The sequence below is a fragment of the Oncorhynchus clarkii genome, chromosome 19, assembly GCF_045791955.1.
Source record: "Oncorhynchus clarkii lewisi isolate Uvic-CL-2024 chromosome 19, UVic_Ocla_1.0, whole genome shotgun sequence".
Classification (NCBI taxonomy): Eukaryota; Metazoa; Chordata; class Actinopteri; order Salmoniformes; family Salmonidae; genus Oncorhynchus; species Oncorhynchus clarkii.
The window spans coordinates 25,703,718-25,845,757 of NC_092165.1; the positions used below are offsets into that span (position 1 = coordinate 25,703,718).

The following is a 142,040-nucleotide window of genomic DNA, read 5'->3' on the forward strand; positions in this document are numbered from 1 at the left end:
GCTATATAGGTCTCACCCAGAGTAAACCCATTCACTTTAGTCCTGCTGATGGACTTACGAATGTTGTGGTGCTCCTGAACCTGCTACTGGGAAGTGAGTGACAATCAACCCTTCAACCCTGGCCATTCAGAGGGAGGTACATTACCCATAATGAGACCATTACTAGTGGACAGTGAGGTTAACTTCAGGTTACCTGAGGTAGGAGTTCCTGTTCTTCTTGGCAAAGAACTGTTATACTGATATCAATACACGTCTCTATGTGTTTTCAATCTCTCTTATAATGCCTGTACATTCATCAGAGAAAGGACATACTGTTATCTAGTAGTGAATATATTGGATAGTGGGGTTGTGAGGTTGTGGGTTGAATTTGGTACAAGGACGCCTGTTCTGTTATCCTAGCCTGGAGCTATTGAGAATAATCATTAAATGTAGCGTTTAATGGTTAACCAGGCTACTGTACTGTCATCCGTTCCTTCTCATCAGCCTTGCTGCCAACAGGCACAGTAGGGCAGGCACCAGGCAGCTGCCAGGACCAATCTGACCTCTGTGTGACCTTTTAAACCCTGGCTCTGACTCATGCTGCTGGCACCACCCCAGTAAACCAGGTTTGGGTTGTTTTGTGGTTACATTTGATTGATTGTTTTATTTCATTTATTAAGTGCCCAGCTCACATGGGTAGACAAGACACTATAAGGGATGGATTGAAATGTTACAGAATGGTTACCTGGAGGGAAATGGGGGAGGGTCATGCTTTTCAATTTCAGTCAAGGGGAGGGCTTAGTAAACTCAGCAAAAAAAGAAACGTCCTCTCACTGTCAACTGCATTTATTTTCAGCACACTTAACATGCGTAAATATTTGTATGAACATAACAAGATTCAACAACTGTGACATAAACTGAACAAGTTCCACAGACATGTGACTATAAGAAATTGGATAATGTGTCCCTGAACAAAGGGGGGGTCAAAATCCAAAGTAACAGTCAGTATCTGGTGTGGCCACCAGCTGCATTAAGTACTGCAGTGCATCTCCTCCTCATCGACTGCACCAGATTTGCCAGTTCTTGCTGTGAGATGTTACCCCACTCTTCCACCAAGGCACCTGCAAGTTCCCGGACATTTCTGGGGGGAATGGCCCTAGCCCTCACCCTCCGATCCAACAGGTCCCAGACGTGCTCAATGGGTCTGAGATCCGGGCTCTTCGATGGCCAAGGCAGAACACTGATATTTCTGTCTTGCAGGAAATCACTCACAGAACGAGCAGTATGGCTGGTGGCATAGTCATGCTGGAGGGTCATGTCAGGATGAGCCTGCAGGAAGGGAGGAGGATGTCTTCCCTGTAACACACCGCGTTGAGATTGCCTGCAATGACAACAAGCTCAGTCCGATGATGCTGTGACACACTGCCCAAGACCATGATGGACCCTCCACCTCCAAATCGATCCCGCTCCAGAGTACAGGCCTCGTTGTAACACTCATTCCTTCGACGATAAACGCGAATCCGACCATCACCCCTGGTGAGACAAAAACGCGACTAGTCAGTGAAGAGCACTTTTTGCCAGTCCTGTCTGGTCCAGCAACGATGGGTTTGTACTCATAGGCGACGCTGTTGCCGGTGATGTCTGGTGAGGACCTGCCTTACAACAGGCCTACAAGCCCTCAATCCAGCCTCTCTCAGCCTATTGTGGACAGTCTGAGCACTGATGGAGAGATTGTGCGTTCCTGGTGTAACTCGGGCAGTTGTTGCCATCCTGTACCTGTCCCGCAGGTGCGATGTTCGAATGTACCGATCCTGTGCAGGTGTTGTTACACGGGGTCTGCCACTGCCCTGGACGATCAGTTGTCCGTCCTGTCTCCCTGTAGCGCTGTCTTCGGCGTCTCACAGTACAGACATTGCAATTTATTGCCCTGGCCACATCTGCAGTCCTCATGCCTCCTTGCAGCATGCCGAAGGCACGTTTACGCAGATGAGCAGGGACCCTGGGCATCTTTCTTTTGGTGTTTTTCAGAGTCAGTAGAAAGGCCTCTTTAGTGTCCTAAGTTTTCATAACTGTGACCTTAATTGCCTACCGTCTGTAAGCTGTTAGTGTCTTAACGACCGTTCCACAGGTGCATGTTCATTAATTGTTTATGGTTCATTGAGCAAGTGTTACGCTCACCGTTTGAATGAGGAGACCAAGGTGCAGTGTGGTAGGCGAACATCTTACTTTTATTAAAATGAACACCGAAAAACAACAAAATGCAAAACAAACGTAAAGTTCTGCAGGCTACACAGCAACTATACAAAATCAAGATCCCACAAACTAAGGTGGGAAAAAGGCTGACTAAGTATGATCCCCAATCAGAGACAACGATAGACAGCTGCCTCTGATTCGGAACCATACCAGGCCAAACAAAAAAATAGGAAAACTAGATTGCCCACCCTAGTCACACCCTGACCTAACCAAAATAGAGAATTAAAAGGACAAAGGTGCGGACTCCGGCCGCAAACTTGAACCTATAGGGGAGGTCCGGGTGGGCATCTACCCTCGGTAGCGGCTCCGGTGCGCGACGCAGACGCCGCTCCGCTCATGGCTCCGCCAACTTCGGTGGCGCCTCTGGTGTGGAGATCGTCGCCGGAAGCTCCGGACCGTGACTCATCGCTGGAAAAATCGAACTATGGATCGTCACCGGGGACTCCGGACTGGAAACCGACGCTGGAGGCTCCGGACTGGGAACCCTCGTTGGAGGCATCACTCTGGTCCGGAGCCTCCAGCATCGGTTTCCAGTCTGGCGAGTTAAGTTTTTCATTATTATCACTATTTTCGACATTGTAGAATAATAGTGCATACATCAAAACTATGAAATAACACATATGGAATCATGTAGTGACCAAAAAAGTATATTTTATATTTTATATTCCTCAAAGTAGCCACCCTTTGCTTTGATGACAGCTTTGCACACTCTTGGCATTCTCTCAACCAGCTTCATGAGGAATGATTTTCCAACAGTCTTAAGGAGTTCCCACATATGCTGAGCACTTGTTGGCTGCTTTTCCTTCACTCTGCGGTCCAACTCAACCCACATAATCTCAATTGGGTTGAGGTTCGGTGATTGTGGAGGCCAGGTCATCTGATTCAGCACTCCATCACTCTACGTCTTGGTCAAATAGCCCTTAAACATCCTGGAGGTGTGTTTTGTCCTTTTGAAATCAAATGATAGTCCCACTAAGTGCAAACTAGATGGGGTAGCGTATCGCATCAGAATGCTGTGATAGGTTAAGTGTGCCTTGAATTCTAAATAAATCACTGTCAGTGTCACCAACAAAGCACCCCCACACCATCACACCTCCTCCTCCATGGTTCACGGGGAGAACCATACATGCAGAGGTCATCTGTTCGCCTACTCTGCGTCTCACAAAGATACAGAGGTTGGAACCAAACATCTCAAATTTGTCCATTGCTCAAGTTTCATGGCCCAAGCAAGCTCTATTTGGTATTTTACCATATAGGGCTATCTTCTGTATACCACCCCTACCTTGTCACAACACAACTGATTGGCTCAAACACATTAAGAAGGAAATAAATTCCACAAATTAACTTTTAAGGCACACATGTCAATTGAAGTGCATTCCAGGTGACTACCTCATGAAGCTGGTTGAATGCCAAGAGAGTGCAAAGCTATCTTCAAGGAAAAGGGTGGCTACTTTCAAGAATCTCAAATAGAAAATATATTTTGATTCCTTGAACACTTTTTCAGTTACTACATGATTCCATATGTGCTATTTAATAGTTTTAATGTCTTCACTATTATTCTACATTGTAGAAAATAGTCAAAGTAATGAAAAACCCTGGAATGAGTAGGTGTGTCCAAACCTTTGACTGGGACTGTATGTGAAGGACAAATATAAGCACCCACCAAATTATTACTAATATTAGATCTTAGGAATGGGGACAAGGCCAGGTAAAGTATGACCTCATGGTCTCACTTCAGTATTCAACCTTTGTCCAGGGGGGATACATGTCTATGGGTGAAGTTAAGGTTGACAAAACAGGTCAAACTTGACGGTTAAGTTTAGGCATTAACTCCGACTGGTTAAGGTTTGGGATAATGTTAAAACACTTGGACTGAACCCACAATTCCCAGAGCCAAAGCGTACGGTTTAAGCTCATCCTCTAACTCCATTCACAACACCATAGCAAGCCGTGAGCGTATTACATGGTAATACGTGCTTAAGTTGCCCCTAGTGGAAAGTACTGAAGGCATCTCCCGACGTCCTGGGGTCTTGGACAAACGTTGAATACTGAAGTCAATCTTGTCTGATCTCACTTGGTATGATAAACACACACCACACACACACACACACACACACACACACACACACACACACACACACACACACACACACACACACAGACACAGACACAGACACACACACACACACACACACACACACACACACAGACACACACACACACACACACAGAATCGTCCAGTCCATTTCTGAGTCAGGCTGTCACCAGACCAGCATGGTGTGACCCCAGGTTGTTACATTAGCCTGTACGCTAACATGTTATCAAAACAACACATCTCAACTGTCTGTTGCCAAAACAGATGGTTCATTTACACTTCCTTTCAATTTCCATGAAACACACACGCACACACACACACACACACACACACACACACACACACACACGCACACACACACATACGCACACAAACACTCTACTCTCTGTTGCCCACTTCACATACACACAGCATATGGTTTCTGTGGATGTGAAGGAACGAAGCCTCACATGGCATATTTCACTATACACTATACACAGATAGTGTGAGTTTTCGGTTCCCTAAGGTAGGGTACGGGGGACTGGTACTAGTTGGACTTTTGTGTGTTGCTTAGTTGCTCAGTTGTTAGTGTGGGATTGCAACTCTAAGGCCATGGGTTCAGTTCCCACAGGGATCACATACACATACTAAAAACGTATACACTCACTGTACTGTAAGTCTTTGCTTCAAATGGATGAAAGCAACTTTTGGTGTAGTAGTGGAGGTCAGAACTCTGGTCACTGCAGGGCATTGTGGGTAATACCGGGTATGTCCTGTTCTGTTCTGTTCCGCTTGCTCTGTAAAGCCCATTAGGTCTCTCTACAAAGAGAGCCCGAATCTCATCATCTTATGCATTCCTCTAATGCGTTTCACACTAACAAAGGAGATGCCAAATATAGCAGCATGGATGAAAAGTTTTCAGCCCTTCAAGGTTGAAAGAGAGGGGCACCATTGGTCCTGCTGTGTGAGCACTATGAAAGGGCTTCACTCGGGGAACGTAGTGTGCAGCACAAGGCACACGCACACACTGTTAGACACACACAGACAGACACACGGACACACACACACACTCCAGTCTGCTCTTATAGACTAGATGTAACATAGTAAATTCAAATCCGGGACACTCAGATCAGTATGATATGTTATGATTGGTGTGGTTATATAAGACAGAACGTTACTCAACCAACCAAGGAGGGTAGTTGGTTGAAATGGATGGGTGGATAACTACTTACTACTTCTTAGATACTTTGCAACTACTTAGCATGTTAGCGAACCCTTCCCCTACCCTAACTCTAACTCTAACCTTAACCCTTTAACCTAACCCTAACCCTAGCCCCTAACCCTAATTGTAACCCTTAATGTCACCCTAAAATAATCTTTGTCCTCGTGGGGACCTTGGACATGACGCCGCGAGGGAAAACGTTCCTTGTTTTACTATCCATGTGGTGACTACATGTAAATGGGGATTTCCGGTACCCACAAGGATAGTAATACACACACACACACACACACACACACACACACACACACACACACACACACACACACACACACACACACACACACACACACACACACACACACACACACACACACACACAGGCTTACTGCACTGATTCTGTCAACTAAATCTAAAAACATAACCAACACAATTCACACACATGACCTTAACAGTAGAGGAGACAGGATACAGGGGGAAGGGAAGGTTATATCTGAAATAGATTTAGGCTATAGAGGTGACTGTTATATGTAGAGAAAGGAAATAGAAAAGAAGGTTAAAGTAAATATTTGCCTTTTTGCTGTACAAGTGTTTGGGTTTCGGCTGCATCTGTAGTCCAAAGTTCGATGAAGCCCAAACGGGACTCACGAGAATGAAAGGAGCAGGTTTGAAACTGGTCGAACCCTTCTCTGATCTCTTCTAAGGTATATCAAATCAAATCAAATTGTATTTGTCACACGAGCCGAATACAACAGGTGTAGTAGACCTTACCTTGGATAGCTTACTTTTAAGCCATTAACCAACAATGCAGTTCAAGAAATAGAGTTAAGAAAATATTTACAAAATAAACTAAAGTAAAATATAAAATAAAATAAAAACAATACAATAACGAGGCGATATACGGGGGTACCGGTATCGAGTTAATGTGCGGGGGTACAGGTTAGTCGAGGTCATTTGTACATGTAGGTAGGGGTAAAACGACTATGCATAGACAATAAACAGCGAGAAGCAGCAGTGTAAAGACAAAGGGGTGGGGGGGTCAATGTAAGCAGTTTTATAGCAAGGGGTAGAAGCTGTTATGGAGCCTTTTGGACCTAGACTTGGCGCTCCGGTACTGCTTTCTGTGCGGTAGCAGAGAGAACAGTATATGACTTAGGTGACTGGAGTCTATGACCATTTTTTGGGCCTTCCTCTGACAATGCCTAGTTTGTAGGTCCTGGATGTCAGGAAGCTTGGCCACAGTGATGGACTGGGCCGTATGCACTACCCTCTGTAACACCTTACGGTCAGATGCCGAGCAGTTGCCATACCAGGTGGTGATGCTCTCGCTGGTGCAGCTGTAGAACTTTTTGAGGATCTGGGGACCCATGCCAAATCTTTTCAGTCTCCTGAGGGTGAAAAGGTGTTGTCGTGCCCTCGTCATGACTGATTTGGTGTGTTTGGACCATGATAGTTTGTTGGTGATGTGGACACCAAGGAACTTGAAACTCTCGACCCTCTCCACTACAGCCCTGTTGATGTTAATGGGGGCCTGTTCTGAACTCCTTTACTGTAGTCCACGATCAGCTTGAGGGAGAGTTTGTTGTCCTGCAACCACACTGCCTGGCCTCCCTATATCAGACATTTCATAGACGATGTCAGTGACCACAAACGAAAACATGCACTGCATTTCACTCCCTGCTTGACTTCACGTGTGTGTTTGTGTGTGAGTGGCTGCGCACACACGTGATTGTGAATTTGTGCGTCTGTGCTTGTGCGCATGTGTGCATGCACGTGTGTGTGTGTGTCAAGGTCAGTATTCCCAAGACAAAAGTGTTCTTGCAGGTGTTGTTGTGACCTGGATTCCCACAAGTGTGATGTCATCTCTACTGATGGGATAAGATGATGACAGATAGGATGCTCTCTCTCTCACTTTTTCTCTCCATCTCTGGCTCTATGATTCTCTCCTTCCCTCCCTCTCTCTTTTTCTCCCCCCTTTCTGTCTCTCTGTGCTTAGGCTTAATAGTCACGTTGGCATGTGTGGCAATGGCTGGGATGGCTGGGAAATCTCTCCTGTCTTCTCAGTGTCATCATAGAGAGAAACAAGCTCACGTTCCTCCCACTGTCTTCACCCCCCTGTGTTTCCCAGCTTCCCCCCTGCTTCCTCACAACTTGTGTTGTGTCTCCACAGGCTGAGATAGGACCTGTGCCTGGGAGAGGAAGGAGACGGGGCGGGGAGCGTGATTAACATGAGAGGGTAATACTAGTAGAGTTGGAGGATAAGGGTTGTAGGGGTTTTTATACACAAGGTAACATAAAATGTTAAGAACAATCAAGGTCCTGGAACCGAGTCTTGAGGGGCATATTTGACACTTGATTCTTTATCCAGTTTTAGAACACAAAGTCAACATAAATACTGATAAAATGCACATTTTAGGCTAGTAGCATTAGAACACCTTCATGTGGAGGACTTACAGTATCTGATGACCTATTCACTCAGGTCTTCAAAAGTGTGACTCTGTTTCCATCTCGCCATTCCTTTATATACGGAACAAAAATATAAACAAAATCACATGAGGAAATCAGTCAACTGAAAGAAATGAATTAGGCCCTAATCTATGGATTTCACATGACTGGAAATACAGATATGCATCTGTTGGTCACAGATACCTTTAAAAAAAATGGGCCTCACAATGGGCCTCAGGATCTCGTCACAGTACTCTGTGCATTCAAATTACCATCGATAAAATGCAATTGTGTTCATTGTCCGTAGCTTATGCCTGCCCATACCATAACCCCACCACCACCATGATCTGTTCACAACGTTGACATCAGCAAGCCACTTGCCCATACAACGCCAAACACCTGGTCTGCGGTTGTGAGGTCTGTTGGATGTACTGCCAAATTCTCTAAAATTATGTTGTAGGTGGCTTATGGTAGAGTAATATTAAATTCTCTGGCAACAGCTTTGGTGGACATTCCTGCAGTCAGCATGCCAGTTGCACGCTCCTTCAAAACTTGAGACATCTGTGGCATTGTGTTGTGTGACAAAACGGCACATTTTAGAGTGGCCTTTTATTTTCCCCAGCACAAGGTGCACCTGTGTAATGACAATGCTGTTTAATCAGCGTCTTGATATGCCACTCCTGTCAAGTGAATGTATTATCTTGGCAAAAGAGAAATGCCCACTAACAGGGATGTAAATACATTTGTGCACAACAGTTGAGAGATTTTTGCGAGTACGTCTGGGATCTTTGGTTTCTTTAATATTATTGTTTCGTGTAGATGACAAATCTTTGGAGAATGTGTTTCACATCATACCTCTGACAGCCTTAGAAAGTATATATCAACGATTCAAGGAGGTTGGGGTTTCCGGGTTATGAGGATGTTATATTTTATTCTAGCTGGAATGCGTCCGATTCGTGACTGTTCCTATCCTTAAGGTCGCCTTCCTGGTCCTGCCACTCTGTCTCACACACAGATGAACGAAATGTTTTGTTTGACTAATTGTGACTAAGTGATGAAAGGTATGACGTCACTGCCACAGATAACAGTGCAATGACAAGGAGCCTAGCACTATATTCTTTGTTAGTGGGTCTGGGCTGACTCAGGCCTATTCGTGCATGGTCACAGGCAAGGATGACATAAAGAAGGACAAGACAGTGGCATCATCTCTATCCAGGCCTTCTTCCTCTGCTCCTAGGCTTGATGAGAAGAGAAAGGACTGGTTCATGATGCAATAAAACGCTACATTCTGTACTGTAGAGGGTTTGAGCTGACTCAGTGTGCATTCCAAATGGCACCCTATACCCCTATATCGTGCCCTATGGGTCCTGGTCAAAAGCAGTACACTATAGGGCATATGGTGCCATTTGGGACACAGCCTCAGGCCTTCGTACATGGGCACTGATGGTGGTGAAAGGACTGGTTCAGAGGTGCCCATTGTCCATTCTCTCTTCAGTGTTGCTGTACCGTCTGGTGCTGGGCTTTCTGGCTCTTTGTGGTGCCATTCTCCAGAGAGGAGAGATAGAATGATGTTGAGGACAGTCTGTGTGTGTGCGTGTGCTTGTGCGTGTGCGTGTGCGTGTGCGTGTGCGTGTGTGTGTGTGTGTGTGTGTGTGTGTGTGTGTGTGTGTGTGTGTGTGTGTGTGTGTGTGTGTGTGTATGGCATGGCTTCCACTAGCGATGCCTGACCTCTTTGTCTTGGCGATACAGAGGGAATTGTCTGAACCTAACAATAACACCATCAAGGTAGTTATTGTTTTTTCTGAATTAGTCTTTTATTGGTGAACAATCGTCTTTCAGCTCAAATGTTTTATTCTACACTTAAGTAATGTAATGGTTTTTCTGCCCAATGTCCCTGGCACTGTACAGTACTGTACTCAGTACTCTGTACCAATGATGATGCAGTTTTTAAGGCAAAGGGCTTACTCAAAAAAGAGTGTAGTATTATATACATAATGTTAATAGCACACACATTTACAAATAATAATATAAACACCGGTATATACATTTAATATAACCACAGTAAAAACAGGCTGTATTTGTGAGGCTAGATATCATTAGGCTAGATAACGTATGCCTAATGACTTACAGCATTATTATGGCATCAGTGCTGTGGAGGAAGACTAATGACATATGGATTCTGCCGACAGCAGTGGAAGGAAAAAGGCTTTGGCACAATGACTAAAATCAATGTCTCCTCATCCCTGCTTTCTTTCTTTCTTTCTGCAGGGATCCACTTCTGTGTGTCTCTGTAAGACAGACTGTTACAATGCGCCGGGGCCTCTGCGCACACAGATATCATCACCATCTTTTCTTATCTCCATCAGATGAGGATTTTTATACACAACTAAGGCTAACTTAACAAGATACTATTGTGAGTAGATTTGAAGTCGCTACGTTGCTCCTACTACTGCTTTCGATCACTTAGTGACACTGCTTCTCCATGAGTGCATATCTCTCTAAGCACCTTATGGCCACCATTCAACACATTTTTGATCAATTCAGTCAGATGGCTAAATCCATTACCATGTCATAATCATGTAAGAAACCCAATAACAGCAGATCAGTTAGTGTGGAGTTGTATTCAATCAGCTGAATGACCTTTTTTTCACCCCTGAACACTGTTTATCCTCTCCTTCTATCCTCCCGTCCCTCCTCCCCTCCCTCCTCCCTTAGTTTGCTGTCTCCCTCTCTTCCTTCTTTAACCTCCCCCTCCTCCCTTTCTCCTGCCTAACCTCCCACCTCCCCCCTCCCCTCCTTGCCTCCCCCTCCCCCTCAACCCTTTTACCTGCCTCCCCCTCTTACCTCTCCTACCTTCCTCCATCCTCTCTGCCTCCACCCTCCCTCCTCTCCCCCATCTCCCCCTCAACCCTTCCTATCACTCCCCAGAGGGGTAAGATGATGGGGTAGATTGAATTCTCAGCTGACCGACCATCTGCCCCTTGTTTGCCTGATGAGATGAGTATAGATGGGTACTGCTGCCACAATATTATATCCTATTATATCCCAATATTATATCCTATATTGGGGTCATGCAGGGATGCCATTTTAGAAGATACTTGGAATGGTTGGACCGTTACTTACTTGGTGAGTACAAGTAGCTTAGATTTGAGACATAATTGTTCTGTTTCCCTTCACAATATTGTGAAGTGAAATGAAACCATTCCATTTGAAAGCAGGCTGGAGTACAGGGGGACCTTGCCGTGGAACACACAGAAAAAAATAGCTTTCAAATCTATTAGCAAACCCCAACCAAAACAAGGACAATTTTTATTGGGCTTGTTTTTGGAGCTCAGAGACTACTTTAAGATCTAGATCAAGAGGCCCATAAAAGTTCTGGTGGTACCCATATGGATTTTTTAAAATGTAAAATATATTTTTTTGATAAAACATTTTAGGATTGGCAAAATAATGCATTTAAAAATATTTATATTTAATACATTTTAAATACATTCCAACATATATTACAGAATGTGTACAAAACGTTAGAAACACCTTAGGAACTGCTCTTTCCATGACAGATTGACCAGGTGAGTCCAGGTGAAAGCTATAATCCTTATTGATGTCACCTGTTAAATCCACTTCAATCAGTGTAGATGAAGGGGAGGAGACAGGTCAAATAAGGATTTTTAAGCCTTTATTGGATTGTGTATGTGTGCCAATCAGATGGTGAATGATCAAGACGAAAGAACGAGGTTTGGTAGTAGGTGCCCTGGTTTGAATGTGTCAAGAACTGCAACGCTGCTGGGTTTTTCACTCTCAGCAGTTTCCAGTGTGTATCAAGAATGGTCCACCACCCAAAGGACATCCAGCCAACTTGACACAACTGTGGGAAGCATTTGAGTCAACATGGACCAGCATCCTTGTGGAACGCTTTCGAACCTTGTGGAGTCCATTCCCCGATGAATTGAGGCTGTTTCGAGGGCAAAAGGGGGTGCAACTCAATATTAGGAAGAGGAATAGAATATGTTTCTAAACACTTATACATTAATGTGGATGCTACCATGATTACGGATAATCTTGAATGAATCTTCAATAATATCATACCCCCAAGACATGCTAACCTCCCCTGTTATTGGTAAAGGTGAGAGGTTAACATGTCTTGGGGTTATGATCTTTGACCCTCTGTAACTTTCTCACTCATCATTATTCACGATTCTTTCAGAATGAGCCGTAATCATGTTTGCATCCACATTAATGTATAAGTGTTTAGAAACATGTTTTATTCTTATTAACAATAAAAGTGACTCCAACATGACACAAAACATGATTTAACATTAATTTATAGTGGATTATCCGTAATCATGGTAGCATCCACATCGTTCTTACATAAGACTCAGCCCCAAAGACCAGCAATTAGAGAACATCTGCTCTCGGCTTTCATTTTTATACTGCTTGCCTTCTCTGATTTCAAAGCAGGCTCCAAGGGTTTGGAAAAACAGATGCCCGTTGTTGTCGAAGTAGGAAAGAAGAATTCTCTAAAGCATCCCACTCAAGGCAATGACACAAAGTGTTACGTAAAGAAGAATGACTTCAAGCAGGTAGCTTGGTGACAATGGTGTTATTCTAAAGGAAAGACTGAATAGGATGTGATATTGAACACATGATAACTGTGGTACTGAGAATTTTGAATGTGTTGCGATGGACAGCACTTGTATTTAGATCTTTGGAGAAGAGCTAAAATAAGGGAAGATAATAAAAGACGTATAACCAACGCCTTACCACAAGTGAAATTATTCAGATCATATCACCCAACCATGAGCGCTCTCTCTCTCTCTCTCTCTCTCTCTCTCTCTCTCTCTCTCTCTCTCTCTCTCTCTCTCTCTCTCTCACAAACAAACAAACAGACACGCACACACTTATGCCGCATAATTTCCAAAATACTAAATGATACATGTGTACAGACGTTTCATTACTGGCTAGGGACACATTTCAATGTGAAGCAGCATGTTGCTCATTAAGGCGAAAGGCAGAGCTCTCTTCAAGGGCTTTCCATAATGACGGAACCTCTGGTCTACTCAACCTAGCCTGAGACTGGGAGAGACAAAGGAGTAAAGCGGGAGGAAAAGTAGAGAAGGAGAAAGCAGACAGGTGGGGGGGGGGGGGGGGGGGGGGCAAGGGGAAGGGACCGGAGAGAGACGCAGGGGGGAGTCATTTCAATTAGTGTGATTATGCCCCAACAAAAAGCCCACCTCTCTCTCCTCTCCCTCCACACACTCTGGCTTGGAACAACTAATCAAATCAAGACAAATCTTTCAGATACGGGCAGGAGGGTGGGGGAGGCGGACAGGAGGGGTGGGTTGGAGTAGGGTGGTGAGGGGGAGATGTGTGATGACTGTAACACATTAGGACTATCACATTAGTGGGGGCTCAGGGATAGAATGGGTTTAGTAACAGAGTTTAATCACTCACAAGGTCACAAGATAAGTGATGCCCAGGTATATTAGTGTGTGTGTGTGTGTGTGTGTGTGTGTGTGTGTGTGTGTGTGTGTGTGTGTGTGTGTGTGTGTGTGTGTGTGTGTGTGTGTGTGTGTGTGTGTGTGTGTGTGTGTGTGTGTGTGTGTGTGTGTGTGTGTGTACAATAAGCCAGGCTACCTGTTGTAATAGTCTGTTGAATATGGTATAAACAACCGTAATGACAGGTGACTCAGCTTTCCACTGGATCCTGTCCTAATGAATTAGCTTGTGTTTCCTCGATTGCTACGATCCCTACTTCTATGTCTCAGAGTAGGCCTGGTAACCTGAGTAGCTCTGCGGTGGAGACAGACAGGACAGGGAATGGGGATTTGTGGTCTATGGGTCCTGGGGTGAATGGTCTCGGTGGCTTTGTAGTTCACAGGGCCCAGCTTTTCTACAGTCACATCAAAGCACTAGGAGCAGGGCCAAGGGGGTTTAGCATGGCCTGAGTAGGCAATTTGGGCAATTTGGGGAGTCTTGAAAACAAGACTCCCCAAATTTTATCAGCATATCGATTGCGCAACCAGGGGAGGAAAGACCTTGGACCATTGTTACTCTAACTTCCGCGACGCATATAAGGCCCTGCCCCGCCCCCCTTTCGGAAAAGCTGACCACGACTCCATTTTGTTGATCCCTGCCTACAGACAGAAACTAAAACAAGAGGCTCCCACGCTGAGGTCTGTCCAACGCTGGTCCGACCAAGCTGACTCCACACTCCAAGACTGCTTCCATCACGTGGACTGGGAGATGTTTCGTATTGCGTCAGATAACAACATTGACGAATACGCTGATTCGGTGTGCGAGTTCATTAGAACGTGCGTTGAAGATGTCGTTCCCATAGCAACGATTAAAACATTCCCTAACCAGAAACCGTGGATTGATGGCAGCATTCGTGTGAAACTGAAAGCGCGAACCACTGCTTTTAATCAGGGCAAGGTGTCTGGTAACATGACCGAATACAAACAGTGCAGCTATTCCCTCCGCAAGGCTATCAAACAAGCTAAGCGCCAGTACAGAGACAAAGTAGAATCTCAATTCAACGGCTCAGACACAAGAGGCATGTGGCAGGGTCTACAGTCAATCACGGACTACAGGAAGAAACCCAGCCCAGTCACGGACCAGGATGTCTTGCTCCCAGGCAGACTAAATAACTTTTTTGCCCGCTTTGAGGACAATACAGTGCCACTGACACGGCCTGCAACGAAAACATGCGGTCTCTCCTTCACTGCAGCCGAGGTGAGTAAGACATTTAAACGTGTTAACCCTCGCAAGGCTGCAGGCCCAGATGGCATCCCCAGCCGCGCCCTCAGAGCATGCGCAGACCAGCTGGCCGGTGTGTTTACGGACATATTCAATCAATCCCTATACCAGTCTGCTGTTCCCACATGCTTCAAGAGGGCCACCATTGTTCCTGTTCCCAAGAAAGCTAAGGTAACTGAGCTAAATGACTACCGCCCCGTAGCACTCACATCCGTCATCATGAAGTGCTTTGAGAGACTAGTCAAGGACCATATCACCTCCACCCTACCTGACACCCTAGACCCACTCCAATTTGCTTACCGCCCAAATAGGTCCACAGACGATGCAATCTCAACCACACTGCACACTGCCCTAACCCATCTGGACAAGAGGAATACCTATGTGAGAATGCTGTTCATCGACTACAGCTCGGCATTCAACACCATAGTACCCTCCAAGCTCGTCATCAAGCTCGAGACCCTGGGTCTCGACCCCGCCCTGTGCAACTGGGTACTGGACTTCCTGACGGGCCGCCCCCAGGTGGTGAGGGTAGGCAACAACATCTCCTCCCCGCTGATCCTCAACACTGGGGCCCCACAAGGTTGCGTTCTGAGCCCTCTCCTGTACTCCCTGTTCACCCACGACTGCGTGGCCACGCACGCCTCCAACTCAATCATCAAGTTTGCGGACGACACAACAGTGGTAGGCTTGATTACCAACAACGATGAGACGGCCTACAGGGAGGAGGTGAGGGCCCTCGGAGTGTGGTGTCAGGAAAACAACCTCACACTCAACGTCAACAAAACTAAGGAGATGATTGTGGACTTCAGGAAACAGCAGAGGGAACACCCCCCTATCCACATCGATGGAACAGTAGTGGAGAGGGTAGCAAGTTTTAAGTTCCTCGGCATACACATCACAGACAAACTGAATTGGTCCACTCACACAGACAGCATCGTGAAGAAGGCGCAGCAGCGCCTCTTCAACCTCAGGAGGCTGAAGAAATTCGGCTTGTCACCAAAAGCACTCACAAACTTCTACAGATGCACAATCGAGAGCATCCTGGCGGGCTGTATCACCGCCTGGTATGGCAACTGCACCGCCCTCAACCGTAAGGCTCTCCAGAGGGTAGTGAGGTCTGCACAACGCATCACCGGGGGCAAACTACCTGCCCTCCAGGACACCTACACCACCCGATGTCACAGGAAGGCCATAAAGATCATCAAGGACATCAACCACCCGAGCCACTGCCTGTTCACCCCGCTATCATCCAGAAGGCGAGGTCAGTACAGGTGCATCAAAGCTGGGACCGAGAGACTGAAAAACAGCTTCTATCTCAAGGCCATCAGACTGTTAAACAGCCACCACTAACACTGAGTGGCTGCTGCCAACACACTGACACTGACTCAACTCCAGCCACTTTAATAATGGGAATTGATGGGAAATGATGTAAATATATCACTAGCCACTTTAAACAATGCTACCTTATATAAATGTTACTTACCCTACATTATTCATCTCATACGCATACGTATATACTGTACTCTATATCATCGACGGTATCCTTATGTAATACATGTATCACTAGCCACTTTATACTATACTATGCCACTTTGTTTACATACTCATCTCATTTGTACATACTGTACCCGATACCATCTACTGTATCTTGCCTATGCTGCTCTGTACCATCACTCATTCATATATCCTTATGTACATATTCTTTATCCCCTTACACTGTGTACAAGACAGTAGTTTGGAATTGTTAGTTAGATTACTTGTTATTACTGCATTGTCGGAACTAGAAGCACAAGCATTTCGCTACACTCGCATTAACATCTGCTAACCATGTGTATGTGACAAATAAAATTTGATTTGATTTGATTTGACTTCCGACCATGCCCCTTTTCATGTTGGCCACTCCATTTCTCTACACTGACAGGCAGGCAGTCTGCACTGGGTTGGGTCCATATAAATACAATTACTAGAATGAGCACTCCCATTCAAGTATAAATTAATTGTTGTCTGAGGGGCTTTTTCTTCTCTAGTAATTATATTTCTATGGTTGCTCTAATTACATGTCAACAGAGCAACAAAGAGGGGCAGATCAGAGATCACCTGTACATTCCAAATGGCACCCTATCCCCTGTAGTGCACTATTTACTGCACTATGGGCCCTTCGCAAAAGTAGTACACTATATAGGGAATAGGGTGCCATTTGGGATGCAGCCTACTCCAAGTTGACCATGTTGCCATTACTGATGATGACATTATACAGGAAAAGGCAAGACGAGGAAGGAAACTTCAAAGGAAAGTATTCCAGCCTTGTGATTGGTTGAGGGTTGTAAACTAGACATTCTCTCTCTTATGAAAGTGTTGCAGGTGGCTGTGGCGGTCATGACATTTTGTCAGCCGGTCAAAACTGCCAGTCTCACATGTTAAGTATCTCTTCAAATTGATCATCACAGTGAGGTGAGTTTTAAAAAATTGATGCTGTTTTTATGATGTGAATTTTGATTGCATTTGCATTGATGTCAGAGTTGTTAGAGGGACAACAGAGCACTAAGTACCAGGCCATTAGCTCAGGTATTTAGCGAGTTGGGTTTTACCAACACATGTCCAGAGTCAGTCAGGTGGAATTTTACCGCGGTCATGACTCATGACTCCTGGTGTGGCGGTAATATGGTCACCGCAACAGCCCTAGTTGCAGGGCTGTGAGATGATTAATAAAATAATGAAACATATTTTGATGGAAGTATTAAACATACATTGACATACACTCAGTGGCCAATTTATTAGGTTCACACATCTAGTGCCAGGTCAGACCACCCTCCAGAACAGTCTGAATTCCTTGGGGCATAAAAATGTTTCTCAATTGGTATCAAGGGACCTGATGTGTGCCAGGAAAACATTCCCCACACTACTACACCACCGCCACCAGCCTGTACCGTTGACACGAGGCAGGATGGGGTCATGGACTCATACTGCTTTCGCCAAATCCTGACTGTCATCAGCATATCGCAACAGGACCCGGGATTCGTCGGACCAGGCAATGTTTTTCCACTACTCAATTTCCCAGTGTTGATGGCGTGCCCACTGGAGCTGCGTCTTCTTGTTTTTAGCTGACAGGAGTGGAACCCGTGTGTGGTCATCTGCTGCAATAGCCCATCCGTGACAAGGACCGACAAGTTGTGCGTTCTGAGATGCCGTTCTGCTCACTGCTGTTTGTACTGCTTCGTTATTTGCCTGTTTGTGGCCCGCCTGTTAGCTTGCATGATTCTTGCCATTCTCCTTCAACCTCTCATCAATGAGCTGTTTTCGCCCACAGGACTGCCACTGACAATGTTTTTTGTTTGTCATATCATTCTCGGCGAACCCTAGACACTGTCGTGCGTGAAAAGCCTAGGAGGCCGGCCGTTTCTGAGATACTGGAACCAGCGCACCTGGCACTGACGATGATACAACGCTCAAAGTCGCATAGGTCACTCATTTTGCCCATTCTAACATTAAATCGAACAGCAATTGAATGCCTCAATGCCTGTCTGCCTGCTTCATATAGCAAGCTACTGCAACGTGACCCACTGTCTGGAGGAGCGAACCATTTTCGTGAATGGGGTGATGTACCTAATAAACTGAATATATTCCTTGAGGGTTCCTTTTCATATAATTCAGTCTAACCCCGTCCAGAGGTTGTTGCATAGAGCTTGGGGAGAAAGTCTGGTCCGCGAGACTAAACTTAGTCTAGGACACATAGAAAATGCTGTCCCATTTACAGCATATACTGTGTGTGCACTAGCAGGATTTTGGAGCACTTTTCTCAAACTAGGTCCTTGTTGTCCCCACTATACTTTTCCTAAACTTTGGCTGTATCCCAAATGGCACCCAAATATTCCCTATTTACTGCACTAACTTTAACCTGGACACATAGGGTAACCAGGGCCCATAGGGCTCTGGTCAAGAATAATGGACTAGCTATAAAGAGAATAGGGTTCCGTTAAGGACGCAGACTGTCTCTTTTCCGGAGCATTTCCTGACCTGTTGTAGGGGGAGGTGCTCTGGACTAGCAGGATAAAGTCTTATGGTCCTCCAGAGTCCATTGTAACAGGAGCTTTTTAGGGTCACACCACATGTAATTTCTTCACAATGGGAAAATACAGACAAGCAGTTTCTCTCTAAAACCAAACCAATTCTGCAATGTGCAGCCTATAATCTACTATCCTATTGTCCACTGTAGTAGTCTACATTTCTGATGACATTCTTGGATGACTTAAAAAATGTGGTGTATTTATTATCTTCTCCCCATCCATATTATGATTCCAGTAGCCTATGACTTATACATCTAAAATCAAGCAGAAACGTTGACTGTTTCAAACTCTATACCTATACATGTAATTTTGTATCATCGTGATGATGTGGCCCATGACACTTTGCTTCTTGAAAGTCAAACATCTTGAAAACTCGACTGCTGACATACACAACATTTAGGGACTATCAACAGTGTACTAATGAAAACAATACCAAAATATAGTTTTTGAGTGGACATTCCATTCAAGAATAGACTACTAAATACAGTATTACCCACCCCGTGCCACCAGGCTTCCAAAATACTACTGCACTGCTACAGTATGGAATCATGGGACCGGAGGAATGGAATGACAGGCAGCCGTGGGCGATACCAACTGGTAGTCGTTGAGGGGGGAGCAGTTGCCTACGATCTACATAGTCTTTATATATATCAAAAGAGCAACGGAATATCTCTAGGAGAATACTTGGACTATTAAAATAGACATGCATTTACGGATATTTTCACGGAATAACAATCGGTATTAAAACAACTACTAAAGTATATCAAATCTGTACTAACCCCCCTATCCATGGTTTGAAGCCACCCTTCCACCTTCCACATGTATTCCTACTTATTACTGTTCCAAAGGGATAGAAGTCTGGCGCTCGACACACGCGTGTAATCCCCGTTTAAATTTAAAACTTTAGTCTGCATTTGCTGACGACAAAATTGGATGTACTATAGCGTTTTGATGCAACTTGATCGGATTCATTGTTTTTGAAAAGGAATTAGGATTTGTTTTTCACATGAAAGGTACGTTATATTAAAAAAGTGTACATTTCACATCTCTCTCTTCTTTGTAATTTCCTTCGCTGCTAATTCCTTTAATAATTCCTTTAACTGATCCACCTCCTCTGCGCGTACGTACGAAGTTATTTTTCATTGATAAAGTATTTTACATGAGTGTTATAACATGTATTCACTTGTTCCACGGTTATAATATGTTTTCAAACAGTTATTGAAACATTTCAATGTTTGGTCAACGGTTGGTTGATTGTTCATAACAACACGGACCTGAATAAGTATCGTGTCTACAATGTAGCGATGCTGTCAGAATGTTGCTGCTATCCTTTAGGCTGCGTTATAGACCTGATACTTGAGGCGGGATGCATTTTGTTGCGACAATATATCGATCTTCCTTTCTCACTATGGGTGATGTTTATTCTGCACATTGTGACCACCCCTTTAACCATATGTTCGTATGTTATTTAATGCTCATCTATTAAAATCGACGTATGGTTTTTGTTTTACGTCTCTCCCCTTCCAGTTTGGTTCTAAGCAAAGACATACGCCTTCTAGTACCTACTGTATTGTTGTTGTTATAGTTGGCTATAGTCGTGCTCTCTTCGTTAAAAAAAAGATTGACACCAAGTGTCCTGTAGGATGTTGTCACTGTCTGCCTGTGGTATAGTATGGTCGTGTCAAATCAAATGGCATCTGGAAGTAGGCTAGTATGTGGATGTCTTGCAAATCAACGTAAGAACATCAGCCGGCATGCAAAACTTTGGATGAAGTTGCGCATTACTAAATGTCTTCCCTATAACATTATCGCTGTTCCATTTTGAAACGGGTCTCTTACTCCTTTATTTTGGACTAATTATTTTAGTCTTCTTCTCCTATTGAATGGAATCTGGCATACTATTATTACTGCTCTGTAATGAAACGACTCTGCACGGAGTAGGCTATTGGATGGTAGACTGTATAGAAGTAATATAGAGAGATAGAACTAGCATAGTATAACTAGGCGGTGGAAGAGGATAGCCCGTGAATAGTGTGTGTGTGTTCGTGTGGGGGGGGGGGGGGGGGGGGGGGGTTTGTTGGGGTATGTGTTTGTTGGGGACTTTCCCCCCTCTTGTGTCACTATGGACAAACTGCTATGTTTGCTTCAGTATTGAGGAATGCCAATAATTTCCTCCCTATGGTCAGTGGTGGAAAAAGTAACTTGAGAAAAAGTAAGATACCTTAATAGAAAATGACTCAAGTAAAAGTCACCCATTTAAAATACTACGGGAGTAAAAGTATTTAGTTTTTAATATACTTAAGTATCAAAATAATTTCAAATTCTTCATATTAAGCAAACCAGATGGCACCATTTTCTTGTTTTTGTTTTAAATTTACAGATAGCCAGGGGCACACTCCAAAACTCATGTGTGTTTAGTCAGTCCTCCAGGTCAGAGGCAGTAGGGATGACCAGGGATGTTCTCTTGATGTGTGTGAATTTGACAATTTCCTGTCTTTCTAAGTATTCACAATGTACTTTTGGGTGTCAGGAAAATGTATGGAGTAAAAAGTACATTATTTTTCTTTAGAAATGTAGTGAAGTAAAAGTTGTCAAAAAAAATGTATAGTGAAGAACAGATAGCTCAAAAGTATTTTTACTATTAGACTGGCCAGCATTCTATCATGGACAAGAGACAGGTGAAATCTGTGCACGTTCTATTCTGAACTATAGGAACTGAACTATAGAAACATAAGATGACATTGAAAATATGCTGATGGTATTATTGGCATACCAGATGGGAGCAGATACTAAACAAGTGCACTTTTAACCTTGAGGTTCTCATTATTGATTAAAGCAATTACACATAAGAGTCATTGGATGAAGGCTTCTTCTGTACAGGGTTTTTTTTGTTAAGAGCCCCGACGCTCAATCTGAACATCAACGCCCGTCACTTGCGATACTGTTTTGGAAGCATAAGGACCTTATCTTTCATATCAACAACAAATAATTTTCAAAAACAGAAGGTTAAATTGATACACACCTTGTTAGGGCTAGTGTTCCCACACAGCCTTATCTCCATGTTACAGTGCTTGTTTAAAGAAAACAGACGGAAGACGAGGCGGCCACCTGCGCTAATTAGCTACACTATATATACAAAAGTATGTGGACACCCCTTCAAATTAGTGGATTCGGCTATTTCAGCCAAACCCGTTGGTGACAGGTGTATAAAATCGAGCACACAGCCATGCAATCTCCATAGACAAACATTGGCAGTAGAGTGGCCTTACTGAAGAGCTCAGTGATTCTCAAGGTGCCATGGTCATAGGATGCCACCTTTCCAATAATTCCATTCGTAAAATTTCTTCCCTGCAAGAGCTGCCCTGGTTAACTGTAAGTACTGTTATTGTGAAGTGGAAATGTCTTGGGCCACCAACGTGTCAGCCACGAAGTGGTAGGCCACGCAAGCTCACAGAACGGGACAGGTGAGGGTTGAAGCGCGTAGTGCGTAAAAAAACGTATATCCTCGGTTGCAACACTCACTACCGAGTTCCAAACTGCCTCTGGAAGCAACATCAGCACAATAACTGTTCGTCGGGAGATTCCTGAAATGGGTTTCCATGGCCAAGCAGCCACACAAAAGTCTAAGATCACCATGCGCAATGCCAAGCATCAGCTGGAGTGGTGTAAAGCCATTGGACTCTGGAGCAGTGGAAATGCGTTTTCTGGAGTGATGAGTCATGATTCATCATCTGGCAGTCCGATGGACAAATCTCGGTTTGGCAGATGCCAGGAGAACGCTACCTGCCTAACTGCATAGTGCCAACTGTAAAGTTTGGTGGAGGAGGAATAAGGCTGGGGCTGTTTTTCATGGTTTGGGTTAGGCCCCTTAGTTCCAGTGAAGGGAAATCTTAACGCTACAGCATACAATGACATTCTAGATGATTCTGTACTTCCAACTTCCTGGCAACAGTTTAGGGAAGGCCCTTTCCTGTTTCAGCATGACAATGCGAGGTCCATACAGAAATGGTTTGTCGAGATTGGTGTAGAAGATCTTGACTGGCCTGCACAGAGCCCTGACCTCAACTCCATCGAACACCTTTGGGATGAATTGGAACGCCGACTGCGAGCCATGCCTAATAGTGCTCGACCTCACAAATGTTTTTGTGGCTGAACGGAAGCAAGTCCCTGCAGCAATGTTGTATTGGCAAGCCTTCCCAGAAGAGTGGAGGCTGTTATATCAGCAAAGGGGCGACCAACTCCATATTAATACGCATGAATTTGGAATTAAATGTTCGACGAGCAGGTGTCCACAAACTTTTGGTTATGTAGTGTATCTAGCATGCTCTGAACACCTGTGTGAATGCATAACTTGGGAAGTGTAGTTTTGTCGGACGGAGGCACCCATAGCTATATGGATCTATGCAAAACTGCTGCAGTAAGTGCATCTTACTGCAACGATTATTTAAGTTTCTAAAGGTTAAAAACCAGCGTCGGGATTGTAGTTCATGGCTGAAAACTAATGCCTGAAAACTGTATGTAAAAGGAAGAATGCCGCTTAAACCTTTCGAGAGCTATACAAATTGTATAGAGCAAAATCAAAGAACTCCCTAAATCAGATGACGCAGCTGAATTTGCTTGAGAAATGACCACCTCCATTGAGATGCTAAAAAAACAATTACAGCAGTATTGGGGGATAAAATGAGGGACTTAAAGGCCTACAAAGACAACAAAGTCTATGACTGGAATAACAACAACCGCCAGGGAACAAACACAAGATACACCTGCAGACAGGCAGGTGGCAATCTCTTCTCAACCGATCACCAGATGAGCACTCCAAGTGACACAGACAATGAGACCATGCACCCCCTTCTGCGGAAGACCGAGCTCTCCACCCAGCCAGACACCAACTACCAAGAAGAAGAAGACCAGGAGGGGCAGATAGGGCATGGGGTCCACTAAGGTGGTCACCCAGGACAGGCAAGTTCCTGTCCTGAACCTCTACAAAACATCCTTGACACTGACGCAGGAGTCTATGCTAAGTAAGGGACAGTCTTTATCCACTAATCAAAACATGAAAGCCTTCAAATTGAAGGTGGATACCTACAAATTCATGCAACAACTGCACCTGAAATATTTATTTTCCCCTCTGAACAGATCCAGTACAAGCAACATATCGAAAGACCCTACAAAGAAAGGGGAACCCCAACACAGCGGTCCCTCCCCTATTCCTCGTTCTTTCTCAAAACCCTCATCGTTTGTATTCCCTACCCATACAAGCCCACTTGTCACCTTGTTTGGCAGACTGGTTGAAAATGAATGGGAAACTGTATATAAAAAAAATTACCGGGGACCCCAATATCACGATCTTCCTCCAGCCGAAAGACAAGCACTAAAACATCTCCAGGAGAATAAGGACATGGTCATAAAACCAGAGGACAAAGGTGGCGCAATAGTTGTTATGGACATGAGCTATTATAATTCTGAAAATAGAAAGCATCTGAAACTGTCTGGTTCCTATCAACCCTTGCGAAGTGACCCTATTGCTTCTTTAAAATCCGAAATTGATGGCATGTTACAACATGCGTCTCACCAAAGCTGGATCACCAAGCGTGAATACGAGTTCCTAAATGTCACCTATCCAGTCACCCCAGTTATCTATTCCCTTCTGAAAGTACATAAGAACCTGACTCAGCCTTCACCCATACCTATTATCAGCGACAGGATCAGTCACAGAGCCCCTTTCAAAATTCATAGATTTTTTCTTCTTCTGAAAGTTATGGTTTTCAAGTTGCCATCATTTTTAAAAGACACAAAAGATCTACTCAACTGCTTAAATGACTGTCAAATTGATTCCGATGTACTACTTGTGACATTAGATGTGGCCAGTCTGTACACTTTTATTCCTACAATCGATTGCCAAATTCCTAAAGTCACGTGACGACTGTAAATCCCCCTGATTACTTTCTGTTGGAGCTCTTGAAATTGAGAGGCAGTTTATGTTAAAAATAAAGACTAAACCTTTTCTTCCCCATATTACGTTTTGGAAGCGCTACATTGACAATTTTTTTATTTTGGGGTTCATCTAAAGAGAATCTGAATTACTTTGTCCGTTATCTGATCAACACAATGACTTTCCTTCAATTCACTGTTGAATGTGGCCCCAACAGTATCAACTTCCTAGATCTCAAAATATTCAAGGATGATGCTAACAAAATCCAAACTACGATCTATTGGAAACCAACAGAGGAATACTGTCCTCCACTTCAACAGTTATCATCCGAGACATCTCAAAACCACTATCCTGCCTGACTGGCCAGTTTCTACACCTGAGACGCAACTGCTCTACACTGAAAGAGTCTGACGCTCTGGCAAAGGAAATGACACACAAGTTTGCTAACAGAGGATGTTATAGACCTGTCATTCAGCGGTCCCACCTCCTAGCTCAGAAGCCCCAAAAGGACAGCACGTCATGACTGTGCTTTGTAACAATCATTGTTCAAACAAAATCAAAAGTGAAATCCTAAAACACTGGCCAATTCTACAAACAGAGCTGATGCTCCAGCCTCTGGCGGAAAATCCCTTTCTGGAACAGGTCACATCCATCAGAAGTGGCAACCGCTCTAAAAGGCTTTGGACTGATGGATTAAATACCATGCACCCTCGAGGTCTAAATTATGATTTCTTGTTCAGGCCCTTTCAAAAAATGGATACCTTAATGTTATTTGAGTTTATTCTGCTGATCTGGGTATTTGTATATGTGACCCGTTTCAGGAAACTAGGCGTATGTTGCGGGTCACTACATTTGAACGTAAACTTTTTGTTAAATCAAAATGTGTTTTTTGGCAGAAATGCCTTCTGGAACATGTGATCTTTCATGTGCCTTGATAACAAACTTGTATGCCATCTGTAGATACGAATAAAACATTTAAATTACGAGCCTAGTTGGTTTACCCACAAAAAAAGCCAGCAACCTTTCCGCTAGCCGTGATTGGCTGAGATAATGAGTGGGTTGGACATGCCGAGAGATGAGTTTGGATTAGTGTGCCATAGAGCACGCTTCTATCTATTTGAGCTGGTCAGTATGTGTAGGTAATCATGTCTAACGCAGCTTTAAAAATATATATATTGCATAGTAAGACTGCATACTTGTTGTTCTCCACTTTCTGGAGGACTGAGTTTTGAAATCAGTGGATTTCAAGTATGATAGTTAAGGAGATGGAGAAAGCACATATCTCCAGATTACATCTTCAAACTAAGGGCAACCATGGCATCTGTGACAGGAGACGCATCCATCCATGATGTATATGGGTAAGATAGCTAGTTAGCTACATTTTCAGATATTACACATATCTAATTTTGCCAGAAAGTGTTGTTTTTTATGTTAAAGTGTACTGTTAGATAACTAAAGTTAGCTGGCTGGTTCACTAACGTTACATGTAGCTAGCTAACATTAAACCTGGTTGGTTAGCTACCTGCAGATTCATGCAGGGTAGGAACATCATGAGTTGGTTTATGGTTCATTGTTTAGCTAGCTAGCTAGCTACATGTCTTAATAACAAAAGACTCCACTATGCAAGTGTCCGTTTCAATAGAATGTCACTGCAACAACTGTTGATAGATGTAGTTGGTAAATAATCTCTGGCTATCTACTCAGGTTTCAGGCCACGGGTAAGATAGTCTAGCTAGCTACATTTTCAGATATTACACGTTTCTAATTTTGACAGTCTTTTCATTTCAAGTTAAAGTGTACTGTTAGCTCGCTAGCTAACATTAGCTGGCTCGATCGCTAGCTAACATTACGCGTATGGTCTTATTATTCGTATTTCAGAGCCATTTGCTTGGCTAGCTAACATTGAACCTGGTTGGTTAGCTACCTGCAGATTCATGCAGGGTAGTAACGTCATGAGTTGGGAATATGCTTAATTGTTTAGATAATTAGCTATATGTTTTTACAAAAGACTACAAGTAACCATTTCGGGTGCATTCGTAAATTCAGTCTGGCCATCTACTCTGATTTCAGAGCACTCTCATCTGAGTGTGCCAGAGTGCAGAATAACTGATGAATTTACGAACGCTCAACAGTTATTGAATATGGCCGGTGTCAGTAAAACGTCGGCAAAAAAGCGCAATTAACTTGTTGCCAGCAGCACAGGTCACCAACGCTCTGGATAACATGAAAACAGCCTAACCAGCTTTGCTAGGGCGAGTAAAATGGTCAGAGTTTGGGTGGGGCTAAAGCTTAAGAGGGTGTGAATGATGCTGAATGGGTGTAGACAAAGAAGAGCTCTACAGCAGGTTACAAGTTGTTCAAATTTCAAAGCAGAATAACTTTCCTATTGTTCCTCAAATGCAGTTTATGATATACCATTTTGTAGCTCTTTGTCTCTGGTTTTATCCAATGTAAAACACACAATTTAAAATGTCGATACATAAGACTGAATCAAGGCAGTCGGTCACATATACAGTACCAGTCAAAAGTTTGGACACACCTACTCATTCAAGGGTTTTTCTTTATTTTTTGTACTATTTTCTACATTGTAGAATAATAGTGAAGACATCAAAACTATGAAATAACACATATGCAATCATGTAGTAACCAAAAAAGTTTTTAAACTAATCAAAACATATTTGAGATTCTTCAAAGTAGCCACCCTTTGCCTTGATGACAGCTTTGCACAGTCTTGACATTCTCTCAACCAGCTTCACCTGGAATGCTTTTCCAACAGTCTTGAAGGAGTTCCCACATATACTGAGCACTTGTTGGCTGCTTTTCTTTCACTCTTCGGTCCAACTCATCCTAAACCATCTCAATTGGGTTGAGGTCCGGTGACTGTGGAGGCCAGGTCATCTGATGCAGTACTACATCACTCTTCTTCTTGGCCAAATAGCCCTTACACAGCCTGGAGGTGTGTTTTGGGTCATTGTCCTGTTGAAAAACAAATGATAGTCCCACTTAGCGCAAACCAGATGGGATGGTATATCGCATCAGAATGCTGTTAAGTGTGCCTTGAATTCTAAATAAATCACTGACAGTGTCACTAGCAAAGCACCCCCACACCATAACACCTCCTCCTCCATGCTTCACATTGGGAACCACACATGCAGAGATCATCTGTTCACCTACTCTGCGTCTCACAAAGACACAGTGGCTGGACCCAAAAATCTCAAATTTGGACTCATCAGATCAATGGACAGATTTCCACCAGTCTAATGTTCATTGCTCGTGTTTCTTGGCCCAAGCAAGTCTCTTCTTATTATTTGTGTCCTTTAGTAGTGGTTTCTTTGATGTTGAGATGTCTGTTACTTGAACTCTGTGAATCATTTATTTGGGCTGCAATTCTAACTCTGGGTCTTCCTTTCCTGTGGCGGTTTTCATGAGAGCAAGTTTAATCATAGCGCTGGATGGTTTTTGCGACTGCACTTGAAGAAACTTCCTTAATTTTTAGTTCTTAATTTTCCGCATTGATTGACCTTCATGTCTTAAAGTAATGATGGACTCTCATTTCTCTGCTTATTTGAGCTGTTCTTGCCATAATGCGGACTTGGTATTTTACCATATAGGGCTATCTTCTGTGTCTATTTAATTTGTTATTTAACATTTATTTAACCAGGCAAGTCAGTTAAGAACAAATTCTTATTTACAATGACGGCCTACCAAAAGGCAAAAGGCCTCCTGCGGGGACATGGGGATTACATTTTTTAAATAATAATTAAAAAAATGAAATAAAAATATAGGACATAACACACATCACGACAAGAGAGACAACACAACACTGCATAAAGAGAGACTTAAGACAACAACAGCATGGCGGCAACACATGACAACAGCAACATGGTAGCAACCCAACATGACAGCAGCACAAAACAGGGTACAAACATTATTGGGCACAGACAACAGCACGAAGGGCAAGAAGGTAGAGACAACAATACATCACAGAAAGCGACCCAGGGATGTGTGTGCTTTGGGGAACTTTAACAGAATGTGACTGGCAGAACGGATGTACCACCACTACCTTGTCACAACACAACTGATTGGCTCAAACGCATTAAGACAGAAAGAAATTCCACAAATTAACTTTTAATAACAAGGCACACCTGTTAATTGAAATGCATTCGAGGTGGCTACCTCATGAAGCTGGTTGAGAGAACGCCAACAGTGTGCAAAGCTGTCATCAAGGCAGAGGGTATATTTTGATTTGTTTAACACTATTTTTGGTTACTTCATGATTCCATATGTGTTATTTCATAGTTTTGATAATCTTCATTTTTATTCAACAATATAGAACATTTTAAAAAATAAAGAAAAACCCTTGAATGTGTCGAAGCTTTTGACTGTTACTGTATATTGTAACAATTGTTGGTTGACTAATGTTTTGAATACCACTATGCACTGCCCTGTGCACCTAAGCACTTGCATAAAAACAATGGCTTTAGCACATCTCCTGATGCTCTGATGAAGGCATAATTGCTGAAACGCGTTAGCCTGCCCGGCTGAAAGTAAAAAGATGAAATGAGGTGATGTCTTTAAAAAAAAAAACATTTTGGAGTGCCGCTGTTTCCCAATGTTCTTGAACGTGGGATTTAATTTCAAGTCATTTTCATATATGGCAGAGCACCCAGCAAGTAAAGCGAGAATGCACCTGTTACCCGCTCTGATATTATTGTCATTATGTTATATAACTCAATTTAACATAACTAATTTCCATATTTCTTACTTACTGTATAATAACTGTGTCGTTGAATTACATGGGAAGTTTTCCTTTGTAGGCTAATCCAATAACAGAATGTTCGTTTTTCTCCACACAATTATTCCTAACAGATTGAGGAGTACTATAGATTTTGCATTGGTTGCTCTATTTTGCATTGGTTGCTCTATTTTGTTTAACAGCAATGCTACAGAATAACAAGGATCTGGCAGCTTGGTGGTTAGGCAGTCTCCCTCCTAATACATGGCCATCCAATCAGCTACGTCTGCTAATGGATGTTCCACAGTGCCTTGCAAAACTATTCATCCCCCTTGGCGTTTTTCCTATTTTGTTGCATTACAACCTGTAATTTAAATAGATTTTTATTTAGATTTCATGTAATGGACATACACAAAATAGTCCAGATTCCCCAAAATAAAAACCGGAAAAGTGGTGCGTGCATATGTATTCACACCTTTGCTATGAAGCCTCTAAATAAGATCTGGTGCAACCCATTACCTTCAGAAGTCACATAATTTGTTAAATAAAGTCCACCTGTGTGCAATCTAAGTGTCACATGATCTGTCACATGATCTGATCTGTTCTGAAAGGCCCCAGAGTCTGTAACACCACTAAGCAAGGGGCACCACCAAGCAAGCAGAACCATAAAGACCAAGGAGCTCTCCAAACAGGTCAGGGACAAAGTTGGGGAGAAGTACAGATCAGGGTTAGGTTAAAAAAAAATATCAGAACCTTTGAACATCCCACGGAGCACCATTAAATCCATTATTAAATAATGGAAACAATATGGCACCAGGGGGACCGCCAACCAAAACTCACGGACCAGGAAAGGAGGGCATTAATCAGAGAGGCAACAAAGAGACCAATTGAAGGAGCCGCAAAGCTCCACAGCGGAGATTGAAGTATCTGTCCATAGGACCACTTTAAGCCGTACACTCCACAGAGCTGGGCTTTACGGAAGAGTGGCCAGAAAAAGTGTGAATAGTTATGCATGCTCAAGTTCTGTTTTTTGTGTGTCTTATTTCTTGTTTTCTTCACAATACAAAATATTTTGCATCTTCAAAGTGGTAGGCATGTTGTGTAAATCAAACGATACAAACCCCCCAAAAGGCAACAAAATAGGAAAATGCCTAGGGGGTGAATACTTTCCAAGCCACTGTACATGCTTGTTTTCCTCTCTAGCTTCTCCAGCTGTCGGAAGAAAGCGGAATAAAAACAATGCCTGTTTTTGTGCTTATTTGTCCAGTTGATTGAGGAAATAGAGCAGCTTCCGTGCTCCATACTGATGTCTTCTGGTAAGACTAGAGACACGGTAGAGACACACTCTCTTAGAAAAAAGATGCAATCTAGAACCTAAAAGGGTTATTCGGTTGTCCCCATAGGAGAACCCTTTGAAGAACCCATTTGTGTTCCATGTAGAACCCTTTCCACAGAGAGTTCTACATGGAACCAAAAAGGGTTATCCTATGTGGACAGCTGAAGAACCCTTTTGGAACCCTTTTTTCTAAGAGTATAGAAAGTAGACACATAGAGGCACAGTAGAGTTAGTGTAGGGAGTAGGCACAGTGTGTAGAGACTCAGACACACAGGAAACACACAGAAAAGTAAATGGTGCAGGTGCTGTCTCTGTCTGGACAGGAAGGAAGTGTCCCCTGCCTGAGCAGGAAACAAAACAAAACATCACCGTCAGTCAAGCTGGTAAAACTATTAAGTAGGTCTTTCTGGGACAGACCTTTTTTTCCTCTGAGCAGCTGTTTGTGCTGTTTCGCTTGAGAACCAATTTGTTTGTTTCCCATGCCCATGTCATCCTACCTAGTTTGGTGACAATCTGTGGGAGGAAGCAACCTACCTGCCTTGTGATTTTATTCTATTTGTTCTTCTCCTAAGTCTTGTCTCTGGCTTTCTCTCTAATGTCCTCTTGAGGATCTTCAGTCCAGACTTACTCTTGTTGTTTGGTTTTGTGTGTAAAACCTGACTGATTCGCTGATCCCCTCCTCACCTCTCCTCCTCACCTCTACTGCCTCACCCAAAGACCATAGCCCCAGGGCCCTCTCTCTTCCACTACTGTTGTCATAATCCATTCTGCAGTGATTACCGTAGACAAATAGTTCTGTATGCTGCTTCTGTAGCTAGCTAAGCTGCCTGACCGACAGACTCTTGCAATGTGTTATGGAGTGTCTCTCTCTCTCTCCCTCACACCTCTGTCCCCTCTCTCTTTCTCTCCTCTTTCACACTATGTCACTCTCTGTCTTCTCTTATCTCTTCTTTATTCTCTCTCCTTTCTCGCTGTCCCCCTCTCTCTATTTCATCTCTCGACCTCCCCCTCAAGTCTTTTTGTTTTTGTTTCGTACCTCTCCCTCATCTCTCTAACTCTGTGTTATCTTTAGTTCCATCCATGTGACACAGACAGTGCATAGATGCGGAGAGACTCACTGCATTTTCATACACTTTGTTTATACAATGACAAGTAGTGTCCCCCCTTGAGGAATAACCTGTTTTAAAATGGTTTATTAATCATGTAATCTCAGATAAAACAATGTCATCATTTAGACTGACTCGAAGCATCAGCTGGTTTTGAATGATGCACAATTTAACGACAGATAGGCCCAGAACTGTCTTATTATCAATTACTGCCATCTCATATTCACAGTTGAAGTCGGAGGTTTACATACACCTTAGCCAAATACATTTAAACTCAGTTTTTCACAATTCCTGACATTTAATCCTAGTAAAAATTCCCTGTCTTAGGTCAGTTAGGATCACCACTTTATTTTAAGAATGTGAAATGTCAGAATAATAGTAGAGAGAATGATTTATTTCAGCTTTTCTTTCTTTCATCACATTCCCAGTGGGTCAGAAGTTTACATACACTCAATTAGTATTTGGTGGCATTGCCTTTAAATTGTTTAACCTGGGTCAAACGTGTCGGGTAGCCTTCCACAAACTTCCCACAATAAGTTGGGTGAATTTGGCCCATTCCTCCTATGGCCCATTCCTCCTAACAGAGCTGGTGTAACTGAGTCAGGTTTGTAGGCCTCCTTGCTCGCACAGGCTTTTTAAGTTCTGCCCACTAATTTTCTATAGGATTTAGGTCAGGGCCTTGTAATGGCCTCTCCAATACCTTGACTTTGTTGTCCTTAAGCCATTTTGACACAACTTTGGAAGTATGCTTGGGGTCATTGTCCATTTGGAAGACCCATTTGCGACCAAGCTTTAACTTCCTGACTGATGTCTTATCCACATAATGTCAATATATCCACACAATTTTCCATCCTCATTATGCCATCTATTTTGTGAAGTGCATTGGCTTGCAAGCTTCCCCCTTTTTCCTCCAAACATAACGATGGTCATTATGGCCAGACAGTTCTATTTTTGTTTCATCAGATCAGATGACATTTCTCCAAAAAGTATGATCTTTATCCCCATGTGCTGTTGCAAACCGTAGTCTGGCTTTTTAATGGCGGTTTTGAAGTAGTGGCTTCTTCCTTGCTGAGCGGCCTTTCAGGTTATGTCAATATAGTACTCGTTTTACTGTGGATATAGATACTTTTGTACCTGTTTCCTCCAGCATCCTCACAAGGTCCTTTGCTGTTGTTCTAGGATTGATTTGCATATTTCGCACCAAAGTACGTTCATCTCTAGGAGACAGAACGCGTCTCCTTCCTGAGCGGTATGACGGCTGCGTGGTCCCATGATGATTATACCTGCGTACTATTGTTTGTACAGATGAACGTGTTACCTTCAGGTGTTTGGAAATTGCTCCCAAGGAGGAAACAGACTTGTGGAGGTCTACAATTTTTTTTCTGAGGTCTTGGCTGACTTCTTTTGTTTTTCCCATGATGTCATGCAAAGAGGCACTGAATTTTAAGGTGGGCCTTGAAATACATCCACAGGTACACCTCCAATTGACTTAAATGATGTCAATTAGCCTATCAGAAGCTTCTAAAGCCATGACATCATTTTCTGGAATTTTCCAAGCTGTTTAACGGCACAGTCAACTTAGTGTATGTAAACTTCTGACCCCCTGATCTGTCTGTTAATAGTTTTTGGAAAAATGACTTGTGTCATACACAAAGTAGATGTTCTAACCGACTTGCCAAAACTATAGTTTGTTAACAAGACATTTGTGGAGTGGTTGAAAAACAAGTTTTAATGACTTTAATGACCTAAGTGTATGTAAACTTCCAACTTCAACTGTATGTAAAGGTATTTTGATCTGGGACCAGTTCCATGACCATAGTTGCATGCCAAATGCCAGTACATTCCCTATGTAGTGCACTAATTTTGATCAGGGCCCACTGCACTATATAGGGAATAGGGTATAATTTGGAACACAGCCCCATGAGTCTACTTTACCCTTTATGTACAAATCATATCAGTGAACTGTGTTATTGGAGTATAAAGTGTCTGAGGGAATCATATTAGTGTCTGAGGACAATATTGCACAGCAACCATGAGAAAGGATGGGGTTACTGTTATTGACATGGAGAAATAATATCTTTCCCCTTCCGCCTGTCTGTGTTGGGTTCCAACACACGCTCACCCACACACTCCAACCTCCCTCTCACTGTAAAGTTATAATGCAGAAAGATGCTGCTGGCTGGCTCCCCTTTCACCAACAGTAACAGTAACTAGCCTATTCTTTATCCAGCACTGTGGTTAGACTTATCCTCATTTGTGAAAAATATATCACCGGGACTACAGAAGGAGAAGAAGAAAAATCGGACACTTCCTATTCCGTATTTAGCACAGTACCCCAGAGGGTAGAGGGTGCAATTTGGGACGCGGGACAGAGTGTCTCATGTCACGTGCAACTCGCTGTAGCTGTGAACATGATCTTTATAACCAGGGTAGTATCCCAGTTTAGTGTTGCTATTGATATGCCTCTGCATATTCTGTTGTGTTCTAAAATATCTTGAGTTGTTTTTAACAGGATTAGCCTAATTTAAAACGTCAGGCATTGGGTGTGTATGAATAACACTAGTCTGTTTTTCCCAGCCATTTTCTTTGCAGCCACATCCTCTTCTGTTTTGAGCATATATAATGGTCAGGGTGGCTGTGGGTTTTTTTTCTCAGAGCTACCAGTGATAGTTGAGCGGATTACTCATGCGTGTCACAGGGCTGAGTGCAGAGCTCCTTGGGCCTGGAGTAAGGGAGGAGAGAGGGGGAAGGGGAGGGAGCGAGAGGAGAGAGAGAGAGAGACTGCTGCTGACGGTTCAAACATGTCTGGCGACTGGCGGTTTGAGGTGTGTTTTGAGGTGTGTGTGTATAGTTTTTTGAGGTGTGTGTGTATAGTACTTTGAGGTGTGTGTGTATAGTAATTTGTGTGTGTGCGCGCTAGTCAGTACTTTACAAAAAAAATCTGAAAGTAAACCTTGCTGTGCATTTATATAGGGGATAGGGTGTCATATGGGACACAGTCCAGGTGCTGCCACAGACGTTTGACTGTCGATTCCCTGGCCGGTTTCCTTAACCTGTTTAACTGGCTATGTATTTGAATAACACACATCATTATCAAGTATATCAAGCGTAGTGACACCACCATGAATATCCAGATGAGATTAAAATACCTGTTGGCTTATGATGTTGTCAGACACTTGAAACTTTGTGTTGCCTATAGGCTAACGCTATGCTGGATTAGTTTAGGCCTATCATTTAATATAAGTGTTAGTGGTTGTTTTTAACCATTCCGCCAACTGCTTATCACAGATGTGCATGTTGTCGCAGATGTGGTCGTACTACAGCAATGATGTTGTGGCTTTGTCGTGTACAGACTTGAGCTTTTGTAATGGGACATGACATTTGATCCAATAAGACTCGTAGCTAAGCGTTTACGCTTTCAATCTTCTCAGATCAGTATTGTGGAGACAAAGCAGCTCTGTCTGAGCCCCACTGTCGCTAATGCTGCATAGGGACCAGTGTTCCCTCACATTTTCGCGGGGGCACTGGCCTTGTAAGCGGACACTTGAACATTGTGCGAATCTTTACAGTAAACACGGAAGCCGTAACGTTAGAGTTTTAGACTGTAGCCAATAGGCTATCGTAGCTATTTGAGCATAATGTAGGCCTACCAACAAAACCAATGCACCGAATCCCGTTACATTTTGGTTTATATGATATATCTTACGGTAACCTATATGTGGTGTTCAATGCAGGCCTACATTACATGAGACTTAAAAAAACAATGATTTTACATTATGAAGGGCTTAACATGAATTAAGGATTTTTTACTTGGTCTGTAACACCATGGGCCAAATAGATGACTGTAAATTGCATTGTATTGGGTTGTAATGATGCAAGAAACCACTTTACAACATAAAATGAATTATTATTACCATAGAGAATTAGACAATGTAGACTACCCCTCTCCTTATTGGCTTATTTGCATATGCATGCCTGTCTCAAAATACAAAATGCCCCTTTAATTAAGACCTAAGCTTTTCAGCTGCCTGGTTTTTCAAAGACAGTGTGAAATGTATCCTACACATTTTGTGCTGTTGTAGGAAGCAGTAACTTCACATTGATGATCTATGCTTATCTATAACTGGGCTAATAACTCGCTAACTATAATAAATAATATCAACAAATGTGCACACGCGTGTTTCTCTGCGCTCTGATCGTCAGATCTGAAAAGCATATTCACTTGCGTGTGATTGAAAGACCCCACCTGGGCTACACCGCCAATAGAATTCTACTCCATTGCGCTCTGGCTCTGCTTACAACAAAATCACAGACTCGATCTTGCAAAGTTAGATTTGTTTTGGTTTGTTGCATTGGAAAGGGGCTGATATAATGTTGATTCGATCACAGAAAAGACGTTGATCTATATACTGCAAACTAATGGGGCGAACTCCGTGAAGTCTCAATCTCTTGCGTCTCTGCGCGGCATGGTATTTCTTCTGCTTGGCAGTCCTGGAGGAACTGCGCAGCTTGGAGAGAACGTTCATAGGGACTGAACCACAGAGCTTTGCTTTAGGTTTAAGCAACGGAGTTGCATGCAATAATGGCTCTACAGTCGTGGCCAAAAGTTTTGAGAATGACACAAATATTAATTTCCACAAAGTTTGCTGCTTCAGTGTCTTTAGATATTTTTGTCAGATGTTACTATGGAATACTGAAGTATAATTACAAGCATTTCATAAGAGTCAAAGGCTTTTATTGACAATTACATGAAGTTGATGCAAAGAGTCAATATTTGCAGTGTTGACCCTTCTTTTTCAAGACCTGTGCAATCAGCCCTGGCATGCTGTCAATTAACTTCTGGGCCACATCCTGACTGATGGCAGCCCATTCTTGTATAATCAATGCTTGGAGTTTGTCAGAATTTGTGGGGTTTTGTTTGTCCACCCGCCTCTTGAGGATTGACCACAAGTTCTCAATTGGATTAAGGTCTGGGGAGTTTCCTGGCCATGGACCCAAAATATTGATGTTTTGTTCCCCGAGCCATTTAGTTATCACTTTTGCCTTATGGCAAGGTGCTCCATCGTGCTGGAAAAGGCATTGTTCCTCACCAAACTGTTCGAAGTTGCTCTCAGAGGATGTGTTGGTACCATTCTTTATTCATGGATGTGTTCTTAGGCAAAATTGTGAGTGAGCCCACTGCCTTGGCTGAGAAGCAACCCCACACATGAATGGTCTCAGGATGCTTTACTGTTGGCATGTCCTCAGCAGTCCAGTCCCTGTACCTTTTGCAGAATATCAGTCTGTCCCTGATGTTTTTCCTGGAGAGAAGTGGCTTCTTTGCTGCCCTTCTTGACACCAGGCCATCCCCCAAAAAAGTATTCGCCTCACTGTGCGTGCAGATGCACTCACACCTGCCTGCCGCACTCACACCTGCCTGCCGCCAGAGCAAGCTCTGTACTGGTGGTGCCCCGGTCCCACAGCTGAATCAACTTTAGGAGACGGTCCTGGCGCTTGCTGGACTTTCTTGGGCGCCCTGAAGCTTTCTTCACAACATTTGAACCGCTCTCCTTGAGTTCTTGATGATCCGATAAATGGTTGACTGAGGTGCAATCTTACTGGCAGCAGTATCCTTGCCTGTGAAGCCCTTTTTGTACAAAGCAATGATGACGTTACGTGTTTCCTTGCAGGTAACCATGTTTGACAGAGGAAGAACAATGATTCTAAGCACCACCCTCCTTTTGAAGCTTCCAGTCTGTTATTTGAACTCAAAACGTTTGGCCACGACTATATAAAATACTGTATGCTTTATTGAAATTGTTCTGTATTTGGGGACTGTGAAAAGACCCCTGGTGGCATGTCTGATGGGGTAAGTGTGTGTGTGTCAGAGCTGTGTGTAAGTTGACTTTGCAAACAATTTGGGATTTTCATCACATTAATGTTTCTTATAAAAGAAGTGATGCAGTCAGTCTCTCCTCAACTCTTAGCCAAGAGACTGGCATGCAGAGTATTTATATCAGCCCTCTGATTACAATGAAGAACAAGACGTGCCACTCTGTTCTGGGCCAGCTGCAGCTTAACTAGGTATTTCCTTGCAGCACTGGACAACACGACTGGACAATAATCAAGATGAGACAAAACTAGAGCCTGCAGGACTTGCTTTTTGGAATTTGGTGTCAAAAAAGCAGAGCATCTCTTTATTACAGACAAACCTCTCCCCATCTTTACAACCATTAAATCTATATGTTTTGACCATGACAGTTAACAATCTAAGGTAGCACCAAGTAATTTAGTCTCAACTTGTTCAACAACCACACCATTCTTTACCAGACTCAGCTGAGGTCTATAACTTAGGGAATGATTTGTACCAAATAAAATGCTCTTAGTTTTAAAGATGTTCAGGACCAGTTTATTGTTGGCCACCCATTCCAAAACAGACTGCAACTTGGTCAAAAGTAGTGCACTATTATAGGGACTATTTGGGATACAGCCTGAGGCTTTTATTTTCCAGTCTGATTCAGTGCAGAACAGACTGTTGACTCTCTCCTGTCTGAGCATAGTTAAAGTGGAGGAGGATATGTAACAGTCAACATGGATATTTCTGGAGGCTGATATTATGGAGTGGGATGTGGAATGTAATGGCATTTTACTCTTATGTTGACATGAATGTCTTTATACCAGCAGGCTAGCACTTTATATTACAGCACAAAATAAAGTGGTAATAACATGGTAATAGTACAGTTACAAAGTTTTATATTGAACATCATTCAAAACCTGCTTTGCAAAGGCAGAGATGCCCCTCCACCTCCACTCTGAATCATGGAAGATTGAGCAGATTGTTAGGTGTTGAATGAAGATCATGATATTTGATTATAGGGCTGTCCCCCAAATAAAAAGAATCTTGACCGACTGAAATTCGGCTGTTCTTTTGACCAATTGATTGGTTAAAATGTTAAAACGTGTATTTTTCCATATAAAGACACACCCTATGTGTTTTAATAAATCAGCTATATGCAGTCTGATGCTTTAAGTGCACTGTTTGATGAAATAATACACAAATGACCAGAGATCAAGATAACCAGAAGAAGAAAAACTTAACCTGACCCGGCCATCCTCCTCACGCTCTCGCTGGCTTTCGCAGATTCTGCCATTACTCTCCTGAAGTTGCTGGTAATAGGCTACACAAGGAGTCGGTAACCTTTCTCATGTTAAATGCCAATTTATCTTAACATTTCTACCAATCTGCGTGCCAGTTATGGTTTTTATTTGTACATTTTTTCTGGGACAGATTAATTTATTTTCTAATAATGTCTTCGTATCTCAACATCATTGTCCTGTGGTTAATCAAATTTCTATCCAAATCTAAACGATACAAACCTAAAAAATAACTTTATTGCCATTGCCAACTATGTACAAAAATTGCCTACATAAAGTCAACAAATAAGAACATTGCAGCCTGCAGGTAGAAAATATCCTGCTAAAAATAAATATCCTATAAATCACATTGGCTACGCATGGCCTGTCTGCAATGAACTTGAATCATTTTTCATCAATTATCATCTTGAGTCTGAACTTGCAACATTGTATAACATTTTCTGGGCCCTCAGAGTTTCCAGCACCAGTGAACTCGGGACTTCATTTGCTTGCAGTTTGAAGTGAAGAAGACATTACTTTGAGAAGCTCTTCAGCCCATTAGTGGTGGTGTGCTTAGCCAATCAGGAATGCTATCAGATCCCCAAATGGGCACATTTACATGCCTACATTTGTGCACAGGCCAGATAGCCTATAGGCCTACTTCTAGGCGTAATCAGGTGCACGTCCTTACTCAACATTGATAGGAGCGCTACAAACAAAAGACAATGACAAAATTGCAAACCAAAACTTTTTCTCACAAGTGTAGCATAGGTTGTGCAATCTGCAAACAACTTGTCCATTCCGACAATGAAAACGGTAAGAAATGACTATAACCACACAAACATTGTAGATTAGAAATTATAGGAATTAACGGTAAATGTATTACTGGTGATATATGTACTGGGGAATTGATATACACTCACAATCAACTGGAAACAATTCACACAATGCAGTTATGAAACAATGAATGTGCACAAATTGTTGGGAGAGAGCGTATTCTGGAGAGAGATGTGCATCTTATCCACACTCCCCTTCTTCTTGGACTGTGCCATCCCCGCGGCCTCCGCAATGGATTAGTCTCGGCCTCCGCAATGGATTAGTCTAGGCCTCCGCAATGGATTAGTCTCGGCCTCCGCAATGGATTAGTCTTGGCCTCTGCAATGGATCAGACAGGTGTCTCGTGTGTGTGTGTGTGTATATATAAAAAAAAATCTTGGTCAACCGACAGCCTATCGACGAGTCGACTAATTGGGGTCACCCCTATTTGATTACCAACTAACTTTCTATCAACATTTTTAACAACTTTTTTTATTTTTATTTTTTTTGTATTTTACCGTCGTTTTCTCAAATTTTTGATCTTGTCTCATCGCTGCAACTCCCCAACGGGCTCAGGAGAGGCGAAGGTGGAGTCATGCTTCCTCCGGAACATGACCCGCCAAACCGCGCTCCTTAACATCTTTACCCGGAAGCCAGCCGCACCAATGTGTAGGAGGAAACACCGTTCAACTGGCGACCGGTGTCAGCCTGCAGGCACCTGGCCCACCACAAGAAGTCGCTAGAGCATGATGAGCCAAGTAAAGCCCCACCAGCCAAACCCTCCCCTACCCCGGACAACGCTGAGCCAATTGTGCACTGTCCTATGGGACTCCCGGCCACAGCTGGTTGTGGCACAGCCCGGGAATGAACCCGGGTCTGTAGTAAAGCCTTTAGCACTGCGATGCAGTACCATAGACCTCTGCACCACTCGGGAGTCCTATAACAACTCTTTTCATGTCTACAATTATTTGTCTAAGGCTTATAAGATACAGTGTCTATCTTGATTGTCTGAGGTGTAGAAGATCAATATCAGTAAGACAAGAAGAGGAGAGGACAACCTGAAGTGCATACTCTCATGACCATGCCTGCAGGCTGGCATAGGGAATGAGTAATGTAGTGTTCCCTTTAGGGTTGGGTGATATTACAATAGCGTAGTCTTATCGACAATGATTGACATCCATCGTCAAATGGTGATGACATTGTGATGTGACAGACAATGGTTTAGCTTATTTGAACTTGACTGGCCCCGCGCAGTAAAGGACGGAGTCTCGCAGCGCACAGCAGGACGGCACACAAGTGATATTCTGAATAATTTGCCTATTCCTATTCGCTATAGCAAGAGAGGAATGCACATTTCTCTCCATTCAATAGGCTATGAATATGACTTTGGGCTATAAGCTACCCTTTCATTGTTTTATGCATGGCTTTCTCCTGATCAAACAATGAATGTAACTGAGTTCCATCTCAAAAAGTTGCCTAAAAAGTAGCCAGAGGACTAATAATAAGAGAACAAAATAGCCTATAGAAAAATCAAATGACAAGTTTAATCAAGTTTAAGCTTATTAAGGAAAATTATCCTTGTGGGCCTGGAAAATCTCGCCATGCAAAGTTGAATGCCAAATGGCCAATAACCTATCACTGTACTAGGCCTATCATAAATGTTTTAAGACAAGTTAAAGTTATGAACAGTAGCTTATTTCCCAAAAATTCTAGTCTAAGAAGGGGTTGTCCTAAAGTTGCCACTTTCAAAAATAAGAATGAACGTCTATAGCCTAAGCTATAGCCTAAGCTATTCTCAATCACTGTATTAGAGAAGTAACAAACAATAGGATTTATTTACTATTGTTTTATGTCGCAAATAAAGTAATCATTATCCAGTTCTCAAGATGGTAGAGTGCTTCAATCCAGACCATGCTCTATAACCTAACTCTGTCACTGCTTCATCATGCACACACACACAAACCTGTTCCATGCTAAAGCTCTTCCACCAGAAATGGATATTAGAAAGGATTTTGACTGCACTTAACCTCCACCCAGGCTTTCAACAACGTTATCTTTCCTCATAATTCGTCCAGTTGTAGCATTCGATTTCGCGCCATAGCCCCCTATTTGGGTTGGCCAATTGGGACTGATAACGTATATCACAATGTTCTATGGATACGTAATCACGATAGGACAAAGGTTGAAATTGTCCCACCCTAGTTCCCTTGTTACATCACGCTGGATCCATTGATGCATGCAAAAACTTTCCCCTGTGCATTTACAGCATTATACTGGCAGCAGGAGCTAAAAAATATTTTTTGCTTTACAGCAGGGATGCTGTAAGAGGTTTTATGGTAAGAAAAACTGTGCGGTATTATACAATACAGCAGGTATTCCCAAAATGGGGTACTGGGGGTCTGGCACAGCTCCTGGTATATGTCCGTTATGTTAATGGGGGGTCAATTAAGGAAGACACCCTCTTTTGCAAACCACTGGAAACCAGGACAACAGGAAAGGATATTTTTAAAGTTTTGGACAGCTTTGTGACATCAAATGGACTTTGGTGGTAAAGATGTGTTGGTATGGCGCAAAAGCCATGACAGGGAGACATAGGGGAGTGGTAACGCGCGTGCAAGCAGTTGCTCCCGATGCCACTTGGGTACACTGCAGCATCCACCGAGAGGCTCTTGCTGCCAAAGGAATGCCTGACAGCTTGAAAGACGTTTTGGATACTACAATGAAAATGGATAACTTTGTTAAAGCAAGGCCTGAACTCTCGTGTATTTTCTGCATTATGGAATGATATGGGCAGCGACCATGTAACGCTTTTACAACATACAGAAAGAAGTGTGCTGGTTATCAAGGGGCAAAGTATTGACACGTTTTTTTAAATTGAGAGACGAGCTTAAAGTTCTCTTTACTGACCATCATTTTTCACTTGTCTTCTTGCATGATGACGAGTTTCTCACACAACTGGTCGATCTAGGTGATGTTTTTTCTCGCCTGAATAATCAGAATCTAGGATTACAGAGACTCTCCACAACTATATATCAATGTGCGGGATAAAATTGAGGCTTTGATTAAAAGGTTGGAGCTCCTCTCTGTCTGCATTAAGAAGGACAACACATCATTGTATGATTTTTTGGGGTGCAATTGATCTCAATCTTACGGACAATGTCAAATATGATATAGCGAAGCACCTGAGTGAGTTGGGTGCGCAATTACGCAGGTACTTTCCCGAAATGGATGACACAAACAGCTGAATTCGGTATCCCTTTCATGCCCTGCCTCCAGTCCACTTACCGATATCTGAAGAGAACCTCATCAAAATTGCAACAAGCGGTTTTGTGAAAATTTAATTTAATCAGAAGCCACTGCCAAATTTCTGGATTGAGCTGCGCTCAGAGTATCCTGCCTTGGCAAAACTCGCTGTTAAGACACGGGTGCCCTTTGCAACCACGTACCTATGTTAGAGTGGATTCTCGGCCCTCACTAGCATGACAACTAAATACAGGCACAGACTGTGTGTGGAAAATTATTTAAGACTGAGACTCTCTCCAATACAACCAAACATTGCAGAGTTATGTGCATCCTTTCAAGCACATCCTTCTCATTATCCTGTGGTGAGTTATTCACATCTTTCGATTAACAAATAAGGTTCTATATGTAAGATGGCTAAATAAAGAGCAAAATGATTGATTAGGGCTCTTTGTCACTTCCCACGAGCCGGGTTGTGGCAACTCACACTCATTCTTATGTATCATATGGTGTGTGGCAGGCTTACAATAATGGCAAAAAACAAAATTTGAGAGTACGCAGCTGGAGGTTGAATGTTTGAAGGGGTACATGTTTGCAGTGGTTTGGGAACCACTGCAATACAGTATTATACTCTAAATGAGCCTACTGTAATCATTACAGCAACACAGCTGTATTTTATTTATTTATTTAACCTTTTATTTAACTAGGCAAGTCAGTTAAGAACATATTCTTATTTACAGTTACGGCCAAACCCTAACCCGGATGACGCTGGGCCAATTGTGTGATTGGGACTCCCAATCACGGCCGGTTGTGATACAGCCTGGAATTGAGCCAAAGTCTGTAGTGACGCCTCTACCACTGAGATGCAGTGCCTTAGACCGCTGACCCACTCGGGAGTATTATATAATTACAGTAATTTGCTGACATCTCTGCTGCTAGGATAATGCTGTAAATTTACTGTAGGCCTACAGCATGTTAACGTAATCAGTTTTATGGTACTAATACTTTTACTGTAATCTTTTTACAGTAATTGTAATAAATTAATGAATTAATTTATTACATGTATTAAGGGGAGGCAGAGTTTGTATTGTACTGTAATTGCATGGGATTAGTGCATGCCGTGTGTGAGTGTGAGTGTGAGTGTGTGTGTATATAGTATGTATTTGTATATAGAAGCCTAAACAAAGGCTTGGGGCACTATTACCACATACCAGTTAAATTGGTACATCACTTTCATTCACGGGTGAAACAAATGTAGCCTCTTACAAGGCACATCTCAAAATAAACTCAGCAAAAAAAGAAAGGTCCTCTCACTGTCAGCTGTGTTTGTGTAAATGTGTAAATATTTGTATGAACATAACAAGATTCAACAACTGAGAAATAAACTGAACAAGTTCCACAGACATGTGACTAACAGAAATGGAATAGTGTGTCCCTGAACAAAGGGGGGGTCAAAATCAAAACTAACAGTCAGAATCTGGTGTGGCCACCAGCTGCATTAAGTACTGCAGTGCATCTCCTCCTCATGGACTGCACCAGATTTGCCAGTTCTTGATGTGAGATGTTACCCCACTCAAGGCACCTGCAAGTTCCCAGACATTTCTGGGGGGAATGGCCCTAGCCCTCACCCTTCGATCCAACAGGTCCCAGACGTGCTCAATGGGATTGAGATCCGGGCTCTTCGCTGGCCATGGCAGAACACGTACATTCCTGTCTTGCAGGAAATCACTCACAGAACGAGCAGTATGGCTGGTGGCATTGTCAATGTGTCTGCAGGAAGGGTACCACATAAGGGAGGAGGATGTCTTCCATGTAACACACCGCATTGAGATTGCCTGCAATGACAACAAGCTCAGTCCGATGATGCTGCTCCAGAGTACAGGCCTAAGTGTAACGCTCATTCCTTCGAGGATAGACGCGAATCCGACCATCACCCCTGGTGAGACAAAAACGCGGCTCATCAGTGAAGAGCACTTTTTGCCAGTCCTGTCTGTTCCAACGTTGTTGCCGGTGATGTCTGGTGAGGACCTGCCTTACAACAGGCCTACAAGCTCTCAGTTCAGCCTCTCTCAGCCTATTGCGGACAGTCTGAGCACTGATGGAGGGATTATGTGTTCCTGGTGTAACTCGGGCAGTTGTTGCCATCCTGTCCCGCAGGTGTGATGTTCGGATTTACCGATCCTGTGCAGGTGTTGTTACACATGGACTGCCACTGCGAGGACAATCAGCTGTCCGTCTTGTCCTCCCTGTAGCGCTGTCTTAGGCGTCTCACAGCACGAACATGGCAACTTATTGCCCTGGCTATATCTGCAGTCCTCATGCCTCCTTGCAGCATGCCTAAGGCACGTTCAGGTAGATGAGCAGGGACCCTGGTCATCTTTCTTTTGGTGTTTTTCAGAGTCAGTAGAAAGGCCTCTTTAATGTCCTAAGTTTTCATAACTGTGACCTTAATTGCCTACCATCTGTAAGCTGTTCGTGTCTTAACGACCGTTCCACATGTGCATGTTCATTAATTGTTTATAGTTCATTGAACAAGCATGGGAAACAGTGTTTAAACCCTTTACAATGAAGATCTGTGAAGTTATTTGGATTTTTACGAATTATCTTTGAAAGACAGGGTCCTGAAAAAGGTTTATGTTAATGAACCAGAGAAAACAATACCTTGCACTCAAAATATGGTGGGGGTACTGTATTGTGGAGTGGCATTACATTAACATTTGAAATAGAGTACTTCTGGGGCGGCAGGTAGCCTAGTGGTTAGAGCGTTGAACTGAAATGTTGCACAAGATCAAATCCCTGAGCTGACAAGGTACAAATCTTTCATTCTGACCCTGAACAAGGCTGTTAGAGAATTTGTTCTTAACTGACTTGCCTAGTTAAATAAAAGGTACAAAAATAAACTTTTCAGTGGCATTTACTGTACAATTCGCCAGTTATACCTACAATCACCCAGAGTGCATTGCAATTTATGGCAATTTAAGATTTTGTAGACCTGTGCCGATAATATGGGTCATAAAATTGCCAAACGTATGTGGACACTCCTTCAAATGAGTGGATCTGTTGCTGACAGGTGTATAAAATCGAGCACACAGCCATGCAATCTCCATAGCCAAACAATGGCAGTATAATGGCCTGTATTGTATAGCTCAGTGACTTTAAACATGGCACCGTCATAGGATGCAACCGTTCAACAAGTACGTAAGTGTGTCACATCTCTGCCCTGCTTGAGCTGTCCCGGTCAACTGTAAGTGCTGTTATTGTGAAGTGGAACCGTCTAGAAGCAACAACAACTCAGATGAGAAGTTGTAGGCCACACAAGCTCACAGAACAGGACTACGGTTGCAACACTCACTACCGAGTTCCACAAGGACGGTTCGTCGGAAGCTTCATGAAATGGGTTTCCATGGCCGAGCAGCTGCACACAAGCCTAAAATCACCATGCGCAATGCGACGCATCGGCTGCAGTGGTGTAAAGCTCGCCACCATTGGACTCTGGAGCAGTGGAAACACGTTCTCTGGAGTGATGAATCAAGCTTTACCATCTGGCAGTTCAACAGACAAATCTGGGTTTGGCGGATGCCAAGAGAACGTTACCCGCCCAAATGCATATTGCCAACTGTAAAGCTGTTTTTCATGGCTTGGCTAGTTCCGGTGAAGAGAAATCTCAACTCTACAGCATACAATGACATTCTATACTATTCTGTGCTTCCAACTTTGTGGCAACAGTTTGGGGAAGGCCCTTTCCTGTTTCAGCCTGATAATGCCCCTGTGCACAAAGCAAGGTCCATACAGAAATGGTTTGTCGAGATTGGTGTGGACGAACTTGAATGGCCTGCAAAGAGCCTTGACCTCAACCCTATCAAACACCTTTGGGATGAATTGGAACGCCGACTGCGAACCAGGCTTAAACGCCCAAAATCAGTGCCCGACCTCACTAATGCTCTTGTGGCTCCACATACTTTTGGTCATGTAGTGTATCTTTTGAACTGTTGGGCTAGTTTTCTCTGTGGTAATGGTGCAAACATAACGGCACTCAGTTTATTCATTATGGCACCCAGAGGCTGCGGTACAGCTAAGCCTAATCATTACAACAGTTATTATTTGGGAGATGTTTTGATACAATTTTTTAAAACTTAAATAGTCTGAGTGTCGGGTCTCATCCGACAGCATGGTTGGCGCCTGAAACTGGACGTTTTAATCTACAGTAGGCATAAGCTATTACTGTAAAGAAATACTGTATGTTACAAGAGTCTCAAAATTACACTTAATAAAATAATTTTTCTGCATTCTACCCATAAAATCTACAGCATTGATTCTGTTAAACACATTTAAGGTAGTTTGCTGTGCATTCTACAGTGTTTTACTGTTGAAGGTACAGAAAAGTATTAGTGTATGATACAGCCTGCCCAATGCCCTGCCTATGAAAGTTATTATAGTAAATTAAACTGAAACTAAAATGAAAACTAATCATGAAAAAACAATTCAGTAAACTGAAATAAAATAATTCACAAATTAGTTTGAAAAACTAAAACGATACTGAAACTATCTTTGACTCCAAAATAAACAAAAAATTAAATCCATCATCAATTCTGTTTTAGTTTTCATCTAGGTAGCTAACTTATTTCTTCTTATAATAATAATATTGAATCCCACTCTTAATGCGCACAAGGTAGAAAACAAAACAAAACGGCAACAATACATAACTATCACAGTCGACAAAACAACCTACTAATGCAAAAGATAGACTGTAAGCAGATTAAGCCATCAAACGCTAGCTTGAATATGTTTTTGTTTTTTTAAACAAGGAAATTGAAGCTGCCTCCTTGACATGTGCAGGTAGAGTATTCCAGAGCTCAGGGGCCACATGTGAGATGGTCATGTCGCCCATGTGGCACAGGTTTGTGACTGTTGTGACCAGGCTGTTTTAAGTCTGACAATCATAGGTGTGCATCCTGGGGAGTAGTTATTTTATTTAACAAGGTAAGTTGACTGAGAACACATTTCTCATTTACAACAACAAAAGATGGCACCAATTTCCCCAATCACTAACATGGGGCATTGGGATATTTTTTTAGACCAGAGGAAAGAATGCCTCCAACTGCCCCCCCCCCCCAATACCACTTCCAGCAGCATCTGGTCTCCCATCCAGGGATTGACTGTGCTTAGCTTTAGAGGCAAGCCAGCAGTTCTCTAGAAGTTGGAATATTTATATTGGTGCATTACCCTGGAGAGCCTTAAAGGTGAGCAGCAGAACCTTACATTTTATCAGGAAGTCAATGGAGGTTGAATAGAACAGGGTTAATGTGGGTTTTGTGTGAATCTTGTGAGAGTTGAAGTTCAGACGAGCTTTACTGTTATGCCTATCAGCAGTGCATTACAATAGTTAAGTCAAATCAAAATCAAATTGGATTTGTCACATGCGCCGAATACAACAGGTGTAGGTGTAGACCTTAAAGTGAAACGCTTACTTACAAGCCCGTAACCAACAATGCAGTTGTAAGAAAAAAAAGTTACAAATAATTTAATAGCAGCAGTAAAATAACAATAATGAGGCTATATACAGGGTGTACCGGTACAGAGTCAATGTGCTGGGGCACCGGTTGGTCGAGAACATTGAGGTAATATGTACAGTGGGGCAAAAAAGTATTTAGTCAATACTTATAATACACCATAATTTGCAAATAAATTCATAAAAAATCCTACAATGTGATTTTCTGGATTTTTTTTCTAATTTTGTCTGTCATAGTTGAAGTGTACCAATGATGAAAATTACAGGCCTCTCTCATCTTTTTAAGTGGGAGAACTTGCACAATTGGTGGCTGACTAAATACTGTAGTACATGTAGGGAGAATTAGAGTGACTGTGCATAGATAATAAACAGAGTAGCAGCAGCGTAAAAGAGAGGGGAGGGGGGGCAATGCAAATAGTCTGGGTAGCCATTTGATTAGATGTTCAGGAGTCTTATGGCTTGGGGGTAGAAGCTGTTTAGAAGCCTCTTGAATCTAGACTTGGCGCTCCGGTACCACTTGCCTTCCTCTGACACTGTCTGCTATAAAGGTCCTGGATGGCAGGAAGCTTGGCCCCAGTGATGTACTGGGCCGTACGCACTTCCCTCTGTAGTGCCTTGCGGTCGGAGGCCGAGCAGTTGCCATACCAGGCAGTGATGCAACCAGTCAGGATGCTCTCGATGGTGTAGCTGTAAAACCTTTTGAGGATCTGAGGACCCATGACATCTTTTTAGTCTCCTGAGGGGGAATAGGTTTTGTCGTGCCCTCTTCACGACTGTCTTGGTGTGCTTGGACCATGTTAGTTTGTTGGTGATGTGGAAACCAAGAAACTTGAAGCTCTCATCCTGCTCCACTACAGTCCCATCGATGAGAATGGAGGCGTGCTCGGTCCTCTTTTTCCTGTAATCCACAATCATCTCCTTTGCCTTGATCATGTTGAGGGAGAGGTTGTTGTCCTGCCACCACACGGCCAGGTCTCTGACCTCCCTATAGGCTGTCTCGTCGTTGTCGGTGATCAGGCCTACCACCGTTGTGTCATCGGCAATCTTGATGATGTTGTTGGAGTCGTGCCTGGCCAGGCAGTCATGAGTGAACAGGGAGTACAGGATGGGACTGAGCACGCACCCCTGAGGAGCCCCTTGTTGAGGGTCAGCATGGCGGATGTGTTGTTACCTACACCTGCCACCTGGGGGTGGCCCATCAGGAAGTTCAGGATCCAGTTGCAGAGGGAGGTGTTTAGTCCCAGTGTCCTTAGCTTAGTGATGAGCTTTGAAGGCACTATGGTGTTGAAAGCTGAGCTGTAGTAAAATGAACAGCATTCTCACATAGGTGTCCTTTTGTCCAGGTGTGAAAAGGCAGTGTGGAGTGCAATAGAGATCGCATCATCTGTGGATCGGTTGGGGTGGTATGCAAATTGGAGTGGGTCTAGGGTTTCTGGGATAATGGTGTTGATGTGAGCCATGAGCCGCCTTTCAAAGCACTTCATGGCTACAGACGTGAGTGCTACGGGTCGGTAGTCTTTTAGGCAGGTTACCTTAGTGTTCTTGGGCACAGGGACTATGGTGGTCTGCTTGAAACATGTTGGTATTACAGACTCAGACAGAGGGAGGTTGAAAATGTCAGTGAAGACACTTGCCAGTTGGTCAGCGCAGCTCGGAGTGCACATCCTGGTAATCCGTGTGGCCTTGTGAATGTTGACCTGTTTAAAGGTCTTACTCACATCGGCTACGGAGAGCGTGATCACGCAGTCGTCCTGAACAGCTGATGCTCTCATGCTTGTTTCAGTCCAGTATTGACGCTTTGCCTGTTTGATGGGTTGTCGAGATGTTACCGGGGCATTCACAAGCTTCTCAGCATCCAGGGGACAAGAACAACTTGATTTGAGTGACGTTACCCAGTTGGAAAAATGACACTTTCTTGATGTTGCTGATGTGTGCTTCAAATGAGAAGCTAGAGTAAAAAAGGACACCAAGGTTATTGGCTGTGGGGGAAGCTTTGATGCTGTCATCATCCAGAGAAAGGGAGAAAGTGTTCATCTAAGCACAAGCTCTGTTTTGTTACAATGAAGTCTAAGGAAGATCAACTGCATCAGTCTCTTGAATGCATCTAGACAGTCTGTCAGTTTGGTTGTTACAGTCTGAGTCCCCCTTTGTCCTCACATATATTTCTGTGTCATCAGCATCAAAATGAAAGTTCAGTCCAAATTTTCGGGTTAGTATACTAAGTGGCAGCATGTATATAGAAAACAGGAGTGGTCCCAGGGAAAAACAGCCCTGTGGCAACCCTTGAGTGACTGTGGCAGGGTTGGATTTGTAATAGCCAAGTTTCACCTTCATCTGCTGCCATCAACATGTAATTTATTACTCTTATCTGGACCTGGTTTCCCGGTAGCCATGGAACTTAGGCTTACGAGTGCGTTAGCTAGGGGTTGGAAACAAAATTATTTTCCTATCGTTTGTTCTGAACAGAACCATTTTTTTGTACCGTTCCACTGTTCCGATCAACAAAATAAAGTTCTGAACCGGTTCGAACCCCAAAAAAGTAGCGGTTTATATTGTTCCTTACTGTTTGTTTTTAAACCTCTGAAACCACATTTTAAAAAAACGTTTAGCTCAACATTAAATGACCTCACCAATCAGTGCGGGTAGAGCAGCTTGCTATGGAGCGGGTAAGCAATTTAATCTGCATAGGAAAGTCGTTAAGAGCAAGTTGTATTTTGAAATGAAAGACAAATACTCACACTGTGCTGCCAGTCACAGTGTAGGGCGTGAGATGCAACTGAAATTTTGCGGTTGAGGAGAGTGTGAGAGAGGATGGAGGAAGCTTGCCTTGAAGCTCTGGGCATCTTATGACATGCTTTATCTAAATTATACCAACAGAGGAGCGGCTTCTATGGAGGAACGGTGAATCTTCAAACTTCTGAGTTGGTTTAACGTTGGACCAGAGCAAACAAGAAAACTAACAAGCTTGTGTGTGCAGAGCGGCACTAGAATTAAAAACATCTTACTTTTTTTGTAGTTGAATAAATCCATACTATACTAACTATAGTATCCTTAACAAGCATTGAAAAACAAATCCATTCTTCTCTAATTAAACAGCTCTCCCTAATTTATGAACCATAGTAGGCTACAATAACCTATACTTCAGAGGGAAGGTGCAGATAACCTACACACATGCACACCCACTGGAGAAGATTTCCAGCTGGCATGCAGACAATGGAATAGGTTTATGAATGACAGTGAGAACTTTGCAAAGCAACGCTTTGTTGCGATTTTTGTGGGACTAGAAAAAAATTTCCGGAACGTAATTAAGTGATAATGCCAGAGAAGCCGGTGTTTGGAGGATATATTGGCACCGGTGTTGTTAGCCCCGGGACAAAGGCGAGGGGCGGCAAACCGTGCCAGTATATCCTCCAAACATACTATTCATACTATTTCATCCATCCACAAGATGGACACATATCTAGGGTTGCTATCTAAACCGGCTGGTCGTTCTATCGGTTCGGTTGCTAGAGATGTGACCCAGTCACTCAGTCTTTTTGTTCTGTATCTATTGACGCGACCCAGTTGTTCGTTCTAAATGTTCCATTGCCATAGTGGCTGGCAGACGTTCTTATCCCTTGCTTGCTAGCTAGCCAACTATGGCTGACTTAGTCACATCAACAAGGGCAACCAGAATAACAGCAAAACAGGCGCATTTTCATTTGTTTAAGCTGTTTTCTAGTGACTTATTTATTTGGAAACATCCTTAACAATGAGCTAATGAGAAGTCATTTCGCCTGTCATAGAGAATGTGCTCACGCGCCAGGACACTGTTGGTCAGAGAAGCTAGTCAACAATACAGTGAACACAATCACTTCAAATTGAAGTTAGAAAGACTGCAAACTCGCTGCACTTTTATATATCCATAAAAATTATGCCAGCTGATTCATGATTTCGACTGGCTGAGAAACGCTGCCTGCCTGTCTGTCTCGACTCCCGACAAGTTCCTTACTATGGGACAGCTAGAGGTCAAATTAGAAAATTTAAACAATGTTGCAAACGTCAGAGAGACAGACAGGAAGGTTTATACAAATCTCCGCTGTTGAAAACTAAATGTTAGTCTAAAATAAATGTGAAATAATGTCTAGATTCTTTTTATAGTGGAGATCAAGTTTATAAATTGCCTGGCTGGGCTGATTAGACAGTGAATTGCACAGTCAGATGGAACAGATTTAGCCAGTGGTAACTTGTGGAATAGACACTGGCTGGAATGTGGTCTTAACCAATCAGCATTCAGGATTAAACCCACCCGTTGTATAAAATAACATTATTAACCGGTTCCCATGCTTTTAAAATAACGGTTCTGGAACAGTATCGATCACTTTAGTTTCGGGTTCTGTTCCTCAAATCATTTTGTTATTTTTGATTCTGTTCCCTAAACCAGTTCCTGATGCGGTCAAAAGAAAGGCAACGCTGCTCTCGGGTCAGCTTTCGCAAATACAATTTTACCTTTACATTGTAATTATTTTTACAATACTGACGACGGATCAGCTCCTAGAGAGATATTGCCACGTACAGCTGCAAATATTGAGGCGGCTTATTCTAACGCTTACCCAATAAAAATGGCCTAAATCACAGATTTGGCACATTATTGTGCACACATCATAAAATATATTGAGACAAATTACAGACCGTCGCCTACAAGTAGCAAACTAGAACTCAGTTTGTTGAATATGATTGAAATAGACCTATAGCTTACTGTATTTATATTTTAATGAATTTATCTCTGCTTTAATTTGAAGCATATTTTATACGTTGCTTGTTAGAGTCAATTGGCAAGACATTGGAAACATTGTGTTTGTTTTCAACTTTGTTCTGAAGTTATCAGCGTTCACAGAGAGACGATAAACCATGTAATCTTATGTTTAGCAGAGATCTGTGTATAAAGTGACGCGGGAGGGCAAAAAAAGTATCTAACAACACACTTTGCTGTTCTACGAGTGGTCTGAGGCAGGCGTTAGAATACAAGCGTTTTCAAGTGCAATATTAATAACAATGCTTTTGGAAACGACTCAAAGAATTAACGATGCTCATACGAAGGTTCTAATGATGAACTTAGCCTTAAGATGCCTTCTATTCTGTAGCGTGCACAGATGTCAGACTGGTGGAAGGTAGGGCTGGGTGATATGGCCAAAATCTCATATCCCGATTTATAGGTCATTTCATATCCCAATTATAGGTCATTTCATATCCCGATAACGATACATATTTTCTGTAAATTCAATGAAGAGCGCAAAGTGTCGTCCAAATGACAAAAGGTATTTCCGTAAAGAGTGTGATTTGCAACACAACGAAATAAACGATAGAGCATCATATGAAACGATAGACGTTTTTCTATCGTCACACGATATATATCGTCATATCGCCCAGCCCTAGTGGAAGGGTTCATGCAGATTGTTGTTTGAGAGGTAAATTAAATCATTTCTGTAGCTGTGTTGAGCCCACACGTTCAAGGACCTTTGATAGAAAGGGCAGGTTGGAAATGGGTCTGTAATTGCTTAGGGCAATTAAGGTCGGTGTAATGGAGGCAGTTTTCAGGGAATAAGGCACAGTGCCTGAATTAAGAGAGTCATTTATGATCTTGGTTATAGTTGGTTGGCCTGAGAATGAGGCTGGATTTTATGAGTCCTGAGGGAATAGAGTCCAAGGGGCAGGTAGTTGACAGATGTTGAGGTTGTCAATTTAAAATTTGGTGAAACTGCAGCTGGGAGGCTCTGTATAAAGCAGAGGGGCGGATCCAAAGCAAGGTCTAGATTGTATAGTGCAGTAGATGCCCTTGATTTTGGATTGGAAAAATTGTTAAATTGCTCAACAGAGGGGGTAAAGGAGGATTTATCTGGGGGTTGAGCAAATTTCGATACAACAGAAAATAGCATCCTGGGTTCCTTACGTGCAGTGTTCAGTGCCTCTTTGTAAGCAGTCTGAGGATATGCCAGGGCCTGGGCATGCACCTTTAGGTTTGTTTTCCTCCATCTTCTCTCCAGTTTGCGCCCAGCAGCTTTCATAGAACGTACATACTGTACTTGTTAAACCATGGTGCAGAGTGTTTGAATGAGATCTCCCAGGTTTTTAAAGGGGCAATATTGTTTTATATTGTTTATATTGTTTTATATTGTTCAACTTCCATTTAAAGTGAGATTGAGTAATTGCACATCAGATAATGTTTCTGGGGGTGAAAGATTTCAGATTCCGGAAGGTTATCAGTCTGTTTTTACAAGGTCCTGGTATTGAGATGGAGGCAGTCATGATAATGGCCTTGCGATCAGATAAGCCCTTGCCCTTGAGGTCAGATTGCTGATGCCCAGTTCCCACTCCAGAACAGCATACTAGATCCATAATGTGCACCCGATAATGTTGGAAAATCACAACAGTCCAGTACAGACAAAAAGTAATCTGCAATTTTGCTATGGGAGTAATCAATGTGCATGTTAAAATCCCCCATGAGAAGAATAGAAGTAGATACAGAGCTTAGCTGAGTGAGTAGTTCTGCAAGGTCACTCAAAAAGCAGGAATTTGGTTTAGGAGGGCGATAGACCATAATGAGCATTCAAATGAGACTGGGTTTTCTATTGGTATTCATTACAGCATGCATAGGGTAATCTGCAGTTATTGGTACTTAGTTAGCGAAAGACATGATTATCATCTCTGTATGTGATCACTATCTGCTGGGGTATCTTACATGTACTACTAAAGTTAAAAAGCATTGTATTTATGTAAACATGGGCGAGAGAGTTTCCTTCTACCATATTTTTTGCACCTGTCTCGGCACTATTCCTTTTAAATCTACTTCTTACGGCAAAGCGTCCCGATAGCGGGACACCTGTCGACAACATCTGGTGAAATTGGAGGGCGTGCAATTCAAATAAATAATCGTAATATTAAACATTTATGAACATACAGTATCTTATATCGTTTAAAAGCTCAAATTCTTGTTAATCTAACTGCATTGCCCGATTTACAGGCTTTACAGCGAAAGCATACCATGCGATTGTTTGAGGACAGCGCCCCACATCAATATATTTTTCAACCAGCACAGGCTTCATTAAATCACAAATAGCAATTAAATAAATCCCTTGCTTATGAAGATCTTCCTCTGTTTGCAATCCCAAGGGTCCCAGCTACAACAGGAATGGTTGTTTTGTTAAATAAAATCCTTCTTTAGATCCCAAAAAGTAAGTTTAGTTGGCGCCATCGATTTCAATAATCGACTCGTTCAACATGCAGACAAAGGAGTCCAAAAAGCTAAACTTTGTTCAAACAAGTCAAACTACGTTTTTATTTAATACACAGGTATCCTAAAATGTAAATAAACTATAATATTTCATATGGAAAGAAGTATGTTCAATAAAAAAGTAAAATGAGTAAGCGCACATTCTCTTCCTCGCGTGACAACAGACTCCATATTCTTGCTTGTTTTTGAAGAAACAAGCCTGAAACAATGAACAAAGACGGTTGACATCTAGTGCAAGCCATAGGAATTGCAATCTGGGAGCTGGAATTACATATAACCCATAGCTTTCCATTATAAGAACCAGGGAGCTCAACAACAACAAAAAATCCTGTTGGTTTTTCTTTGGATATTCACCTGCCATATCAATTGTGTTTTTGTCTCATACATTCTTTTTTAACATTTCTACAAACATCAAAGTGTTTTCTATCCAATGCTACTAATTATATGTATATCCTGGCTTCTGGGCCTAAGTAACAGGCAGTTTACTTTGGGCACGTAAGTCAGGCGGAAATGGAGAAAAATAGAGTTCTGAAAATCCCTTTTATAATAAAGCATTCATTCATATCATCACATTTGAGTAGTGGCATAGAGCATAAGAGTAGAGGCACTTACAGAAGTTGCACATTTTTAATAGCCTAGGGTCCGGGAAAATGTGGCCTTTTTATAAATGCATTTCATGCAATTCTACTTTTGGCAGAATATTTTTTAATAACGGCAGGATACTTTGACACTGACAAACTGAGAATCAGAGATCAATAAAAACGACCTTGTCTTGAGTCCATCAATATCCTGGGCCTAGGTGTGTAGGCTACAATATGAGGAGGAAATGATGGTCCTAAATATCCTCTCCAGTTTCACTGACTCACCCAATGATGCACAACTCACCAGCTGGTGATGGCCGATGCGCTCGTACCAAAAGCCTATCTCTCTCTCTCTCTCTCTTTTGTAAAACAATATTTGGTAGTTGATCAAATATTTTGATAGCCTACAGCATAGTCTTCTCTTTTCGGTAGGAGCCATTTGCTTTCCAATGCTGTGTTTCCCCTCGGTTTGTATTGGAAATATTGCGAAAGGCCTGTTTTGTCTGCAGGCAGTTTTTTTCACTGACAGATTTGCCACACGTTCCCGAGTGTTGGCTATTTCTTGTTATTGGGCAACAATCCACTGCTAAAAGAAGCTATTGATCCCCTGTGACTAAATTATAGGCCCTCTCATGATGTAGTAGGCTATCCTGAATGATTTAATTTGTTTCTGAACAGACAGCAGTAATTCTAGAACTTTGGCAAATGTATCAGGGGTGCTGCATTTCCTTCAGAACCCTTCGTGCGGCTATGATTCTATAAGGAAATAAATGATGAAGTGCAATACTGGAGAGATGAGAGTTGCAGGCTCATGTCTATCAGAGCGGAGAGGGAGAGAGATCCTAGAAAGTGAATCTCATTATAGTTATGTGAGATACTGGCGCGCTTCTTACACAGCCACGGCCACGGGTTGTTCTTAAACATAGGTTGCAATGTTGCGCAAACCATAAACCCGTGCCGGCACAACCCAAATCAACTCTCAACTATTAGGCCTGGGCTGAAAATCTAATTTTTTAGGATAATTAGGATAATTAATGAAGAAGCAACTCAAATGAACTAATAGCATAGTAACTAATATAGACAGATGCAGATCACATATACTGCAATCTATTTCATTGTTATATCTATTTGTCTCTCATTCTCAAGTACTCTCTCGCTCTCCTTCTCCCCCTGTTTCAGTGGAGCGCTGCCAGCCAACCAGACCTACTTCAGACTGTATTCAGCTGATTAACCAGAGTGGGCTAGAAGACAGCAGTCAATAAATAGCATAGTCATAAAGTATTTTTCAAATGGCATAATTGCAAATCATTTGTAGACTGAAAATGGACCGCAAGAAGCCCAAACAGATATAATATTTGACTAAAACATAATACTTTCAAACCTTGCTTACATTTGTATATGATCACAGGTCTCTGTATTATGCGTGGAAATACTTGTGAACAGATTTCCCAAATTAAAATCACTTGGAGCTGATTTCATGGTGTTTTTAGCTTCTTTTTTTTAATGTCTAACAATGAAAATTCCCCCAAATGTGTTAATTATTATTATTTTTATTCAGAAAACATGGGGTGCCAAATACAACCACCACAGGTCAAACTCAGTCTACAGGCTGCCAGTTGGGTAACCCTGCCCTATGTAGTGCACTGTTTTTGACCAGGGTCCATAGGGCACTATGTAGGGAATAGTGTGCCATTTGGGACACAAGATCATTTCGACTTCTGCCAGTTGTTTTAAAAAATATATATATATATTTTAAGATAGAAACTAGGAAGGAGTAGGAAGTGGTTTTGGGGGTCCAGAAGCAATTTATAACCTGAGTGCCAGTCTGTTTGTGTCACATCTATTGATGACAGCAATGGAGTTGGCAAAAGCTAAACAGATCTGGGACCAGGCTAGAGATTTCTGTCCAGCCGTACTTTTCCTGTCAGAGATGTCTGTGAGTTAGCATTATGTACTGTATTGCTATAAACCTCTGTTACCATTGACCTACAGTATTTAGTGCATTCGGAAAGTATTCAGACTCCACATTTTGGTATGTTACAGCCTTATTCTAAAATAAATTGTTGAATTTTAATCTAGGTGAAAACAGGGTTGTAGAATTTTTTGCAAATGTATTAAAAATAAAAAACAGATACATTATTTACATAAGTATTCCGACCCTTTGATATGAGACACGAAATTGAGCTGAGGTGCATCCTGTTTCCATTGATCATCCTTGAGACGTTTCTACAACTTGATTGGAGTCCACCTGTGGTAAAATCTATTTATTGGACATGATTTGGAAAGGCACACACCTATCAATATAAGGTCCCACAGTTGACAGTGCATGGAGAAGGTGGAAAGTTTTAAGTTCCTCGGCGTACACATCACGGACAAACTGAAATGGCCCACCCACACAGACAGTATGGTGAAGAAGGCGCAACAGCGCCTCTTCAACCTCAGGAGGCTGAAGAAATTTGGCTTGTCACCTAAAACCCTAACAAACTTTTACAGATGCACAATTGAGAGGATCCTGTCAGGCTGTATCACCGCCTGGTACGCAACTGCACCGCACACAACTGCAAGGCTCTCCAGAGGGTGGTGCGGTCTGCACAACACATCACCGGGGGCAAACTACCTGCCCTCCAGGACACCTACAGCACCCGATGTCACAGGAAGGCCAAAAAGATCATCAAGGACAACAACCACATCCACATCCAACCACAACAACCACATCCATATATTTATATGTATATATTCTTATTCCATTCCTTTACTTAGATTTGTATGTATTAGGTAGTTGTTGTGGAATTGTTAGATTACTTGTTAGATGTTGCTGCACTGTCTGAACTAGAAGCACAAGAATTTCACTACACTCGCAATAACATCTGCTAACCATGTGTATGTGACCAATAAGATTTGATTTGATGTCAGAGCAAAAACCAAGCCATGAGGTTGAAGAAATTGTCCGTAAAGAAACTCAAGACTCGATTGTGTCGAGGCAGAGATCTGGGAAGGGTACCAAAAAATGTCTACAGCATTGAAGGTTCCCAAGAGCACAGTGGCCTCCATCAGTCTTAGATGGGACTAGTCTCTGAATGTCCTCGAGTGGCCCAGCCAGAGCCCGGACTTGAACCCCATCAAACATCTCTGGAGAGACCTGAAAATAGCTGTGCAGCGAGGCTCCCCATCTAACCTGACAGAGCTTAAAAGGATTTGCAGAGAATAATGGGAGAAACTCCCCATATTTTAAGATGTGCCAAGCTTGCAGCGTCATACCAAAGAAGACTAGAGGCAGAGGCTGTAATCGCTGCCAAAATTCTTCAATAAAGTACTGAGTAAAGGGTCTGAATACTTATGTAAATGTGATATTTAAGTTTTTTTATTTTTAATAAATTAGCAAAATGTTCTAAAAACCTGTTTTGCTTTGTCAGTAAATGGAGTATTGTGTGTAGATTGATGAGGGGAAAAAAAACAATTCAATACATTTTAGAATAAGGCTGCAATGTAACAAAATATGTAATATTTTCTGAATGCACTGACGAGGGATAGTAGAAACATGATGTGCATCCATCATTGCCCACATTCTGGTCTGCCTTTCCCGCTAGCTAGCTCCCCCCCAGTGTTCGTTTGCCTTTAGATCCCTAACATTGCTGTTTGAGTCCTAATATACCATTCTCATTCGCGTGGAGCTGTAAGGAATTCTAGCAAGTAGCCTTTGTGTACTGGAGTTGGAGGTATGGAGATGGAGGTGTGTGTGTGTGTGTGTGTGTGTGTGTGTGTGTGTGTGTGTGTGTGTAGGTTACCTGTCCAAAAATGTAATCAATACATCATTTTTGGGTTACCCAAACTCAGTAATGTAATCTGATTACTTTCAGTTACTTTTATGGGTACTTTCCCCTTAAGAGACATTAGAAGAAGACAAAAATGAATATTACGAATTGAACGACGTCTATTACAAGATAAATCAATGTTAGAGTTTACATAGCTGGCCATAAATGGATGTTGCATTTTACTTTATGGGTTGGTTATGTAGGCTTCTTCTAACCCATTGCTTTCTACTACAGATAATGACAAGATTAGGCCAAAACGTCTATCAGATTCAGTCATTCCAATTAATTTAATACCCCTTGATCTGCAAGAATATGACTCGGAAATATGGAAATATAGATTAGCCAAATTGTTTAATCTGAACATAACCACAAAACTAAGGATTTATTAGCCTACTCTGTTTATGAATTCATGAATGATGATTTAGTTGTCATGGGGGACTGATTGGGCTCATTGCTTCAAAACATGGTTGAAACATAAATGCAATGGCATGCTTTGGAGAACTACCAAAAAATGCTATTTGCATGTGAAAAATGTATGCCATATGCTGCATTTCTTATAGGCCTATTGTTTAAGTTTTTGTTGGTGTCACTGATAACTGATATCTCTATGATTTGCAGTTGTTTACAGTAAGTCTATCAAAGGTGGGCGAGTTTGAGCATGTGTCTGTTAGCCCTATGGATATTTTTTTTGGAAGCGGTACAAATTAGATTGAGAAATAAACTCGTAAATAATAACTTGTTTTTGACAGTGTGGAGCACAATACTAGAGACGAGTCTAGATTTTGTATTCCATAGGCTGGGATCCACACTACTATGCAGCTGTTGCAAGAGTGCATTTTTCATTGGCTATCCACTGGTCACATAAACAATGATTGCTAGGAAGCTTAAACTTCAATTCAAGCATTATTTGATAAAAATACTCATATACATTTGTGAACAGCCATCCACAACAACCACAATCCGTAAGGCGCAAATAGCTAAATGAGAGAGCAGCAGTGTAATTCACATCAATGCGTTATGTAGATATCAATAATAAGTTATAACCGGATCGCTCGTAGGCTACACCACTGCTGTCTTCCTTACCTCAAAGCATTTATTCATGTTGGATAATCAGCAGTTGCACCATTGGAAGACATAGCTTGGACTGTAACCTACAAAAGCATATTCCTGCTTTTCTTCCCGCGATCCATCAAACGCATTTGGTGTGTCATCATAGTGGTCTCTGACTTGGTCAGACTCGCTCAGGCAGAACAAACTTCAACTTGCGCCTTTTTTCAATGCTGATTTGAATGTCGTTGAGAACACAAACATCCTTTCTGCATTTAAAAGTAATCCTCGGAGTAATCATAAAGTTTTTCAAAAGTAACTTGTTCCATGCTGAAATTTCACTTACTGTAGCTTCTGCCCAGGCTTTCAACAACATTATCTTTCGTTATAATTCGTCCAGTTGTAGCATTCGATTTTCACGCCATAGCCCCCTATTTGGATTGGCAAATAGGGACTGATACCGTCATATATCAATGTTTTATGGGTACGTAATCACGATACGACAAAGCTTGACATTATTCTCCCACCCTAGTTCCCTTATTACAAAGTGTTGCATCACAATGGCTCATATGATGAACAGTAAAACCTTTCGCTGTACATTTACAGCATTATACTGGCAGCAGAGTTTCAAGCTACAGTATGTAAAAATGTGCTTTACAGCAGGGATGCTGTAAAAGTGTTTACAGTAAGAAAAACTATGCAGTATTATGCAATATAGCATTATACTGTAAATGAGCCTACTGTAATCATTACAGCAATACAGCTATGTTATATAATGACAGTAATGTGCTGGCAACCGCTGTCAGTATAATGCTGTACATTTACAGTAAGCCTATACAGCATGTTACTGTAATCATTTTTACAGTACCAATAATATCACTGTAATCTTTTTACGGTAATTGTAACAAGCGTTTATTCAAGTTAGATAATCTTTGGATGCCGACAGCAGTCGCACCATTGGAAGACATAGCTTGGACTGTAGCCTACAAAAGCCTATTCCTGTTCTTTTCCCGCGATCCATCAAACACATTTGATGTGTCATCATAGGGGTCTCTGACTTGTGGTCAGACTCGCTCAGGCGGAACAAACTTAAACTTGTGACCTCGATGACATGAATGTCATTGAGAAACAGAAAGGTGTCCGATTTTTTTTCACGAACATCCTTTCTGAATTAAAAAGTAATCCTAGAAGTAATCTAGTTCTGACTACAATATTTTTTGCTGATAACGTAACAGATTAAACATAATTTTTTGTGGTAGTCCGTTTCTCTCCAACCGTGTGTGTGTGTGTGTGTGTGTGTGTGTGTGTGTGTGTGTGTGTGTGTGTGTGTGTGTGTGTGAGCCAGGAATCAAAGGCCTCCATTGTTGGAATGAGAAGCAGATGTTAGTGTGGAATTCTCCTGACTGCAGCAGTTTTTTAAACGGCTGTGCTTTGAGTGCTCCCTCGCTTTCTTGCTCTCTCACTCTCTCTCTCTCATTCTCCATCTCATTCTCATTCTATAAATGTATTTAATCTGAAATGTTTCTATTTCTCCAGTCTGGCCTGTTGTGAGTCATTCTCTTTTCCTCTCTCTAATATTTTAGGGGAGATTGGGGTTGAATGGGGCCATTTCTTACATTCAGCATCACTCCGTCAAAGGAAATATAGTATTACTTCTAACAAACATATCTACATATATTTCAGAATGTTGTGTATCCCTGAATATAATCAGAATTCATATAAACATCACAGTTTTGAAATCATAGCTTGTCCAAAAAAAGTGCTCTTTTGACACAACTTACCCCGTAGATGGGGTAAGTTATCCATAGGGGCAGGGTACAAGTTGAGGAGCCTACGCATTTGTGTACTGAATGAAATATTACCACTACCTTTTTAAAACCATGTCTATTTTTAATTCCCAAAGACAATTCAACACAATCACTTGCATCTTAAACACCTTTTAGCAAACTTAACATGTGTAAATATTTGTATGAAGATTCAACAACTGAGACATGAACTGAACAAGTTCCACAGACATGTGACTAACATAAATGTAATAATGTGTTGCTGAACAAAGGGGGGGTCAAAATCAAAAGTAACAGGCAGTATCTGGTGTGGCCACCAGCTGCAGTAAGTACTGCAGTGCATCTCCTCCTCATGGACTACACCCGATTTGCAAGTTCTTGCTGTGAGATGTTACCCCACTCTTCCACCAAGGCACCTGCAAGTTCCCGGATGGCCCTAGCCCTCACCCTCCGATCCAACAGGTCCCAGACGTGCTCAATGGGATTGAAATACGGGCTCTTCGCTGGTCATGGCAGAACACTGACATTCCTGTTTTGCAGGAAATCACGCACGAACGAGCAGTATGGCTGGTGGCATTGTCATGCTGGAGGGTCATGTCAGAATGAGCCTGCAGGAAGGGTACCACATGAGGTAGGAGGATGTCTTCCCTGACAACAAGCTCAGTCTGATGATGCTGTGACACACCGCCCCAGACCATGACGGACCCTCCACCTCCAAATCAATCCCACTCCAGAGTACAGGCCTCAGTGTAACGCTCATTCCTTCGACTATAAATGCGAATCCGACCATCACCTCTGGTGAGACAAAACCATGACTCGTCAATGAAGAGCACTTTTTGCCAGTCCTGTCTGGTTCAGCGACGTTGTTGCCTGTGATGTCTGGTGAGGACCTGCCTTCAGTCCAGCATCTCTTAGCCTATTGAGGACAGTCTGAGCACTGATGGAGGGATTATTGATGGCAGTTGTTGTTGCCATCCTGTACCTGTCCGACAGGTGTGATGTTTGGATGTACCGATCCTGTGCAGGTGTTGTTACATATGGTCTGCCACTGCGAGGATGATCAGCTGTCTGTCCAGTCTCCCTGTTGTTCTGTCTTAGGCTTTTCACGGTACGGACATTGCAATTTATTGCCCTGGCCACATCTGCAGTCCTCATGCCTCCTTGCATTATGCCGAAGGCACTTTCACACAGATGAGCAGGGACCCTGGGCATCTTTCTTTTGGTGTTTTTCAGAGTCAGTAGAAAGGTCTCTTTAGTGTCCTAAGCTTTCATAACTGTGACCATAATTGCCTACCTGTTAGTGTTAGTGTTTTAATGAATTTAGTGTATGGTTTTCTCGAAACAAGGGGTGGCTCAACTTACCCCACTCTCCCATAATGTCTTTCCCACCCCCCATCTCTCACCTCCCCCTGGTTCCAGTCTCTCTCTCTACGTGTTCCAGGGGAGTTTTTGGTCTGGTGCAGCCTCTGTCTTTAGTTCTGGAAAGGTTCACATAGGAGCACCCCACCCCTGTGGTGTTACATTAGATGGGAGGGAGAGACAGAGAGACGTACAGACTCAGAGGCATTCTCGAATTCTCTCTCTCACTTTCTGTCTTTCTTTCTGTTTGTATTTCGAGTGGTTTTTCTGTGTCATGAGACTGCCTGCCTCTGAGGCTAACTTGCCACGTTGACAGAATTTCTCCGTTCCTGCCGCTATCCCGGGCTGAAGGCAGGAAGTGGGTCTATCTCTGTCTGGCGGTTGGACTGCTGTGGACACAGCTTTGGTGTTGCATCACTATTCTACTGGGCTGTGGATGAATAGGGGATGGAAGGCAGCAGTAATGTTATTATCCAGGCCTCTCCCTCACACAAAGCCTTCATACCGGGGATGGACGATCCCCAGCCTGGAAGCCAAGTTGAAGCCATGGAAAAAAGGAGCATATCACTGTGGATCCCAGGCTAGATGGAAGAAGAGAGGGGTATCTGTCAAGAGCTAGAATAGTCTATGGAACATTGATGTCTCGTATAGTAGTCATGATGTCTCACTAGACATGACACTATAGGGTCTAAACCATTTGATGACTACTCTCTCACTGGTGGGGTAAGGTGAACCAAAGGAGTAGGTTGAGCCACCATACACCAAATGAATCCTTTGACCAAATATTTAGGAAGAGGTCATTATTTCATGGAGTCTGTGAAGGAAGAAACCACATGGAAAATTAGGTAAGGAAGTTCAGTAAAAAAAAGAAAAGATTTTCACCAAGTCAAATTAATTTGTGTTAGAGTTTTCATGATGCTTGTATTTAAACCAAAGTAAACCATTTTAAGATTATTTAGACAAATTGCCATCAGTTGGGGTCTCTTTAAGCTTTAAAATTAAGTCCTTAATCTAGCATGGAAGTGCATCCTTGTAGCTGTGTGGGCTAATATAGTCCAAATGTTTGCCTTGGGTAAGTTGAGCCAATGGCCATGGGGCTTGGGGATTCGAACCAGCGAACTTTTGGTTACTGGCCCAACATTTAACTGCTAGGCTACAGCATTGTGTTGAATTGTGTTTGGGAAAATAAAGATATATATGGTTTTAAAAAGATATTTAATTCAGTACAAACATTTGTAGGCAGCTTCACTTACCCCAAGTTGTGCCAAGATGCCACTTTTTTGGGAGACGAGCTATATTTTCAAAACTGTCATTTTTACATGAATTCTGATTATTTCCAGGGATACAAAACATCCTGAAATACATGTAAATGTCTTTGTTAGAAAGAATACTATATTTCCCTTGGCACGGTGATGCTGAATGCAAAAAATGGCTCACCTTGTCCCTCTCTCCCCTCCCCTATCCCTCCTCACCCCGCCCAACACAGGCATCCTCTTTCACCATTTAGCTCAAGTGTGCTGAGCAGTGTTATTACTAATTTGGGAGTGAGGATTATATTCCTGCTTGAAAGTGTAATGGGATATGATTTCAATAGAGAACAAAACAGAGAAACATCTTAAGAGCTAAAATCATTTCTAATGATACAGATACATTTATATACACAGTTGGGCACAAAGAAAAATATTTGATTAAATAAGCCATTGATTTTAGTTAATTTAATTATGTCATGCAATAGAGGCATAATCTTAATCATAAGAGTAGGAAGAGAGAGGCATAATCTTAATCATAAGAGTAGGAAGAGAGAGGCATAATCTTAATCATAAGAGTAGGAAGAGAGAGGCATAATCTTAATCATAAGAGTAGGAAGAGAGGCATAATCTTAATCATAAGAGTAGGAAGAGAAGAGGAAAGACATGATGGATAATCAATCTTATGTTTTAACACTGTTGTTATTCACTCTCTCGCGCACTCGCTCTCAGGAGTTTCTTCCCTCATTGTAAAATGTTATCAATCATCCAACTTTGTTTTGTGTGATTCTAATCTTGCTTTCCCGTCTTGTTGTGATGAGAGCCTGATACAGCAGAGAGCTGTTAGGTGTGTGGTGTTAGGTGTTAGGTGTGCGTGCATGCACATGAAATGGATCACCAAGCACAGTTGTGTTATCGCTGCATCTTTGCGCTGAGAAGGGGAATCAGTTAGTTAGTTACACGCCCATCCCCATCTCACTCCCTCCCAGTCACACAATCAACACCACCACATTCCTTCAGTACCTCTCCAGACAGAAACAGGCAAACAGATGTTCAGATGTTACCCAGAAATCATCCAGGGACTACTATGGCAACATGATGACATTCTCCTGACGTGAGATTGCATATTTTTAAGTCTGTCTTCAGTTGCCTTCAGTTCAATCAATCAAATGTATTTATAAAGCCCTTTTTACATCAGAAGATGTCACAAAGTGCTTATACAGAAACCCAGCCTAAAACCCCAAACAGCAAGCAATTCAGGTGTAGAAGCACAGTGGCTAGGAAAAACTCCCTAGAAAGGCAGGAATCTAGGAAGAAACCTTGAGAGGAACCAGGCTCTGAGGGCTGGCTAGTCTTCTTCTGGCTGTGCCGGGTAGAGAGTACATGGCCATTAAGGCCAGATCGTTCTTCAAGATGTTCAAACATTCACAGATGACCAGCAGGATCAAAAAATAATCACAGTGGTTGTCGAGGGTGCAACAGCTCAGTACCTCAGGAGTAAATGTCAGTTGTCTTTTTATAGCTGAGTATTCAGAGGTCGAGACAGCAGGTGCGGATGAGAGTGAGAGAGAGAGGAGGTCAAACAGCAGATATGGGAAAAGGTAGGACATCCAGTGAACAGGTCAGGGTTCCATAGCCACAGGCAGAACAGTGGGAGGGGGGGGGGGGGGGACCACACAGGACACCAGAGAAGACAGAAGTATTACACCAGATAGGACAAACTGACCCTAGCCCCCAGGCACATAGACTATTGCAGCATAGATACTGAAGACTGAGACGGGGGGACACTGTGGCCCCGTCCAACGATGCCCCCGGACTGGGCCAAACAGGGAGGATATAACCCTACCCACTTTGCCAAAGCACAGCCCCCACACCACTACAGGGATATCAACACACCACCAATGTACTACCCTGAGACGAGGCTGGGTGTAGCCAACGAAGATCACTCCAGTCTGTTGTCTACAGTATTTCCATGCAGCAGCTCTAATATTATGTCCCCTCCTCTGTCTATCTGTCCTCTACAGTGTGTCCATGCAACAGTGCTAATGTGATGTCCCTTCCTCTGTCTGTCCTCTACAGTGTGTGGCCCCGCACTGTGTTCTGGTGCCTCCCATGTCCTGGCCTGCTAAGCCTCGTGTCTCCTCACTGGGCCTGGGCAATAGCTGAACCAGGGCTGCTGCTGGTACTACTGCTGCTGGTACTGGTACCGCTACTTGTACTGGTGGTGGTGGGTGTCCCAACCCGGGGGCCTGGAGGAGCCCTGTCGACCTCCCAGCCACACGAAGATGAACAAACTGACCGGCTTCCACAATAACAAAGCTATGCAGGACCGCCGCTGTGTCTGTGTCTTTCTCCCCAACGACGACACGCTTAACGTCATCGTCAATGTGAGTACTGCGTCTCACATAGCTACCTTAAAATGAATGCTCTAACTGTAAGTTGCTCTGGATAAGAGCATCTGATGAAGGATTCTAATATAAATATACATGTATATAGGATCTCAGTACTATAAGGTGAGACCACTGGTATCAAGAGTGTAGTGGAACTGTTCTCACTAAATTGGGATTATATTTGTGATTAAGACAAAGTGTATTATCCAAAAGCAAGGGTCAGGAATTGCAGTAATTGTTGTATTTTACTTTCAAACTGGCAATTCCATTCATCCTTGTATCACAGTGTATCTTATTTAGGGCTGTCGCTGACCGAAAGTCATCTGTTCTTTCGACAAATCGATTGCTCATAAATATTAAGCGTGTATCTTTCCATATATAGACACACCCTATGTGTTTTAATAAAATAAACTGTATGCATTGCGCTTGTCTGATGCTTAAAGCTTTGATGAAATAAGACAAATGCCTCACCAGAGCGCCAGAGATCAAGATAACCAGAGCATTTTTTTTTTACCTGACCCGGCCATCCTCCTCCCGCTCTCGCTGGCTTTCGCAGATTCTGCCATTACTCTCCTGAAGTTGCTGATAATAGGCTACACGAGGAGTCGGCAACCTTTCTCATGTCGAATGCCAATTTATCTTAACATTTATACCGATCTGCGTGCCAGTTATGGGTTTCATTTGCACATTTTCGTGGAACAGTTTCATTTCATTTATAATAACGTCTTCGTATCTCAAAATCATTGTCATGTGGTTATAATCAAAATATTCTATCCAAATCTAGATGAAAATTATACAAACCTAAAAATGAACTTCTATTGCCATTGCCAACTATGTACAAATATCCTACATAAAGCTAACAAATAAAAACATTGCAGCCAGGAAGTCGAAAATATCCTGATAAAAAAAAATCCCATTGGCTACACATAGCCTGTCTGCAACGAATGTAAAACATTGTATCAACTATTAAGTTGGGTCCAGCCCCAAAGTTAGTGCTAGCGAAAATATTCTAGGCCCTCAGAGTTTAGCCAGTGAGCTCGGGACAGACACAGCTGTGGGCTATTTGCGCAAAGGAAAAAAAAGCAGTGTATGACTTGGGCAGGAGCTCACTGGAGCGAAGTACCTGCACCTCAAATGTTCTACTGCTTGAGCTCCTGTTCTTCTTATAGAATATTAGCTTAAAAGTATTGTGGAGCTCCTGCACCTAAATATAAACAGTACCACCACCCAAAAATGAGTACTGGAACCTATTTCCGTCCAAGTCAGCAGTAATAAGCAGTAATCTGGCCTATTTTATGGCGTTTCCACTGGATCAAAGCATGACATTTTTTGCTTTCACACTGAGTGGTTATAGAAAGGGAGAGAGATGGAAGATTTTTTCAGGTAGCCTATAGGCCTACTTCTGTGTGTGTGCATCCTTACTCAACATTGACTGGAGCGCTCCAAACAAAAGACAATAACTACATTTACAACTTGTAAAAGGAATGAAATTAACCAAAATGTGTTTGTCACAAGTGTGGCATAGGTTGTGCACTCTGCAAACAATGTGTCCACTCAGACATGTCAGGGTTGTGCGCTACTGGTGGAGAAGTCAGGTGCAGGAGAGCAGAGAGTTGTGAATAGGCGCACACTTTATTTATGAAGAGGCATTAAAACAGACAGACGCCACTGCGTCAAAACCTCCAGCCAAAGGTAAAAAGTGCAAGGCGCGAAACAGTCACAAAAATAAGCAAATGTTCAACAATTAAACATCCCTCGTGAAATACCACGGAATTACAGGGGAATACAGGGGAAAAACCTGGCGCGTAACATGAAACATGTAACAAAAACAATTCCACTCAAAGACATGGGGGGGGAATAGAGAATGTGAACTAGGTGTGCAGGGATGAAAAAATGGAGTGGCGATGGCTGGAATGCCGGCACGTCGCCGAACAAGGAGAGGAGCCGACTTCGGCGGAAGTCGTGACAAGACAATGACAACGGAAGGACTGGAATAATAATATTGAATGCATTAATATAATTACCATAACCAAAGGAACAAACATTGTAGATTAGACATTATAGGAATTAACAGTAAATGTAGTACTGGTGATATATGTAATTGGGATTGATATACTAACAATCAAACGCAAACAATTCACACAATGAAGTTAAGAAACAATGAATGTGCACGAATTGGCGGGAGAAAGTGCATTGTGCATCTGGGTGAATGGTCAATCCGACCGCTGCATTGGCCATGCAGCATTTACGGGGATATGCCCTCAGAAGTCAGGACATTCATACTTCACAGAGCAGTGTAGAGCTGTTGTCAAGGAAGTGAATTTGTGTTTATACAGGATGCACTGCCCCCAACTACCGTCAACGATCATGTCAATGCGGAGCTATACAGAGCCCTCCGCATTGTTAAAACATTTGGGAGGCGCATGGTGATCAGAAATACAGTGTAGACATTGTTAATGTTTTAAATGACTATTGTAGCTGGAAATGGCTGATTTTGAATGGAATATCTACAGTGCCTTGCGAAAGTATTCGGCCCCTTGAACTTTGCGACCTTTTGCCACATTTCAGGCTTCAAACATAAAGATATAAAACTGATTTTTTTTGTGAAGAATCAACAACAAGTGGGACACAATCATGAAGTGGAACGACATTTATTGGATATTTCAAACTTTTTTAACAAATTAAAAACTGAAAAATTGGGCGTGCAAAATTATTCAGCCCCCTTAAGTTAATACTTTGTAGCGCCACCTTTTGCTGCGATTACAGCTGTAAGTCGCTTGGGGTATGTCTCTATCAGTTTTGCACATCGAGAGATTTAATTTTTTTCCCATTCCTCCTTGCAAAACAGCTCGAGCTCAGTGAGGTTGGATGGAGAGCATTTGTGAACAGCAGTTTTCAGTTCTTTCCACAGATTCTCGATTGGATTCAGGTCTGGACTTTGACTTGGCCATTCTAACACCTGGATATGGTTATTTTTGAACCATTCCATTGTAGATTTTGCTTTATGTTTTGGATCATTGTCTTGTTGGAAGACAAATCTCCGTCCCAGTCTCAGGTCTTTTGCAGACTCCATCAGGTTTTCTTCCAGAATGGTCCTGTATTTGGCTCCATCCATCTTCCCATCAATTTTAACCATCTTCCCTGTCCCTGCTGAAGAAAAGCAGGCCCAAACCATGATGCTGCCACCACCATGTTTGACAGTGGGGATGGTGTGTTCAGGGTGATGAGCTGTGTTGCTTTTACTCCAAACATAACGTTTTGCATTGTTGCCAAAAAGTTCAATTTTGGTTTCATCTGACCAGAGCACCTTCTTCCACATGTTTGGTGTGTCTCCCAGGTGGCTTGTGGCAAACTTTAACCGACACTTTTTATGGATATCTTTAAGAAATGGCTTTCTTCTTGCCACTCTTCCATAAAGGCCAGATTTGTGCAATATAAGACTGATTGTTCTCCTGTGGACAGAGTCTCCCACCTCAGCTGTAGATCTCTGCAGCTCATCCAGAGTGATCATGGGCCTCTTGGCTGCATCTCTGATCAGTCTTCTCCTTGTATGAGCTGAAAGTTTAGAGGGACGGCCAGGTCTTGGTAGATTTGCAGTGGTCTGATACTCCTTCCATTTCAATATTATCGCTTGCACAGTGCTCCTTGGGATGTTTAAAGCTTGGGAAATATTTTTGTATCCAAATCCGGCTTTAAACTTCTTCACAACAGTATCTCGGACATGCCTGGTGTGTTCCTCGTTCTTCGTGATGCTCTCTGCGCTTTTAACAGACCTCTGAGACTATCACAGTGCAGGTGCATTTATACGGAGACTTGATTACACACAGGTGGATTGTATTTATCATCATTAGTCATTTAGGTCAACATTGGATCATTCAGAGATCCTCACTGAACTTCTGGAGAGAGTTTGCTGCACTGAAAGTAAAGGGGCTGAATAATTTTGCATGTCCAATTTTTCAGTTTTTGATTTGTTAAAAAAGTTTGAAATATCCAATAAATGTTGTTCCACTTCATGATTGTGTCCCACTTGTTGTTGATTCTTCACAAAAAAATACAGTTTTATATCTTTATGTTTGAAGCCTGAAATGTGGCAAAAGGTCGCAAAGTTCAAGGGGGCCGAATACTTTCGCAAGGCACTGTACATAGGCGTACAGAGACCCATTATCAGCAACCATCACTCTTGTGTTCCAATGGCACTTTGTGTTAGCCAATCCAAGTTTATAATTTTAAAAGGCTAATTAACCATTAGAAAACCATTTTGCAATTATGTTAGCACAGCTGAAAACTGTTGTTCTGATTAAAGAAGCAATAAAACTGTCCTTCTTTAGACTAGTTGAGTATCTGGAGCATCAGCAATTTGTGTGTTCGATTACAGGCTCAAAATGGCCAGAAACAAATACCTTTCTTCTGAAACTCGTCAGTCTATACCTGTTCTGAGAAATGAAGGCTATTCCATACGGAAAATTGCCAAGAAACTGAAGATCTCGTACAACGCTGTGTACTACTCCCTTCACAGAACCGCGCAAACTGGCCCTAACCAGAATAGAAAGAGAAGTGGGAGGCCCCGGTGCACAACTGAGCAAGAGGACATAGAATATCTAGTTTGAGAAACAGACAAAGTCCTCAACTTGCAGCTTCATTAAATAGTACACGCAAAACACCAGTCTCAACGTCAACAGTGAAGACGTAAATGGACTAAAACCATTTAGGTCGGCCAACAGCCTAACGACCAAACAATTGACCAGCTGAATAACCGGGGTCAGACCTAGTCTAAATACCTCCGATCTCCCCCTGCACATCCTGACATTAAACCTCTTGCTATGTGTTCTCTCTCTCTGCTCAGGTGAAGACTTTGTGCCAGGAGCTGCTCATCCAGGTGTGTGACCTGCTCCGACTGAAGGACTGTCACCTGTTTGGACTCAGTGTCATTCAGAGTAAGAATGGTTTACCGTTGTCGCTGTGTGCATGTCTGTCTGTGTGTGTGTGTGTTTTCACGTGTCCATCGTCCATGGCTATGTGACATATCTCGCCCAGATCAGCCCATTTGTCTATGTGGTTAAAGTAGCCGCATAGCTTAGTGTGTGTCATATCAAAGGCATGAGCCTTCCTCTGTACAGAAAGGTCCCAATGAGTTACGCCTCAATTCTCCGGAGGTATGCACTTGTGTACTTCACCCCACACATTTAAAAGCATTGGATTGGTGTGTATACATGGGCTAGTGGGAGTTTCCACCACAAGCGCCGGTGGCACCTTAATTGGGGAAGACGGGCTCTTAGTAATAGCTGGAGCAGAATAAATGGAATGGTATCGAATCACATCAAACCCACGGTTTCCAGGGGTTTGATGCCATTCTCTCCATTCCAGCCATTATTATGAGCCGTCCTCCCCCCAGCAGCCTCCTGTGGTTTCCGTCTGTCTCATACCAGTCCTTTCCTTATAAATCAATTAAGGCAAGTGCACACTTGGGACAGAAGGATGGATAATTAGAACAGAGAGTTAGACTCTCTGAGGCAGCCTTTGAGCAATCATTATGTCAGACATTCTACTGACTGGGCTGAACCAGTCCCTCTGGTGCGCGCCTCTCTCTGTCTCTTTCTTTTTCTCTTTATCACTCTCTCACTCTCTCTCTCTCTCTCTCTCTCTCTGTCATCTTAATCTTCTCTGTTAGTCGTACGTGTTATGAGCTGAGCGTTTCCTTGCTGAACCAACAGGTTTGGCTCTTCTTTAAAAGCCATTGGAGTGGAAAAGTCAAGGATCAGAAAAGAAAGGAGGAAAAGGTCTGACAGGCGAGTCTGCCAGTATAGAGACTCTACTGACTCTAAGCCCCGCAGTACAGATGACAGATGATTAACTGCACATTTCACCAGGCAGACTGACTAGAGAGAGAAAGGGAGGGAGAATAAGGAATGATGATGACTGGTAAATCAGAGCTTAGCTAACTGACTGGTCTGCTCCCTAGTTGTGCTGGAGAGAGGTGGAGTGGGGTGACAGAGGCATGGGGACGGAGTGATGATTTGTCAGTGCGAGGGACACAGAGGCTGAGGGGGTTGGAGCTGGGGCTGGGGGTGGTTGGTAGGGCTAGGGGTCGGGGTCGGGGTATGGGTTAGAGTGGGGGTGGATAGTCACTGTTTGCCTTGTGATTTCATGCTGTTCAGACAAGCAGCTCAGGAATGTCCCTAAATCAACCCCACTAGACTGGTCAATAGACTTGTCCTGCAGGGCACGTGATTGGCTCATACTGAAGACCTGCAGGCATGCCATTGGCTCAGAGACCTGTCCTGTAGACTTAACATTGGCTCATGTCATCTGGTGGCTCATCTCATCTGGTGGCCATGTGTCTGACTGGCACTGCTGCGATGTGCTTTCCTTTGTAGTTGTTTCCACACTATAAAAATATTACTCGTTGGATCAACCTAAAACAATTGCAGGGTTACAAGTAAATAAGTTAAGTTTTCTTAATTGAAAAAAATAAACTACATTTGTTGAAAACAAATACATGATTCAATGCCAGCTGTTATATTTGATTATTATGAACAACCCTATATTTCAAGTTGCAACTGACTTCTTTCAACAGTCAACTTACTTTTCCCCTTTGATTAAACCTAATAAATAACATAGAGAACAAACAAATAAATATATATACACAACCCATTTGTTCAATTGGGTTAAAAGCAGTTAAATACATTTCCTGTTATTCAAGATATGAAGTTGGTTCCATAACATGAAATAATGACTCCAAACACCTTCTTTATGTAAGACTTTCACATTAACTGGTTACAATATTGTAACTAAATGGTGAGCATCTCATCAACGAAAACATTTCCAGGCTGTTTAGTATCACAGTACCTACACATATATCATTTAAGATTCCGTGCTGGCAGTGAGCATGTAATCACATGAAAACAGAACACATTACCTGAAAGGACATTCACTCTCACAGGTGGCCAAAAATAACAAATGGAAAGCCACGCCCCAAATAGGCCTAGGGTTAGAGCAAAAACCTGCTGGACGGTAGCTCTCCAAGAACAGGGTTGGAGAGCCCTGTTCTGGAGGCAGCTCTGCAGAGGTCATTAGCTACCACTGCCACGAAGTTATAAAATCTTATTCTTAAACCTAACCTTAAATTAAGACTAAAAATTATGCATTTTTACAATATAGGCAATTTTGACTTTGCAGCTGGGTTATCTAAGGGGAAATCGCTCAGTGCTGCATCCTGGACAAGACTCATGACAATAAACGTCAACCTGCCATTGCACCCACCGCTATGCAATGTGAATGCGCATGAGATGTGTAAAGCAATTTAGAAGTCATTCAATAAAAAAAAAATCACATTGATCTGCCGTCCCACTTTTTTACAGTGCAATGGTCACCTGCTGTCTGTCTGTCTGTCAACCTGAACCTTTATGTCTGCTACACAGGAGTCAATGTGTGACTCATGGTGCTTTCAAGACAACTAGGAACTTGGAGAAAAAACAAGGTTGTATCATGACGTCAAGTGATCTTCAGGTCAGAAAGTTCCTGACTTGGAATTCCGACTTGGATGACCATTCAAAATGAATTTTCCCAGTTGGAGCAAAAAAAAAATATTCCCCAAGTTCTCAGTTGTCTTGAACGCTCGGAATCCGAGTTCCGAGTTCACAGTTGTTTTGAACAGGGAATCATTCATTCCATGCATACGACCACTTTGTCATGATAAAATCATTAACCCATAGAGTTATATAGAGGACTCTAGATGGAGTAAACCCATTTTGGCATGGACATTGCCATTGAGGGCTTACAACATTTTAAAGTAGACAACTCGGTGGGACATCCTATGGGTTAAATAAGGACCACGTGATTCCATCTGGGTCATCAGGAGGGATCAGCCAATTAATTATATTTGTGAGCAAACACTAGGTGACAGTATGCACTCTTTCAGTTTGTTTTCCAACTCATCAAAGTAGTAGAAGAAGAAAATGGACTACTTCAAAATGGAGATTGTCTCAGTGGCGCTGCCTGTGCACTCACACACACCTTAATGGGACATACAGTGGGGCAAAAAAGTATTTAGTCAGCCACCAATTGTGTAAGTTGTTCCACTTAAAAAGATGAGAGAGGCCTGTAATTTTCATCATAGGTACACTTCAACTATGACAGACAAAATGAGAAAGAAAATAACATTGTAAGATTTTTTATGAATTTATTTGCAAAATATGGTGGAAAATAAGTACTTAGTCAATAACAAAAGTTTATCTCAATACTTTGTTATATACCCTTTGTTGGCAATGACAGAGGTCAAACGTTTTCTGTAAGTCTTCACAAGGTTTTCACACACTGTTGCTGGTATTTTGGCCCATTCTTCCATGCAGATCTCCTCTAGAGCAGTGATGTTTTGGGGCTGTTGCTGGGCAACGCGGACTTTTAACTCCCTCCAAAGATTTTCTATGGGGCTGAGATCTGGAGACTGGCTAGGCCACTCCAGGACCTTGAAATGCTTCTTACGAAGCCACTCCTTTGTTGCCCGAGCAGTGTGTTTGGGATCATTGTCATGCTGAAAGACCCAGACCCAGGTTTTCACTCAAAATATCACGATACATGGCCCCATTCATTCTTTCCTTTACACGGATCAGTCGTCCTGGTCCCTTTGCAGAAAAACAGCCCCAAAGCATGATGTTTCCACCCCCATGCTTCACAGTAGGTATGGTGTTCTTTGGATGCAACTCAGCATTCTTTGTTCTCCAAACACGACGAGTTGAGTTTTTACCAAAAAGTTATATTTTGGTTTCATCTGACCATATAACATTCTCCCAATCTTCTTCTGGATCATCCAAATGCTCTCTAGCAAACTTCAGACGGGCCTGGACATGTACTGGCTTAAGCAGGGGGACACATCTGGCACTGCAGGATTTGAGTCCCTGGCGGCGTAGTGTGTTACTGATGGTAGGCTTTGTTACTTTGGTCCCAGCTCTCTGCAGGTCATTCACTAGGTCCCCCCGTGTGGTTCTGGGATTTTTGCTCACCGTTCTTGTGATCATTTTGACCCCACGGGGTGAGATCTTGCGTGGAGCCCCAGATCGAGGGAGATTATCAGTGGTCTATCAGTGGTATGTCTTCCATTTCCTAATAATTGCTCCCACAGTTGATTTCTTCAAACCAAGCTGCTTACCTATTGCATATTCAGTCTTCCCAGTCTGGTGCAGGTCTACAATTTTGTTTCTGGTGTCCTTTGACAGCTCTTTGGTCTTGGCCATAGTGGAGTTTGGAGTGTGACTGTTTGAGGTTGTGGACAGGTGTCTTTTATACTGATAACAAGTTCAAACAGGTGCCATTAATACAGGTAAAGAGTGAAGGACAGAGGAGCCTCTTAAAGAAGAAGTTACAGGTCTGTGAGAGCCAGAAATCTTGCTTGTTTGTAGGTGACCAAATACTTATTTTCCACCCTAATTTGCAAATAAATTCATAAAAAATCCTACAATGTGATTTTCTGAATTTTCTTCCCTCATTTTGTCTGTCATAGTTGAAGTGTACCTATGATTAAAATTACAGGCCTCTCTCATCTTTTTAAGTGGGAGAACTTGCACAATTGGTGGCTGACTAAATACTTTTTTGCCCCACTGTATATATAAAGTAAATCTTATTTATCTATCTCTGTGATATCTCCATCTAACCCTTCTCTGTGTAATCAAAAGCAACTTAGACTAATCTTGGGCCATGATCGAAAACATCAAAACCGTGATGTATTATGGGTCGATTGTGACTGACTAATCTACAAATAATATTGAGTAGTTATTCATGATGCCAAGTGATTTGTAGATCATTAAATGTCGAACGCGTCCATGGGCTTGATCCACATGTGGTTTGCCGATACGTATAATATCTATCCAGGTGTTGTAAGATCTGGCATGGGTCAGCAACACCTGGGCAGAGGAACGCACCCATTGTTAGACGTTACAGTCGACTGCCAACAGACTGATCTACAAATTACCTTGCATCATACTCACTCCTCATTATTTTTTATAGATTAGTCAGTCGCAATTTACGCACAATGCATCGCATATTTAATGCTCTCTAACACAGCTCCTTTCTGTATGTAACTCTGGTTTGTTTGTTACCCCCTCCAGACAATGAGCATATCTACATGGAGCTGGGCCAGAAGCTGTCCAAGTACTGTCCCAAGGAGTGGAAGAGAGAGGCCAGCAAGGTGAGTCAATCTACAGCAGTGGTTCCCAACCAGGGATACTAGGACCCCTGGGGATACTTGGCCTATCCACAGGGGGTATTTGAGAATGCACACTTCAGGGGTACTCCGGGCAGAGCAAAAATCAGTTTGTGGTACAGTAACCAAAAAGCTTGTAAACCACTGGTCTACAGTACAAGACAACAGTAATATCTCTCTAGAGACGTGGAATATGGCTAGCAAGATTAGCCCTTTAGAAAAGAAAAGGAAAAGCCGCACACTAAGGGCTCCGATGCAATAATTGATTTAACCAACATGTCGACAGCTAAGCTGTCTTCATCAGGGTTTCAAGGTTTCCAAGATTAACGCAACAGACATAGTACAATTACATTTGATGTCAGCAACTGCTTTTGATTTCACTGTCAGGATGGTAGTTTTGATATTATATTGATAGAATGAATACACTGTCTTGATGGTTTGATTGGCTCGAAAATAACCAAGGTATCTTGATTTTTTCAGGGCATCGACCAGTTTGGGCCTCCCATGATTATCCACTTCAGGGCTCAGTATTACGTTGAGAATGGGAGATTAATAAGGCAAGTAAATCCCACAGAGGTCCTAGAAATTACTATTAGCAATAGAAATGTACTATTTGATTCTGATAGATGCTGAGACTACAGCACGAATAGAGTGAAGACCTAGGCCGGGATTCAATCCAAGACTGTTGTAGCAGGGCTTGTCATTTAAAGGTCATTTCCGATTGAGCCGACATCTGCAGCGTTCACCGTGAATACCATCTCATTTAAACAGCTCTCTACGGATTGAATCCCAGCCCTAGTATGCTGGGCTGTGTCTCTAAAGGTTGTTATCAGTGACCATTCAGCCAGGTACTACTGGCACTGAGTACCTCCACTACTGTAGTATATAAATAGTAGTACTAATATAATGTCCATTATGTTACACCCCACAGTGACTGTTCCGCCAGGTATTACTACTACTTTAATACAGTATAAAGATCAGTAACATAATATTCTCTCTCCTCCCCTTTAGTGACTGCTCTGCTAGGTGCTAGAGGCTCTGCTAGGTGCTAGAGCCTCTGCTAGGTACTAGAGCCTCTGCTAGGTACTAGAGCTGGGCAATATGGATGAAAATCCACATTGCAATAAATTGCCTGAGTTGATGCAATAACAGTAAATAGAACATAAGTTTATAACATGAATGTGCGCCACAGCTTTACTTTTTAAATTTATTTTATTTTATGATCCTTTAAACTACTACTACTACTAGTTAGATGGTTGTAGCCATCAATTGTCCCTTCATCCATATTAGCTCATTTACCTTGTTTCAAACTTGACCTTTCTCTAGTATATCAGCAAAATGCCTGCGATAAGTGATCGGTATAGTCGGTGTCGATAATTTTCGGGTTTATCGTCCCAGGTTTACTAGGTACTACTACTGGCACCTGGTACTACTACTACGTTAGTTATGTAGATCTACTACTACATAGCTATATGTTTCTAAAGGTTATTCTCCTCTCTCCCCCATAGTGACCGCTCGGCCAGGTACTACTACTACTGGCACCTGAGGAAGCAGGTGTTGCTGTCTCAGTGTATCCAGAGAGAGGAGGCTTACTTTCTGCTGGCAGCCTTCGCCCTCCAAGCCGATATGGGCAACTTCAAACGCAACAAGCACTTTGGGAAGTACTTTGAACCTGAGGCCTACTTCCCCCCATGGGTGAGTAGATCTAACCTTTTAACCCAGTGGTATTCGTAGTCGGGGTCGCGACCCTGAGGGAACTGCAGTGTTGTCGCCAAAATAAAATGAAAGATAATTAGAACAATTCAATTTTATTGATCAAATGTGTTTATTGTTTTCTTTTTATTTTGATGAGATGAAAATGCAAAGAATTTAAGGTTATTTGTTGATGTAAAAATCGAAATGTGCCGAATTTAAGGTTGTGTCATTAGATTTGGGGTGCGGTGGGGTCGCAATAAATTATACTGGAAACAATGGGGCTCCCGCTGAAAAAGTTTGAATACCACTGTTCTAACCTAACTGGTACCACGTGGTTTCCCAGGCAGTATTCAAACCGTCCCAATTCACTCCCCCTCCTTCCCCTGCCCCTTGGCTGGATAGGTATAATCAGAGTAGTGGTGAAGTATCCAACATATTGCTACAGATCTGCAAACATGGAAGGGTTAGGGCCGAGAGGAAGGAGTAGGGTGCGAATTAGGACAAACTGAGTGTAGTCTAACACACAGCCCAAATGTAGGTCTGTAGCCTGTTTTATTAATCACTGTGCTCCAACACTTTGACACGCTCCCTCATTGGAGCATGCTGGGATAGCTGGATCTAGAACACCCCCCCACCCCTCCCAGACACAACGGTGGTCCACCCCTCTGTTTACCAACCACTTCCTGTGATTAGCCTGTTGCCATCCAATCTCCATTTTGAAGCCACAGGGACGGAAATAGTTGTACGATCACGAATGGTATATAAATACCTCCTCTTAGGATGTTCTCTAACTGGATCTGAGTGAGTGACTGGTTCAGGAGAAGCACCCCAAATCCAGACCTGACACTGACCGCTTTCTAGATTCCAGTGGGATTGGGGGCCCCTCCCTAATTGCACCCCATTCTCTATATAGTGCACAATTTTGACGATAGGGCTTGGGTCAAAAGTGGTGCACTATATAGGGAATAGGGTGGACGATGCCTTTCGTGCCCAGCTGGATGATGCCTTTTGGGACGTCATCTCAGTATGTGAGACATCTTTCCTCCCCTGGGCGGGGTGCTTCATCTACCTCCATTAACCCCACTGGCAAGCCTTCCTTCCTGTCTTCTGTCATTGAGCTGAAATTAGAGCCATTAGCCAGTAATCACACTCCACCAAGATGCTTTTAAGAGAGAATTTATTTTCAGCCTCTGTCTCTGTCGCTCTCTTCCAGGTGATAGCCAAGCGAGGCCGGGACTACATCCTGAGACACATCCCCAACATGCACAAAGACCAGTTTGCCCTCACCGCCTCCGAGGCTTATCTCAAATACATCAAGGAGTGTTCCCTTCTGGATGATGTCACAGTCCACTACTACAGACTCTATAAGGTCAGCAGTCAACCTGGACACACGCAAACACACACACACACACACACACACACACACACACACACACACACACACACACATGATAAACTTACCAGTAAACTTCTATCTCTTCCACAGGACAAAAAGGAAGTGGAGGCTTCTCTTACTTTAGGACTGACCCTGCGTGGAATCCAAATATTCCAGGTACGAGAGTAAGAAGGAAGTGGTTGTGATGGCTTGTGTCTTGGAATACACAGTTCATGTATATGGTTTAGATGGTGATTAATATCACGTACTGTATGTTTCTGTGTTTCTTTTAGAACATGGGGACAGTGAGACAGCTCTTGTATGATTTTCCCTGGAGCAACGTGGGCAAACTGGTATTTGTGGTGAGTAGAGCCATAGAGATAATACATATTGAATATATGAGTCATGAAAATTGTGACTTGAGTCAGATTCGAGTTCAAGTCCTACAACACTGATATATAGCGTTTTAATAATTTTTCTATGAGTAGAACATCTTCTCATTCCCTGTGTCCCTTGTTCAGAAATGTCAGACGTTGGATGTCATTTGGCACTTAGAAGGCTCAGGGGAATCCCTCTCTCTGGAAGATCTGTTGTTTTTTCACTCGTGATTCCAGAGTTGGTGACGTCTTTGGAGCTTGGAGCCAGTTCTGGCTTATGGCAGTGGTTAGTTCAGCTCTTACGCAGACTACAATTGTGGAAATAGTGACGCAGATCTCCTCTTGTCCGTATTACAGTTGGGTCTTCTTACCCCTGCTACAGCTACAGCTAGGAATGCGTCCGCTATGGGCCCTGGTCAAAAGTAGTGCACTACAAAGGGTATAGGGTGCCATTCGGCATGCTACCATGGCCCCCTGGAACTAATCAGGGCTTTAGGAAAACTCCCCTTGGCCAGGAAACACACACACACAAAATCAGTAGCATTATCTCAATTCCTTTTTCTGTCTCGTTTAGTCTTCTCTCTTTTCTCCGTTTAATTCTTAACCTGTCTGGGAACGGGGAATCCCTCACCAACAGCCAATGAAATTGCAGGGCGCCAAATACAAATCAACAGAAATCTCATAAATCAAATTTCTCAAACATACAAGTATTAGGCACCATTTTAAAGATAAAATTCTCGTTAAGAAAAACCCAGCCATTTTTTACAGCCAAAGAGAGGAGACACAAAAAGCACAAATAGAGATAAAATGAATCACTAACCTTTAATGATCTTCATCAGATGACACTCATAGGACTTCATGTTACACAATACATGTATGTTTTGTTCGGTAAAGTTCATATTTATATCCAAAAATCTCATTTTACATTGGTGTGTTATGTTCAGTAGTTCCAAAACATGCAGTGATTTTGCAGAGAGCCACATCAATTTACAGAAATACCCATTATAAATGTTGATGAAAATACATGTGTTATACATGGAAATATAGATAAACCTCTCCTTAATGCAACCGCTGTGTCAGATTTTTTTTTAACTTTACGGAAAAAGCATAATCTGAGTACGGCGCTCAGAGCCCAAAACAGCCAAAAGAAATATCCGCCAAGTTGCGCAGTCAACATTAGTCAGAAATAGCATTATAAATATTCACTTACCTTTAATGATCTTCATCAGAATGCACTCCCAGGAATCCCAGTTTGACAATAAATGTTTGATTTGTTCGATAAAGTCCATCATTTATGTCCAAATAGCTTCTTTTGTTAGGGCGTTTGGTAAACAAATCCAAACACGCGTTCAGGTCCAACCGAACGTCGGACGAAAAGTTCAAACAGTTATATTACAGGTCGTAGAAACTTGTCAAACTAAGTATAGAATCAATCTTTAGGATGTTTTTATCATAAATGTTCAATAATATTCCAACCGGAGAATTCCATTGTCTGTAGAAAAGCAATGGAGAGAGCTACCTCTCATGTGAAATGCGCATGACTGAGATTAAGGCTGCTGCCAGACCACTGACTCAAAGAGCCCTCATTCCCCCCTCCTTTATAGTAGAAGCCTGAAACAAGTTTCTAAAGACAGTTGACATCTAGTGGAAGCCTTAGGAAGTGCAAAATGATCCATATCCCACTGTGTATTCGATAGGGGCTGAGTTCAAAAACTGCAAACCTCAGATTTCCCACTTCCTGTTTGGATTTTTTCTCAGGTTTTTGCCTGCCATATGAGTTCTGTTATACTCACAGACATCATTCAAACAGTTTTAGAAACTAGAGTGTTTTCTATCCAGTACTAATAATATACTGCATATATTAGCATCTGGGACAGAGTAGGAGGCAGTTTACCCTGGGCATGCTTTTCATCCAAAAGTGAAAATGCTGCCCCCTATCCCAAAGAAGTTAACAGACCAGATTTATATGTGTGTATTTTTCCTTGACGAAAGCTAGTTAGTCTTCTTACCATAGGGTCTCTGTTATCAGAGAGAGCAGCTTACCATGTCTCCATTTTTCAGTCTTAAGCAGAACACACACCACAATGAGGAACTAGCCGAGTGCAACTGAGTGCCTCTGATCAGAATATTGGCCAACATGTTTCAGCTATTCTACATGTTGAATCGGCGCAAACCGCCACCAAGCCGCGGCTTTTACCGTGGCGACAAGAAGCGTAGCGGTTAGAGCGTAGGTCCTGTTATCGAAAGGTTGCTAGTTTGAATCCCCCAGCCGACAAGGTGAAAAGTTTGCTAAAGTACAATTGAGCAAGGCATCTAACCCTAATTGCTCCAGGATCGCCGTTGATAATGGCAGACCCTGGCCTTGATTGCAGCCACTGAGGGTGTCTCAGGGGGAGTTGGGATATGCAAAAAAACACATTCCCAATACACACTTGTACATGTGTGAAATAGGACAAATATACGCACCCACCAAGTTATTATAATAATATTTGAACTGTTCGTTGATGCGGTGTGTCCAAAATGTAACATCCCCCTTCTTACAACTATCACACTGTAAATGTCAGGATGTCTCAGTGAATTGGTTCCTCTAGTAAAGCTTTGTGTAATTATGAATTATACCCTATCATTTCATCTAGTGGTACAGTCATCAATGCCACCGCAATGCTTTGCCACTTACGATAAGAGACCCTGTTTTGTTCTGTCTATGTCCCTGTATAGCCTTTCTATTCATATAGTAAGACTTACGAAAGCATGGAGTAGTGGTGGATGTGGTTTGTATAGGGACTAGAGGGGCCTCTTACAGCAGGGACCGTCAGTCACACCCTTCTTCTGAATAACAGACTCTCTCTCTCACTCCACTGCTGCTCCACCCTGAGCACGTCAGCCGGCCCAGCGCAGCAGTGGGCGGGAGCGGAGGGAGGGAAGGGTGGAGGGACGTGTCAATAAATACCACCAGATGTTGTCATGGTTAGCGGGTGGATAAGCTTTGTTTTATTGGCAGGGTCTGAGTTTTGATGGTTAAGGGGGGCCAGGGCTTGTTCCATTGGAAGGGGGTATGAATCTGATGGACAGAGAGGAGGTTTCTGGGCCTGGCCCCAGGTCTGGTCTCTGGAGATCCCAGGGTTGGATGGACAAGGTGTCCGAGTAGAATAGGACGGAACAGGCTCAGGCTAGGGCAGAGCCTCGGGGGTATGGCCCTACAGTCATTAGCAGGGTATGTCCTGCTCCACTGTGTGTGGGCTCAGTCTGGGAGGTCCAGAAAGGGGAGAGGAAGACATTTTTTCTGACAACTGTCAGACTCTTGAGAGATCAAATGGTCTTGATCGTGCAGATGGACAGCATGAGAGAGAGCCACTTAAGGAGTGCCAGGCTAACCTTTTAATAAACTGATATCTGACACTGCTCCACTCTTTGTGTGGCTTTGGTTTGGACCAGGGAACTGTTATAGTTATTTATCTCAAATGAGCTGGTCGGAATGATAGATCAATGGGGGTACCACAGGGTTCAATTCTCGGGCCGACTCTTTTCTCTGTATATATCAATGTTGTCGCTCTTGCTGCGGGTGATTCCTTGATCCACCTCTAAGTAGACGACATACATCTGTATACATCTGGCCCTTCTTTGGACACTGTGTTGACAAACCTACAAACAAGCTTCAATGCCATACAACACTCCTTACGTGGCCTCCAATTGCTCTTAAACGGTAGTAAAACGAAATGCATGCTCTTCAACCGATCGCTGCCCGTACCCGCCCGACTAGCATCACTATTCTGGACGGTTCTAACTTAAAATATGTGGACAACTACAAACACCTACGTGTCTGGCTAGACTGTAAACTCTCCTTACAGACTCATATTAAGCATCTCCAATCCAAATTTAAATCTAGATTCGGCTTCCTATTTCACAACAAAGCCTCCTTCCAAACATACCCTCATAAAACTGACCATCCTACCGATCCTCGACTTCGGCGATGTCATTTACAAAATAGCCTCCAACACTCTACTCAGCAAACTGGATGAAGTCTATCACAGTGCTATCCGTTTTGTCACCAAAGCCCCATATACTACCCACCACTGCGACCTGTATGCTCTCGTTGGCTGGCCGTTGCTACATATTCGTCGCCAGACCCACTGGCTCCAGGTCATCTATAAGTCTATGCTAGGTAAAGCGCTGCCTTATCTCAGCTCACTGGTCACGATAACAACGTGCTCCAGTAGGTATATTGCACTGGTCATCCCCAAAGCCAACACCTCCTTTGGCTGCCTTTCCTTACAGTTCTCTGCTGCCAATTACTGGAACAAATTGCAAAAATCGCTGAATTTGGAGCCTTATATCTCCCTCACTAACTTTATGCATCAGCTATCTGAGCAGCTTACCGATCGCTGCAGCTGTACATAGCCCAACTGTAAATAGCCCATCCAACTACCTACAGTTGAAGTCGGAAGTTTACAGTTTTTGCAAGTCGGTTAGGACATCTACTTTGTGACTGACACAAGTCATTTTTTCCAACAATTGTTTAAAGACACTTGTAATTCACTGTATCACAATTCCAGTGGGTCAGAAGGTTACATACACAAGGTTGACTTTGCCGTTAAACAGCTTGGAAAATTCCAGAAAATGATGTCATGGCTGTAGAAGCTCTTGATAGGCTAATTGACATAATTTGAGTAAATTGGAGGTGTACCCGTGTGTGTATTTCAAGGCCTACCTTCAAACTCAGTGCCTCTTTGCTTGACATCTTGGGGAAATGAAAAGAAATCCGTCAAGACCTCAGAAAAAAAAATATTGACCTCCACAAGTCTGGTTCATCCTTGGGAGCAATTTCCAAACGCCTGAAGGTACCCCGTTTATCTGTACAAACAATAGTACGCAAGTATAAACACCATGGGACTACGCAGCCTTCATACCGCTCAGGAAGGAGACGTGTTCTGTCTTCTAGAGATGAACGTACTTTGGTGCGAAAAGTGTGAATCAGTCCCAGAACAACAGCAAAGGACCTTGTGAAGATGCTGGAGGGAACAGGTACAAAAGTATCTATATCCACAGTAAAACGAGTCCTATATTTGACATAACCTGAAAGGCCGCTCAGCGAGGAAGAATCCACTGCTCCAACACCGCCATAAAAAAGCCAGACTACGGTTTGCAACTGCACATGGGGACAAAGATCGTACTTTCTGGAGAAATGTCCTCTGGTCTGATGAAACAAAAATAGAACTGTTTAGCCATAATGACCATCGTTATGTTTGTTGGAAAAGGGGGGAGACTCGCAAGCCGAAGAACACCATCCCAACCGTGAAGCACGGAGATGGCAGCATCATGTTGTGGGTGTACTTTGCTGCAGGAGGGACTGGTGCACTTCACAAAATACCGGCTTCGACTTTACAGCCCCAGAGTGTATTCATGTGGGATCGTCTTCATCCGTTTACTATCCAGAAGGTCCTAATTTAGCTTTTCCATGCTTGGTTATGCAACCACTGTGCTTTTCCTTTTCTCTCTATGGGTAGCTAGACCGCCATACACTGAGTGTACAAAACATTATGAGCACCTTCCTAATATTGAGTTGCGCCCACTGTTGCCCTCAGGACAGCCTCAATTCGTCAGGGCATGGACTCTACAAGGTGTCAAAAGCGTTCAACAGGGATGCTGGCCTATGTTGACTCCAATGCTTCCCACAGTTGTGACAAGTTGGCTGGTAGTGGATCTCTACTCCAAATAGGTCGTTCCGTCTCATCCCACAGATGCTCAATCAGATTGAGATCTGGTGGCTAGGCAGGCCACTGCAGTAAGCTGAATTCACTGTCATGTCCGTGGAACCATCCCTCGACAATCCTAGCCTTGTGGCATGGGACATTATCCTGCTGAAAAACTCAATTTGCAGATAGGTACACTGCCATGAAGGTATGCACCTGATTGTCAATGATGTTCAGATATCCTGTGGCAAACGTTACTCCGCTTTTATCAAGAGACGCAATGTATGGAAGGAAAACACACCCCACACCATCACCACTAGCCTGCAATGTTGAGATGAGGCATGATGGATGGATGTACTCATGTGGTTTTCTCCATACCCTAGTCGTCCTATCAGAGTGAAACAGCAGGAACCAGGATTCATCAGACCAGGCAATGTTTTTCCAATTCTCCAGCGTCCAGTGTCTTCGTTCCTTAGCCCACTGCAATCGCAGTTTCTTATTTTTTTACTGAAAGAAGTGGAACTCTGTAAGGTTATCGGCTGCCATACCCAATTCGTGTCAAGGTACGATGAGTTGTGCAATATTTTATTGGTCTTTGGGCACCAATGTTGTACTGGACTGTCAGTTGACTAACTGTAGCCCGTTTATTGCGCTGCCCAAATTGTGTCTGCCTCCTTTATCCTCTTTCATCAATGACCCGTTTTCGACCACTGGCCTGCTGTTGGCTGGATGTCATTTGGGTGATGGACCATTGTTGATACACACGGGAAACTGTTGAGCATGAGAAACCCAGCAGCGTGGCAGTTCTTGACACACTCAAAGCGGTGCGCCTGGCACCTACTACCATACCCCGTTCAAAGACACTTAAAACATGTGTCTTGCCCATTCACTCTCTGAATGGCACACATACACAATCCATGTCTCAATTGTCTCATAAGTAAAAATACTTATTTAACCTGCCTTCTCCCCTTCATCTACATTGATTAAAGTAGATTTAATAGGTGACATCAATAAGGGATCATATTGTAGCTTTCACCTGGATTCACCTAGTCAGTCTATGTCATGAAAATAGCAGGTGTTCCTAATGTTTTGTACACTCAGTGTAGAGGGAAATTCAATTCTAGATTGAAAAATTCTGCAACTCTTGTGCATTCGTACACTGCTTCAAACCACCTCTTGTATTTTCAAAGTACAAACCCCAGCAGAAATATTTTATATGGTGGTATAGAAAATACAACTGTTGCTGACACTACAGACTGCTGTTATTGTGTTAAACTTCTGCCAAGATCCTTAGAGAAATTATTTGGCCACTGTTTTAGTCAGGGTTTCTCAAAGCTCTGACTCTTTGGTTTTGCCAAAATAGCACCCTAGTCCCCTATATAGTGCACTACTTTTGACCATGGCCCATAGGGCTCTATGTTGTAGTGCACTATTTCGGGAATACGGTGCCATTGAGACATAGCCTTTGGAATTTGCTCTCTGGTTATAAAATAAGAAAATGTTGAAATGTTAATGCAGTTTTGTTTGTGTCCCTCAATCAGTAGACTACGCTCTTATCTATATTATAAATACTTCTCCAGAGCGTGTTTTGGTTGTAAAGAAGTACAACAGAAGTAGTTTTCAAGAAGAGACCATTCTCTCATTGCTCTCCCTCCTATTGTGTGGTTTGCGTGTGGGCTATGTATCTGGCACTCTAGCAAAGTGTCTGAATCTTCTCATGCATCCCCTCTGCAAATGAACAAAGATTCAGAAAATGAACAAAGACTATGCAAATTAACAAAGATGCAACACTCACACTGGAATCAGACAGGGTTGTTTCTCAGGCTCAAAAATATTCTATAATCATAAAGTTAAACATCAATCAATCAATGATTTCAATAAATAAAGCAATCAATTTGTTGCAGAGTTAAAACGGCTGGATGAACGTCATCTGGATGACATATAGCATGAATATATCCTATAATGTCTGTCTGTCTGTCTGTCTGTCTGTCTGTCTGTCTGTCTGTCTGTCTGTCTGTGTTTCAGGGGAAGAAGTTTGAGATCCTGCCTGATGGTCTTCCGTCGGCCCGTAAGCTGATCTACTACACCGGTTGTCCCCTGCGTTCCCGCCACCTCCTGCAGCTGCTCAGTAACAGCCATCGCCTCTACATGAACCTGCAGCCTGTCCTCAAACAGGTCCGTAGGCTGGAGGAAAACGAAGGTAAACTACCTGGACACACCTGGTACTCACCTGCCTTGTCATACCTGGGCATAACCTGTACCTAGTACCTACCTACCTGGCCATCCTTCATACTGGAGCATTCTGGCTACCTACGTGGCCATGCTTCCATACTAGATCAGACTGGCTCTTATATCCTGTCTCTCTGCTTCTCTGTGTTTTTCAGCTTACCTCAACTTTGCCGATTGTAATGGTGTATGTGTTATGTGTGGGTCTCTCTGACCAACAACAGCTTTGGTACTGCTGTATCTAACCCTCTGTGTGTGTCTATCCCTCCTCTCCAGAGAAGAAGCAGTACCGTGAGTCGTACATCAGCGATGCGTTGGAGCTGGATATGGATGGGCTGGACAAGCGTTCCCGGGCCAGCGGTAGCAGTGCCGGCAGCACTGTGTCTCACCTCAAACACCTGTCTCGCCACTCTACCGCCAGCCACGGTAGCTCACACACCTCGGGCATCGAGACAGACAGTTTCCGGGCCCCCGGAGGGACCCCACACCGAGCCCTAAGGACTTGCAGCTCCTCAACGATTAGCCATGGGAGCTCACACACCTCAGGGGTGGAGAGTGGGGGAAAGGAGCGCATGTTGGACGATGATGGTAAGGCAAACTATTTCAAAATTACACATTGAACACAAACACATGCAGACACACACTGAGAGCAAGACTGAATCTACCTCCTCCCTTTAGAAAAGTATATTCTGCTCTTGTTCATGGCATTGTTCTTCTGTTGGTCATGCCTGCTCGCCTGCTCAACTAGTGGTCATCACTGACCCTCTAGGTGTCTGTCCCTCCAGAGAATAATAGTAGTGTCTGTCTGTCTGTCTGTCTGTCTGTCTGTCTGTCTGTCTGTCTGTCTGTCTGTCTCTCTCTCTCTCTCTCTCTCTCTCTCTCTCTCTCTCTCTCTCTCTCTCTCTCTCTCTCCAGAGATTGAGATGTTAGTGGACGACCCTAAAGACTATGAGGAGCTCCATGAGCTGGCCCTAGAGTTGAACCAGGACCTGTGCATCCACATCACTGAGGACATGCTGACCATGACCCCTGACCAGACCAATGGATACTCAGGTATACAATCACTTCCTCGCTGTATTCATTCCGCCTGTCTTAGCCTCCTATCTCAGTGCGTTGAGACTGGTTGAATTGTAATTTGGCTGGTAGTAAAAAGTAGTAGTGGTAGTAAGAAGTAGTAGTAGTAGTAGTAGTAGTAGTAGTAGTAGTAGTAGTAGTAGTAAGAAGTAGTAGTAGTAGTAGTAGTAGTAGTAAGAAGTAGTAGTAGTAGTAAGAAGTAGTAGTAAGAAGTAGTAGTAGTGGTAAGTAGTAGTAGTAAGAAGTAGTAGTAGTAGTAATAAGAAATAGTAGTAAGAAGTAGTAGTACTAAATGTCATCCTCTCTGTCTGTACCGTAGGGCTCATAGTGAAGGACGTCGGCTCATCCACCTCCAGTTCCTCTGAGACCGTGGTCAAGATGAGAGGCCAGAGCATTGTGTCTCTCCCTCAGGTCAGTGACAGTGACGGCATTTCCTGTTTGGCACTTACGTTTTAGTTATTTAGTAGATACTCTTATCCAGAACAACTTACAATGAGTGCATTCAACTAAAGTAGATAAAACAATCATGATCATTGATTCATCAAGTAAAACCTTCATAAAACATACAGTTGAAGTCAGAAGTTTACATACACTTAGCTTGGAGTCATTAAAACTTGTTTTTCAACCACTCCACAAATGTCTTGTTAAACAAACTATAGTTTTGGCAAGTCGGTTAGGACATCTACTTTGTGAATGACACAAGTCATTTTTCCAACAATTGTTTACAGACAGATTATTTCACTTGTAATTCACTGTATCACAATTCTAGTGGGTCAGAAGTTTACATAAACTTTAGTTAGTATTGAAACCAAACTGACTGTGCCTGGAGCTTGGAAAATTCCAGAAAACGATGTCATGGCTTTAGAAGCTTTTGATAGGCTAATTGACATAATTTGAGTCAATTGGAGGTGTACCTGTAGATGTATTCCAAGGCCTACCTTCAAACTCAATGCCTCTTTGCTTGACATCATTGGAAAATCAAAAGAAATCAGCCAAGACCTCAGAAAAGAAAACGTAGACCTCCACAAGTCTGGTTCATCCTTGGGAGCAATTTCCAAACGCCTGTACAAAAAATAGTACATAAGTATAAACACCATGGGACCACGCAGCTGTCATACCGCTCAGGAAGGAGACACGTTCTGTCTCCTAGAGATTAACATACTTTGGTGTAGTAAAGTGCAAATCAATCCCAGAACAACAGCTTGTGAAGATGCTGGACGAAACAGGTACAAAAGTATCTGTATCCACAGTAAAAACGAGTCCTATATTGACATAACCTGAAAGGCTGCTCAGCAAGGAAGAAGCCACTGCTCCAAAACCGCCATAAAAAAGCCAGACTACGGTTTGCAACTGCACATGGGGACAAAGATCAAACTTTTGGGAGGAATGTTCTCTGGTCTGATGAAACAAAAATAGAACTGTTTGGCCATAATGACCATTATGTTTGGAGGGAAAAGAGGGAGGCTTGCAAGCCGAAGATCACCATCCCAACCGTCAAGCACGGGGGTGGCAGCATCATGTTGTGGGGGTGCTTGCTGCAGGAGGGACTGGTGCACTTCGCAAAATAGATGGCATCATGAGGTAGGAAAATTATGTGGATATATTGAAGCAACATCTCAAGACATCAGTTAAAGATTGGTCGCAAATGGGTCTTACAAATGGACAATGACCCCAAGCATACTTCCAAAGTTGTGGCAAAATGGCTTAAGGACAACAAATTCAAGGTATCGGAGTGGCCATCACAAAGCCCTGACCTCAATCCTATAGCAAATTAGTGGGCAGAACTGAAAAAGCGTGTGCGAGCAAGGAGGCCTACAAACCTGACTCAGTTGCACCAGCTCTGTCAGGAGGAATGGGCCAAAATTCAACCAACTTATTGTGGGAAGCTTGTGGAAGGCTCCCCGAAACGTTTGACCCAAGTTCAACAATTTAAAGGCAATGCTACCAAATACTAATCCAGTGTATGTAAACGTCTGACCCACTGGGAATGTGATGAAAGAAATGAAAGCTGAAATAAATAATTTTCTCTACTATTATTCTGACATTTCACATTGTTAAAATAAAGTGGTGATCCTAACTGACCTAAGACAGTGAATTTTGACTCTGATTAAATGTCAGGAATTGTGGAAAACTGAGTTTAAATGTATTTGGCTAAGGTGTATGTAAACTTCTGACTTTAACTGTACCTTCTCTCTGCAGAATCTTTGCTAGTAAGAATAAAGGAAAAGGTACAGCAGAACAGAACAGCAGTTTTTACGTCATTTAAGTCAATCATTTTACTGATTGTTCTGCTTCTGTTCCATTCCCCAGACCTCCATGTGCAGGAAGCCTCAGACGTCAACTGACCGCCACAGCCAATCCCTTGATGACGTGCGTCTCTACCAGAAGGGCTGTCTCCATTGGGCGGAGCTATGCCAGGACACCGCCCACAGCTACACCTTCGGCTGCGCCCAGGAGCTGAGCGACAGCAGCGGTTACCAGGGCAACCTGGCCGAGCAGTGCGCTGGTATCCGCGGTGACCAGCTTGACTGCTTCCCCATCAAGAGGACCAGCAAGTACTTTTCCCTGGACCTGACCAGCGAAGAGGTCCCAGAGTTCGTTGTGTGATGGCTGATCAGGGGGAGACGGGGATGAGGAGACCCCTGCTCCCCTGCCTCCACATCTCAGATTTGGAGGGGCCTCAGGAAACTGAATGGGACGAGAGAAGAGGGTTGGAGGTTTGGAGAGGTGATACTTGGTTGTCTTTCTATTGCCCTAACCTGTCAGCCATAACCTGTCAGCCATAACCTGTCAGCCATAACCTGTCAGCCATAACCTGTCAGCACCAGACTTGTGAAGAGTCAGATGGACTGTAAAAGCCCTACATCCACCAGACTGACATCACCAGTCAACATAACCATGTAACCACCTGAGACGACATATGTAACACACTACAGAGACAAATAACTGACAGTGAAAGCCCTTTGAGGTATTTTTTTTGTTGCCAAAATGGCAATAAATAAAAAAGGATCAACATTTGCTGGGTTTCAAGAAAACCTATCTGCGCCTTTTAATTGGACCGATGCTGGTTGGGAATGGAGTGTAAAAGGAAAAGTAAGGGAATGTCGAAATATCTCACCATCACTTTTTTATTCAAACAACCTCTGACTGTCTGCGTTTCCAAAGCATGTACTCTCTCCAGATGTTTTCTGGATCTGATTCTTGTGCTTGCGAAGAGAAATAATACTTAATTCGCACAGAAAACAAAAACAAACGTTCTGATGTTAACACACTTGCGTGTGCCTACTTTGACTTTACTAATGCAGTGCAAACAAACAAACACACACACAGCGAAGATATCAAAATATTCTACCATGGAGAGTAGATCCCACTCTCCTTTCCCTACAGAAAGAAGGGAACTCTCATTGATAGTCAAGCTAGATGTGCTATGAACCAAAGACAAGTTACACTAAGCACGAAAAGAAAAGCCACTTGGCTCCAAGCCCTCATGTCCACATGATTATTATTTTAGTGTGCAACCAACCAACCAATGAAATGATACAGCCTCCTGAATCCATGACAGGATATGACATCACCATGCGCAGGTTCTGTATCGTTTCAGAATCTAGAGGTTGATCCAGAGGAGGGAATTTGGATTGGTCTCAGAGTATTTTTAGAACAAGGAACGCTAATGATGTCCTTGTTCTCACGTGTCTCCCTTCCATCCCTCTGTCTCTAGTATGAAGTATGTATGATGTGACATAATCTGGGAGCCCAGAACCAAATCCAGCGTGTGCTAGTCTGTCACAAGAGATTAGAAGTGACGCGCATCCGCTCCTCTCTTTACAAGGAAGTGCAATGTGTCAACAGTTCCCCTGTAGAGTTGTGTCCTAGTGTAGCGACTAGACTGATATTATGAACACACCCAACGTGCCTTCATCACCTATGCAGGCCCTGAACCACAACCATGCCTTGACAATCAATCACAGCTTCTCACTAAGCAACGCAACACTCCCACATGAGTCACAGAGATCAGTTTTAAGTCATAAGGTCAATTTTAAGCTCTTCATCTGTAACTTTATTCTTGGTCAGCAGTACATTGGTATTTAAAGGCCCAGTGCAGTCAAAAAAACATGATTGTTCTGTGTTTTTCTATACATTGCCACACTATGATGATATACTGATGAAATACTGTGAAAAATGCCCTTTTAGTGTAAGCTGTTTGAAATTAATGCCTGATATATTAGCCTGTTTTGGTGTGATGGAGTTTTAGCCTGCCTGGTGACATCACCAGGCGGTAAATTAGTTAACAGACCAATAAGAAAGAGTACCAAACTTCTGCCAATAACAGTTAGTTTTCCCCTCCCCACTCAGAACACTCACAGACAGTCCTAGCAAAGTTATTGTTCTTCGCTAAGAAGCTATTTTTGTTTATTTTTCACCATTTTAACTGAAAACAGTAAGCTACTTAACTGTTACCCAGAAATGATTTGATATTGAGATAAAAATGGCTGCATTGGACCTTTAATCATTGACTTCAGAGTTTAAACATCATTATTCAAACAGTTTTAGCAGATTAACCAATAATCAATGAAGGGGATTACCCTAATGTCATCTACCATCCCTAGCCTAGCTTTATGTTAAACGTGGCACGTATTTAAATCTGTGGTAGTTAGGTTCCTGTCATGTGAAAAGTAGCCCAGATGACGTCATGGGCTGGTTCAAGACTTCCCGACTACATCATTGGCTGTGCCAGGTCTGATGCTTGGGGCAGGATGAGTTTCTACATGCCCTCACCTGTCTGTCTGTGTACAGAGCTGAGGAAAGCTTAGATGTAATCACACACACACACACACACACACACACACACACACACACACACACACACACACAATAGAGCTGGGTTGGCTTTAGGCCAGATATGAAACTGACATTTTCACTTTGTTCTTTCTATATGTTGGTAGTTTATTATTATTTTCACTCGGCTGTCTTTGTTAGTCCTTAAAACTGTCTTTTGTTTGTTTTGTCTCGATAACTATTTTAAATTGGAACTTGTTACATTTGTTTCTTTCATTTGATAATTTTAGCTGATTGTATGGGGTGTTTTAGAACAGTGAGATTTGTTGTATATGTTGAAAAGGTATTCTTTGTGTGCAGTTGGTGTGTGTCAGTATTATAAGCAAAGTACACTCACAGGAGAGTTTATTAGGTACACCCATCTAATACCGGGTCAGACCCCCCCCCTTTGCCTCCAGAAGAGCCCAAATACTTTGGGTGTCGGAAAAATTCCACAGGGATGTTGGTCCTCGCAATGGCATCACGCCTGTTGCTGCAGATCGGATGGTGGTACATTTATGCTGCAAACAGCCCGTTTCCAACTCATCCGTGACAAGGATCGACGAGTTGTCCATTCCGATGTGCCGGTCTGCACACCACTGTTGTTGTACTGCGCCGTTATTTATCTGTTTGTGGGCCCGCCTGTTAGCTTGCACGATTCTTGCCATTCTCCTTTGACCTCCGTCGTCACCGAGCTGTTTTCGCCCACAGGACCTCCGCTGACTGGATGTAAACCCTAGACGCTGTGATGTACCTAATGAACTGTCCGAGGAGTGTATGTGACAGTGTTACAACCCTGTGACACCAAATTCACTTATTTTCAATATTGGGCCCTTTTTTTACCCAGGTATAGTCGTGATTTCAACGTGCAGTAGCTGAAGAACATTGATAACAATCCGTTTAATTGGCCAAGAGGCAAGGTGTGAAACCAAACACTTCACAAATATATTCTATTTCTTATACATTACTTTCCGTTAAGGTGTGGAAACGGACAAGACTGCCCTCTCTTGCCTCTTTTATTCGCTATCGTCATAGAGGTTTCTTACTATTAAATCTCTGAACCGTACCTACTCAATGTAAATTGAATCTAGCGTTTGTCTTCCAAATTTGTTTTACATTCAGTACTTTTGCATTTCTACCCCAGTCAGTAAACCTTATTGAGAAGACCGTTTCAGTGACCTCCTCATTTTATGTGTAGTGATAGTACAGTAAGCATGTACAGTTGAATTCCAAACCTCATTCACATGGTTTAATATCGCTAGAGTAATGAACAAAACAAATTACTACTTCATTATGTACTTGGAATTCAAAACTACTGTGTGCCTCAGTTAAGCAATAATTTGTCAGTGTGGATCAACATTCTAGCTGAGCTTTTCCATTGCTGCTCCAGAGATCTTTATTCTAGAACATTCTAGAGCCTTCTAAAGCACTTCTAGAACCTTTAGAATGTTTCAGAAGCAGCTCCGCTGTGGTACAGTGGAGAGGCCTGACATTTCACTTCTCTTCACAGCTGGTCTCATCAGCTGGACACGTTGGCCTAGAATACTGAGCATGGCATCTTGGCCTAGAACCACAGAGCAAAGCATCTTGGCCTAGAAACACAGATCAGGCCAAGGCAGCAAGAAACAATTGTTGGAAAGAAATGTGTAATAATTAATACACTTATGAATTTGATATCGTTGTGTGATTTCAAAGCAAAAATTAACGCTGTAACAGTTTATTTCCAACAAGATGTTACTTATTATTTCTACTCATTAATATTGGGTATCTGAGAAACAGAAAGAAGGTTGTTCACATGTTGAAATGAATCGTTTTCTGGTAGATTATTGGTGATATATTAACCCAGTGTGTGTCCAGGTACATAGCCATAAAAACAGAACCACAACCTGAAAACTTTTGCATTCGGATAAACTCTCTACTCTGGTGACTTAGGCTTCAGTGCATATCATAAGTATTCAGCCCCCATGGATTTCTTCAAAATGTATTGTTGTCAATGATCTACACAAAATACTCATGTACATTTGAATTAACGGAAAATAGGACACGCATATACGCTGAGTGTACAAAACAGAGCACCTTCCTAAAATTGAGTTTCACCCTGTTTTTTCCCCTTCAGAACAGCCTCAATTTGTTGGGCATGGACTCTACAAGGTGTCAAAAGCGTTCCACAGGGATGTTGGCCCATGTTGACTCCAATGCTTCCCATAGTGCTGTCAAGTTGGCTGGATGTCCTTTGGGTTGTGGACCATTCTTGATACACATGGGAAACTGTTGTGTGAAAAACTCAGCAGCGTTGCAGTTCATGATGACACACTCAAACCAGTGCGCCTGGCACCTACTACCATGCCCCATTCAAAGGCTCTTTTGTCTTGCCCATTCACCCTCTGAATTGCACACGTTCACAATCCATGACTCAATTGTCTCAAATCGTTCTTTAACATGTCTCCTCCCCTTCATCTACACTGATTGAGGTGGGTTTACCAGGCAACATCACTAAGGGATCATAACTTTCAACTGGTCAGTCTATGTCATGGACAGTGTGTCTTGATTAGATAAATATGTAACTTCTAACAATACATGTTAGAAACACCTTTGGCAGCGATTGCAGCTGTGAGACTTTTGGGGTAAGTCTCTTAGACCTTTGCACACCTGGATTGTGCAATATTTTCACATTATTCTTTCAAACTTCTTCAAGCTCTGTCAAGTTGGTTGTTGATCATTGCTAGACAGCCATTTTCAAGTCTTGCCATTAGCTTTTCAAGCAGGTTTAAGTCAAAACTGTAACTAGGCCACTCAGGAACATCTTCGTAAGTAACTGCAGTGTAGATTTGGCCTTGTGTTTTAGGTTATTTTCCTGCTGAAAGATGCATTTGTCTCTCAGTGTCTGGTGGAAAGAAGACTGAACCAGGTTCCTCTCTAGGATTTTGCCTGTGGCTAACTCCATTCTGTTTATTTTTATCCTGGAAAAACTCCCTAATCCTTGCCAATGACAAGAATACCCATAACATGATGCAGCCACCACCATGCTTGAAAATATGGAGCATAGTACTTGGCGATGTGTTGCGTTGAATTTGCCCCAAACATAAAACTTATTCAGGGCAAAAAGTCCTTTGGCACATTTGTTGCAGTATGAATTGTTTAGAGCCTTTTCACTCTGTCATTTAGGGTAGTATTGTGGAGTTACTACAATGTTGTTGATCTAGCTTCAGTTTTCTCCCATCACAGCCTTTAAACGTTGTTACTTTTTTAAAAATGGCCTCATGGTGAAATCCCTGAGCTGTTTCCTTCCTCTGCTGGCAACTCCGTTAGGAAGGACACCTGTGTCTTGGGTGTATTGGTTCACCATCTAAAGCTTAATTAATAACTTTACCATGCTCAAAGGGATATTCTGTGTCTGCTTTTTACCCATCTACCAATCTGTGTCATTCTTTGTGAGTCATTGGAAAAGCCCCCTTGTCTTTGTGTTTGAATCTGTGCTTGAAATACACTACTCGACTGAGAGACCTTACACATAATTGTGTGTGTGGGGTAGTGATAAAAATGTACCAACAAATCACAATTATATCCAGTTCAATCCCACTTTGTTAACTCAACAAAATGTGAAAAAAATCCAAGGGGGTGGTGGGGGTGAATGCTTATGATATGCACGGTATATACACGGCCATACTGACACCGAGTAAGTGTCTGTATGTCTGCACTAAGTATCCATAGTCCTTTCTGTGAAAGGATCTCCCTTCAGGAAAAACATTTTTTGGGGTCAAACCCTGTAGTAGTGAAAATGTTTTGTTAATATGAAGTCTGGGGCGTGCCGCCTTGGTAATAATACCCATAACAATATTCAATAAAAAGGTACATTTATTTGCCAAAATCGAGCTGTCCTGTCCTCTCTGATGTTTGGTCAATCTTGTGGAAGCCATTATTATATAACAGACAGAGCAATAAAAACATCCGACAGTCAAACACACTGGCCCTATTCGAATACTTTAAAACATTGTACTTATTCTCTTCCTGAAACCAATTCCGATAGCGGCTATTTCGAAGATGGATCTACTTGCAGTGACTGTGATTTCCGGTTGTTTTCCGCTACTTAATTAACTTGGCTGAGTGCAATGACTGTAAGTTGCTCTGGATAAGAGTGTCTGCCAAATGACTCAAATGTAAACAAACTGTTAGACGAGTGAATACTTTAACCCTTCCGTGAAGTATTCACGGATCTAACAGTTGGTTTATCAAAGCAAAGCTCTGTAGTAGAGTCAGTCACCTGTCCAAATCATGTTTAGATCATGAATTACTTTAAGTGGGGAATTTTAAAGGATTCAAACTGAGTCCTCTGCTCTCTGATCGACATTCTGAGAACACTGGAGAAAGCCAAGATGCTGTATCCATGAAGACATGCTGCCCTCTGCTGCCCACGGAGAACATCTTTCCTCAGCAGTTTTTCTACCTCGTCATACCCTAGTTAGCCACCAGGTGCCAATGTTGGCTGTGTTCCTACAACACCAAGCCAGAGCCGTGAGGTCTGCAGAAGGGTCGAATAGAGATGAGGGATCATGAGGCAACATCATCATCATCACACACACACACACACATTGCACATAGATGTAACATGCCTGTCTCTCTCTATTCCCTCCCGATGTGCTCTGGCTCCAAGGATATAAGTCATAGTTGTTACTTATATGACTTTAGTATAGCCTATGTATAAGAGGGAATAGTGTATACATATGTGAGTGTACGAGAGTGATTGGCTTTTCTGTACAGTATACTATTTACTTGAGTGTGACAAAAAGTTACAGTGGTTTCTTATAGCTATAAGCATGTGTATATGAGGGAACTGTGTATAGTACGCTTTGTGCGTAAGAGTACATGAGAAAGTGTTCCCAATTGTTGAGTTTTGCTCTACACTACAGTACTTGAGTGGGATGGAGAGTTGTGTTGTGCTTTGGATGAGTGTTTCTCGTGGAGAGAGATGCTGTGTGTGGGTGGCTAGGTTAAAGAGAACATTAATAACATTGTACACAATAGGGACACCCCTCCTCTCTCTCTCTCCCTCTCTCAGTATGATGGTTGGAACATCATAACCTTCCATTCAACATCATCTTCAACCTCATCTCCCAATCGTTTGTATATTTACTATTGTACCCTACAAATTCTGTCGTGAATTGTATTAACTGTCAATTCAAGAAGCCAATCTTTCCATGTAAAAACACAGAGGAGTAGAGAGATCAGATGTGGTTTCAAATCTACAGGAAACATGGACATCTAAACTCCTCCCCCCAGCCTATGACGTCAATAGTGTCCCTCTCTCTCTTCACCCCTCCTCATCCTTCGCTCCCCCCTTTCCCCCCCAGCTACACAGCTGTACAGGAAATCAGTCATCCACCATCCACCACTGTCGCCACGGCAACACAGACGGGGAAATCAATTTTTATCAGCCTCTTTCCTTTTCTCTCTCTCTTTCGCTCTCTCTCCCCATGTCTCGATTACTTTCTCACTCTCTTCTTTTCTCAGTCTTTTGTCTCACCAAATAATATGTAATTCTTACTAAACATGCATATTCTTTTTATATTATTACGCGAAGCAGGATGATTCCGAAATTATGCACAAAGGCTGCTGGCAGATCATTAGAGACGTGTGTGTGTGTGTGTGTGTGTGTGTGTGTGTGTGTGTGTGTGTGTGTGTGTGTGTGTGTGTGTGTGTGTGTGTGTGTGTGTGTGTGTGTGTGTGTGTGTGTGTGTGTGTGTGTGTGTGTTTAGGGTGACAGTGGTGTCTCCAGTCCAACCGTGCTGACTGACCTCTCATTAATCCCATGGGGCATCAGGGCAGGACCGTTCTCCCCTGCCCTGGACAACAGCTGCTGCTGGGGCCAGATGGTCACGAAGCAGATTTGAAATCCCCCAACCCTCTTTACCCCCGCCCTGATGCCAACCAAACCAACCCCACCCCATGGCCTGTTGCCCACACACTCACACTCTTCATTGGGAGACCCATTCAATCATACATCCTCTTATTATCTCTTAGAATTCGGAATAGCGTTTTTTTTTGTCAAAACTTCTTCTTATTTGAGTTTTTTATGTTTCAGGAATGTCTGTCTCTGCTGCTTGTCTCCCCTCTCACTCCTCTGCCATAAACACTAGCCTACCACCCCATACCAATTTATAATTGTAGTACCCTAATAATTATGAAAATAAAACAGAAGCCTGTAGTATATCTGGGAAGGAGGAACCGTTTCTGCTCTTCTTCTCCCCTCTCCCTCCTCTGTCACAAACACTAGCCTACCCTCACTATACCAATGTATAATTGTAGTAGCCATATCTGAGAGAGAGTCCGCTATCCGAGGGATTAGTAATCCAGTGCTTATTAAACTAGCTCATTAACTAAAACAGCCTCAGTGACACCGAAACAGGGTTCAGAGATGATCCCATGAGCCGATAATAAAACATGATAATCAGATTACAAATTCTTTATCTTGTTGTATTCCGTGGAGATTGTGGCCTATAACTTTGATGTTTCTCTCTGGGGTTGTGTCCCTTATGACACCCTATTTCTCTCTGTAGTGTACTACTTTTGGCTTTTTTTTTAAAGCAGTGCACTACATATAGAATAGGCATAGGATGCCATTTGGGACGCAGCCTGGCTTTAAACCATCCCTCTTCCAGAGCAACCACTACTGAGTGAATTACACACCACCTCGCCCGTTTTGGGGTCAGGTCCATTTCAATTCAGTTGATTCTGATTCTGATTCCAGTTTCTGTCACTGAAAAGCATTGAGGAAAATATTCAGTTTATTGACTGAATCAAAATGGAATCAACTCCAACCCTGCTAGCTACCAAAAATACTCTCTGGTCTCCCCTAGTACTCCCCTAGTACTCCTGTCTCTTCTGCGGCAGGAACAGCAATATTTTAATAATGCATATGCAAATATGTAATAAGAATACACTCATTTAGGCTAAATAAAATGTGTCCGATAAATATATAAAATGAATAGCCGACACTTTAATAAAAATCTCTCTCTCTCCTCTCTCTCTTTCTGTGTGCCCCCCCCTCTCAAATCCAATATGGTTTAATGGCATGAATGACAAGGTCAATGTTGCCAAAGTGAAGTGATACACACGACAATGAATATTATGTTGTCGCTGTTGTTTTCATAATTGTATTTGTATATATATATATATATATATATATATATATATATATATATATATATATGTTTCAGGAATGGCCTAATATATATATATATATATATATATATATATATATATATATATAGGCCAAAAGGCCAAGACAATAAGAAGACACAGTGGCAGAATAAATTCAACCACACCTTTGTTTTATCACAAAACCGGATAGCAACCTCTGTCCAGTGAAGTCCACTAAGAATTTTGCATGTACAGTAACAAACAGTTGCATGACCTACATGATGGTCATGCAAGTTAATTTTTCTGACATTTTCGGACCTATATCTAAACTATTGATTTAGAACCACAGAGAGTTTTTTGTAAAAAAAAAAGATATATTTTAATTTTGCCTTTATTGAACTAGGATAGTCAGTTACAGTAAGAACAAATTCTTATTTACAATGACCGCCTACTCCAGCCAAACCTGGTCGGTGCTGGGCCAATTGTGCGCCACCCTATGGGACTCCCAATCACGGCCGGATGTGATATAGCCTGGATCCGAACCGGGGACTGTAGTGACGCCTCTTGCACTGAGATGTGGTGCCGTAGACCGCTGTGCCACATGAGGCAAAGAAAACAGGAGCTGCCTCCACTATTCCAGCATCATTTCAACTTTAACATCCCAACATTATCAAATCACCTATACTTAGTCTAATACAGTGACAACTAAAAGATACCAAAAACTATTTAGTCCAATCAACGTACGTTAAATATGATGTGGCTGTCTATGGTTCTGATTTCTGTATGTGTGTGTGTGTGTGTGTGTGTGTGTGTGTGTGTGTGTGTGTGTGTGTGTGTGTGTGTGTGTGTGTGTGTGTGTGTGTGTGTGTGTGTGTGTGTGTGTGTGTGTGTGTGTGTGTGTGTGTGTGTGTGTGTGTGTGCGCGCGCATGTTGACTCTCCCTACTTGTAGAGAAACGCCAATGCCTTCCTCCTTGACGAAACAGTCTATCACTCTGTCATACAGTACACTCTTATTTTTTTGTTGTCCTAGGCTACCTGGCTAAAATGCTTGCTCACTAGCTTAACTTCCAATCATGGGCAACGTTAGCTAGTTAACAATACCCTTCTACATCTAGCTACATGTTGAACTTCCATCCTCTCAGGCCAGGGGCACAACAATGTACAAATTAATGAATGGATCAGAATCGCCGTTATAATCATTGCCCATAATGAAGAATTAAGTAAAACCACAAGTCCAAATCGCTATCTCCATCCATGACTAATTTAGGAAAGGGCTAATTTTAGCTAGCTAGCCAGTGGAGGAAAACAACACTACAAGATGAAACAATTCAAGTGTTTCTGTCAATGACGTATGCTCTCAATGGGATTTGATAGGAGTGACACCAAATCCAAGCTGGCTTCCCTTAACCCCGACCATTCACAGTAGAGCTCGCTCAGTTTAGATCAACGGTGATTGGAAAATGTTTTACACTTTTTTTGTCAAGGGAGGCCAGATGCTCGCTGGCCTCTGTCAAATTGGTTGTTGATCATTGCTTGACAACCATTTTCAGGTCTTGCCATGGATTTTCAAGTAGATTTAAGTCAGAACTGTAACTAGGCCACTTATGAGCATTCACTGTCTTCTTGGTAAGCAACTCCAGTGTAGATTTGGCCTTGTGTTTTAGGTTATTGTCCTGCTGAAAGGTGAATTCATCTCCCAGTGTCTGGTGTAAAGCAGACTGAAACAGATTTTCCTCTAGGATTTTGCCTGTGATTAGCTCCATTTCATTTATTTTTTATCCTGAAAAACTCCCCAGTCCTTAACGATTACGCATCCCCATAACATGATGCAGCCACCACTGTACTTGAAAAAATGGAGAGTGGTTGTCTTGAATTTGCTCAGAACATAACACTTTGTATTCAGAACAAAAAGTTAATTGTTTTGCCACATTTTTTAGTGTTATTATTTTAGTACCTTGTTCCAAACAGGATGCATGTTTTGGATTATTTTTTCTTCTGTACAGGCTTCCTTCTTTTCACTCTGTCAATTAGGTTAGGATTGCGGATTAACAAAAATGTTGTTGAGCCATTCTCAGTTTTATCCTATCACAGCCATTAAACTCTGTTTTAATTTGGCCTCAAGGTTAAATCTCTGAGCGGTTTCCTTCCTCTCCGGTGACTGAGTTAGGAAGGACACCTGTATCTTTGTAGTGAGTTACACCATCCAAAGTGTAATTAATGCTCAAAGAGATATTTCATCGTCTCCTTTATTTTTACCAATAGGTGCCCTTCTATGAGAGAAATTGGAAAACCTCTCTGGTCTTTGTGGTTGAATCTGTGTTTGAAATGCGCTGCTCGACTGAGGGACTTTACAGATAATATGTGTGGGGTACAGAGATGAGGTAGTCATTAAAAAAGAATGTTAAACACTATTATTGCACACAGTGTCCCTGCATCTTATTATGTGACTTGTTAAGCAAATTTTTAATTGTGAATTTATTTAGATTTGCCATAACAAAATATTTGTATTTGATTTATTATGGATTCCCATTAGCTGCTGCCAAGGCAGCTACTCTTCCTGGGGTTCAGGCAAAACATTTTTTTAAATATGGCAGTTATACATTTTAAAAACATTACAATACATTCATAACATATTTCACAGCATATTAAGTGTGTACCTTCAGGCCTCTACTCTACTACCACATCTATCTCTGTATTTTAATCTGTTTTTTAAATCTAATTTCACTGCTGGCATGAGTTACTTGATGTGGAATAGAGTTCCATGTAGTCAGGGCTCTATTTAGTACTGTGCGCCTCCCATCGTCTGTTCTGGACTTGGGGACTGTGAAGAGACCTCTGGTGGCATGTCTTGTGGGGTATGCATGGATGTCTGAGCTGTGTGCCAGCCGTGCTGCCCTGTTCTGAGCCAATTGCAAGTCCCTCTTTGTGGCACATGACCACACGACTGACAAAAATATTGCCTGTAGGACCTGCCTTGTTGATAGTGCTGTTAAGAATGCAGATCAGCACTTTATTATAGACAGACTTCTCCCTATCCTAGCTAATGTTGTAACAATATGTTTTTATCATGACAGTTACAATCCAGGGTTACTCCAAGTAGTTTAGTTTTCTCAACTTGCTCAATTTCCACATTATCCATTACAAGATTTAGTTGAGGTTTGGGGTTTAGAGAATGATTGGTCCCAAATAAAATGCTTTTAGTTTTTGAAATATTTAGGACTAACTTATTCCTTGCCACCCATTCTGAAACTAACTGCAGCTCTTTGTTAAGTGTTGCTGTCACTTCAGTAGCTGTGGTAGCTGGCGTGTATAGTGCTTTACTCAAAGCCAGTAGCATATTGTTTGAAAGATGTTTGAAAGATTGGAAAAGGTAAGGGGCCTAGACAGCTGCCCTGGGGAATTCCTGATTCTTTGTTTTAGAGGCTTCCATTAGAGAACACCCTCTGTGTTCTGTTAGACGGGTAACTCTTAATCCACAATATAGTAGGAGGTGTAAAGTCATAACACATACGTTTTTCCAGCAACAGACTATGATCAATAATGTCAAAAGCCACCCTGAAGTCTAACAAAACAGACCCCACAATCTTTTTATCATCAATTTCTCTCAGCTAATCATCAGTCATTTGTGTAAGTGCTGTGCTTGTTGAATGTCCTTCCCTATAAGCGTGCTGAAAGTCTGTTGTCAATTTGTTTATTGCAAAATAGCATTGTATCTGGTTGAACACAATTTATTCCAAAAGTTTACTAAGGGCTGGTAACAGGTTGATTGGTCGACTATTTGAGCCAGTAAAGGGGCTTGACTATTCTTAGGTAGGGGAATAACATTTGCTTCCCTCCAGGCCTGAGGGCACACACTTTCTAGTAGGCTTAAATTGAAGATATGGCAAAAAGGAGTGGCAATATCATTTGCTATTATCCTCAGTAATTTTCCATCCAAGTTGGCAGACCCCGGTGGCTTGTCATTGTTGATAGACAATAACAATTGTGTTCACCTCTTCCACACTTACTTTACAGAATTCAAAATTACAATGCTTGTCTTTCATAATTTGGTTAGATATACTTGGCTGTGTAATGTCAGCGTTTGTTGCTGGCATGTCATGTTTAAGTTTTCTAATCTTGCCAATGAAAAAATCATTAAAGTAGTTGGCAATATCAGTTACTTTTGTGATGAATGACCCATCTGATTCAATGAATGATAGAGTAGAGTTTACCTTTTTGCCTAACATTTAATTTTGAGTGATTATTGTCTCAAGTCATTTCAGCTTTTCATTTTTAATAATAATAAAATTAAAATTAAAAAAGGTACATTTAATCAATTATAAATTCAAAATAATGGAAACACTTGAGTTAATGAGGGATACAAAGACTATTGAAAGCAGGTGCTTCCACACAGGTGTGGTTCCTGAGTTAATTAGGCAATTATTAACATCCCATCATCCTTAAGGTCATGTACTGTATAAAAATTCTGGGCAGGCCATTATTTTGGCCATTATTTTGGCTAACATGCTATGGATCCAGGATGACAATGCCCTCACCCACATGAAAACGATGTAATCCATATGCCATGGTTGTCTCAGTCACCAGATCTCAACCCAATTGGACACTTATGGGTGACTCTGGAGCAGTGCCTGAGACAGCGTGTTCAACTACCATCAAACAAAACACAAAATTATGGAATTTCTTGTGGAAGACTGGTGTCGTATCCCCCCCATAGAGTTCCAGACACTTGTAGAATCTATGTAAAGGTGCATTGAAGCTGTTCTGGCTCGTGGTGGCTCAACGCCCTATGAAGACACTTTATGTTGGTGTTTCCTTTATTTTGGCAGTTACCTTCATTTCTATTTCTCCTTAGCCCACAGTGAGGACATCCTCACTGACCAAACATGTTTTTTGTTGCCGTTCGGTTTCAATTGACAGGCTATGATCATTAATTCTGCATTTGGTCAAGGTTTTTTATTTTTTGGGGATCTTTTAAATAGGTTAAGTATTCAGCTGAAGTGAAGTATCTTTCCAATGTTTGGTAGCATTCCATCATTCTCTGACCTTCAACATTCCATCATTCTCTGACCAACTGTAAATTTTGTCCATGGGGTCAGATCACTTGTGTTAATTTTAATCTTGTGTTTTGGGGCTAGTTTTGTTAAGGGGTCACTCTCCGGGCAGTCGCTTGTCCATAAATGCTCTATGCTTGTATGACCATTTGTCAGATTGGGCCATGTGCACCCATCATTCGCATGCCCTTTTTTCAGTGGGCAGTAAAAGAGGAAGTCTTCCTAGTTCTGCTCTGCATGCGTGGTTGGTTGAAATTCTGTTTACATTGTAGGATGGTTTTGGCCCATGATGTGTATTTTGCAGTTTTTCTGTAGGTGTTTTGCCCCATGATGTGTATTTTGACTGTAATATGCGCCCCATATTTCACTGCCATAAAGGAGGATTGGTGCCTCCCGGGTGGCGCAGTGGTCTAAGGCACTGCATTGCAGTGCTAGCTGTGCCACCAGAGATTCTGAGTTCAGGCTCTGTCTCATCGTGCACTAGCGACTCCTGTGGTTGGCTGGGTGCAATGCATGCTGACCAGGTCGCCAGGTGTATGGTGTTTCCTCTGACACATTGGTGCGGCTGGCTTCCGGGTTGGATGGGCATTGTGTCAAGAAGCAGTGCGGCTTGGTTGGGTTGTGTTTCGGAGGATGCCTGGCTCTTGACCTTTGCCTCTCCTGAGTCTGTATGGGAGTTGCAGCGATGAGACAAGACTGTAACTACTACCAATTGGATACCATGAAAAAAGGGTTAAAAAAATAAAAATAAAGGAGGATTGGTTGGATTATGGAGTAAAACATTTGTAGCTATATTTTGATAGGGGGTTACGTTTGTGTATTGTATTTTTTATTGAGTAGTATGCTCGTGTGGTGGAGTAGATCTTCGTTGGCTGTACTCAGCCTTGTCTCAGGGTAGTAAGTTGGTGGTCTGTTGATATCCCTCTAGTGGTGTGGGGTCTGTGCTTTGGAAGAGCGGGTGGAGTTATATCCTGCCTGGCCGGCCCTGTCTGGGGGTATCGTCGGAATGTCTCAATCTCCAGTATCTATGCTGCAATTGTCTATGTGCCGGGGGGCTAGGGTCAGTCTGTTATTTCTGGTGTAATTCTCCTGTCTTATCTGGTGCCCTGTGTGAATTTAAGCATGCTCCCTCTATTTCTCTCTCCCTCTCTCCCTCTCTTCCTTCCCTCCCGGATGACCTGATTCCTAGGATCATGCCTCAGAACGACCTGGCCTGATAACTCCGGGCTGTCCCCAGTTCACCTAGTCATGCTGCTGCTCCAGTTTCAACTGTTCTGCCTGTGGCTAGGGAACCGTGACCTGCTACACATGTGCATCAATAAGAACGAAAACAACACCGTCCACTTAATGTTGTAATATAAATTAACGGCTCAAATTACCTACAGTGCTTTAAAAATGTATTACAATTTAACAATATTTTAATAATAGATATACAAATATTTAATAGAAATGCACACATCTAGGCTAAATTCAATTAAGCCGATAAACATATAATAACAATAGCCTACAAAAAAACTCTCCCTTTCTCTCTCTGTGTGTGCTATGTGCAACTCTCCACACAGGATAACATCAGCATGAATGGAGCTGAGGAAATGGTGATTCACAGAAAATACACAAGGTCTGGGGAATGAAGAATAACTAAGTAAGTGAGCCTTGTCCGAGCCAGAACGGCACATATTTTATTTAAAAATGATAACCGTGTGTAAGATAACATTTCTAGCACACACACACACACACACACAAAGCCTTTGCATAAACAGTGTGTGTATTTGTTTGTTAGTGCATGTTTCTGTTTGTCCACATGTATTTGTTAGGATGATTCTGCTCTGAATTGCTGTCTGGAATTTCTTTTTGCTTTAATCTTCTGTGGATTTAATATTCCAGTTGTCTAAAGATGAAAGCCTTTTGATTACCGGAGCTCAACCCACACTGGTCTGTGTGTGTGTGTGTGTGTGTGTGTGTGTGTGTGTGTGTGTGTGTGTGTGTGTGTGTGTGTGTGTGTGTGTGTGTGTGTGTGTGTGTGTGTGTGTGTGTGTGTGTGTGTGAGTGACAAATCAAATCAAATCAAATGTATTTATATAGCCCTTCGTACATCAGCTGATATCTCAAAGTGCTGTACAGAAACCCAGCCTAAAACCCCAAACAGCAAGCAATGCAGGTTTAGAAGCACGGTGGCTAGGAAAAACTCCCTAGAAAGGCCAAAACCTAGGAAGAAACCTAGAGAGGAACCGGGCTATGAGGGGTGGCCAGTCCTCTTCTGGCTGTGCCGGGTGGAGATTATAACAGAACATGGCCAAGATGTTCAAATGTTCATAAATGACCAGCATGGTCAAATAATAATAATCACCACAGTTGTCAAGGGTGTAGCAAGTAAGCACCTCAGGAGTAAATGTCAGTTGGCTTTTCATAGCCGATCATTAAGCGTATCTCTACCACTCCTGCTGTCTCTAGAGAGTTGAAAACAGCAGGTCTGGGACAGGTAGCACGTCCGGTGAACAGGTCAGGATTCCATACCCGCAGGCAGAACAGTTGAAACTGGAGCAGCACGGCCAGGTGGACTGGGGACAGCAAGGAGTCATCATGCCAGGTAGTCCTGAGGCATGGTCCTTGGGCTCAGGTCCTCCGAGAGAGAGAAAGAAAGAGAGAGAGAGAGAATTAGAGAGCGCATACTTAAATTCACACAGGACACCGGATAAGACAGGAGAAGTACTCCAGATATAACAAACTGACCCTAGCCCCCCCGACACATAAACTAGTGCAGCATAAATACTGGAGGCTGAGACAGGAGGGGTCAGGAGACACTGTGGCCCCATCCAATGATACCCCCGGACAGGGCCAAACAGGAAGAATATAACCCCATCCACTTTGCCAAAGCACAGCCCCCACACCACTAGAGGGATATCTTCAACCACCAACTTACCATCCTGAGACAAGGCCGAGTATAGCCCACAAAGATCTCCGCCACGGCACAACCCAAGGGGGGGGCGCCAACCCAGACAGGAAGATCACATCAGTGACTCAACCCACTCAAGTGACGCACCCCTCCTAGGGACGGCATGAAAGAGCACCAGTAAGCCAGTGACTCAGCCCCTGTAATAGGGTTAGAGGCAGAGAATCCCAGTGGAAAGAGGGGAACCGGCCAGGCAGAGACAGCAAGGGTGGTTCATTGCTCTAGAGCCTTTCCTTTTAACTTCACACCCCTGGGCCAGACCACACTCAATCATATGACCCACTGAAGAGATGAGTCTTCAGTAAAGACTTAAAGGTTGAGACGGAGTCTGCGTCTCTCACATGGGTAGGCAGACCATTCCATAAAAACTGAGCTCTATAGGAGAAAGCCCTGCCTCCAGCTGTTTGCTTAGTAATTCTAGGGACAATTAGGAGGCCTGCGTCTTGTGACCGTAGCGTACGTGTAGGTATGTATGGCAGGACCAAATCAGGGAGATAGGTAGGAGCAAGCCCATGTAATGCTTTGTAGGTTAGCAGTAAAACCTTGACATCAGCCCTTGCCTTGACAGGAAGCCAGTGTAGGGAGGCTAGCACTGGAATAATATGATCAAATTTTTTGGTTCTCGTCAGGATTCTAGCTGCCGTATTTAGCACTAACTGAAGTTTATTTAGTGCTTTATCCGGGTAGCCGGAAAGTAGAGCATTGCAGTAGTCAAACCTAGAAGTAACAAAAGCATGGATTAATTTTTCTGCATCATTTTTGGACAGAAAGTTTCTGATTTTTGCAATGTTACGTAGATGGAAAAAAGATGTCCTTGAAACAGTCTTGATATGTTCGTCAAAAGAGAGATCAGGGTCCAGAGTAATGCCGAGGTCCTTCACAGTTTTATTTGAGATGACTGTATAACAATTAACATTAATTGCCAGATTCAACAGAAGATCTCTTTGTTTCTTGGGACCTAGAACAAGCATCTCTGTTTTGTCCGAGTTTAAAAGTAGAAAGTTTGAAGCCATCCACTTCCTTATGTCTGAAACACAAGCTTCTAGCGAGGGCAATTTTGGGGCTTCACCATGTTTCATTGAAATGTACAGCTGTGTGTCATCCACATAGCAGTGAAAGTTAACATTATGTTTTCGAATGACATCCCCAAGAGGATGGGGATAGAACCTAAAACGGAACCTTGAGGAACACCAAAATTTACAGTTGATTTGTCAGAGGACAAACCATTCACAGAGACAAACTGATATCTTTCAGACAGTTAGGATCTAAACCAGGCCAGAACTTGTCCGTGTAGACCAATTTGGGTTTCCAATCTCTCCAAAAGAATGTGGTGATTGATGGTATCAAAAGCAGCACTAAAGTCTAGAAGCACGAGGACAGATGCAGAGCCTCAGTCTGATGCCATTAAAAGGTAATTTACCACCTTCACATGTGCAGTCTCATTGCTATGATGGGGTCTAAAACCAGACTGAAGCATTTCGTATACATTGTTTGTCTTCAGTAAGGCAGTGAGTTGCTGCGCAACAGCTTTTTCAATTTTTTTTGAGGAATGGAAGGTTCGATATAGGCCGATAGTTTTTTATATTTTCTCGGTCAAGGTTCGGCTTTTTCAAGAGAGGCTTTATTACTGCCACTTTTAGTGAGCTTGGTACACATCCGGTGGATAGAGAGCCGTTTATTATGTTCAACATAGGAGGGCCAAGCACAGGAAGCAGCTCTTTCAGTAGTTTAGTTGGAATAGGGTCCAGTATGCAGCTTGAAGGTTTAGAGGCCATGATTATTTTCATCATTGTGTCAAGAGATATAGTACTAAAACACTTGAGTGACTCTCTTGATCCTAGGTCCTGGCAGAGTTGTGCAGACTCAGGACAACTGAGCTTTGAAGGAATACGCAGATTTAAAGAGGAGTCCGTAATTTGCTTTCTAATAATCATGATCTTTTCCTCAAATAGGTTCATGAATGTATTACTGCTGAAGTGAAAGCCAACCTCACTTGGGGAATGCTGCTTTTTAGTTAGCTTTGGAACAGTATCAAAAATAAATTTTGGATTGTTCTTATTTTCCTCAATTAAGTTGGAAAAATAGGATGATCGAGCAGCAGTAAGGGCTCTTCGATACTGCACGGTACTGTCTTTCCAAGCTAGTCGGAAGACTTCAAGTTTGGTGTGTTGCCATTTCCGTTCCAATTTTCTGACAGACAGGTAACAGCATAGTGTCAGAGTAGGGAATAAGAAGAAGGAAGATTAATATATTCCATAATACATGAATAATCTACATACAAAGATGAAAAAGTCATGGGTGTCACTGTTAGCTGCACCTACAGTATGTGTTTGTTTACAGTCCGTGTTTACAAAAGACAGGCAAGCCTTTTCCTGTGGCCTCAGAGAAGCACTATGTCTGATAGCCGACCAGAGAGAGAAAGAGAGAGGGGGAGGGGGAGGAAGGAGGGCTCCTGGTAGCTTCTTGTAGGCCGTGAGTAGTGTGGGGTTGGTGCTGGCTGAAGGGTGGAGACTGAGCAGCAGCGGGGAGGGCGTATGTCAGCTGGATCAGCAAGAGAGAGCAGCCAGAGCAGAGCAGGAGAGAGGGAGCCACAGCACAGCACAGTGAGAGAGTGTGTGTGTATGAGCGCGCCTGCCTGCCTGCCTTCCTGCTAGCCTGCCTGACTGTGTGAGTGTGTGTGTGTGTATGTGAGAGGGAGAGTCAGTAAGCGTGTGGATACTACTCCACCAGACTGCATGTCTCTGGCGACACTAGGGGAGCAGCACACACATTACAGAGGTAAGACACACATTTCCACCATTTTCTAACCATTTTTTGTTGTCTTTCACTTTGTTTGGTTGTAAGACAATGGCTTATTAGGGAGGGTGTGCTTTAGAGGAGACGTTGGTCTGTTTGTGTGCGTGTGCGTGTGTTGATTTACAGTCAGTGGTTGTGTCAGTGCTGTAGGGGAGAGAAAGATGCCTGTGTTCTGTTCCCTGGTCTCTACATCATGGAATCCCCTTCTCTTCCTCCTTCTAGATTAGGGAGGCTAAAGCCTCTGTATCTCTCTCTCTCTGGGGTGTGTTTATAATTTGCTCTCTTTGGATTTCTGATCTCTGTGTGTTTGAGAGAGTGAGGGAATGAGAGAATGGAATTCTTTCCTCTTTTCCTATTCCTCCTTTTCCTGTCACATTGGACAGGTCTGTTGTAGGAGGGAGAGAAATTAGGAGCATCTGGTTAGGGGAAAATTAGCATGAGGTGGGGGGTGAGAGATGGGGAGAGTTGAGGTTGAGGTTGGGGGGAGGGGAGAGGACTGGACGAGAGATGCTGCGAGAGAGAGAACGAGAGAGGATGGGGGGGACGGGGGGGGGGGGGGGCAGCTGAGAATGGAAGAGGAATCCCTCAACCCTCCCATGGGTTCTCTGGTCGTTCCTATTCAGAAGGCAGTGGCCATTCAGTACTATTGGGAAATATAAGCACACACTGATGAGCTACAGATGCAGATACAAACAGACATTCACGCACATTCAGATGTATAGATGCACACGCACGCGCACACACACACAAAACACACACGTTCACACTCTCACATCCCCAGTCAGCCATGTTAAGTGTGCTTCCATTATAAGGCTCTCACTTAATACATCTGTATCTCAGTATCTGTTAGCCCTGTGTGGTGAGCATGTGAAAATGGTCTCACCGCCAGTGCTAAGATAGATTAGTGTTTTCAGTCCTCGCATTATAGAGGCACACTATAAATCGAGGGCCAGAATTATGCTACCACTCCGTTCCGGGGTGCTCAGCTCTTGTTGTGAACCAGAACAGAACCGACATGTTGGAGAAGGGACGTGTGTGTGTGTGTGTGCGAGCGTGTGCGTGTGTGTGGGAGGAGGGGGAGAGGGAGCGCCGAGCTGGCATGTTTTGCAGTGCTGGACCGGCTGCAAGGCCACATATTGTTTGATACACATTCATGTTGAGACTGAAACAATGGCACACTAAATGTCAACAGACTCCATAGCTACCCACTATGAGAAAAGGCAACAATGGACTGTGTGTGTAAGTGTGTATACACAGAGTGCAAATTATACAGTGAAGTTCGGGGGCTCTCAATATTTTTCAGGCGGCCGCCTATAGCCCTAATAGTAAAGACCTGTCATTTAACTGTAATAAAAGTGTGTTACCTTTTCATTTGGCATGAATACAACCAGTCGTGATGTTTTAATCTTCTTGTCGAACAAATCACTTCAAAAGTAGGCTACCTGATAAATGGAAAGAGACATCTGTTACAAAACACCAAAAAGTGTAATGACATTCGATGATTGTCATTGGGTCTAGACTTTTGTAGCCTGAAGTAATTGATGTGTCTTGCTGACAAAAGGACGTTGTTGTAGAAAGAAAAATTGGGACACTTGAAGAGGGTCTAAGATATGGGGCTTTCCCAGAATGATAAGTACAGACCAATGACTGTGCAGCGACATGGGGAAAAAATGGTTTAAACCATGACACAGAGGTGGGAGTCTTCATTTTATTTAGATTAAGCTTTTATAAACAACAAATTACCATTATTTAGACACCATCCAAAGTTGGACTTTGTTGCATTTAGTGGTTCTCACCCACCTGGGCCCCCGTAATTCACGCTCTGTGTGCATGATAGAGAGATAGAGTGAAAGAATACAAATGTAGGGAGACAAAAGGCCTTGACTTTGACAAAAGACTAATCATTTCTCAGTTTGTTACTTTTTCTCTCTTTTCATTAAATGCTCATTGTTGCCTTCCATTCCCAGTGGCTCCTTCTAAAAGACTACTGAGTCAGTGGCCTAGTTCTGGTTACAGTAACAAGTGGAGAGGGTACAGTATAGAGGCCAAGACTGAGTGTCACACTTTATATTACTGCACTCTTGTTGTTTTGTCTGTGTCCCATAGGGTTCTTGTGCAGCAGATGAATTGTCTAGTCTACTAAGTATTGCTCACCTAGATTAAAACTCTGGTGCAAAACACTCTTCAGGAGGAGTGTAAATGATTAACGACTCATGATTAATGACTCATAACAACGTACAGGAACTCAAGTCCTTCTGCTGACCCAACCTAGAATTCCTTACAACCAAATGCCGGCCATATTACCTCCCAATGGAATTCTCGTCAGTTATCGTCACAGCTGTGTACATTCCCCCTCAAGCAGACACCACGACGGCCCTCAAGGAACATCACTGTACTCTATGTAAACTGGGAACCATATGTTCTGAGGCTGCATTTATTGTAGCTGGAGTTTTTAACAAAGCAAATTTGAGAACAAGGCTACCTAAATTCTATCAGCATCTTGATTGTAGTACTCGCGGGGGTAATGCACTCGATCACTGCTACTCTAAAATTCCGCGATGTATACAAAGCCCTCCCCCGCCCTCCCTTCGGCAAATCCGACCATGATGCCATCTTGCTCCTCCCGTCTTATAGGCAGACCCTCAAACAGGATGTACCACTGACTAGAACCATTCAACGTTGGTCTGACCAATCGGAATCCACGCTTCAACATTGTTTTGATCACCCGGACTGGGATATGTTCTGGTCAGCCTCAGAGAACAACATTGATCTTTACGCTGACTCGGTGAGTGAATTTATTAGGAAGTGCATTGTAAATGTTGTACCCACTGTGACTATTAAAACTTACCATAACCAGAAACCACGGATGGTGGCATTCGCTCAAAACTGAAAGCGCGAACCACCGCATTTAACCATGGAAAGAGGTCTGGGAATATGGCTGAATATAAACAGTATAGTTATTCCCTCCGCAAGGCAATCAGACCACGAAATGCCGGTACAGGGACAAAGTGAAATCGCAATTCAACGGCTCAGACACAAGATGTGGCAGGGTCTACAGGAAATCACGGACTACAAAAAGAAAACCAGCCTCGTCACGGACACCGACTTCACGCTTCCAGACAAACTAAACACCATCTTTGCCCGCTTTGAGGATCATACAGTGCCACCATCGCAGCCCGCTAACAAGGACTGCGTCCCCCCCCTTCTCCGTGGCTGACGTGAGTAAAACATTTAAACGTGTTAACCCTGCTGGCCCAGACGGCATCCCTAGCCGCGTCCTCAGAGCATGCGCAGACCAGCTGGCTGGTGTGTTTACGGACATATCAATCACTACCTATCCCAGTCTGCTGTCCCCACATGCTTCAAGATGGCCACCATTGAACCTGTACCATAGAAGGCAAAGGTAACTTAACTAAGTGACTACCGCCCCGTAGCACTCGCTTCTGTCATTATGAAGTGCTTTGAAAGACTAGTCAAGGATCATTTCACCTCAACCTTACCGGCCACCCTAGACCCACTTCAGTTTACATACCGCCCCAACAGGTTCACAGATGATGCAATTGCCATCGCACTGTACACTGCCCTATCCCATCTGAACAAGAGGAATACCTACAGAATGCTGTTCATTGACTACAGCTAAACATTCAACACCATAGTACCCTCCAAGCTCATCATCAAGCTGGAGGCCCTGGGTCTCAACCCTGCCCTGTGCAATTGGGTCCTGGACTTTCTGACGGGCCGCCCCCAGGTGGTGAAAGTAGGAAACAACATCTCCACTTCGCCGACTCTCAACACTGGGGCCCCACAAGGGTGCGTGCTCAGCCCCCTCCTGTACTCCCTGTTCAACCACAACTGCATAGCCATGCACGCCTCCAACTATATCATCAAGTTTGCAGACGACACAAAAGTAGGTGGCTTGATTACCAACAACGACGAGACAGTCTACAGGGAGGAGGTGAGGGCACTCGGAGTGTGGTGTCAGGAAACCAACCTCTCACTCAACATCAACAAAACAAAGGAGATGATTGTGGACTTCAGGAAACAGCAGAGGGAGCACCCCCTATCCACATTGAAGGGACAGCAGTGGAGAAGGTAGAAAGTTTTAAGTTCCTACACATCACAGACAAACTGAAATGAACCACCCACACAGACAGTGTGGTGAAGAAGGCGCAACAGTGCCTCTTCAACCTCAGGAGGCTGAAGAAATTTTGCTTGTCACCCAAAACCCTGCCAAACTTTTACAGATGCACAATTGAGAACATTCTGTCGGGCTGTATCACAGCCTGGTACGGCAACTGCATTGCCCTCAACCGCAAGGCTCTCCCGAGGGTGGTGGGGTCTGCACAAGGCATCACCGGGGCAGACTACCTGCCCTCCATGACACCTACAGCACCTGATGTCACAGGAAGGCCAAAAAGATCATCAAGGACAACAACCACCCGAGCCACTGCCTGTTCACACCGCTACCATCCAGAAGGCAAGGTCAGTACAGGTGCATCAAAGCTGGGACCGAGAGACTGAAAAACAGATTCTATCTCAAGGCCATCAGACTGCTAAATAGCAATCACTAACTCAGATAGGCTGCTGCCTACACTGAGACCCAATCACTGGCCACTTTAATAAATGGTTCACTAGTCACTTTAAATATTGCCACTTTAATAATGTTTACATATCTTACACTACTCATATATGTATATACTTATTTTTATACTATCTATTGCACCTCGGTTATGCCCCTCGGCCATCGCTCAGCCATATATTTACATGTACATATTCTCATTCACTCCTTGAGATTTGTGTGTAATAGGTAGTTGTTGGGGAATTGTTAGATTACTTGTTAGATATTACTGCACTGTCGGAACTAGAAGCACAAGCATTTCGCTACACTCATATTAACATCTGCTAGCCATGTGTATGTGTCCAATAAAATTTGATTTGATTTGAAATGTTTCCGATAGGCTGGATTGTGTGGATGATTGTATAATATGTTTTACATTATAAACTGGGTGATTCGAACTCTGGATGCTGATTGGCTGGCAGGCATGGTATATTAGACTTTATACCACGGGTATGACAAAACATGTATTTTTACTGCTCTAATTATATTGGTGACCAGTTTATAATAGCAATAAGGCACCTCGGGGGTTTGTGGTATATGGCCAATATACCACGGCTAAGGGCTGTATCCAGGGACTCCACGATGCGTCGTGGATAAGAACAGCCCTTAGCCATAGTATATTGGCCATATATCACACCCCCTCGTGCGTTATTCATTTTGTAATGTATTGCCAAGTGCAGCCTTCTTGGCCAGGTCTCCCTTGCAAAAGAGACCCTGTTTCTCAATGGGCTTTTCCTGATTAAATAAAGGTGAAAAATAATAACAATAACTGTAGCCTCGCATACTGTACCTATGGGTTAGGGTTGGAGGTCTGCAGTCAATCAGACTCCCTGTCCGGGAAGTTAGATACTAATCATTAGTAAAGTATTTTTGCAGCCCCTAATCTAAAGTGAGCGCTATTTATGCTTTATAAATACTTCATAAACGTTTTGAGTGACCAGTGTAATTTCTCACAAAAAAAGATGGACATTCCAACAGTACCTGGTAAAAGAATAATCACACAACACAGTATATTTAAGGAAATAAAAATACATTTGTGAATAACTAGCATACAAAAATGTAATGATAAATAAATGGTGAGCAAACTGTTACCGGGAAGATATACGGACAGCCCTTTTATAACCTTTAAAGGACACATTTGACCTCATACTTACCATTGCACAAGTGAAATTGTACAGTATATTGCACTTTTATAGTTGTATCTTGGTCAAAGGCTATGTTTGAAAAGAAAGGCCATGCCAAACCAGTTTTTCTTGAACATGCCATAACAATGTGCCTTGGTCCTGCTGTTTTTTTATGACACTACAAAGATCTATATTGTATCCTAGCAGCTCTTCCCTTCCATATTTTTTTCTCCAAGTTATCAAACAGCCAATGGTATGTATGTGCCTTGCAGTCTTTTTGTCAGGCCTCGTAGTTTTAACAAGCTTTAGTACTAGTTTTATGATTCCCTCTGTGTAGCGCCTCCATATATATCTGGACAGCATGGTTAGTTTATGTACTGAAACATTAAGAGCATACTCCAGTCCTGCACACTCTAAACAAGCTTGAATGTTTGTAAAATTGTCTGTGTCCCAAATGGAAGCCTATTCCCTATTTAGTGCACTACTTTTGACCCGGACCCATAAATAGTGTGCTGCATAGGGAATAGGGTGCCATTTGGGATTCAGACATTATTGTTAACAGTCTAGCGGAGTGAGTCAGACAGTGTTATTGTTGGCTGGCTGATTGATGCCAGAGGAAACTATGTTTATTCCTCCTCAACCGGAGCAACGTAACATAGCACTACATTCCACTCACTAGTGTACATATTTTGCCATGAGGCTGGGAGAAAATGTTGCAGTTTTACAGCTAATTTCCTGTACTTCTACACATTATTGGCTTATGACTTGTTCATATGCTATCTGGGACTTCCAACACACAAAAAAAGCCTTTAGGCCCCCCAGCCTCGCGAGTGCTGCGTGGTACGCCAGTGGTTATATGCATTCGATGGCAACATTGGCCATGACAGATTTAAACTACTGAAAAAGAGGCTTGCAGGTCATTTTGATGGTAAGAAACTACACATCTGTCTAATGGAAACTAGCTATCAGCAACATGCAGGGATGGATTCATTTGGATAAAGGTATATGACCCCTATGGGCCCTGGTCAAATGTAGTGCACTATGTAGGGAACAGGTGAAATTCTCACTCAAAACTCTCTGGCCCTGATAATTGTGCAATGTGCATCATCCCCAACACTGCTCCCTGATAGAAGGCACATGGACCCTGTAGAACCCTGTACCAGGGTCTGTGTCCCAAATGGCACTCGAATCCCTACTTAGTGCACTACTTTTGACCAGGGCCCATAGCACCAGCGCCCATAGCAGCCTATTCCCCATAGGACGCTGGTCAAAAAGTAGTGCACTTCATGTGAAGTCCATCAGTCAGTGCCATCCAGAGACAAAGGAACGCATCTACACACTACACCACACTAATGCATTTTAAAAATACTTCAGTCAATCTATTAGTATAGAATCTATAATAAAGATTACAATCCAAATGTGCACTTACTCAAAGCTATCTGCATCTCTACCCTCCTTGGTCACTCTCATGCTTTCTCTAGCACCTGATCTAGAATTAGTCCTCTGTCTCTCTGTCCCTTCACCATTACAATCCTATTCGTGAGGCAGGCCCCAGACCAGTTGATAATAATAACCTAAAATAACCACAGTATCTCCATACCCTGGAGGCAGGGCCCTGCCTGCTGTCTCCTCGGATACCAGGGAAGGCATCATTTCCTGGGTCACTGCCCTCTCCCCTCCCCCCTAAACCTTGGAGCCCATGTAGTCAGGCTGGGCAGAGCAGTGTCTGCTGAGGCCAGAGGAGGGCACAGATGTCTGGGGTAATCTAATGGTGGTGGGGGGTGGTAGTCTGACTTTGATGGAGACACTATAGGACAGGATCTATTTATGCACTAATGTTCAGCTGGAGCATCATAGAGACTAAAATGGCGTCTCAAATGGAACCCTATTCCCTATGTAGCGCAGTACTTTTCAACAGTGCCCATAGGGTTTTGGCCATATAGGGAATAGGGTGTCATTGGAACACACCCATATCAACATAATCACAACCCTGTCCCATGAGTGTACAAGACCAGGTAGAAATCAGAAATGTGATGTCTGGGACTAATACTGAACAGCACAAGCACTACAGACTGTATACAGCACTAGTGGAGGTAGTATAATTGATCACGTTGTTGTTATTATTGTTCTTGGTGAGCAAGACCACTCTGAATATTCCACATACTTCTCACTTATAGTAATTATTCTGAAGCAAGCACACTATTTTTCCTGTTACTGTTTGTGCACGTCGTCATCATGGTTGAGTCATGCTCCCGGGCAGAGCAGAGTAGTAGAATCTGGACTAAGAAGGATGTACAAGGGGCGTCATGACTAGTGATCCAGTTCCCTCTCCTGCTCCTCTGCTCTCCTGTGTCCCAGCCTTCTCTCTTTCCCTCCCATCCCTTCTAATGTCCCAGGCCTTCTACACACACACACACACACACACACACACACACACACACACACACACACACACACACTTCCTCACCTCTGCCCCATGCTGCGAAGCCCAGGGTGTGAAATCAGGCAGGGGAGCTTCATTGAAACACAGATTTAAAAAGCGACGTCTTTTAAAAAAGCAACTAATCCCTTTGAAAACGGCACATGTGGCATCGATATAATTCAGAAACAGTCATTCTAGTGTCAACATTTTTCTTAAAACTGCATTGTTGGTTAAGGGCTTGTAAAGTAAACATTCCACTGTAAGGTCTACTACACCTGTTGTATTCGGCACGTGTGACAAATACAGTTTGATTTGATCATTGACTACAAAGTGTAAATAGGATCATTTTGGTCATCAAGTCAGTGTCATCTAAAACGAAGTTTGGAACATCTGTGCGTCTCGAAGGTTGGGCTTTGATTTGACAATGTCCATTTGCCCACTAACATGGTGTGAACAGCTGCGGTGATTGCTCTCTGTCCAATAGCGTAGTGAGACAGACCTGCCTTGCAGCTCCGACTTTGTTTATATCAGACAACACACTTCGCACATTTTTTTAAACTTGAGAAATACTGCACCAAACACCTTTATAGATGAAAAATTGCACAACAAACACATCCTCAGCAAAAACCTCCAAATGAATTACAGATTTTTGTTGGCTTATTCTGGCTCATTCTGGAGATTTTAACTTCTGGGAAGTTAAATAGGCTTCCACATCTACAGTGTCTCATGGGGGACAAACATCATTAACATCACTAACCGCAGAATTGGTTAGGAAACATACCTCCAAGACTGAAATGTCATTTTTCAAACAAGCAACAGAAAAACACACGTGCCAATTGGCGTGTTCAGTAGCTCTTCAATAAGTAATTTTATTAGAAGAGACTGGGAGACATGAGAGGAAAGAAGAGAGTAATTGCGAGAGTAAAGACAAAATAGACAGTGATAGAAATGGATGATGGATGACAGCATCTTCCAGCCCATTTGTTATGAGTGGCGTTTAACCACACTGGAAGGAAGTGACATGGACACATGATGCAGACCACATAGGACCACATAAGCCTGGTTCTAACATGTGTCATTTGTCCTGATCTTCTGATTGTGCCCACATTTGTAGACAGGTGTAAACGATTAAAAGACACATTGTGATCTGATTCTGATCAGATATTTTCTGAGCACATCCGGAGGTAGTCAGGAACGCATTGTGTCTGGATATCTTACAAGTGGTCACAATGCGGACACAGTGGACGAATATGAGACACACTTTAATACCATGTGTAAACATTTCTGAAAATGTGGGCACAATCAGTATGTGGAAAAGATCAGGACAAAGGATGCATGTTAGTGGAAGGTACAAACAAGGTTTAGTTGCTTTAACATTGTGTGAGGAGATGATTTGCGGTGGTGGGATTCCCTTCCGCTGCAGATCTGTTCTTGTAGAGTAATTGCCCCATTTAACAGAGGCAGCAGAAAACCAACTCACAGATGCATGAAGAAGAATGGATCCACTGGGGGGAGGGAGGGAGGGAGGGAGGGAGGGAGGGAGGGAGGGAGGGAGGGAGGGAGGGAGGGAGGGAGGGAGGGAGGGAGGGAGGGAGGGAGGGAGGGAGGGAGGGAGGGAGGGAGGGAGGGACCAAGAGAGAGGGGGAGAGAGAGCCCTTCAGTACTGTATATGGTGTAAGTGACCAGACAAGAGAGGCTACACAGGCCTCCATATAATTTAACTGGGATACAGCAGGCCTCTGATGGAAGGAAGAAGCATGCAGTCAGTGTCTGTACTTTACTATCTCTGTACTTTCTCTATGCTGTGCTGTTCTGAATGACTGTACTCTGCTCTCTCTCACTCTCTCTACAGAGTAAGGCTGAACCAGAGTTCTGACAGAACTGCAGGCCAGGAGGACACCAGGACAGTGTGCGGCGGAGTGAGCAGACAATGTAAGACGGAGAACACAGAAAAGAGCAGGCTGTAGAGCCTGCCTGCCTGAGAGCGTCTGTGCCACAATGCACATTGAGAAATGGGCGAGCCCGGGATATTAGAACGTGTGCATGAAGAATGAATGTGTCTGTGAGTCTTGTAATGTTACAGTGCGAAACTGAGGGAGATCCCATCTTACACATACTGTACTGTACTAACACTTTGTTCTGTACTTATACTTATTGTGTTCTCAACTATGAACGTTTTTAAAAGTTGTGCCAATGATAAGTGCTTGAGAGCTGTTCACAAAGGGGTCAGCGGAGAGAGATAAGGTCTGCGTCACAAATGGCACCCTATTCCCTATATTGTGTACTACTTTTGACCAGGACCATTAAGGCAGTAGTGCTGCCCTATAGGGAGCATTATCGGGAATAGGGTGCCATTTGCAATATGGTGCCATTTGGGGCACACCCAAGGTGTAGGAGGGTTTAGTCAGAAATAGTGCACTATACACAATTTGGGACACACTTAAGGTCTTTGTCCATTTAGAATGTCCCACGTTATCACTGTATAATAGAATGTCATCGTTATCAGCATGTTGACACCATGTGTAACATTTCAGAGTGGTATTTTGGACAGCAGTTAGGACAGGGTTCAAGAGTGTTAACAGTCTAGACACTGATAGCCAAGACTCCATCCATTCATCCTCTATCTAGTCCTATTAAAAGATTAGGTTCAGGGACATATGTATCAAGTTTCTCAGAGTAGGAATGCTGATTTAGGATCAGTTTGGCCTTTTAGATCACAATGAATACACGAACAGGGGGTTACTGATCCTAGTTCAATACTCCTACTCTAAGACTCTTGATATATACGGCACAAGATCATGAGTCCTCTGGTACAAATTATTATTTCAGAATCTGGCAAACAATTCAATACCAAGTAGACTATACGGCGCATTCGGAAAGTATTCAGCCCCTTGACTTTTTCAAAACTTTGTTACGCTACAGCCTTATTCTAAAATGAGGGGGAAAATAATTTCCCCCTCATTAATCTACACACAATACCCCATAATGACAAAGCAAAAATTGGTTTTTAGAAGATTTTGCACGTTTATAAAAAAAAAAAATACAAATTTGAAGTAACACATTTACACATTTACAGTCTAGAGTCTTCCTGGGTATGACGCTACAATCTTGGCACACCTGTACATGGGGAGTTTCTCCCATTCTGCTCTGCAGATCCTCTCAAGCTCTGTCAGCGTCGCTGCACAGCTATTTTCAAATCTCTCCAGAGATGTTCGATTGGGTTCAGGTCCGGGCTTTGGCTGGGCCACTCAAGGACATTCAGAGACTCATCCCGAAGCTACTCCAACGTTGTCTTGGCTGTGTGCTTAGGGTCGTTGTCCTGTTGGAAAGTAAACCTTTGCCCCAGCCCGAGATCCTGAGCGCTCAGCATCAGGTTTTCATCAAGGATCTCTCTGTACTTTGCGCCATTCATCTTTCCCTCGATCCTGTCTCTCAATTCTTACCACTGAAAAACATCCGCACAGCATTATGCTGCCAACACCATGCTTCACCGTAGGGATGGTACCAGGTTTCCTCCAGACGTGCCGCTTGGCATTCAGGCCAAAGAGTTCAATCTTGGTTTCATCAGACCAGAGAATCTTGTTTCTCATGGTCTCAGAGTCTTTAGGTGCCTTTTGGCAAACTCCAAGAAGACTCTCATGTGCCTTTTACTGAGGAGTGGCTTCGGTCTGGCCACTTTACCATAAAGGCCTGATTGGTGAAGTGATGCAGAGATGGTTGTCCTTCTGGAAGATTCTCCTATCTCCACAGAGGAACTCTGGAGCTCAGGATTGCTCAGTTTGGCTGGGCGGCCAGCTCTTGGAAGGGTCTTGGTGGTTCCAAACTTGATGGAATGATGGAGGCCCCTGTGTTCTTGGGGACCTTCAAAACTTTTTTAGTAACCTTCCCCTGAGTTGTGCCTCAACACAATCCTGTCTTGGAGCTCTACGGATAATTCCTTCGACCTCATGGCTTGGTTTTTGCTCTGACATGCACTGTCAACTGTGGGACCTTATATAGGCAGGTGTGTGTTTTTCCAAGTCATGTCCAATCAATTGATTTTATCACAGGTGGAGTCCAATCAAGTTGTAGAAACATCTCAAGTATGATCAATGGAAACAGGATACACCTGAGCTCAATTTTGATTATCATAGCAAAGGGCCTGAATACTTATGTTAATAAGGTATTTCTGTTTTTATATTTCATAAATTTGCCCAAATTTCTAACAACGTGTTTTCTCTTTGTCATTATGGGTTATTGTGTGTAGATTGATGAAGATGTATTTTTATTTAATACATTTGTGAATAAGGCTGTAACGTAACAAAATGTCTAAAAAGTCAAGGGGTCTGAATACTTTCCGAATGCACTGTACACTAAACTATATTGTAGTGTTCAGCCATTCCTAATTGAATTGTTTCCATAAGACCTACATTCCCTGATACACTGCAGAAACCTTCAACAAGTGACTCGGGTATCTATCAACTGGCTGATGATAGTATGGCCTGTTTTGACATCTCCCATGAGCATTGAACATTATGATATTGTGGCCCCATTATAGCATTATTTGAGAGTTGTTCAGAGTTTTGTCAATGAAGCCCTTGTCATGTAGTTTCTGCCCTATTTCAGTAAGTGGGGTAACTTAAATTACATTTTCATGTTCATTTGGAAGACTAAGTCCGGGATTCAATCCAAGGCGAGTTGTAGGGAAGCGCATTGGTCTGTCTTAAATGCACCTTTTAAAGGCATTCTTCCCGATGTTCACGAAGATCACATTCATAGTAGACGTCGCAAATGTTGGCTGAAGTGTATATTACCTTTAAAAGTCAAGAATGACTCGCTTCTCTAAAACAAACCTTGGAGGGCTTTATTTAATCTGTGTTGCTGAAGCATTACGCGATGGTAGCATTTGTCGGAAATTACCAATTGAGCCGACAAATGCAGAGTTTACCATGACTGCAGTCTCCACTAACATTTGCCATTAAATTTCCATCCTGCTGTAACTCAGAACTTTCGAACAGAGCCCTTAATCAGTAACCTTCCGTTGGTCCAACATATGACGTGGCCCCTGGGGACCTCACCCTCACAGTGCTGGTCTTCCTGACACCCATCAGGGGCCAACATGGAGAAGGGCAGGCATATGGCCTCCACAGAGGGGACCCAGATGAGAACAGATTATTATTATTATATAGTGTTCCAGCCAGGTTACAGATTATAACACCCTGCTCACAAATATGAATACATACAATGGGCCTTACTCTGTGTTACCTCTCTGAAATAATTATCGTTGTAGTATTCACTAATTCTAGCGTTTTTAGTATAGTATAGTCCCAGTCGGCATTAGAAAAAACGTTGCAGCCCCGCCCGCCTGTGGGGAAAACAACCTGTGGATACCTACAGTAGGCCACAGTAAAAGCTTAACCTTTTTCAAATGCAATTTTCTTCTTGTCTGCTTGTTTTCATCAATTACAAAACTCCATTTAAGAAAAGTACAATATGTCCAAAGATTACTTTTCAACATTGCATACTCCTGAGCATTCTCACTACTTAATATTGTCGGGCTGCCCTCATGCCCCTTTTCATGAAAGTGCTAGCAGCCATGTGAGTGAGTGAGTGCTAGCTAGGTACTGTACCAACCGGACATTAAGCTAGCCAAGACCAGCACATTAAGCTAGCCAAGACCAGCAACACAAACAAACAGACTTTACTAAACAAGTTAAATGTCTTACCTGTGATGAAATGTTTTCCACACACATAGCTACATGTAGCCTACTTGGACACCGGTTCCCCACATTTCCCACTCTCCCACGCCGATTAGCCTGAAGCCACTGGGCTCTTCTCGTATGCTCTATTTCCCTATGTGGGAGCATTGCGAACCGTCGGTCGGGATTTTGGACCTTGTTACATGTAAATTGAACAACACAGAAGCTTTCCGGCATGTTTGTTGAAGAAGTTGGCTCTTTTACAACGGGGGTCAATGGGAAAGAATGTGTGTTTCCCCCAATTTGTATCGTTTCAATGTGCAATGTACAGGTTAGTCGAAGTAATTGAGGTAATATGTACATGTAAGTAGGGGTAAAGTGACTATGCATAGATAATAAACCGTGAGTAGCAGCAGCGTAAAAAGGGGGACAATGCAAATAGTCCGGGTAGCCATTTGATTAACTGTTTAGCAGTCTAATGGCTTGGGAGTAGAAGCTGTTAAGGAGCCTTTTAAACCTACACTTAGAGCTCCAGTACAGCTTGCCGTGCGGCAGCAGAGAGAACAGTCTATGACTAGGGTGGCTGGAGTCTTTGACAATTTTTTGGCACCACCTGGTATAGAGGTCTTGGATGGCAGGAAGATTGGCCCCAGTGATGTACTGGGCCATATGCCCTACCCTCTGTAGCACCTTGTGGTCGGATGGCGAGCAGTTGTTGCAGCTGTACAGCTTTTTGAGGATCTGGGGACCCATGCCAAATCTTTTCAGTCTCCTGGGGGGAATAGGTGTTGTCGTGCCCTCTTCACAACTGTCCTGGTGTGTTTGGACCATGACCCGCTCCACTACAGCCCCGTTGATGTGAATGGGGGCGTGCTCAGCCCGCCTTTTCCTGTAGTCCACCAACAGCTCTTTTGTCTAGCTCACATTGAGGGAGAGGTTGTTTTCCTGGCACCACACTGCCAGGTCTCTGACCTCGTCCCTATAGACTGTCTCAACGTTGTCGGTGATCAGGCCTACCAACGTCATGTCATCAGAAAATGTCATGATAGACACGCAGTCAATCAATCAATCAATCAAATGTATTTGTAAAGCCCTTCTTACATCAGCTGATGTCACAAAATGCTGCACAGAAACCCAGCCTTGAAACCCCAAACAGCAAGCAATGCAGGTGAAGAAGCACGGTGGCTAGGAAAAACTCCCTCCCCAGTCGTGTGTGAACAGGGAGTACCGGAGGAGACTAAGCGCTCACCCCTGATGGACACCCGTGTTGAGGATCAGCATGGCAGATGTTATGTTTTACCTACCCTTACCACCTGGGTATTAAATTAATATATTCAGTATTCAATCAATCGATATCTTTATTGTCCTTGATTGGGAAATGTGTAGTGCAGTCAGGGTTACAACAATAAAAACAACATTAATTCAAATGTGTGACAACCATCCAAATAATATACACATAAGATAAATAGTGAGATTGGTTACAGTCTTAAAATCATAAAATTGGAGCAGTTTAAAGGAGGCAATCAGCAGTTTCTCTATAGTACATCCATTTGGGACTTAGAAATGAATGATATGGACCCATTGATTCTTGAAGAATATAACTTATAGCTTAAGAATATAGCCTCATGATCTTAGATCAACTGTCGTACCCCATCAGCACCCATACGTTTGTTTTACTCCACTGTTTGTAAACGAAGTAAACGCAAACAAATACTGTATAACCTCAAAATGTGATGTCCTGGATGGTCACTCCTTAAATCCATAGATCTGTCTATGAATTTGACAGTGGTTACATTTCTACAGCCCCATCCCTCAGCTTCCTACAGAGACAGTAGAAGGGTGAACGATGTGTCATTGTTTCAACTGCTGATTGCCGCTTTAAGTATTCTAGTATTCCTATTTCAATATTCCATTGTAGTGTTCAATTCATATATTCGCTTGTTCTAGTATTGTAGTATTTACTATTGTCATGGAAATTCTCACACTGGGACACAAAAAGTCAATCTTAAATGAATCATCCTTTATTTGTCAGCACGCTGGAGAGGTTCCATCCAACTCAATGCACCATAGTACACAGCTTTCCCTGGGCAGTCCCAGCAGTTGTCTTATATACGGCTATACACAGACAAGTTATATTTGCGTAATTAATTCATCATTACCGTTTTGTTTCATTGATGTAACCGAGCAATAGTGGTTCATAACATGTGTGACAGACCAATACCTCACGAGGCTTCTTCTCTTTAAGCTGAGATCTTGAAACTGAGATATCTTTTTCGTTTCTCAAAACAAGGTCTGGGCGTACTGCCAAATTGCAGCTACTGATAGTGAAGACTTGATCAGTCAGCCACTTGCATGAACACAGAAATTAGTTTATAGAACAGCACATGAATAGAACACAGAAATGAGTTATAAGAAAAACACAAACATTAAAATTTCAATGTTTCAAGGGGCACATGGTAGAACGGCCCACCCAACCAATCAATGTGACCCTTGGTGCAGTGGTTGTTGCCCCGCCCCCCTTCTGTTGGCACCATTGAGATGTACTGTATCATAGCTTCGCATGCTCTAGTCTACTCTATGAGTGGGTTCCATCGCCATTCTGAGTCACCTTCCTCTCACACTGCCCCGCTGTGTGTGTGTTTGTGTGTGTGTGTGTGTGTGTGTGTGTGTGTGTGTGTGTGTGTGTGTGTGTGTGTGTGTGTGTGTGTGTGTGTGTGTGTGCGTGTGTGTGTTGATTTGATTTAAACACATACTACCGCTTGCTAATCAGGAAACTCTTGGGCATGTTGTGGTGGAATCTCATTACAATTGCTTTATGGGAACCTGGTAAAATTATGTTTATAGCTAGCCACTGAATGGGTCTGAATTCACTGTCAGTATGCAGTAAAGCTATTACCACTTTTGGAGCTAACTAGTGCTCTCAAATCGTATCTTGATGTCGATAGCAGATGGGAGTTGTATTCATAACATTATTAACTTAACTAGCTAACATACCTTTTGAGAAAACAAGTTCTATTAACAGTCTAGATAGCATTAAAAAAAACGTTTGGTGGTCAATGAGACTGGTAGAGGTAGTCAGCTAATCAGCTGAGCTAGCTAACAATGTAAAAAAAAGTATAATTTTGGATTTAAAAAACAGACTCTGCATTTCAGGAACCATAGTAGTAACTACTTCTGGTGCACAGTAGTAAGTACTTCTGGTGTTCAATTATTAAGCCATTTAAACATTTATTTTTTGGCTTCATGCGGTTTAAAAGTTAGCTTGTCAGAGGTGCCGGACTCAACAGTAGTTGATATGCATTGGAGCGCTGCGATTGGTTGCCCAAAATTCGTGGGCAGGGCTTAGTGAAGGGTCAATTCTGACATCTTTATACACCTTTGCCTTTGACCCTTCGCTCAGCCCCATCCATAATTTTGAGAGATCAATCACAGCACTCCAAAGGATAGCAACTGTTGTCGAGTCCGACACCTCGGACAAGCTCTGTTTCAAACACATGAAAGCCAGTGAGGGCATCTAACTTCCTGCAATTTTACACATTTTGCCATGGGGCAAATAGAAACATTTGCAGTTTTATAGCTTATATCATGCTATTCTACACATTTTGCCATGAGGTTAAGAGAAAATGTTGCTGTTTTAAAGCTATTTTCCTGCAATTCTACACATTATGTCATGGGGCAGAGAGGTAAATCTACATTTTTATAGCTAATCTCTTGCTATTCTACAGTACACATTTTGCCATGAGGCTGAGAGAAAATGTAGCATTTTTAAAGCAAATTAAAGCTAAAATATAGGTTTGTTGACTGTGATAAGGCATTGGATTATGAGTTGTCTTGTAAACTAAATGAACAAATGCAATAGGCAGTGCCGTGGTGCATTTAGCCACAGAAGCACAATACAGTCATAGAAGCCTCAATATAGTCACATTCATGGATTATTGGGGTTGTGGCTTTCAGTTAGTTATTTTTGGCAACCCATCCCGTGAGAATGAATGTCATTCCAGTTCATCTATTCTGTGATATTTCATCACATCTCACTAACCCAGTGCACTGCTTGCTATGAAATCTATCTGATGATATTTCCATGTTTAGGTAAAAAGAGCATAGAAAACATTTAATAGTAAAAAAAAAAATGTGTTTTTGCTCAATCTGATTGGGTGGGCCTGGCTCCTCAGTGGGCCTGTGCCTATGCCCTTGCAACATACCCATGAGTTTCATGATTAGCAAGGGAAGTCTGTGTTTAATTTCATTGTGTTAGATCATTGTGAGGGAATTTCGGCAGTGGTTGAATGGAGAATTGGGCTTCCCTAGAAAATGTCCAAGATTGCAACAGTAACCAAGGGGGGGGGGGGGGGGGGGGGGGCTTAGAAAATGGTCACCTGGGACCACCCATACATTAGATGCATGCAGCATGCATAACTGTAACTCACTTGGGATAAAAGCATCTGCTAAATTACATATATTTGTGTATGTTACCTCAGGTACACTGTGTTCGGTGGTAGAACCAGACTGAATAAAGCATGATAGGGAGGTAGCTGACCAGCTGACCCACACAGCACCACCTCAGCATGCTGTGGCTGCAGCTTACTCAGCAGACATACTGAAGTCCGGTCCTTGTCCCTGTCACAGACATACTTCAGTGCATGGGCTGCCTCCCAAATGGCACCTTATTCCCTTTATAGTGCACTATTTTTGACCAGAACCTTATGTGGTGCCATTTGGGGCACATGGACTATAGACTCCCTCACATCCAGTACATCCAGTACTTCCCTTGATGTGGCAGTAATTGTGAATAAACACCACGCAGCCGTCATACCGCTCAGGAAGGAGACACGTTCTGTCTCCTAGAGATGAACGCACTTTGGTGTGAAAAGTGCAAATCAATCCCAGGAGAACAACAAAGGACCCTGTGAAGATGCTGGAGGAAACAGGTACAAAATTATCTACAGTATATCCACAGTAAAACAAGTCCTATATCGACGTAACCTGAAAGGCCGCTCAGCAAGGAAGAAGCCACTGCTCCAAAACTGCCATAAAAAAGCCAGACTATGGTTTGCAACTGCACATGGGGACAAATATCGTACTTTTTGGAGAAATGTCCTCTGGTCTGATGAAACAAAAATAGAACTGTTTGGCCATAATGACCATTGTTACGTTTGGAGGAAAAAGGGGGAGGCTTGCAAGCCAAAGAACACCATCCCAACCGTGAAGCACGGGGGTGGCAGTATCATGTTGTGGGGGTGCTTTGCTACAGGAGGGACGGGTGCATTTCCAAAAATAGATGGCATCATGAGGATGGAAAATTATGTGGATATATTGAAGCAACATCTCAAGACATCAGTCAGGAAGTTAAAGCTTGGTCACAAATGGGTCTTCCAAATGGACAATGACCCCAAGCATACTTCCAAAGTTGTGGCAAATTGGCTTAAGGACAACAAAGTCAAAGTATTAGAGTGGCCATCACAAAGCCCTGACCTCAATCATATAGAACATTTGTGGGCAGAACTGAAAAAGCATGTGCAAGCAAGGAGGCCTACAAACCTGACTCAGTTACACCAGCTCTGTCAGGAGGAATGGGTCAAAATTCACCCAACTTAATGTGGGAAGCTTGCAGAAGGCTATCTGAAACATTTGACCCAAGTTAAACTATTTAAAGGCAATGCTACCAAATACCAATTGAGTGTATGTAAGCTTCTGACCCACTGGGAATGGGATTCTGACATTATTCTGACATTTCACATTCTTAAAATATGTGGTAATCCTAACTGACCTAAAATAGGGAACTTTTACTAGGATTAAATGCCAGGAATTGTGAAAAACTGAGCTTAAATGTATTTGGCTAACGTGTATTTAAACTTCCGACTTCAACTGTATATGTAGCTAAAATAATTGAGGGATATCTGAATTATCTTAACCTGTCAAAAGTGAATCCCTGCTCTGCAGTTTGTCTTCTCAGATTGAGGACAATGTGCATTAAAGAGCAACTGCCCCTAAAAAACGACTTTTCAAACAGCTTATGTGGCCTCGGTATGAGTCAGAAACATTTACTCTACTGTCAAAATTGACTACAAATCAGAGAGCCAGGGTTACGCAACCCAGGGTTACGTAACCTTGAGTTCTCTTTCAAATAATCGTTTTGATGTATCACATGTGGTGATATGGCCAACTCCCATATCACAAGAAACATGCTCTCTGAAGCCAGGGAAGTCCCAACATCAGTAACCCTCAGAGGGAGTTCACACCAAGAAGCTGCAGAAAGCCCATAGGGAAAAAACATATAACAAAGTGAGGGAAACCCTAATAAATCTCAGTATAATGAGACATGTCCCAAACACATTGCCCAAGAGGTCAACTCCTCTGTAGGAGACAGCCCTTCCCTTGCCATTATTAATCAATATAATGGTCCCAAGGATCAGGCAGGATACAGTCGAAAAGGCCCTCTTCTGAGGGTGGTTTCTAAATGAGCAAAGAGCATGACACCCTTGCTCTAGCTTTCTTATAATTCAAGTAGATGCGAACCGCACGTACTGGACAACGATTAGGCTACAGGCGAAAAGCCATAGGCTCCAAGGTGTGGCAATGGATAAAAGTCATCCCTAGCCAAAGATGCGGTTAGGTACATTAACCTGAAAAACCCCTGGGCAGACTGTGCGAACAGTGGCTGGTAGAACATAGTCCACGCATATGCTTATGGCAGTAGTAAAGCAAAAAAAGGAGGAATATGACATTACCAAGCTTTTCAGCGGCTAATAGATGCTGTGAAAAAGATTGTAAGCACAATAGTCACACCCCAGGACGAGCTAAAAGCTTAGAGACTGGGCGTAAGCGACATGCCCCACTTAGAGACTGCACCACAGTTATGGATAATCTGTATCACTGTCGGGACCTTGGCAGGCTGAGAACGTGTCAAAGGGACCTTAACAAGATTAACCTTCTCTCCGTCCAAAAGGACACAGGACGTGGACAACTGATTGTGGGGAGGAACAATCTGTATAGTCACACAACATCTCCACGACAAAAATGCACCAACTGTAAAACCATAGTGTGCATAAGCAGCTGGCACTCTTTTCCACGAGTCTCGGGCCTGTCTTTCATTTTTTTCTTCTGCCTGTGCCCCGAAAGCTAAAGCATCTGGGTGAGGATGGAGAATTGCTTTTTCTCTGTAGGATATAATTCCTGCATAACAATAGCTGCCAGGACTGGTCGTAGGCAGGGTTGTAACTGCTGACCGGGAAATCACTTGTCATCGAGGGCTCGAAGAGGACCAAGGAAAGCATGTGGTCACCATGTTATGGGTCTCCCCTATTGGATCGTGGCTTCTACCAGGCTACAGTAAGACAATCTGGAAAGATACGGGAAGCAGGCTTTCTCGGGAAAGAGGAACCAGCGCCATGATGCATGACGTCGGGCAATATATCTGAAGGACAGTTACATAACTGGTATATCTTGGCCCCGTTCCATGGAGGAGGGTTGTCATGAGCAAAGACGCTTACTCAGCCACACGTGCGATGGGGAGATAGAGCAGGCAGCGGCCCAGTTGCGTGAACCAATCGCTGTAAAAACATGACGAGGAAAAGCCAAAGCTTTGTGGGCTCGGGAGTACCAGAAGATAGCTGTCTAGGGTTCTGACGCCTGTGAGGGTGCGGTCCCCCTGTCTTTTCCCTGAGACCCAGAAACTAAAGTAAGGAACAACAATACTGATTGATTTCTAGCTCAATGGAGAGTGTTCTCCATAACAGAGCTAAGTCGTCTTCGCCAAGTGGAGAAAAGAAAACGCCCCTCAGAATCCCGAAGAGAGAGGGTAGGGCAGAGAGCTGTAGGCCTTGCTGCACTTCATACATCCCATAGGAGGGGTAGAGGGGCAGATCCTTGCTGTGGCTGCAGCGTAAGACTGCTTCCCTATAGGTTTGGCCTGGTTCAGTGCCTGAGTCTTGGCAGACTGCAGCATCGCCAGGGACCTCAGTCCCCCAAGGCCAGCTTGTTGCCCCCTCCCAGCTGTGAGGCTGGCGCGAGCTGCAGAAGCCAATGGGCTGCCACGGTGCCCAAGTCTGTGGGGCAAGCAGAAATTGAAGGCTTCAACTCCTTTTTGCACATGTCACACTTCTGCCACATTGAAGCGACAGTGGGCCTAAACAACTGGGGCATCCAGGAGGTCAATTCTCCCTTTGTCTGTTAAGCTGGATAACCTCAGCCAAAGTGCCCTTTCTCCCACCACCGCTAGGCTCATGGTACAACCACAGCCTTGGATGGCACTACAGGACGAATGGAGGCTCAGGTCTGTAATCAAACAGATCTCTTCCAAAGCATCTGGGTCTAGGGTCTCCTAGTTCAGTTGCTTCCTCACCTCCTCCAGTAACTCATAAAATAAGCCAACAATAAAGAGGTCACGTTGAGGGCCTTGTACGTTCTCTGAAAAACGGAGGCAGTAAAGTGCTCCGCTTTCCTAGGGAGTGAAGCGCTGGTGTTGTTAGTAAAACAACGAAAGGGGCTGAAGTGTCGAGCCAGTGACAGCTCCACCATGGGAGTGTTGCCTAACCCGGATTCCTTTATATTGTGCATGTCCAGCTCCGGGGTAAGCTTAGCAAGAATCCTGCGAGTGAGGGGTTTATTCCACAAGCTCTTATTTTCACTGAGGCAAGCTGGTACTGCGGGAAGCAGTTCCTTTATCGGGCTGTATGGGACTGGAGTCGCTTCCCATCGTTCAGGTCACTTAAAGACCTGATCCCCTACAGAAGACGGCCACTCGATGTTGAGTCAGGCAGCAATCCACTTGCAGACATGAAGGAGCCCAAACTCCACTGGAGGAGGGGCAGCTCCGCTGCTCTCGGGCCATCAGGTGTGTGGGCCTGAGAGGGCGGGAGAATGGGGTCGTCAGCGCAGGAGTTGTGGACTATCTCGAGGAACTCCATGAGATGAATTCCATTGTCATCCTCTTCATCCCCTAGCTCACCTTCCACTGACACTAGTCAAGTCTATCCATGACGTTGCCCTAACTGGGCTCGTTTACTGAGAGCTGAGCCTCAACTGTCGCGGAGACAAGAAGGGCTATCGAGATAGATGCACGTTTCAGCTTCCTCTTCTGACCTGGAGCTGTATCCACAAAATGCCTCAGAGTAGAAAATTGGTCATAAGTGCTGAGAATAGAGACATTTTACCTCTACTCTTATGGGTAAAAATGAAAGCTATGCATGACGCCTCTTTAGTCATAAGAGTCCCAGCTAGTCCCACCTAGCGTATTCTAGCTAGCAGCTGCTTCCCCTTACGAAAAAAGATTGCAGTCAGAGTGCAGTGTACTGTAGTACAATGCAGTATAAATGCAGTTAAAGTGAAGTTTAACTACAGTTATTCTGCAATTACTGCATCCAAAATACGTCCAAAATAATACATCCAAAATACCAGTCGATTGCAGTTACTGCACTTTTACTGCAGTTTCCAAATGGCAATCTTGTTTTTGTAAGGGTCATGGTGAAGGTGTGCCGTGGCTAGCTCAGTGCTGGCTGAAGGAAACCGAGTGACCGAGTTAGCCTTCAGAAAGAGTGCTCCCGTGACCGACGGTGCCGTGAAGGCAGAGAGGGTTGGTCTAGCTAACACAACGGGTGAACGAAACTAGGGAGCTAGCAATGCTACTATGTTGCAGGTAAGGTAGCCTTGCAGCATTGGCTAACAGAGTCTCAATAGCTAGCAGTGACACTGGCTACCAACAGAGACTGAAATTTCTACTCAAAAGCAAAAACTGTCCGGTTAGTACTCAACTTCTCGACAGGGTCTGAAGAATTACGCTCAGCGACGATATCCTTCAACCCACATGAAAAAATACTACAGTTTACTGTAGAATGCTACAGTATTACTATGTAATTCTGTGGTAAACTGTAGAATACTGTAGAATTCAATACTACACACTTTAGTATCCCTCGATCATGTGTAGTACTTAGAATGTTATATTATACTTGATCATACTTTTGTAAATACTACAGTATTATCTGCAAAAAAACACTAGTAAATACTACAGCAATGTCAGCAAAAACACTACAGTCTGTGGTAACTGGTTTGGGCTGGACCCTGTGTTTGAGGCAGATCAGGGACAGGGTGCGGCCATGCTGCATCAGCAGTGGAAACTGGCCCCCCTACAGGGCTGTCCCTAAGGCATCCACATGGACAGGTGTGCCACAGTGAGATGGACAGGTGTGGCGCTGTGGTGTGCCACTGTGGGACATCAATATTGATGTTCCAACACCACGCAGAGATCTGAGATAAGTCTTTAACAACACACCGACTCATCTGATCCCACGGTGAGCCCTACCCTGCTGCGTCATGGGGCAGAGTGGTAGGAGACCCTGATGGGATTAAGCACTGGGGAAGGCCAGTCAGTGACACACACACACACCATACACACACAGCAACATGTAATTGGGGCACTTTTTGAATTTGACCTTCAAAGTATCCTGGATGTAACCTTTGGTGTAATAAGGTCACTGTCAGGGGATCAGCACTGTGTCAACTGATGAGTCGGATGATCATCACTGTGAATATTGTAAATAGAGATGATCAAGCTGTGTCTTTGTCATCAGATTCCTATTGATGTTTAATGGTGGCAATAATGCAGCCTGTTCATGTTTCATAAGTTCAGCTCCCTATTCCCTATACAGCGCATTACTCTTTACCATGGTCAAAAGTAGTGCACTGTGTGGGTAATAACGTGCTATTGGGACACAGCCTGATAGAAGGAATCAGACTGCTACCTGAAACTACTACAGCAGGGGAGTAGTACTAATTTATTGCTTAGCAATGCTGACTGTGAGGACAACTTGTGTATCCTACACACACACCATATACCAGAGACAGACTACTGTACATTGATTTATGATACAACCAACACAGTGAGCAGGGATGGCTGTTACTAAATTCTCTCACATGCACCACCAAGCAGACTGGAGGGTAAACCTGTTTTATGACCCTATGACACACACGCCATCCCTATGGTCAGCACATAATTGCAGTTCCTTGAAGCACACACCAAATAACATTAGTACTGGCTGCAAACCTAACAATGGACAAAGCAATGTCCCCTCGGTCTCTCTCTCTTCACACTATCTTTTTGTCCCACCCCCTCACTGTCATGTGCTGCCTAGCAACTGCCACCATAAATAATATGTCTGTGTGTGTCTGCGGTGTGTGTGTGTGGATGAATCTCTCCTTCAGTATACTCTTTTGTATTGTCAGCGTGCCAACTAAGATCTTCTCCCTTGAATAGGATTTTATCTCTAGTGCCTGTATGTATTTGGATTCATTAGGAACCAAAACTTTCTTCTCTCTCCCCACCACAGACAGACAGACAGACTACACAAGGCCTAGCTCAGAAGCCCTATCATGGCATCCAACAACACAGCAAGCATCGCCCAGGCCAGGAAACTGGTAGAGCAGCTGAAGATGGAGGCCAACATCGACAGGATAAAGGTGAGAAATTAGGCCTACATCACTGGCTAAGAGGACGTAACAGATATAGGAGAAATCTGTAGCATCCCTGCCCAAAAAGATATAGCAACCTTACCGAAATAGGAGGCATCACTTGCCCTTTACATTACAGCATGGAAGACATTGTAACATTGTGATAATATAGTAACAACAGGTTTTTTATTAGCACTTTAGTCTGTGAGTTCATGTAAAAGTACCAACCAATCTGTTGTGTGGAATCTAACTCAAACTGTGTGTGTGTGTGTGTGTGTGTGTGTGTGTGTGTGTGTGTGTGTGTGTGTGTGTGTGTATGTGTGTGTGTGTGTGTGTGTGTGTGTGTGTGTGTGTGTGTGTGTGTGTGTGTGTGTGTTGTCCTGCTCTCTTTCACTACAGGTGTCCAAAGCAGCAGCAGACTTAATGTCATACTGCGAAGCCCATGCCAAAGAAGACCCGCTCCTGTCGCCGGTGCCCGCATCCGAAAACCCTTTTAGGGAGAAGAAGTTCTTCTGTGCCATCCTGTAAACAGGATGTGGTTTATTTGGTCTGCTCATCTTGGGACATGAACGAGGACGTTCAATATGTAGACATCTTCTAACAGGAGGGCTTGGTGAAGTACTAGTGCCCCTTTCTCTACAATGGCACCTAAAAGAGTGCAATTAAAAACCACAGAGTAACACGTTACCATTTACAGAGGTTAAGGGGTGTGCAGCATGTTTGATGGATTCATCTGTGTAGTCAGATTACAACAGAAGATAAGTGTGGTTATCCACCCAAAAACATGATGGACAACCAATCAACCAAGTCTTCAGGTTGTGTTGGGTTTTTAAAAATGAAGGAAAAAACAACAAAATATTGTGTGGTTCTTTTGGAACTTGAAATCCAAGTGTTATGTTCAATGGTTTGTGGTGGGCTGGGTAGGGTAGGTGTGCTGGCTAACTGAGCTGCTTACCACGAGATATTACCACCTGTGTATCTGAATGTTTTTATTTTTGTTGTTTATTTCATGTTGATTTTGATTCTGAGGTTCATTGGTTTGGCTATATCGCTTAGATATCTTTGTATTATTGTACAGTACCAGTCAAAGGTTTGGACACACCTACTCATTCAAGGGTTTTTATTTATTTTTAATATTTTCTACATTGTAGAATAATAGTGAAGACATGAAAACTATGAAATAACACAAATGGAATCATGTAGTAACCAAAAAAAGGATTAAACAAATCAAAATATATTTTATATTTGAGATTCTTCAAAGTAGCCACACTTTGCCTTGATGACAGCTTTGCATTCTCTCACTTGGCATTCTCTCAACCAGCTTCACCTGGAATGCTTTTCAAACAGTCTTGAAGGAGTTCCCAAATATGCTGAGCTGCTTTTCGTTCCCCAAAGCAAGTCTCTTCTTCTTATTGGTGTTCTTTAGTAGTGATTTCTTTGCAGCAATTCGACCATGAAGGCCTGATTCACGTAGTCTCCTCTGAACAGTTGATGTTGAGATGTGTCTGTTACTTAAACTCTGTGAAGCATGTATTAGGGCTCCAATTTCTGAGGCTGGTAACTCTAATTAACTTATCCTCTGCAGCAGAGGTAACTCTGGGTCTTCCTTTCCTGTGGCGGTCCTCATGAGAGCCAGTTTCATCATAGCGCTTGATGGTTTTTGCGACTGCACTTAAAGAAACTTTCAAAGTTCTTAAAATGTCCCGGATTGACTGACCTTCATGTCTTAAAGTAATGATGGACTGTCATTTCTTTTTGCTTATTTGAGCTGTTCTTGCCATAATATGGACTTGGTCATTCACCAAATAGGGCTACCCCCCTACACAACTGATTGGCTCAAACTCTTTAAGAAGGAAAGACATTCCACAAATTAACTTTTAACAAGGCACACCTGCCAATTGAAATGCATTCCAGGTGACTACCTCATGATGTTGGTTGAGAGAATGCCAAGAGTGTGCAAAGCTGTCATCAAGGCAAAGTGTGGCTACTTTGAAGAATCTCAAATATAAAATATATTTTGATTTGTTTAACCCTTTTATGTTACCACGTGATTCCATATGTGTTATTTCATAGTTTAGATGTCTTCACTATTATTTTACAATGTAGAAAATAGTAAAAATAAAGAAAAACTGGAATGAATATGTGTGTCCAAACTTTTGACTGGTACTGTATGTGATTACTGAAACGGCTGTTTAAACTTTTCTTTTTTTACATCCGAGTTGATGAAAGCTTTTTAATGGAAAGTTTGAACATTCAATTCAGTGATATTCTTTACAGACATGTTTCTTTAAACCTCTGAAAATAGTTTTTTCTTCAGTATCTAAACATATATCTGGCAATGTGATACGGTATTTGTTTCCTTCAGATACAAGCTCTCTTTTTACTATTTGTATAAAAATGCTAGCAAGTAAACTGTGTTGTGCTGTGCGTTCTGAATGTTTGTGTTGATATCATTAATAATTGCATGAAATTATCAAACAACAATTTTTTCTTTCGTTTTAATGTAGAGATTGTATGAACAAGGCAGACTCCGTCTGGTAGTGCCAACTGTATTAAAATGATAATAATGATTCAACATGGACTCCATAAAGACATCTCTGTCATGGGAAAAACTAAAGTGACGTAACTGAGCTGCAAGCCGATGATGAATTTCACAATTGGTTAACATTAGATTAAGGTTTACCCCTAATGTTAGGCTTAGGGGTAAAGTTAGGGTTAGATTACATTTTTGAGTTTAAAATAGGGTCAGTTTTAGGTTTTGACTAGTTGGGCTGTTAATGGGATGCTGGTCAGAAATGTCCCTTAAGTTTAGTATTTTTGGGGGTTTGGGTCAGGGTTAGTGTTTTGGGTGGTGGATATGTACAGCACTTTGAACATGAAGCTACTAGTTGAAGTATTAGACAGCGACGACCATTTCCATTCACATGCCCCAAGATCGTGAGGGCTATTCATAAAACCATATCAAATGTATCAATCACCCTTTCGAGTTGAAAGGAGGAATCCAGTAGATATCCAGTAGATAATCCCAGACTGTGCAGAATCTATAATAGGTGATTGATAATTGCTGAACCATAGTTTTGGTTGAATAACTGTTCCCTTCATCACAAAACAAAAGGTAGGCCGACACATATTATGGGGTACATTCAGATGTATAATCTTACCAATTGTCCATATGCCTAAATAAATGAATGAAGTTGCACATAAGAAGTGATTCTCTTTTTTTTTAGATTCACTGCAGTATTGCAGAAACAAAATACTCAAACTGAGAAAGGTAGAAAAGGAGAATGATGATCGTTGTGGAGTGGAG

General features: G+C 42.9%; 2 protein-coding genes across 2 annotated transcripts; both read left to right on the forward strand.

Moving 5' to 3' along the window:
- The first annotated feature begins 19,634 nt into the window (after positions 1-19,634).
- Positions 19,635-99,382, forward strand: LOC139374963 (FERM domain-containing protein 6-like). The gene is made up of 14 exons (XM_071116248.1): positions 19,635-19,803; positions 67,757-68,064; positions 72,911-73,001; positions 78,168-78,247; positions 78,743-78,819; positions 79,771-79,957; positions 81,171-81,326; positions 81,444-81,509; positions 81,626-81,694; positions 89,425-89,599; positions 89,902-90,213; positions 90,541-90,678; positions 91,019-91,110; positions 93,010-99,382. The coding sequence occupies exons 2-14, from the start codon at positions 67,963-67,965 to the stop codon at positions 93,304-93,306; spliced, it is 1,842 nt and encodes a 613-aa protein (XP_070972349.1). The 5' UTR covers positions 19,635-19,803; positions 67,757-67,962; the 3' UTR covers positions 93,307-99,382.
- Positions 99,383-113,220: 13,838 nt separating this feature from the next.
- LOC139374964 (guanine nucleotide-binding protein G(I)/G(S)/G(O) subunit gamma-2) lies at positions 113,221-139,487 on the forward strand. Its single transcript, XM_071116249.1, has 4 exons — positions 113,221-113,431; positions 123,466-123,545; positions 138,613-138,742; positions 139,133-139,487. Exons 3-4 carry the CDS (start codon positions 138,656-138,658, stop codon positions 139,259-139,261), a joined length of 216 nt encoding a protein of 71 aa, XP_070972350.1. The 5' UTR covers positions 113,221-113,431; positions 123,466-123,545; positions 138,613-138,655; the 3' UTR covers positions 139,262-139,487.
- Positions 139,488-142,040: the final 2,553 nt, after the last annotated feature.

Bases quoted from the DNA above. Each gene is read 5' to 3' on its own strand.
- LOC139374963 (XM_071116248.1), top strand. From the start codon at position 67,963: ATGAACAAACTGACCGGCTTCCACAATAACAAAGCTATGCAGGACCGC. The intron at 68,065-72,910 runs GTGAGTACTGCG...CTCTCTGCTCAG, and splicing joins CGCTTAACGTCATCGTCAAT to GTGAAGACTTTGTGCCAGGA. The intron at 73,002-78,167 runs GTAAGAATGGTT...TACCCCCTCCAG, and splicing joins TGGACTCAGTGTCATTCAGA to ACAATGAGCATATCTACATG.
- LOC139374964 (XM_071116249.1), top strand. From the start codon at position 138,656: ATGGCATCCAACAACACAGCAAGCATCGCCCAGGCCAGGAAACTGGTA. The intron at 138,743-139,132 runs GTGAGAAATTAG...CTTTCACTACAG, and splicing joins CCAACATCGACAGGATAAAG to GTGTCCAAAGCAGCAGCAGA.